The sequence below is a fragment of the Salmo trutta genome, chromosome 9, assembly GCF_901001165.1.
Source record: "Salmo trutta chromosome 9, fSalTru1.1, whole genome shotgun sequence".
Taxonomy (NCBI): domain Eukaryota; kingdom Metazoa; phylum Chordata; class Actinopteri; order Salmoniformes; family Salmonidae; genus Salmo; species Salmo trutta.
This window is the reverse complement of record NC_042965.1, coordinates 18826534-18965397: the sequence shown is the minus strand read 5'-3', so window position 1 is coordinate 18965397 and position 138864 is coordinate 18826534. Positions and strand designations below refer to the sequence as shown.

The 138864-nt window shown below is 42.0% G+C and overlaps 3 protein-coding genes and 1 pseudogene across 4 annotated transcripts; 2 read left to right on the top strand and 2 right to left on the bottom strand.

Moving 5' to 3' along the window:
* The first annotated feature begins 24568 nt into the window (after nucleotides 1–24568).
* LOC115199589 (cGMP-dependent protein kinase 1-like) lies at nucleotides 24569–29098 on the top strand (annotated as a pseudogene).
* A 226-nt stretch (nucleotides 29099–29324) lies between these two features.
* On the top strand, nucleotides 29325–55969 carry acsl2 (acyl-CoA synthetase long chain family member 2). 2 transcript variants are annotated; one of them, XM_029762838.1, is made up of 21 exons: nucleotides 29325–29431; nucleotides 45895–46148; nucleotides 46849–46963; nucleotides 47068–47132; nucleotides 47270–47371; nucleotides 47568–47667; nucleotides 47788–47966; nucleotides 48154–48186; nucleotides 48290–48341; nucleotides 48568–48641; nucleotides 48912–48989; nucleotides 49091–49225; nucleotides 49323–49457; nucleotides 49557–49652; nucleotides 49760–49832; nucleotides 49945–50033; nucleotides 53533–53649; nucleotides 53753–53896; nucleotides 53994–54095; nucleotides 54210–54281; nucleotides 54778–55969. In XM_029762838.1, exons 2-21 carry the CDS (start codon nucleotides 45897–45899, stop codon nucleotides 54916–54918), a joined length of 2154 nt encoding a protein of 717 aa, XP_029618698.1. In that variant the 5' UTR covers nucleotides 29325–29431; nucleotides 45895–45896; the 3' UTR covers nucleotides 54919–55969. The 2 variants fall into 2 exon arrangements, with proteins under 2 accessions (XP_029618698.1, XP_029618699.1); XM_029762839.1 differs by lacking the exon at nucleotides 53994–54095.
* bin3 (bridging integrator 3) lies at nucleotides 55964–93920 on the bottom strand. The gene is made up of 9 exons (XM_029762841.1): nucleotides 93786–93920; nucleotides 85769–85817; nucleotides 83180–83220; nucleotides 78405–78466; nucleotides 74031–74167; nucleotides 70206–70246; nucleotides 64090–64231; nucleotides 60635–60769; nucleotides 55964–57484 (listed from the first exon to the last, which is right to left on the bottom strand). The coding sequence occupies exons 1-9, from the start codon at nucleotides 93791–93793 to the stop codon at nucleotides 57338–57340; spliced, it is 762 nt and encodes a 253-aa protein (XP_029618701.1). The 5' UTR covers nucleotides 93794–93920; the 3' UTR covers nucleotides 55964–57337.
* Nucleotides 93921–95359: 1439 nt separating this feature from the next.
* Nucleotides 95360–105308, bottom strand: egr3 (early growth response 3). The gene is made up of 2 exons (XM_029762837.1): nucleotides 104700–105308; nucleotides 95360–101427 (listed from the first exon to the last, which is right to left on the bottom strand). Exons 1-2 carry the CDS (start codon nucleotides 104851–104853, stop codon nucleotides 100319–100321), a joined length of 1263 nt encoding a protein of 420 aa, XP_029618697.1. The 5' UTR covers nucleotides 104854–105308; the 3' UTR covers nucleotides 95360–100318.
* Nucleotides 105309–138864: the final 33556 nt, after the last annotated feature.

The following is a 138864-nucleotide window of genomic DNA, read 5'->3' as shown; positions in this document are numbered from 1 at the left end:
CTTCATGAATCATCCACCCAAGTCTTTCCTTAGCGACAAACCATTCACTCTTCACTGACAGTATTGCGAGGCGTACCTGCGCTACACCTGTCCATGCTTTTAAATCGAGCGGAAACAGAGAAGTCGTCTCACACAAATTAAAATATCAGTCAGAGACAGATGTGATACAACTGTTTAAAAGTAAAAGCATTTCAGTTTTAAACAGTCATTTCAATTCTCTGGACTTTCTTGCTGATGTTCTTCTGCTTAGACAGGTAAGTGGTTTTACTTTGTGATTGATAATTTTGTGCAATGTGCAATTAAAGTTGCATAACTGAATGCATGCTTTTTACATTAGCATGTGATGTTCAGAACTAGCATACCCACCGCAAACTTCCGATGAATTTACTAAATTACTCACGATTAACGTTCACAAAATACATAACAATTATTTTAAGAATTATAGATACAGAACTCCTTTATGCAATCGCGGTGTCAGATTTTAAAATAGCTTTTCGGCGAAAGCACATTTTGCAATATTCTGAGTAGATAGCTCGGCCATCACAGGCTAGCTAATTTGACACCCACCAAGTTTGGCGCTCACTAAACTCAGAATTACTATTAGAAAAATTGGATTACCTTTGCTGTTCTTCGTCAGAATGCACTCCCAGGACTTCTACTTCAAATCAAATCAAATCAAATGAAATGTATTTATGAAGCCCTTTTTACATCAGCAGATGTCACAAAGTGCTATACAGAAACCCAGCCTAAAACCTCAAACAGCAAGCAATGCAGATGTAGAAGCACAATAAACTCTTACACGTTTATGAATAACCATGCACTAATTCTAAACCCCTGAAGGCGTTCATTCCATGTTTATCCCTTGTTTTCATTTTGAAAATGTGTCTTAAAACATCTTGAAAAGATTACAATTAAATTCCTATTCTCAAGAAAAAGTCTGCATAACATGTTGAAAAGTCATTTTACTACTCAACAATCCACTATTTTGACGCATCACATAAACAATGTCAAAGTGGATTGAGTTCTGGGTTTTGGGCCAAGAGCTCCAATAAAAGTATTCTGGAATGCTAGCGGGTAACAGTTGAAACATAGCTAGTCAGTGTGAGTCAGTGCTATTGTGTCACGTCGTGTGTGTTGGTGGCAGGGAAGTCAGGCGCAGGAGAAACAAACTTGGTGTAACTGGAGTAGTTTAATAAAGTTAAAAACAAACTCCAAAACCAACGTACATAATACAATAAACATGGGTACAATAACCCGTCACGCACCAATCCAGCAACACGAGCACATAACAACAAACAATCTCTGACAAGGACATGAGGGGAAACAGAGGGTTAAATACACAACATGTAATGAATGGGATTGGAACCAGGTGTGTAGGAAGACAAGAAAAAACCAATGGAAAATGAAAAATGGATCAACAACAAATGTTGTTTTGGTTCCAAATAATCCATAGTTATATTCAAATAGCTCAGTTTTGTTTGTGCGTTCAGGTCTCTATCCGAAGGGTGACGTGCGAGCGCATTTCATGACAAAGAATTTCAAAATATTCCATTACCGTACTTCGAAGCTTTATGCTATTTTTCTCGTAAAATAGCGATAATATTCCAACCCGGCGACGTTGTATTCATTCAAAGGCTGAAAGAAAAAAATGGAGTAGTCTCGTGGACGTGCATCTCCAGTGTCACTGTTCCCAGCCTGACCACTCACAAAATCTCCTGCTGTTCTTCGCCCAGAGACAGGAGACACGTCATTCCACTTTCTGGCGCCTTCTGAGAGCCAATGGAAGCCTTAGAAAATGTCACGTTACAGCAGAGATGCTGCATTTTCGATAGAGATGCAACAGAAGGACAAGAAATTGTCAGACAGGGCACTTCCTGTATGGAATCTTCTCAGGTTTTGGCCTGCCATATGAGTTCTGTTATACTCACAGACACCATTCAAACAGTTTTAGAAACTTTAGAGTGTTTTCTATCCAAATCTATTAATTATATGCATATTCTCGTTTCTGGGCAAGAGTAGTAACCAGTTTAAATCGGGTACGTGTTTTATCCGGCCGTGCAAATACTGTCCCCTAGCCCCAACAGGTTAAACCACTGCTAATGTCTCCAGTCATATAAAATGTAGTAGGATTGCATGAAATGTTTATCAAAGGCCAAATTTTTCCTGTGCAAAGGAAAGAAATGTCTCTGATATAGCTTATAGGCCTATGCCACTACGCGCTCATTAATAGCCTAAACTACTCATCACATTAGGATTAGGAGGCTTACATTAGTCTGCTAATGCGATGATAGATGCATGCAATCCTTTGTTATTGTCATGACGTGGCCCTTTCTGGGTATAGATCGTGGCATCCCCCTCTCTCTCTCTCCTACACCCAGGTTCTGTTATCTCAGGTCGTAAATTCCTGGAGGAGACTCTCTCCCGCTGGCCATGCAGAAAGAGACACATAGAGAGAACAAAGGATTTCACATGGCAAACTCCTAAATCCCCAAAATGAGGATTTGATACAAAATGTCCACTTGTGAGAAGGTGGGAATGGTCCGACACTTAATGGACGGGTATGACGAGTGTGATTCATTTGGTGACCTCAGAGAGGACAGGAAACACACATGACTATATCTCTGAATATTTACATTTCTCAATTATGGGGTTTGCATCTAATTCTTGTATAAAATGAATGAGTAAAGATGAAACTGTTTGTGAAATGATGTAAGGTGATATTAAACCTTTAATGAAAAAGAATTGTATTCCCTTTAAAGTTTAACTAAGTCATTGGCCCGCCCCCGTGAGCACAGACATGATCTGGCGTCATGGAACAAACCTTTTCTACTGTTATGAATAAAACCCCTCCTGAAGAAATCCTCTTCAGACCACGCGTATGTAACAGTTTACCTTCCGTCCCTCTCCTCGCCCCTACCTGGGCTCGAACCAGGGACCCTCTGCACACATCGACAACAGCCACCCTCGAAGCATCGTTACCCATCGCTCCACAAAAGCCACGGCACTTGCAGGGCAAGGGGAACAACTACTTCAAGGTCTCAGAAAGCGAGTGACGTCACCGATTGAAACGCTATTAGCGCACACCCTGCTAACTAGCTATCCATTTCACATCAGTTACACTCACCCCCCTTTTCCGCAGCAACCAGTGATCCGGATCAACAGCATCAATGTAACAGTTTAGCTTCTGTCCCTCTCCTCGCCCCGACTTGGGCTCAATCCAGTGACCCTCTGCACACATCAACAACTGCCTCCCACAAAGCATCGTTACTCATCCCTCCACAAAAGCCACGGCCCTTGCAGAGCAAGGGGAACAACTACATCAACGTCTCAGAGCGAGTGATGTCACCGATTGAAACGCTATTAGCATGCATCCCGCTAACTAGCTAACCATTTCACATCAGTTACACGTACCTTGATTGGAGTAGACGTACTGACTACTGTCTGGGTTCAGGTCTTGACGTTCAAAAAGTTTTTTTTGCTTTTTCTGACAGTTCTTTTCTTATCTCCTTGGTGTTTCATGATTGCGGGTAATCTGTTTTTTTTAAATCCAGTTGTCTTTCCTGCCTTGTTAGAGCAGCCAAATACGGCACAGAAATTGACCATGGTAATGAATCAACTAGTTTTAGGCACTGTTATCTTATAACTTGGGGTAGCCACTCAGCTGTTGTTGTTGAAAGAATTGATGCGGTGGTCTTCCAACATGGCCGCTAAAAGCCATCATACAGTGCCTTGCAAAAGTATTCACCCCCTTGGCATTTTTCACCCCGCTACCACTTTGAAGATGCAAAATGATTTTTATTGTGAAACAAACAAGAAATTACACAAAAAACGGAAAACTTGAGCGTGCATAACTATTCACCCCCCCAAAGTCAATACTTTGTAGAGCCACCTTTTGCAGCAATTACAGCTGCAAGTCTCTTGGGATATGTCTCTATAAGCTTGGCACATCTAGCCACTGGGATTTTTGTCCATTCAGGCAAAGCTGCTCCAGCTCCTTCAAGTTGGATGGGTTCTGCTGGTGTACAGCAATCTTTAAGTCATACCACAGCGCCTCAGTTGGATTGAGGTCTGGGCTTTGACTAGGCCACTCCAAGACATTTAAATGTGTCCCCTTTAACCACTAAAGTGTTGCTTTAGCAGTATGCTTAGGGTCATTGTCCTGTTGGAAGGTGAACCTCCATCCCAGTCTCAAATCTCTGGAAGACTGAAACAGGTTTCCCTCAAGAATTTCCCTGTATTTAGCGCCATCCATCATTCCTTCAATTCTGACCAGTTTCCCAGTCCCTGCCAATGAAAAAACATCCCCACAGCATGATGCTGCCATCGCCATGCTTCACTGTGGGGATGGTGTTCTCGGGGTGATGAGAGGTGTTGAGTTTGTGCCAGACATAGCGTTTTCCTTGATGGCCAAAAAGCTCAAGTTTAGGCTCATCTTACCAGAGTACTTTCTTCCTTATGTTTGGGGAGTCTCCCACATGCCTTTTGGCGAACACCAAACGTGTTTGCTTATTTTTTCTTTAAGCAATGGCTTTTTTCTGGCCACTCTTCCGTAAAGCCCAGCTCTGTGGAGTGTACGGCTTAAAGTGGTCCTATAGACAGATACAATCAATCTCCACTGTGGAGCTTTGCAGCTCCTTCAGGGTTATCTTTGGTCTCTTTGTTGCCTCTCTGATTAATGCCCTCCTTGCCTGGTCTGTGAGTTTTGGTGGCAGCCCTCTCTTGGCAGGTTTGTTGTGGTGCCATATTCTTTCCATTTTTTAATAATGGATTTAATGGTGCTCCGTGGGATGTTCAAAGTTTCAGATATTTTTTTATAACCCAACCCTGATCTGTACTTCTCTACAACTTTGTCCCTGACCTGTTTGGAGAGCTCATTGGTCTTCATGGTGCCGCTTGCTTGGTGGTGCCCCTTGCTTAGTGGTGTTGCAGACTCTGGGGCCTTTCAGAACAGGTGAATATATACTGAGATAATGTGACAGATCATGTGACACTTCGATTGCACACCGGTGGACTTTATTTAATTAATTATGTGACTTCTGAAGGTAATTTATTGCACCAGATCTTATTTAGGGGCTTCATACCAAAGGTGGTGAATACATACGCACACACCACTTTTCCATTTTACATTTTTTTAAACAAGTTTTTTTTTTCATTTCACTTCACCAATTTGGACTATTTTGTGTATGTCCATTACATGAAATCCAAATAAAAATCTATTTAAATTACAGGTTGTAATGCAAAAAAAAAATTAAACCGCCAATGGGGGTGAATACTTTTGCAAGGCACTGTACGTCAACTGGTAACCCTCTATAATCAAGTGCTGCTAAGAAGGACCTGGTTAAACTACAGCTGGCCAAGAACAGAGCGGCATGTTTTGCTCTTCATTGTAATCAAAGGGCTAATATCAATAATATGCATGCCAGTTTATCTTGGCTAAGAGTTGAGGAAAGACTGAAAGCATCACTTTTTGTTTTTATAAAAAACATGAATGTGTTGAAAATTCCAAATTGTTTGCATCGTCAACTTACACACAGGACTGACACACACACTTACCAGACATACCACCAGGGGTCTTTTAAAAGTCCCCAGGTCCAGAACAAATTCAAGGAAACGTACAGTATTATACAGAACCATGATTGCATGGAACTCCCTTCCATCTCATATAGCGCAAGTGAACATCAAACCTGGTTTCAAAAAACAAATAAAGCAATACCTCACAGTACAATGGCTCTCCCCCATGTAACCTAATTTTGTGTGAACAGTATGTACTGACATGTATAGTATGTGTAACTGATAAATGCACACACACTACATGTTAACGTTTTTAAATGTATGTAAATTGTAAAGTATTATGTCTGTAATGTTTTTGTTACATGTCGGACCCCAGTAAGACTAGGTGTCGCCATTGGCGTCAGCTAATGGGGATTCTAATACAGTTTTTCTCAATTGCTAAAACACTAAAACACATTGGCTGAACAAAGTTCTCAGTTGCCTGGACTCATTTAGCTAATTATGCAGTCTGTTGTCAATACCTTAAACCATTTCACATGGTAAAACACAATTTCCAGATCTCACTTAGACTTTTCAGCAAAACTCTAAACACATTCTCATTCTCAAAATACATTCTGCACTCTAATGCACATGTCATTCATACTGGTAAACACAAGTGGCAACAATCAAATAGAGAAAACACGTCATTGATTGAACACAACCACTCAAAAGTGATTTAACCTGTTTCAAATGATGCGACAAAACCAATATAAGCCAGTTCAGAGAGCAAACAGGTTGTTGAAGGTGGGAAGGAGAAAGTCTGAGAATGGATAGAAGAAACAATGTGAGAGGACGAGGACGAGTGCATATACGAGGTGGGCGATGAGGAGGAAGAGGAGGAGGAGGGCAAGAAAGAGGAAGAGGAGGACGAAGAGGAAGAGGAAGACAAATAGTGGAAATATCTGGTGGAATTCGAGCAACAGTTATAGACCATGTTCTTGTCCATGGACTGACAATGAGGGAAGCAGGACATAGAGTGCAACCCAATTTGAGCCGATTTTCTGTGTCCACCATAGTAAGGACATTCAGAGAAGAGAGCAGGTACAGTATACTACTACTTTTTGTAATTGCAAATTTACTGTACTACACTATATGCAGCTGTTTCAACAGACATTTGTAAAGCTAATCACTGTATGTATTGTACTGCATGAATATGTTTTGTAACTGCACAGCTACTTTTTGTAGAATTGCAAGGCTGCCACATGCAGGTGGAAGGACAGCTATATTCACTCGGGAGCAAGAGGCCGTTATAGTTGGCATGGTCCTTCAAGATAATGCAATACGACTCAGAGAAATCCAGGAACGAGTGATACAAGACAACACACACTTCCAGGGAATCGACAGTGTGAGCATTTCCACAATTGACCGTGTCCTCCATCGTAACAGGATGCAAATGAAACAAGTATACAGAGTACCTTTTGAGCGCAACTCACCAAGGGTGAAAGAACTGCGAGCTCAGTATGTGCAAGTAAGTGTACATTCAGAAACATTTACTGTAATCCAGATTGTCTACAGTACTAACACATACTATGTGAATGACATTACTCTTCAGTACATACAATGTATGTGAATGAGAAGTGCATACAGTAGGCCTAATTGTACTCTACAGTATAGCACTGTTTCTGTATGACTTACAAAATCCTACATACAGTATATTGTATTTCTACACAGACAATATTTGACTTGGAATCCTTGGACAGACCCCATGAGTTCATCTTTGTCGATGAAGCAGGCTTCAATCTAACAAAGAGGAGAAGGAGAGGCCGAAACATGATTGGACAGCGGGCCATTGTTGAAGTCCCTGGTCAACGAGGTGGTAATGTCACAATCTGTGTTGCTATCAGCAACCATGGTGTTCTACATCACCATGTTACACTCGGGCCATATAACACACGGCACCTTCTAAGATTTATTGCCAATCTAAGAGATTTGAGCAGCAGATTCAAGAGCAGCAGGGTAAAGAGCTAAATGAGAATCCCATTCCCACCTATGTGATAGTGTGGGACAATGTGAGTTTCCACCGAGCTGCTCAGGTAAGGGAATGGTTTAACATCAATGGGCAGTTTATGAACTTGTACCTCCCTCCATACGCGCCTTTCCTGAATCCGATTGAGGAGTTTTTCTCCTCTTGGAGATGGAAAGTGTATGATAGACAACCCTACACCAGAGTAAATCTGCTGCAAGACATGGATTTAGCCTGTGGTGATATAGGTGAGGAATCATGTCAGGGCTGGATACGGCACACAAGAGGCTTCTTCCCCCGTTGCCACAGGAGGGACAATATTGCTTGTGATGTCGACGAAGTGCTCCGGCCTGACCCAGCCCAAAGACAAGAAGAAGCACATTGATCACATGTTTACTCCTTTGATTTTTGTCCCTTTTAGTATTGTATACTGTAGTACAGTGCATTGTAGGCTGTATACTGTACAATGGACAAATTGTATGGCCCTGAACATTGTGCTTTCCATTTATTAACAGTACTGACTGATCAATAGATTTTGACTGGTTGCAGGTTCATATCAACGAAGAACAAGAATTACAGTATCACAGAGACAAAGGACAAGTTTGTGAGATGCAGGGTACAGTACTGTAAAAATAGGGGTACAAGGAGGAGGAAGAACAAAAAACTAAATTGCAAAGAGCAAAGCAGAGTAGTAATTTCTGATCAATTTTGAGCTACTATGATAGAACATGTTTTCGTTCATCAAAAGACAATGACGGAAAAATATGAATATTTTTTTAGATTAAAAATGTACTTCTTCCTGAGAATTGTATGTTTTGAACAATGTGTTTTCTATTTTTCGGTGTATTGTTTACTGACTGCTTGAGAGTGTATATCATTTTGATGACTTTGTTTATGATTTGAGAGCAGTGTTTGATTTTGAACACAGGTAAAACTGTTTTGAGGCGAATGTTTCATTTTGCGAGAGGAGTCAGAGGTTATGTAAATAGTGCTTGAAGATGAGGTTTTGTGTTTAATGTTTTCAGGAAATGGAGCAAGGTTTCAGAAATTGTGTTTTAGCAATTGAGAAAAATTGTAAAATAAAATCAAACCTTAACCCCTAGCCTAGCTAACATTAGCCAGAGTGGCATAGCGGTCTAAGGCACTGCATCTCAGTGCAAGCAGGCATTACTACAGTCCCTGGTTCAAATCCAGGATGAATCACAACCGGCTGTGATTGGGAGTTCCATAGGGCGGCGCACAATTGGCTTAGGATTATCTGGGATAGGCCGTAATGGCAAATACAAATGTGTTCTTAACTGGCTTGCCTAGTTAAATATAGGTTCAATAAGATTTTTTTTTTTTAAAACCAAGCTAACATTAATGGTAGCCACCTAGCTGATGTCAGCACAACAAATTGGAGTTCGTAACATATCCAGGGTCACGTATTGAAGATTCGTGACCTATCGAACGAATTTCAATTCGTAACATATTGTACGAATTGCAATTCATAACATACCATGTGAATTGTAAAATCGTTACATATCATACGATGTCCCGGATTTACCTTTACTAGGTTACCCCTGTGTTACCCCTGAGTCCGGGTTGGAATTGTTCTCTTAAAGGCCTTTATGGCTGATAGTGTTTCCTGCACAGACAATAAGTCAATAATGATTGATTTATACACAGTGTATGACACTTGGCTCAAAGCTTTAGTGCCTTTGTTGTCAAACCCTAGCCACAATGACATTACTTATTGATTGCCTCCCACACGGTTTACTACTTCAGGTCACATGAGCTGATTAAGACCTCCTTTTTAGAGAATTACTTTCTAAAGAACCTGGAAAGTGGGCAAATCCTGGCTATAATGGACTGTATGTACCCCACCACGGTCAACCAAGGCTGCTGCGTCATTCAAGAGGGAGACAGTGGAACTCTTGCCTATATCCTATAAGGTAAAAAGTTAAATCAACAGTTGTTTATAGGTGGGGAGTAAAGTGGGGATTGGGAATACAGCCACTTCAAGGTCCTTCAAGGTCCCAACCACTGTTTTCTTGAATTTTCATGCATAGCCCTACTCTCAAAAACCAAAGTTCCCAATATATAGTAATTGCTTGAGACATTTTGGTGAATTATTCATCAAGCACTTGGTCTCCACAATCGAAGCGCAGTCAGCTCATGGTCTTTAATGTATGCTGCTTATTGGTCTTTTATGTTTACTCAGAAATGACCCAGTGTATGCTACTCAACAGCCGCCCCTCATTTCCTCCTCCCTCTGGCTCATGTTCGAATAGCGATTTGGGGTGGCAGGTAGCCTAGCGGTTAGAGCATTGGACTAGTAACTGAAATGGTTGCAAGATCAAATCCTCAAGCTGACAAGGTAAAAATCTGTCGTTCTGCCCCTGAACAAGGCACTTAGCCTACTGTTCCTAGGCCGTGAAAATAAGAATTTGTTTTTAACTGACTTGCCTAGTTAAATAAATGTTAAAAAAATGTTGGGCTGGAATTCTCCTCTGTTAGTGCTTTATAGCGCAATGAGGGGAAATGTTAGAATGATCTGTTTCTGGAAGGAGACAGTGAGAGATGGTGGTGGTATGCATGACAATAAGCGGCATTCATAATGTTTTGTGATGAAATGTCATGCAGGGACAGGGCAAGAGGTCCAACTCAGCCCTGGTATGCAATGCTCATTGATACTGGCGCTCAGGCATTGCCTTCCCTGTAGCTCAGTTGGTAGAGCATGGTGTTTGCAATGCCAGGGTTGTGGGTTTGATTCCCACGGGGAGCCATGTATGAAATGTATGCATTCACTACTGTAAGTCGCTCTGGATAAGAGCGTCTGCTAAATAATGTAAATGTAAATGTAATTTCCCAGACTACCCTCATATCTGATGTGACAGGCAATGGGCCACGGCTGTCCAATTTGCTTTTCTTGTTACCTGAGGCCTAGACTTTGTCTGTTTCTGCTGTGGTGTTGTAGATTAGAGTGTCTCTACCTGTCACATGGCATATCTCAGACAGCTGCGTTTATCGGATGGTGTGTCAGACACAATCCCTGTCAATCCCCTGCAGCTGGGAGCTGAGTAAGGGGAGCTGAGCTAATGTGTGGTCACCCCTCTTCAGCTGCCACCCTGCTGTCGTGGAGGACGCCACAGACTGCCATCATCATCCTTTATCATCCTCCTCTGAAGGAGCTCAAACAGAAGCTGCACTGTCATACACTCACACACGCACGCACACAGACACACACACAACACACACACACACACACACACACACACACACACACACACACACACACACACACACACACACACACACACACACACACACACACACACACACACACACACACACACACACACACACACACACACACACACAGTCTACGCCTATGCCAACGTCATACAGTTTTTTTTCAATCACTTTCGCAAATGTTTCAGATGTAAGTGGTATAAACTCTAAGCTGATAACAATGCCCCCATCTTGTGTTCAGAACCTTTGATTGTGCATTAATTGGTGTTTCACATTTTTCACCCGAGTCATTCATGCTAAATCAAAGTTATCCGTGAAATACCATGATAACATTTTGTTTAGTCACCAATACATTAGATAATGATAGGCTCACCATTTAATCCAATAGCAAAAAAAAACAAGATACACATTTCAAAACAGTTATTTTTAAAGTGCTAAATAAAAATAATAGTAGATGGTACATTTTCCATACAGTATTTGACTATAACTTGACATGCACCATTTAAAAATAATAATTAGCATGCAATGGCAGGTTGTGAGCATGTTGAGAAATATGTCAGTCTTACAGTTTCATTATCATTATACAGTACATGCGTAGGATAAATCATCAGAAATGGGGGTATTGTAAAGCAGTTGGGCAATGTAAAAATGTAGCACAGTATGCCAATTCTGCCCAATGCAACCCTGTACAAGATCACCTTTTTTATGTGACTTGTCAACTGATACAGTATTGCCTATCTCTCTGCTTCAAATTCATCAGCTTACAGTGTATCAATAAAATTCAGATAATGAGTGGAATATATTGTTAAATACAACTCAGGTGTTTCAGCAGTGCATTGTACACTACTCTATAATTCCAAATGGTAGCACATAGAGTGACTCTTTCCACTTTTTCCTATTGAAGCACACTGGTTGATGGAGAATGATGATGGACAGTGCCTTTAGAAAGTATTCATTTTTCCACATTATGTTGTGTTACAAAGTGGGATAAAAATGTATTTAATTGTCATTTTGTGTCAACGATCCACACAAAATACTCTGTAATGTCAAAGTGGAAGAAAAATTCTAACATTTGTAAAACATTTATTGAAGATAAAACACTAATATATCTTTATTAGATCAGTATTCAACCCCCTAAGTCAATACATGTTAGAATCACCTTTGGCAGCAATTACATCTGTGAGTCTTTCTGGAAGGAAAGTGAGGGAGGTTCCACACCCCTCTCTCATTTGAGTATCTTACCTAGTTATTTTCAGATGAAGAACGGCGAGTTCAGCTAAGCCCATGCTGCCCTTCAGTCCCTTGACTTTTTGGCCCTGATGGAGACATAAATCACCCCAGAGAACAATGCTACTCCAGCTGCTCTCTCTTCATCTGATTAAGTTTTTTCTCATTGTCCGAGAGCATCTGGTCGTCGCGGTGGTGGCACATGGATACTCATTTCTCCTAAGTACAGATTTTCTCTCTTCTCTTTTTTTTTCTCTCTCTCTCTCTCTCTCTCTCTCACCTGTCCATCTCCTCATTTGAATTCCATATTGTCACTGTCACTGTCACTTGTCCACTCAAGCTTAACATTGTTGTCATCTTTCGCCCACCAGGTGCCCTTAGAGCGTTCCTCAATAAGCTTGACACCTTGATAAGCTCATTTCCTGACGATGGCTCACCGCTCTTCGTACTTAGCGACTTCAACCCCCGACATCTGCCTTCGATTCATTTATTTCCAATGCTCTCTTTCTCCTCCTTGCCTCTTTTGACCTCACCCTTTTCCAGTCCCCTTACACTCACAAGGCAGGCATCTTTACTAGAGGATGTTCGCATACTAATCTCTCACTGCAACCCCCTTCCAGGTCTCTGATCACTACTTTGTTTCCTTTTCTGTCTCCCTTTCCTCTAACCCTAGTCACTCAGCCCGTACCCAGATGGTCATGCGCCGTTGTAATCTTCTCCCCCCCCCACTACTCTCTCATCTTCTATCCTATCATCTCTCCCTTCTGCTAAATCCTTCTCCATCCTGTGTCCTAATTCTGCCTCTTCGACCCTACACTCCACATTTTCCACATCCTATGACTTGATTTGTCCCCTTTCCTCCCGGGCCGTCTCGGCCCTCCCCTCCTGCTCCATGTCTGAGTGACATTGCGACCTTACAGAACAGGGCTGCGGGCAGTTGATCGAAAATGGAGGGAAACTAAACTTCTGGAGGACCTATCATCCTTTCACTCCCTTCTCTCTACCTTCTCTTCCTCTGTATCCACTGCTAAAGCCACTTTATATCACTTAAAATGTCAAGTTTCTGCTTCTAACCCTAGGAAACTCTTTTCCCCCTTCTCCTCCCCCCTAACTCTCCACCCCCTCTCCCTCCGTCTCTGTGGATGACTTTGTGAACCACTTTGAAAAGGCGGTTGACGACATCTGGTGCTCATTCACTCAGCCTATTTATTCCACTGTTTCCACTCACACAGAACTATCCTACACCTTGACCTCTTTCTCCCCTCTCTCTCCAGATGAAATCCTTCTACTAGTGAGGTCCGGCTGCTGAACAACTTGCCCACTCAACCCTATCCCCTCCTCCCCTCTCCAGACCATCTCTGGAGACCTTCTCCCATTACTCACTTCCCTCATAAACTCCTCCCTGACCACATCCCAAAAATGTCCCGAGGCCCTCCCCTCAAGAAACCAACACTCAACTCTTCTGATGTCAAAAACCTCCTTAAAAGCGTGCTGTCTCTGACCAACTCGCTCAGATTGATATTCTTGACCCTAACCAATCAGGCTTCAAGATGGGTGTCACTGCGGCTCTCCACACTGCCAAAGCTGACGCTTTCTCCTCTGTTTTCAGACTCCTAGATCTATCTACTGCCTTCAACACTGAGAACCATCAGATACTCCTCTCCACCCTCTCAGGGCTGGGCGTCTCAGGCTCTGCACACTCTTGGATTGCATCTTACCTGGCAGGCCGCTCCTACCAGGTGAAGTGGAGAGGATCTCTGTCTGCACCACGTACTCTCACTACTGGTGTCCCCCAGGGCTCAGTTCTAGGCCCTCTCCTCTTCTCTCTATACACCAAGTCACTCGGCTACATCATATCGTCACATCATATCCTCTCTCCTATCATTGCTATGCAGATGACACTCAACTACTTTTCTCCTTCCTCCTTCTGACACCCAGGTGGCGACACGTATCTCTGCGTGCCTGGCAGAGATCTCAGCTTGGATGTCGGCCCACTACCTCAAGCTCAACCTCGAAAAGATGGAGCTGCTCTTCCTCCCGTGGAAGGCCTGTCCGCTCTATGACCTCTCCATCACAGTCGACAACTGATATTTAACCTTTATTTAACTAGGCAAGTCAGTTAAGAACAAATTTTTACTTACAATGATGGCCTACCCCGCCCAAACCCGGACGACGCTGGGCCAATTGTGCTCACCCCTATGGGACACCCAATCACAGCCTGATGTGATGTAGCCTGGTGTCCCCCTCCCAGAGTGCAAAGAACCTTACCGTGACCCTGGACAATACCCTGTCATTCTCTGCAAACATCAAAGCATGACTTGCTCCTGCAGGTTCATGCTCTGCTATATCCGTAGAGTACGATCCTACCTCACACAGGAAGCGACACAGGTGTTAATCCAGGCACTTGTCATCTCCCGTCTGGACAACTGCAAGTTTCTGTTGGCTGGGCTCCCCATTTGTGCCATCAAACCCATGCAGTGCAACCGTCTGGTGTTCAACCTTCCCAAGGTCTCCCATGTCACCCCGCTCCTCTGCACACTCCACTGGCTTCCAGTCGAAGCTCCCATCCATTACAAGACCATCGTACTTGTCTAAGGAGCAGCAAACGGAAATGCCCCTCCCCACCATCTGGCTGTGCTCAAACCCTCTGTTCTCTGTTCTGCACTCTGTTCTTCCACCTCTGGTCTCTTTGCCCTCCCTCTTCCCTGTTCTGGCACAAATAATCCCACAGCCCCCCCCCTCCCACACACACACACACACACACTTTTCTCTACATTGTAGAATAATAATGAAGACATCGCAACTATGAAATAACACATATGGAATCATGTAGCAACCAAAGAAGTGTTAAACAAATCAAATTATATTTTATATCTGATATTCTTCAAAGTAACCACCATTTGCCTTGATGACAGGTTTGCACACTCTTGGTATTCTCTCAACCATCTGCATTAGGTAGTCACCTGGAATGCATTTCAATTAACAGGTGTGCCTTGTTAAAAGTTAATTTGTGGAATTTCTTTCCTTCTTAATGTATTTGAGACAATCAGTTGTGTTGTGACAAGGTAAGGTGGTAAACAGAAGATAGCCATATTTGGTAAAAGACCAAGTCCATATTATGGCAAGAACAGCTCAAATAAGCATAGAGAAATGACAGTCCATCATTACTTTAAGACATGAAGGTCAGTCAGTCCAGAACTTTTCAAGAACTTTGAAAGTTTCTTCAAGTGCAGTCGCAAAAACCATCAAGCTCTATGATGAAACTGGCTCTCATGAGGACCGCCACAGGAAAGGAAGACCCAGAGTTACCTCTGTTGCAGAGGATAAGTTCATTAAAGTTACCAGCCTCAGAAATTGCAGTCCAAATAAATGCTTCACAGAGAAAGAAACACGAGCAATGGACATTAGACCGGTGGAAATCTGTCTTTTGGTCTGATGAGTCCAAATTTGAGATTTTTGGTTCCAACTGCTGTGGCTTTGTGAGACGCAGAGTGGGTGAACGGATGATTTCTACATGTGTGGTTCCCATAGTGAAGCATGGAGGAGGAGGTGATGGTGTGGGGGTGCTTTGCTGGTGACACTTTCTGTGATTTATTTATAATTGAAGGCCCACTTAACCAGTATGGCTACCACAGCATTCTGCAGTGGTACGTCATCACATCTGGTTTGCACTTAGTGGGACTATTGTTTGTTTTAAACAGGACAATGACCCAAAACATACCTCCAGGCTGGGTAAGGGCTACTTGACCAAGGAGAGTGATGGAGTACTGCATCAGATGACCTGGCCTTCACAATCACCCGACCTCAAACCAATTGAAATGGTTTGGGATGAGTTGGACCGCAGAGTGAAGGAGAAGCAGCCAACAAGTGCTCAGCATATGTGGGAACTCCTTCAAGACTGTTGGAAAAGCATACCTCATGAAGCTGGTTGAGAGAATGCCAAGAGTGTTCAAAGCTGTCATCAAGGTAAAGGGTGGCTACTTTGAAGAGTCTAACATATGAAACATATATTGATTTGTTTAACACTTTTTTGGTTACTACATGATTCCATATGTGTTATTTCATAGTTGTGATGTCTTCATTATTATTCTACAATGTAGAAAATAGTAAAAATGAAGAAAAACCCTTGAATGAGTAGGTGTGTCCAAACTTTTGACTGGTACTGTACTTGTGAAAATTGCACCAGAGTGATTGAAAAAAAAAACTGTAAACACGCACATACAAAATGTAAACATGCACAAAGGTAAAGACACACATGCGTACACACATGCTACATAATGCTGCAACATCCCTGCCTTCTGCCACACTATGATTAGTATTCAGTTGATAATGATATATTCAGTATTTGCTGCATTGTGTATTTATGTTTAAACGTGTGTTTAACCGAAGGGAAGATTGAGGTGACGAAGGATGTCAAGAAGCTAATCACAATTGAACCACGAAAAGTGTTCAGAGTATTGGCACTCCTGTTCAACTGCACACACACCTACACTATAACAGGTACTGGAGTGTTGTGCATTGAGTGCTGTGTAGCGTGGTTGTTCTATTCTATTGTAATAACAGCTGAAGTGAATACAAAATGTCATCCAGAAATCCTTTCACAATTTTGCTGTGTTTGGATGGATTTTTCATAATAATTATTGTTCAGGAGAGCAGAACAATCACAGACCAGCCTATTCACAGCTGAGTAGATCTGGTGCAGAGGGAAGTACTCTAGAATTTCTAATCAAAATATATTTTTCAAACAACATCACAGCTTCAGACGTTCCTCTCTGAGATGTGGGGAATACAAAACACGTCTTGCTTTGGCTCATAAATTGCCTAACTCATCTCCTGTCTCAGGGCTCCCACTATTTATACCCGGTCCTTGGAAATGGAAGTTACTGTATGCTAATATGTAAAATGGTATATCAACACATTTTATTTGGTTATACATTATTTGATCAATTTCACAACAATTTTCCTCATGACCAACCAAATATCCCCCAAATGAGATGTATTATTTCTCATTGGCTTTAACTTGATTTTCTCAATGGGAAATGAAATGTGTGCTGTAGTCTTGCTAGACTGTCTGTGCTCAGCCTTTGCTGCTCACATCTGACTTGCTTTCACAAAGAAATAGGTTGACGAAATGGAAAGAATCAGTGCAAATTGAAAAATGTTTTTTTCCCTCACAGTGTTTCCTATCCACTTTTCTTCTGTGCATTTTCTCTTTCAGTGCAATGATGCTTTCCTGATTAATTGTATAGCACCTTTATCTTTCAGTCAATCCCTCTCCAATTCCCTCTCTCTGTATATCCGTTCTCACAGCAACAGTTCAGCAGTTCTTTCTTCCATATCCACTCCACCCATTCCTTTCCCTGGCTTGGCACTGGCCTTGTTCTCCTGGCTGACTTGAAATGACTTTTTCCCTTTGTAGCCATCAGAGAACATCAATAAAGCTTCCTCTCCTGTGGTCTGACTCACTGTGACTGCAAGAGGTTCTAGTGAAAAAAGGAGTTCATGGTTGCACAGGATGTTCTTCACAGAAAATGGCAAAGAGTATGACATAAAAGGGTCAGACAAATATCTTAGTATGCTCTATTAGGTGTCAGTTGACATTCAGGTTTTAAACTCAAATATACTGTAGCGATCCTCACTATATGAGCCACGTTACAACACCCACCAAGGGGGTTCATCCTATTTGCGTGATACATCGAGTGTTTGCCTTTCAAGCCAGTGACCCTGGTTCACTTCTCTGCCCTGCTGTTCACTACAATACGTACCATATAAAGGTAACAATGGCATGTCATTGATTTCACACAGGAAGTTCGATTAGCAACTTAAATAATGACATGATTGATAAGAATTTAGAGGAGCATTTCTCAAGGTTAATTAGCCCCATTTTGGAATGGAATCTTCATAGTTGACACAGTATGCACCTATTTTACACATCTTTCCTGTATTTGACCTATTCATTACTGTTATTTCCTTGTCACTATTAAATTCATTATTGTGATGTTTGCAATGTAATCTAAGCGTGTAGTGTCTATTGTACAGTAGAAAGGAAGGACTAGAAGGATTGGAGTTGTACGGTCACTACAAGACAGAGGCTCCTGTTTGACGAAGCCCTGCTGAATCAATTAATCTGTTTCATTATAATTTAGAACATCTCTGTCAGAGTTCCGTTCCTGTCTGCCCGAATAACCGACAAAGAAAGAGAGGAAGGCTACATGGAGTAAAATAATCTAGAATCTGTCTTATTCCCTTATCCACAACACCTTCAGAGAAAGGAACACAAACACTCAGACATTCCTTAAGAGTAGAGGGAACATTTCTATTACTGTTTTCTGACTGTGTTTCTAGGAGGGAATTGGTTGGAGAGCATATTTTGCAAACACAGCCTTGACAGGTGCTGCATCTATTTACAGAGATAAAAATGTGAAATAGAAGAAATTTGCTAAGTCCCCTGGATCCTTTCACAGCATTGTAAGGCTGCGTTAAAAAATACACTGCTCAAAAAAATAAAGGGAACACTAAAATAACACATCCTAGACCTGAATGAATGAAATAATCTTATTAAATACTTTTTTCTTTACATAGTTGAATGTGCTGACAACAAAATCACACAAAAATAATCAATGGAAATCCAATTTATCAACCCATGGAGGTCTGGATTTGGAGTCACACTCAAAATTAAAATGGAAAACCACACTACAGGCTGATCCAACTTTGATGTAATGTCCTTAAAACAAGTCAAAATGAGGCTCAGTAGTGTGTGTGGCCTCCACCTGCCTGTATGACCTCCCTACAACGCCTGGGCATGCTCCTGATGAGGTGGCGGATGGTCTCCTGAGGGATCTCCTCCCAGACCTGGACTAAAGCATCCGCCAACTCCTGGACAGTCTGTGGTGCAATGTGGCATTGGTGGATGGAGCGAGACATGATGTCCCAGATGTGCTCAATTGGATTCAAGTCTGGGGAACGGGCGGGCCAGTCCATAGCATCAATGCCTTCCTCTTGCAGGAACTGCTGACACACTCCAGCCACATGAGGTCTAGCATTGTCTTGCATTAGGAGGAACCCAGGGCCAACCGCACCAGCATATGGTCTCACAAGGGGTCTGAGGATCTCATCTCGGTACCTAATGGCAGTCAGGCTACCTCTGGCGAGCACATGGAGGGCTGTGCGGCCCCCAAAGAAATGCCACCCCACACCATGACTGACCCACCGCCAAACCGGTCATGCTGGAGGATGTTGCAGGCAGCAGAACGTTCTCCACGGCGTCTTCAGACTCTGTCACGTCTGTCACATGTGCTCAGTGTGAACCTGCTTTCATCTGTGAAGAGCACAGGGCGCCAGTGGCGAATTTGCCAATCTTGGTGTTCTCTGGCAAATGCCAAACGTCCTGCACGGTGTTGGGCTGTAAGCACAACCCCCACCTGTGGACGTCGGTCCCTCATACCACCCTTATGGAGTCTGTTTCTGACCGTTTGAGCAGACACATGCACATTTTTGGCCTGCTGGAGGTCATTTTGCAGGGCTCTGGCAGTGCTCCTCCTGCTCCTCCTTGCACAAAGGCGGAGGTAGCGGTCCTGCTGCTGGGTTGTTGCCCTCCTACGGTCTCCTCCACATCTCCTGATGTACTGGCCTGTCTCCTGGTAGCGCCTCCATGCTCTGGACACTACGCTGACAGACACAGCAAACCTTATTGCCACAGCTTGCATTGATGTGCCATCCTGGATGAGCTGCACTACCTGAGCCACTTGTGTGGGTTGTAGACTCCGTCTCATGCTACCATTAGAGTGAAAGCACCGCCAGCATTCAAAAGTGACCAAAACATCAGCCAGGAAGCATAGGAACTGAGAAGTGGTCTGTGGTCACCACCTGCAGAACCACTCCTTTATTGGGGGTGTCTTGCTTATTGCCTATAATTTCCACCTGTTGTCTATTCCATTTGCACAACAGCATGTGAAATTTATTGTCAATCAGTGTTGCTTCCTAAGTGGACAGTTTGATTTCACAGAAGTGTGATTGACTTGGAGTTACATTGTGTTGTTTGTGTTCCCTTTATTTTTTTTAGCAGTATATATATATATATATATATATATGTATTTTACCTTTATTTAACTAGGCAAATCAGTTAAAAACAATTTTTTATTTTCAATGATGGCCTAGGAACAGTGGGTTAACTGCCTTGATCTTGCAACCTTTCAGTTACTCGTCCAATCCTCTAACCACTAGGCTACCTGCCACCGTTGAGAGCATGGTGTTTGCAACGCCAGCATGGTGTCTGCAACGCCAGGGTTGTGGGTTCGATTCCCACGGGGGGCCAGTACAAAAAAAAAAAAAAAGGCATGAAATGTATGCATTCACTACTGTAAGTCGCTCTGGATAAGAGCGTCTGCTAAATGACTAAAATGTAAAATGTAAATGTAATGACTTATCATTGACCCAAGCCCAGCTCAGTTAATCCTTACCATTGTGTTGCTGAGTTGTCATGATGCTTCAGCAAATATACATTATCCCAGGGGCGTTGGAAGACACAATGTAAGTAACCTAATTAATGTTCTTCTAACTGCCCTGAATGCCTCCGCTGATCCTACTGCTATTGTATGCAGTAATCATGTGCCTATGAACCAGAGTTATACTGTTAGCATTAAGGCTGTGTGCCTTAGTAGGAAGTCTACTTTGTGCAGCTCACCCTGCTCTAACATAAATAACATGAGCATGTCTACTTCTGCTAAGCTTCCCAGCAAAGCAATGAAAACAATCAAGCATCCCAGAAAAGTGCTAAAAATAGCCCATGTTAACATATGTAGCTTAAATAACGGTTAATTAAAAAGAATATTGGTTCACACACTTCACCACAGTGTTTTCCAGTCTATATAATATATGATTATAGATGTGTTGTTGTTTATTTAATGTATTGCCAAAATAAAGGTTCAATAAAATAAGTAATAAACTTGAGTTCTTACTGGTGGTAAAGACTGACTTCAAAGAGACCACATTCAAGTCCTCCATCCCCCACTTAGTCTGATTGCTGCTCTCTCTGGCTCCACAACAAACCATGGCCCGCCCGGCCATCTAGAGGTGTGAATTTGGTTGGTAAGTGGTCGTAAGTGCTTTACAGCAGAAAGAGACTTGGGACTTGGGACCAGCAGCACAATGATGTGTAGAGGGTGTTCTAAATTCTGTAATTGTAAAAAATAAAAATAAAAATATTTTTTTTACTTTGTGTGGTTTGTGATGTGTTTTCTTATGACATTAGATCAGTGTTGGCTGCTAACTTGGCCCTTTTCTTAAATATTTCACTTCTGTGTTTGGAGACATTGGATCAGCATTCTTGTTGCATCTCTTGTTAGTACATTTTATGGAGGGAAGCTAATGATCCATAATGTATGACATTTCTGGGAGTGTGTAAACTTGTTTTTTTTATTAGCATAGCATTTTGTATGTTTTCTATAGTTATATTCTTGAAAATTGATCAAGTTACCAATTCACCCACTTGGAGGCCACTTGGGTACATTTGGGCAAATCGGTTGTTTTTTTCTTTGTATTTTCTTTTACCAGATCTAATGTGTTATATTCTCCTACATTCATTTCACATTTCCACAAACTTCAAAGTGTTCCCTTTCAAATGCTATCAAGAATATGCATATCCTTGCATCAATGCCTGAGCTACAGGCAGTTAGATTTGGGTATGTCCCTCTAGGCAAAAATTGAAAAAAGGGGCTGATCCTTAAGAGGTTTTAAGGAGCCTTTTGGTCCTAGACTTGGCACTCTGCCTTTTGGTCCTAGACTTGGCACTCTGCTACCGCTTGCCGTGCGGTAGCAGAGAGAACAGTCTATGACGGGCGACTGGAGTCTTTGACAATTTTTTGGACTTTCCTTTGACACCACCTAGTATATACAGTAGGTCCTGGATGGCAGGAAGCTTGGCCCCAGTGATGTACTGGGCCGTACGCACTACCCTCTGTAGCGCCTTACAGTGAGATGCCGAGCAGTTGCCATACCAGGCGGTGATGTAACCGGTCAGGATGATCTCGATAGTGCATCTGTATAACTTTTTGAGGATCTGAGGGCCCAAGCCAAATATGTTCAGCCTCTTGAGGGGAAAAAGGAATTGTCGAGCCCTCTTCACGAATGTCTTGGTGTATTTGGACCATGATAGTTCTTTGGCGATGTGGACACCAAGGAACTTGAAACTCTCGACCCACTCCACCACAGCCCCATCATGTTAATGAGGGTCTGTTCGGCCTGCCTTTTCCTGTAGTACACGATCAGCACCTTTGTCTTGCTCACATTGAGGGAGAGGTTGGTGTCCTGGCACCACACTGCCATTTCTCTGACCTCCTCCATACAGGCTGTCTCATCGTTGTCAGTGATCAGGCCGACCACTGTTGTGTCGTCAGCAAACTGAATGATGGTGTTGGAGTCATGTTTGGCCACGCACTCATGGGTGAACAGGGAGTACAGGAGGGGACTAAGCATGCACCCCTGAGGGGCCCCAGTGTTGAGGATCAGCATGGCAGACATGTTGTTGCCTACCCTTACCACCTGGGGGCGGCCCGTCAGGAAGTCCAGGATCCAGTTGCAGAGGAAGGTGTTTAGTCCCAGGGTCCTTAGCTTAGTGATGAGCTTTGTGGGCACTATGGTGTTGAACGCTGAGCTGTAGTCAATGAACAGCATTCTCACATAGGTGTTCCTTTTGTCCAGGTGGGAAAGGGCAGTATGGAGTGCGATTGAGATTACGTCATATGTGGATCTGTTGGGGCGGTATGAGAATTGGAGTGGGTCTAGGGTTTCTGGCATGATGGTGTTGATATGAGCCATGACCAGCCTTTCAAAGCACTTCATGGCTACCGACGTGAGTCCTATGGGGCGTTTACTCAGACCCTTTACTCAGTACTTTGTTGAAGCACCTTTGGCAGCGATTACAGCCTTAAGTCTTCTTGGGTATGACACTCCCATTCTTTTCTGCAGATCCTCTCAAGCTTTGTCAGGTTGAATGGGGAGGGTCGCTGCACAGCTATTTTCAGGTCTCTGCAGAGATGTTAGATTGGGTTCAAGTCCGGGCTCTGGCTGGGCCACTCAAGGATATTCAGAGACTTGTCCTGATGCCACTCCTGCATTGTCTTGGCTGTGTGCTTAGGGTCATTGTAGTGTTGGAAGGTGAACCTTCGCACCAGTCTGAGCAGGTTTTAATCAACAATCTCTCTGTATCTTTCTTTCGATCCTGACTAGTCTCCCAGTCCCTCACGCTGAAAAACATCCCCAAAGTATGATGCTGCCACCACCATGCTTCACTGTAGGGATGGTGCCAGGTTTCCTCCAGGCGTGACGCTTGGCTTATAGGTAGGCCAAAGAGGTCAATCTTGGTTTCATCAGACCAGAGAATCTTGTTTATCATGGTCTGAGAATCTTTAGGTGTCCTTTGGCAAACTCCAAGCGGGATGTGATGTGCCTTTTACTAAGGAGTGGCTTCCGTCTGTCTCCCCTCTCCACAGAGGAACTATGAAGCTCTGTCAGAGTCACCATCGGGTTCTTGGTCACCTCCCTGACCAATGCCTTTCTCCCCCGATTGCTCAGTTTGGCCAGGCGGCCAGCTCTAGGAAAAGTCTTGGTGGTTCCAAACTTCTTCCATTTAAGAATGATGGAGACCACTGTGTTCTTGGGGACCTTCATTGCTGCAGAAATGTTTTGGTACCCTTCCCCAGATCTGTGCCTTGACACAATCCTGTCTCGGTGCTCTGCGGACAATTCCTTCGATCTCATGGCTTGGTTTTTGCTCTGACATGCACTGTCAACTGTGGGACCTTATATAGACAGGTGTATGTCTTTTCCAAATCATTTCCAATCAATTTAACCACAGGTGTACTCCAAGTTGTAGAACATCTCAAGGATAATCAATGGAAACAGGATGCACCTGAGCTCAATTTCAAGTTGAGTTTCATAGCAAAGGGTCTGTATACTTATGTAAATAAGGTATTTCATTTCATTTTATTTTTTGGGTGCAAAAATGGAAAAAAAAATGTTTTAACTTTGTCATTATGGGGTATTGTGTGTAGATTGATGAGGAAAACAATTAGTTTAATCATTTTTAGAATAAGGCTGTAACATAACATAATGTGGAAAAGGGGAAAGGGTCTGAATACTAGCCGAATGCACTGTATATTGTGTTAGTGCTTGTTATAAGCATGTATGAACCTTTATTATGTCTTATCATAAGGCTTATAATATGTTTTGTTTCTCTATCTTTCTGTTTGTATTTTAATGAGCCATGATCCAAATGAATCATTCCGATGTATTTAACCTTTATTTAGAACCTGTAAAGCAACATGGGTAACTCCTTTTCCATGTGAGCTGGTCAGAGGAAGATGCAGCTCTCCTCTTCAACGTGTCTCTTCGGGATTTCCAGGTCATATGCAATCTAGTAGAGGGGGAAATTGGTCATTCTGAGCTGGTGAGTTGGGAGGAAGTAGTGGGTCAGGCTTGAAAATGTGTCAGTAAATCCCATTGCATTGTTATTGTCTAGTTTCAAACATTTATTTTAATGGATAGGCCCACATGTTGACGTTGTAGTTGATGTTTTTATACTTTTCTCAGGTACAGCTTAAGACCAACATTAACTGCCTTTTCACCATGAGGGTGTTGAGGAAGCATCAGATCCTTAGCACTGGTCAACAGGAGTGCATCCTCAGGGAAAGACACATCCTCATGGCAGCACATAGTCCATTCATCATCAGGTATGTACCCACCCACCAGCCTAACATACTTCAATATGATCGCGGGTTATAGGCATTGTAGCTTAGGCAATGTTCCCGCGTTCGTCGAGATCCCATTTACGGGAAATGCTGCATATATCGGCTCAATCGGAAATTGACTTTAAAAACCGCAATGCCTATAACCTAACATTGGATTGAATCCCTGCCCTTATTTTAGACTGGTGAACTCACTATATGCTTATCAACTGGACAATACCTGTGTCTTCTTTGCCACTGCTAGGCTACACCGTACCTTCGGAGATGCGAAGTGGTTGTACATGCTGGCCGAAGCTTGTCTAGGTGGTGAGCTCTGGAGTCTACTGAATAACAGGTACTGCTAACGGCAGTACTGTCTACATATTATGTTTGTATATTTTAAAGTATGGATTTTATAACTGAATTGATAGGATTTGAATACTTCTCCTAGGGAACAACATCGGAATATCCCATGAAACTTTCTGATCTGTCACGCCCTGACCTGAGAGAGACGGTTTGTTTCTCTATTTTGTTAGGTCAGGGTTTGGGGTGGGCATTCTATGTTTTGTATTTCTTTGTTTTAGGCCGAGTATGGTTCCTAATCAGAGGCAGCTGTCTATCGTTGTCTCTGATTAGGAATCATACTTAGGTAGCCTTTTCCCACCTGTGTTTGTGGGTAGTTGTTTTGTATTCGTTACCTGACGGAACTGTTGGCTTTTCGTTTTTTTTCTTTGGTTCTAGTGTTTCATTGTCTAATAAATATCATGAACACGTACCACGCTGCGCTTTGGTCCACTCCTTCTAACGACAGCCGTAACAGAACTACCCACCACCAAAGGACCAAGCAGCGTGGTCAGGATGAATGGACCTGGGAGAAAATCCTAGACGGGAAGGGACCCTCGAGGCAGGAAGGGACCCTGGAGGCAGATTGGCGAAGTCGGGGTTGAGACCTGAGCCAACTCCCCGTGCTTACCGTGGGGAGCGAGTGACCGAGCAAGCACAGTGTTATGCAGGGATGCGCAGCTACAGCCCGGTGCGCTCGGTGCAAGCTTCCCACAGTTGCCGTGCTAGAGTTGGCAGTCAGCCAGGAAGAATTGTGCCGGCCTAGCGTTTCTGGTCTCCAGTGCGTCTCTTCGGCCCAGGTTATCCTGCGCCAGCTCTACGCACGGTACCCCCCGTTCACCAGCCCAAACCAGTTTGTCCTTAGCCAGCGCTCCGCCCTTGCTGGGCTAAAGTAAACATCCAGCCAGGACGGGGTGTGCCAGCCCTGAGCTCCAGACCTCCAGGGCACCTCCACGGCCCAGTATACCCTGTGCCTAGTCTGCGCACCCAGTCTCCTGTGCGTCTCCCCAGTCCGGTGAGACCGGTTCCAGCTCCACGTAGGAAGCCTCCACTGATGATCTATGGTCCGAAGCCTCCAGTGATGATCCATGGCACGAAGCCTCCAGTGATGATCCATGGCCCGGAGCCTGTAGTGATGATCCATGGCACGAAGCCTCCTGTGATAATCCATGGCCCGGAGCCTGTAGGAATAATCCATGGCAAGAAGCCTGTAGGGATGATCCATGGCCCAGAGCCTGTAGAGATGATCCATGGCACGAAGCCTCCAGTGGATAATCCATGGCCCGGAGCCTCCAGTGATGATCCATGGCACAAAGCCTCCAGTGATGATCCATGGCGCGGAACCTGTAGTGATGATCCATGGCGCGGAACCTGTAGTGATGGTCCCCAGTCCGGAGCCTCCAGCTACGCTCCCCAGTCCGGAACCTCCAGCTACGCTCCCCAGTCCGGAGCCTCCAGCTACGCTCCCCAGTCCAGAGCCTCCAGCGACGCTCCCCAGTCTGTAGCCTCCAGCGACGCTCCCCAGTCCGGAGCCTCCAGCGACGCTCCCCAGTCCGGAGCCTCCAGCGACGCTCCCCAGTATGGAACCTCCTGAGACGGCCTGCAGCCCGGAACCTCCTGAGACGGCCTGCAGCCCAGAGTCTTCAGCGGCGGTCTGCAACCCAGGGTCTTCAGCGGCGGTCTGCAGCCCAGAGTCTTCAGCGGCGGCCTGCAGTCCAGAGTCTTTAGTGGCGGTCAGCAGTTCAGAGCCTCCGGCGATGATCCACGGTCTGGTTCCTCCAGTGACACAGAAGCGGGGGGATCAGCGGGCCGAGTGGGGGCTACGCCCCGAACTAGAGCCGCCGCCAAGAATAGATGCCCACCCGGACGCCCCCCTATAGGTTCAGGTTTGCGGCCGGGAGTCCGCACCTTTGGGGGGGGTACTGTCACGCCCTGACCCGAGAGAGACGGTTTGTTTCTCTATTTTGTTAGGTCAGGGTGTGGGGTGGGCATTCTATGTTTTGTATTTCTTTGTTTTGGGCCGAGTATGGTTCCTAATCAGAGGCAGATGTCTATCGTTGTCTCTGATTAGGAATCATACTTAGGCAGCCTTTTCCCACCTGTGTTTGTGGGTAGTTGTTTTGTATTCGTTACCTGACGGAACTGTTGGCTTTTCGTTTTGTTTCTTTGGTTCTAGTGTTTCATTGCCTAATAAATATCATGAACACGTACCACGCTGCGCTTTGGTCCACTCCTTCTAACGACAGCCGTAACATGATCACTATTGTGCTCTTGCTTCTACATTTCAGAAGCTCGTTTGATGACAGTAGCAGATGTTTTTACACTGCCTGTATTGTTGAGGCCCTCATCTTCTTGCACCACAATGATATCATCTACAGGGACCTGAAGCCTGAAAATGTAGTTCTGGACCAGTGCGGATATGCCAAAGTGGTAACTTAGAGACTACAGCTCAATTTGGTGCATTTTAAATCCACACAAGATGAAGAAAGGGGGCATCCTTATAATAATATAGTAATTGTCAATTTCGTATATGGTTACACAAACAAATACAGTACGTCCAAAGGTTACAGTTATATTATCATACATATAACTGTTTCACTTTGGAAAATCTATGTTATGGATCCATTGAGATGCCGAAAATCCATATTTATCACGTTTCAGGTAAGTCCCAGATGCAGACAACTTTGAATGAATAACAAACAGTTTATTAATCCAACAGGGGCAGGCAAAAGACAGGTCAAGGGCAGGCAGGGGTCAGTAATCCAGAAAGGTGGGGCAAAGGTACAGGATGGCAGGCAGGCTCAGGGTCAGGGTAGGCAGAGGTCAGTAATCCAGATAGGTGGAGCAAAGGTACAGGACGGCAGGCAGGCTCAGGGTCAGGGCAGGCAGAAAAGGTCTAAACCGGGAAAACTAGAAAACAGGAACAATGGAGAGACAGGAACCGAGGGAAAAACGCTGGTAGGCTTGACGAAACAAAACAAACTGGCAACAGACAAACAGAGAACAAAGGTATAAATACACAGGGGATAATGGGGAAGATGGGTGACACCTGGAGGGGGATGGAGACAATCACAAAGACAGGTGAAACAGATATTCATAACTTGATTGTGCTTTGCCTTTCCTGGGTGGGGTATGGTTCTGCTAAGAAAGTGGGCTTGGGAAAGAAAACGTGGATGTTCTGTGGCACGCCTGGCTATGTTGCCCCTGAGATAATCCTAAACAAGGGCCACAGTGGATCTGTAGATCTCTGGTCTCTGGGCGTCTTCCTGTTTGAGCTGCTGAGTGGAAGGTAATATTATTAAATAGTCCATTTCTCTCCAGAGTGTTTTGTCCCATTTTTTGTTCTCTGTCATCTCTAAGTCATTCTACTTAATGTCCCTTCTCAATCTTTACCTTTCCAGTCTCCCATCCTGTGGCCCTGATCCTATGAATACGTTCACAGCTACCATCCATGGGATTGATCTGGTTGAATTCCCTAAAACCATCAGTAAGTGTGCCTCAAATCTGATCAAGAAGCTCTGCAGGTGTGACACAGCTAAGCCATACAACAATGACTGCATCAGACATTGATTGTATCATACTACCTCAGCTATTAGTTGTGTGTCATGATGTCTCTCTGTCCTGGTCTCTCAGGAACAACCCCGCAGAGACTTGGGAATCATAGAAATGGGTCCAAGGACATCAATAAGCACAAGTAAGATGGCTGAAATGGGTTCCTGAGTGGTGCAGTGGTCTAAAACACTACATCTCAGTGCAAGAGACGTCACTGCAGTCTCTGGTTCAAATCCAGGCGGCATCACATCTGGCTGTGATTGGGAGTCCCAAAGGGCGGAGCATAATTGGCCCAGCGTCGTCCGAGTTTGGCTGTGGTAGGTTGCCATTGTAAATATGAGTTTGTTCTCAACTGACTTGCCTAGTTAAATAAAAAAGATGGAAACATCAGACTGTGGCACTGTCATCTATATAGCAGCAGGTTTGTTATCTTGTTCTTTCTTTCAGGTGATTTGAAGGTTTCAACTGGGAAGGACTTCACAAAGGCACAATATCTGATTATTTGTAAATAGGCAAATACATAATCTGAGCTTCATCATGTGAATGCATTCAACATCTGGTTTTTAAATGATAGGATGTTTTAGAGCACTTTAATTAATAGAAAAATGTAATCACCTCCAGCATTTTTTTTGTTGAGATACAGTGTGACGCGCTTTACTCGTTCAATAGCTTTTTCTCTCACGATACTTTTTTCAAGCTGACGTCAGTCAAAGAAGAGGGGTGGTTAGGGTGTAGCATGGGGTAACACTTTGGCATGTGGTGGCGGGTGAGTATTTCGCTTCTCATGCTGAAGTAGGGGAACACAATTTGAAGAACATTGAGTGATCTACATTTTACTCAGGTAAGAGGCGGTAACTCGACACTTGTAAAACGATTTCTTTAAAAGTATGGGGAAAGTTCTGTACTCGCTACAAATAAGCTACAGTATGTAATACTAACGCACTAGTAGTGACTATTATTGGATACAAAGTAGCCTACCCATCGTGGCTTAAGTGCAATACACTGTTATAACCAGTTCATCATTTCCATTCGAAACAAGCTTTGAAACGTTTTGACGATTTGGAATTGTCCTGCTGCATTTTATGTCAATGGAGATAGAGAGACAGAGGTGTCGGTTCTGAAGATGATGCATGTTGATTTATATATTTGGCATGGATGGGACAGAAATACGATTTTCGACCAAACCTCACCGACCTCACCAAAATGGTTTTAGTTTTAACATTGTGGCCTTTTGTTTTGCAAGCTACAGCATTGGGCAAAACTCCAATATCTGTACAGTAACTAAAAAACACAATATTCTAAACTTTGCAATGCATGGTCAAAAAAAGTCAGTTTCAAGGAAGGATATATATGTACTTCAGCACGCCTCTGTACTTTTAATTGTAGTTTATGGTGTGAAAAAAACAGCACAATTATGTGGTCGTTCTTTTCCCCAAAACGAAGGAAATTTCTATACGGCTTGAGACCCATGGCATTTTGCCAGCTGGACCAAACCCATGTATAGCTTGAGTTCTTTGGAATTCCTAATTTTGCAGTTCATGCTGTACAGTCACTATAAATAATGTCTTGCTGCATGTCCCTATGTGTCTGCTTTGAGTTTGTTTTTGCAAGGGCTTTGTGCCTTTGCCGTAATCCTGACGTCTATGTCAGTCTATGGAAACCACGGGCAACGTGTTGAAAGTTGTCCCATGTTGTTGGAATGCACAGCCTGGGCAGGGCTGAGTTGGCACACTGGTAGTGATGGCTCGTTCGCGAACGGACTGCTGTTTTCGAACGGATCTTTTTGGTGAACGTCGGGAACGGAATTGTATCTGTGACAGAGCCGTTCATTTAGCTCCCTGATTTGCAAACTGCTACTGCTGCTTTTTCTGCTCCAGACAGCTATTCTTTTTAGATAAGTTACAAAAAACATTATCTGAAGATGGCAATTCCTCACTGCAGGAACAGGTAGTGAGGAGAGTAGTGCTGAGCGATTAGTGCTTTTTGAGGTCGGTTCGGTTTCGGTTCAATTATTAAAAAATAATAAAGATTTTCGTTTTTGATTATTTTTTTAAACATTAAATGCACTACGCATTATATGGGATGAATGTTGTAGCAACACAGAATAAAACAATGAATAAAAGTCCCATGATGGTAGGGACTGTCCATGACTGCTTCCCTTATTAACCATCAGTTATTCACATTACTATGCAACAGGGTTGGTTATGTTTCCATTTGCCAATGTGCATTCGATGTTTATGTATTCCTATTGCTTGGTTGAATTTACATATCGATTAGGTGTTATGCCATTGGTCATGTTTGCAGTCTGATATTGACATGCAGTACTGTATTCTATTTTCATATTTACAATGTGTACGAGTTCACTATACATGGCCTGATATATACAGTGCAATTGGAATGTATTTGGAGCCCTTCCCTTTTTCCACATTTTGTTACATTACAGCCTTATTCTAAAATGCATAAAAATAAAAAATCCTCATCAATCTACACACAATACCCCATAACGACAAAGCGAAAACAGGTTTTTAGAAATGTTTGCAAAAAATAAATAAAAATACAAATACCTTATTTACATAATTCTTCAGACCCTTTGCTATGAGACTCGAAATTGAGCTCAGGTACATCCTGTTTCCATTGATCATCCTTGAGATGTTTCTACAACTTGATTTTTTAGTCCACCTGTGGTAAATTCAATTGATTGGACAAGATTTGAAAAGGCACCCACCTGTCTCTATAAGGTCCCACAGTTGACAGTGCATGTCAGAGCAAAAACCAAGCCATGAGGTCGAAGGAATTGTCCGTAGAGCTCCAAGACAGGATTGTGTCGAGGCACAGATCTGGGGAAGGGCACCAAAAAACTTCTGCAGCACTGAAAGTCTCCAAGAACACAGTGGCCACCATCATTCTTAAATGGAAGAAGTTTGGAACCACCAAGACTCTTCCTGGAGCTGGCTGCCCAGCCAAACTGAGCAATCGGAGGAGAAGGGCCTTGGTCAGGGAGGTGACCAAGAACCCAATTGTCACTCTGACAGAGTTCCAGGGTTCCTCTGTGGAGAGGGGAGAACCTTCCAGAAGGACAACCATCTATGCAGCACTCCACCAATCGGGCCTTTATGGTAGAGTGGCCAGACAGAAGCCACTCCTCAGTAAAAGGCACATGACAGCCCGCTTGGAGTTTGCCAAAAGGCACCTAAAGGACTCTGAGACCATGAGAAACAAGATTCTCTAATCTGATGAAATCAAGATGAACAGAGAAATGTACAGAGAGTTCCTTGATGAAAACATGTTCCAGAGCGCTCAGGACCTCAGACTGGGGCCAAGGTTCACCTTCCAACGGGAAAATGACCCTAAGCACACAGCCAAGACAACGCAGGAGTGGCTTCAGGATAAGTCATTAAATGTCCTTGAGTGACCCAGCCAGAGCCCGAACTTGAACCCAGTCGAACATCTCTGGAGAGACCTGGAAATAGCTGTGCAGCGATGCTCCCCATCCAATCTGACAGCTTGAGAGGATCTGCAGAGAAGAATGGAAGAAATTCCCCAAATACAGGTGTGCCAAGCTTGTAGCGTCATACCCAAGCAGACTTGAGGCTGTAGTCGCTGCCAATGGTGCTTCAACAAAGTACTGAGTAAAGGATCTGAATGCTTATGTAAATGTGATATTTCAGTTTTCCATTTTAGAATAAGGCTGTAAAGTAACAAAATGTGAACAAAAAGGACTGAATACTTTCTGAATGCACTTTATATATATATATATATATATATATATATATATATATATATATATATATATATGCAGTACAATTGAAGAGTTTGGACACACCTACTCATTCCAGGGTTTTTCTTTATTTTGACTATTTTCTACATTGTAGAATAATAGTGAAAACATCAAAACTATGAAATAACACATATGGAATCATTCAGTAACCAAAAAAGTGTTAAACAAATCAAGTTATATATTTGAGATTCTTCAAAGTAGCCACCCTTTGCCTTGATGACAGCTTTGCACACTCTTGGCATTCTCTCAACCAGCTTCATGAGGTAGTCACCTGGAATGCATTTCAATTAACAGGTATGCATTGTTAAAAGTTAATTTGTGGAATTTCTTTCCTTCTTAATGTATTTGAGACAATCAGTGTTGTGACAAGGTAGGGGGGTATACAGAAGATAGCCCTATTTGGTAAAAGACTAAGTCCATATTATGGCAAGAACAGCTCAAATAAGCAAAGCGAAACGACAGTCTATCAATACTTTAAGACATGAAGGTCAGTCAATGTGGAAAATTGTAAGAACTTTGAAACAAAAACCATCAAGCTCTATGATGAAACTGGCTCTCATGAGGACCACCACAGGAAAGGAAGACCCAGAGTTACCTCTGCTGCAGAGGATACTTTTAATTAGAGTTAACTGCACCTTAGATTGCAGCCCAAATAAATGCTTCACAGAGTTCAAGTAACAGATACATCTCAACATCAACTGTTCAGAGACTGCGTGAATCAGGCCTTCATGGTCGAATTGCTGCAAAGAAACCATTACTAAAGGACATCAATAAGAAGGAGAGACTTGGGCGAAAGAACATGAGCACTGGACATTATACCGGTGGAAATCTATCTTTTAGTCTGATGAGTCCAAATGTTAGATTTTTGCTTCCATCCACCGTGTCTTTGTGAGACGCAGAGTAGGTGAATTGATGATCTCCGCATGTGTGGTTCCCACCATGAAGCATGGAGGAGGAGGTGTGGTGGTGTGGGGGTGCTTTGCTGGTGACACCATCTGTGATTTATTTAGAATTCAAGGAACACTTAACCAGCATGGCTACCACTGCATTCTGCAGCCATACTCCATCCCATCTGGTTTGCGCTTAGTGGGACTATCATTTCTTTTTGAAAAAGGACAATGACCCAACACACCTCCAGGCTGTGTAATTGCTATTTGACCAAGGAGAGTGATGGAGTGCTGCATCAGATGACCTGTCCTCCACAATCAACCGACCTCAACCCAATTGAGATTGTTTGGGATGAGTTGGACCGCAGAGTGAAGCAAAAGTAGCCAACAAGTGCTCAGCATATGTGGGAACTCCTTGAAGACTGTTGGAAAGCATTCCAGGTGAAGCTGGTTGAGAGAATGCCAAGAGCTAACCCTAACCACCCTTTAACCTAACTCCTAAACTTAACCCTAACCCCTAGTTTAGCTAACATTAGTGAGCTAGCTAATGTTAGCCACCTAGCTAGAATTCATAAGATATCATACGTATTGCAAATTCGTACCATATTGTACATTTAGCATATTCGTAACATATTGTACGTTTTGCAAATTTGTCCCATACAATACGAATTGTAATTCGTTACACATCATACAAAATGGGTGATGGACATCCACAAATTAATACAAATCATACGAAAAATAACATATCATACTAAATATAGTGTCTTGGTTTTACGTACAGAATAATCCAAAATGCTCTGAGACCAGGTTGCTAGAGGAGAAATCCTCATTCCGGTCCATGCTAATTTTTTCAATGTGTTAAAATACTTCGCTTTTTTTGGAAGTTGTTTAATTTCATGTAAAAAATGTATTTGAACTCACATTTCACGGTCTGGCATTATAGTAGCAAACGTTTTAGCCTTTACATTAGATATGTTCTATTTTTCATGGTTTTTCATACAATTTTTAATGAAGCACTACTAAACAAAGAGCTGTTTGCGAGGCAAATGAACGGCTCTTTTAGTTGAATGGAGCCAAAATATCTGGCTCACCGATAAGACTCGGAATGCCCATCACACACTGTCTCTGTCTCTGGTACAGTACAGTTAGACAGGGGAGGTACAGCTGTAGGATCTTAATTTGAGTCCGTTTGCTACAACAGGAAAATAATCCTGCAGCAATGCAGGAAATGTGAATTATTATGTTGATTACAATTCATTATTATAACATTTTTGTAGAGGTTGCTACATTTTTCATAAGGGATAATATAGTCAGAAATTTCTCATTTCTAATTACAAACTTCAGAAGCCTTTTTAAACCTGAAAAATAGAAACATTTTTACATTTCCTGCATTGCAGGAAAGTTCTCCAGCAACAGGGTGATCAAATTAAGATCCTACATCTGTAAGGTAACACTGTGGACATCTGAAGTCTAGTTTCCATTCATGCAGAGTGGGCTGTGCTGCTTTAGTACACAAACACACAGGGGCTGTCAGAGTGCTTGTTTGTTTCAGAGAACAGGTTACTTTGGAGGAAGACTATTGGACACTTGTCGGATGAAAACAGGTGATTTGAAATGGTCACTGACTTGTCATGTTATGTTTGTTTTATTTACTGACCAGAAAAAAAACATGGGGTCAACAGGAGTCAAATCTAATTAAAGATTAGAGCTGGGACGATAAACCGAAAATTTGCCTGTCAATCGTGTCAGACAGGCACAGCCCTCGCAGCTGAACCCGTGTGTCTTGTGTGCTTCTGATTGTTTGTTTGCAAGTGTTTCTTGTTAATATCATTCCAAATACTGCAGTAATGTTTTGATATAGTCAACAAGTTACTTGCCTATATAAAATATCCTTATTGGAGAAAGCAAAAAGATATTAATCACTGAAAAGCTCCATTGCTGAAAGCTCCTCCACCACGCACTTGTTTGGTTGACAGCCTCCTCTCCCACCCTGCCTCCCGACACAAGCTTCTCCCAACTGCCTGGACCCCACCTTTCAGTCTGCTCCCGATCACCCAGGCCTGCTCCCCCTGTCTGGTACAGGTACCCCTGCCACTTGCCCCCTTCTCCCCCGAGCTTTGCTCACCACTCCAAAACCCACTTACATGCACACACTGCGGTCTCTGATTTGAATTGTATTCTTAGCCTGTGGACTTGTGTGGACTTTTACTCTGGAACTTGTATGCATTTACATTTTTATTACTTGGCCTTTATTGTTATTTTATTGTAGCTTATTTCTTGTAGCTTAGTCCTATTTGTGATTAGTGTGCAACCTCCTAGTCCTATAGACCGGAGTCTTAGAAAACGTATGTTTATTTCTCACGTTGATCAATAGGCTACAAACAAACATGTTGCTGTTTCTGTTGTCTACCCTTGACTCTTACACTGAGGATGATGCATTTAGGGCCCGATACTAGGTCTGTGGCTGTCACAAAAAAAATTCTGCCGGTGATTGTCAAGCATGTAACTGTCGGTCTCACGGTAATTGACCGTTAGTTAACATAAACACTTAGCATCTCCTGTCTCCTGGAACATTTACATTTTTAAAAGTCTAATAAATCCATGTAATATAGCCTACACTTTCACAATAAATCCATTCCATTCTTTATTTTAGACAGGTCTAAAGAGACATGATATGAAGAAAATGGAGTCTATTTCAGAAGAACAGAATAGCAAACTCTGAGTTGTCCTTATCTTAGGTCCTGATCTGGCTATGCCATATGGCTGTGCGCTACACTAGTTCATTTAGCAGGCAAGATTCGCTTAGAATTCAGTGTAATTATTTTATATTATTTTACAGTATGAAGAATACAATTGAACAAAGCTGAATAAAATAAAAATGATATTTTCTCCAAACGATGAGGGTGATTGTCAAGCAAATAGCACATCCAGCTATTCTGTGTTGAGCGGTGAACAAATAAATAGTTACCCTTATATGCTTCATTTAGAGTTATTACTGTAACTTTAGTTGTTTTACAAGCGTTGGGCTATATGTTTTGATTTTTAATACATTGTAAGGCTGCATGATGCGACTCTAATGATTTGAAAAAAGTTGCTTGAAAGGTATGAGGCCTGCTTTGTTTTTTTGCGCAGGCTATACACACTCCAATAGTCTCTCATTCACAATTTGAGAAGCACTTGATAATACCTCGAATTTCCCCTTTGTGTGGCCATAATGCACCCTTAAAAAATCCATGCCTTTTGCAGCCCTTCTCCTTGAGTGCTGCCTGCTTCGAAGCGCCACGTGATCTGGTCTTTCTCACAGGCTACAAATGAAGACAGACACATGCAGGATGAAACTGCGTGCGTCCTTATCCAATTCCAAGGTGCATATTGAAGATACTGAAATAACTTTCCACATTTAGTTAGTAGGCCTAACGAATAGCAAAAGCACTAGTCTATGTCAATCTACTATCCCGCATAGTACAAAAGTTGACCTATTTTATTCTGTGTGAGAAATAAATATTCCAAACATAGTCTGGGACAGTTGTGGGACGTGATTGTTCCCAAATTAATACGACCACTAGCATAAAAAAAATGTTTTTACGTAATGAGAACGTTTAGATGAGAACGTTTAGATGAGAACGTTTAGCTTAAAATGTTGATAAAATATTAGGCTATTTCTTCACATATAAGCGCAGCAATGTGCACACAGCAGTAGGCTATAAGTGCGAATGTTCCACTAGTGGGAAAACACAATTATTAAAAGTGACCACAAATGCAATTATGCATGTAATGCTTTTATTATAAAGGTGCATTTTTATGGTGAAAATTACCTTCGCCAAACTTGAAACTCACGCGCTGCCTCTGTATTGCAGTTAGGCTCTACAACCCTTGTAAAGCGGATTAATGTGCTTAATTTTAAGAAGTTATTTGGACACTTTAGTTGTCATACAAACCTTATCAAAACATATAGGCCTATGGGCTGGGCTACATGAGGTGTGCAGCTTTGATTAAAAAAAATAAGGTATTGTTTCTTGCCTTAAGCGGGCATCATTCACAAGTGATAATACAGTTGTGTCGGAAGTTTACATACACCTTAGCCAAATACATTAAACTCCTAGTAAAAATCAACTGTTTTAGGTCAGTTAGGATCACCACTTTATTTTAAAAATGTGAAATGTCAGAATAAAAGTAGAGAATTATTTATTTCAGCTTTTATTTCTTTTGCCACAACTTTGGAAGTAGTATGCTTTGGGGTCATTGTCCATTTGGAAGACCTATTTGCGACCAAGCTTTAACTTCCTGACTGATGTCTTGAGATCTTGCTTTGATATATCCACATAATTTCCCTTCCTCATGGTGCCATCTATTTTGTGAAGTGCACCAGTCCCTCCTGCAGCAAAGCACCCCCACAACATGATGCTGCCACCCCGTGCTTCACGGTTGGGATGGTGTTCTTCAACTTGCATGCATCCCCCTTTTTCATCCAAACATAACAATGGTCATTATGGCCAAACCGTTTTATTTTTGTTTCATCAGACCAGAGGACATTTCTCCAAAAAGTATGATCTTTGTCCCCATGTGCAGTTGCAAACCGTAGTCTGGCTTTTTTATGGCGGTTTTGGAGCAGTGGCTTCTTCCTTGCTGGGCGGCCTTTCAGGTTATGTCAATATAGGACTCATTTTACTGTGGATATAGATACTTTTGTACCTGTTTCCTCCAGCATCTTCACAAGGTCCTTTGCTGTTGTGCTGGGATTGATTTGCACTTTTCGCACCAAAGTACGTTCATCTCTAGGAGACAGAATGTGTCTCCTTTCTGAGCGGTATGACGGCTGCGTGGTCCCATGGTGTTTATACTTGCGTACTATTGTTTGTACAGATGAACGTGGTACCTTCAGACATTTGGAAATTGCTCCCAAGGATGAGCCAGACTTGTGGAGGTCTACAAAGTTTTTCAGAGGTCTTGGCTGATTTCTTTTGATTTCCCCATGATGTCAAGCAAAGAGGCACTGCGTTTGAAGGTAGGCCTTGAAATACATCCACAGGTACACCTCCAATTGACTCAAATGATGTCAATTAGCCTATCAGAAGCTTTTAAAGCCATGACATCATTTTCTGGAATTTTCCAAGCTGTTTGAAGGCACAGTCAACTTCTAACCCACTGGAATTGTGATACAGTGAATTATAAGTGAAATAATCTGTCTGTAAACAATTGTTGGAAAAGTGACTTGTGTCATGCACAAAGTAGATGTCCTAACCGACTTGCCAAAACTATAGTTTGTTAACAAGAAATGTGTGGAGTGGTTGAAAAACGAGTTTTAATGACTCCAGCCTAAGTGTATGTAAACGTCCGACTTCAACTGTATATAATTCACAAGTGATAAGCTAATACTGTCACCCATCAGACTATTCTTGATTTAATCTTGTCTTTACATATACTAAATAGAGGTCGCCCGATTAGGATTTTTCAACGCCGATACCGATACCGATTATTGGAGGACCCAAAAAAAGCCGATACCGATTTGTTTTTTGTTTATTTATTTGTAATAATGACAATTACAACAATACTGAATGAACACTTATTTTAACTTAATATAATACATCAATAAAATCAATTTAGCCTCAAATAAATAATGAAACATGTTCAATTTGGTTTAAATAATCCAAACAATGTGTTGGAGAAGAAAGTAAAAGTTCTATAAGTGCCATGTAAAAAAGCTAAGGTTTAAGTTCCTTGCTCAAAACATGAGAACATATGAAAGCTGGTGGTTCCTTTTAACATGAGTCTTCAATATTCCCAGGTAAGTTTTAGGTTGTAGTTATTATAGGAATTATAGGACTATTTCTCTCTATACGATTTGTATTTCATATACCTTTGACTATTGGATGTTCTTATAGGCACTTTAGTGTTGCCAGTGTAACAGTATAGCTTCCGTCCCACTCCTCGCTCCTACCTGGGCTTGAACCAGGAACACATCGACAACAGCCACCCTCGAAGCAGTGTTACCCATGCAGAGCAAGGGGAACAACTACTCCAAGTCTCAGAGCGAGTGACGTTCGAAACGCTAATAGCGCGCACCCGCTAACTAGCTAGCCATTTCACATCAGTTACACCAGCCTAATCTTGGGAGTTCATAGGCTTGAAGGGGTGGGTATAATTTGTGGAACGTTCCAACAGGAATCTGTTACAAAAAACGTAAAGTAAAAGGTTGCCAACCAACAACGCATACAAAGTAGCAATGCATACAAACCTAGCTAACTAGCTGCCGAATAGGCATCAACTCACCACGTAGCTTATTCTTAATGTTTGTCCATAGGCAACCAGAGTGAGGACAGACATTTTTCGGAATAAACGTGATGAGTGAAAAACGCAATGAAATAGACCACTCCCTACCTGGTATCTTATTCTGCCGCTATACAACTTTGTATGCGTTGTTTTATGGCAACCTTGTTATTTACGAAGTTTTTGGAATAGATTCCTGTTGGAACGTCCCACAAATTATATCCACCTGGCTTGAAGTCATAAACAGCTTAAACACAGCGAAGAGCTGCTGGCAAAACGCACGAAAGTGCTGTCTGAATGAATGCTTACGAGCATGCTGGTGCCTACCATCGCTCAGTCAGACTGCTCTATCAAATCATAGACTTAATTATAACATAATAAACACACAGAAATACGAGCCTTAGGTCATTAATATGGTCGAATCCGGAAACTATCATCTCATCTCGTGGAGTGCAATGTAAGGCAGGTGGTTAGAGCGTTGGACTAGTAACCAAGGTTGTAAAAACGAATCCCCGAATCCCCCCTGAACAAGGCAGTTAACCCCCGTTCCTAGGCCGTCATTGAAAATAAGAATGTGTTCTTAATCTGACTTGCCTAGTTAAATAAAGGTGTGTAAAAAAATAAATATATATATATAATATAATATAATATATATATATATATATATAAAGAAATCAGCAAATCGGTTGCCAAAAATACCGATTACCGATTGTTATGAAAACTTGAAATCAACCCTAATTAATCGGCCATTCCGATTAATCGGTCGACCTCTAATACTAAATAATATATGTGTGAAATTCGTTTTGATTTAGAATGGACCATTATCATGCACCCGCTTCGAAAACAGGGGCACGGAAAAAAGACATGTCATCTTTGCACTTAAATAGCGAATGGGGGACACTTTTCCTGTGGTTCATTTGTTGTAAAGATAAGCAATGTGCTTAATATTAGGAAAGTTGATAAGTAAATATAGTAGGCCTAGCCTATATAAAGCTGATGGCATCCTCCTCTTTTTAATAGAGACCATCACTCTGTTTTCTCGCGCAATTTCATAGCCTATAGAAATGTAGCGCAACATTAGCTCATGGGCTCTCATGAAGTGTTTGATTAGATTTTCGATTATATTTGCATTGATGTCAGAGTGATTAGAGGGACAATAGAGTGCTGAGTACCAGGCAGTTAGCAAGTTTGGTAGGCTACTAGTGACCATCAGCAGCATCAGAGCTTGGAGAAGCCTAATTACCGTGACTAAATGGTCATTTGGAGTTTGACTGCCTTCATGACTCAGCCGGTGTGGTGGTAATACGGTCACCGCAACAGCTTTACCCGATACCCCTTAAATGCAGAGAACTTTGAGTGTTTATTCCATGTTGCGTTCTGGGAGAAATCATGCACTTGCCCCACTATCACTGACAAAGACTTTGGCATTGATGGCTACAATGTTTTTGGGTCAGATTGCAAATCTAAGGGTGGTGGTGTTGCTGTATACATGAAATATTTTTTTTTGGCGAACCATTCTGACTTACCAAACCCAAGCAATTTGAACATCTATCTTTAAAAATAAATTTCTGCACATCCTTGATTCTTTTTGTCTCCTGTTGTTATGAACTCCCATCTGCTATTTCTGTCTCTCTGGATTGTATTTTTGAATTACAAGTCAGAATTTTGAACACATTTAATTGAAAATTATTTTACCTGTTGTCCGCCGATTTCGTCCCGATGTCGGAGGTAATCTGATACAAAATATCCACAGGGAAGTGTTATCAACCCGACCTTCAGTATGCTGGTCTGTATATCGTATGTATTTCCAGTTTTTATCTTCAATACGGATGCAATTCGCACGTGACAAACACTTGCACAATGTGGCCGAGCCTAACCGAACAGCAAACACTTCCAGCTGATTGCAAGGAAATGTGCTTCGGTCGACTACATTCGGTTACAGTTTACATATGCGCATCACGTGCAATGCGTCAACAGATTAAAAATACATCAGACAGAACTTACTGGCGCTGAAAAAATAAAGTACCAACATGTACAACCGGTAAAATAAGTGAAAATATAATTTTATTCAACATTCTGCCTTGTAGAGACTATTGCCTATTTTTTACAGCGACTTCTTTCTGACTGATATCCATGGTATTAGGTATTTTATTAAGATCCCCATTAGCTGTTGCAAAAGCAGTGGGGTCCACACAAAACATGAAACATAATACAGAATGACAAAATACAGAACATCATTAGACAAGAACAGCTCAAGGACAGAACTACATACATTTTTAAAAAGGCACACGTAGCCTACATATCAATGCATACACACAAACTATCTAGGTCAAACTATCTAGGTCAAATAGGGGAGAGGCGTTGTGCCACGAGGTGTTGCTTTATCTGTTTTTTGAAACCAGGTTTACTGTTTATTTGAGCAATATGAGATGGAAGTTCCATGCAATAAGGGCTCTATATAATACTGTACGTTTTCTTAAATTTGTTCTGGGTTTGGGGAAAAGACCCCTGGTGGCATGTCTGGTGGGATAAGTGTGTGTGTCAGAGGTGTGGTGTAACCATGATAACAGTCTGATGTTTAGGCAAGGGTGTCCTGAACCTACACTGGTTTACATCCAACTCTGATCAACTCAAGTATCTGTGTAACAATGTAACAAGGTTGAATGTAAAGTGTTCTCTAAAATCCTGTTTGATTGATCATATTTTAACCAACACTCCACATCATTTAATGCTTCTGGTGTTTTTACATTTTTTATAAGTGATTACTGTTGCCTTTGTTTGGGATAGGAAAATTCCTAAACTACCTCCACGTATCATCATGAAAATGAACTGGAAGAAGTTTGATACTCAGGGTTTTTAACATAGCCTGGAATAGAGTTGAATTGAGCCCTGATGAATTAGCCTTTTCTTACTTCCATAAAGCATTCCAGGATATATACAACAAGCATGCCCCTTTCAAACGATACAGAATTAAGGGCAGAGACAACCCTTGGTTCTCAGATGAACTATCTGAAATCATAAGGAAACGGAATGCTATTTGGGCTAAAGTAAGATGGTCGGATTCAGCTGATGATTGGGTGGTTTTTAAAAGCCTTCGGAATTAGGATGTGACTATGACAAAAACTGAAAGCAGACCTCTACCTCAAATCTACTGCTGATAATATGAATGATCCTTCCACATTTTGCCAAGTAGTGAAAGGTTTAGAATGCAAAAAACATGTACCGCTCCCTTAACAACTGCTGGTTGACCTCTATTCTGAACTCTTTTAAATCAAAATGTTCTTGATGCAGGTAGATTATTTGATAGGGTTAAAGGTCAACATGAGTCCCCAGTGTAATTACCTAACACTCCCGAGCACTCCTTCTCGCCCTTCTCTTGTCTGAGGTGCGTAGAGCCCTGAAAGCAATTGATGTCAAAAAATCCCCTGGCCCTGATGATCTACAACAATAAACTGCAGACATCATTGCGCCCCCTTTTGGATTTTATGTCTATATTGCTCAGCTCTGTTAGATATGTTTAACCTTATTTCAGATAGGTCCTTCTTTTAATCAATACACTATGGAAGTCTAATGATGGTGGTAGGAGTGCTGCAAAGGCCTCCTGTGTTCTTTGAGTGTGTGTTGACTAGAAGGAGGGTCTCTGCTCTGCTCTGTCTGCTCCTGGACAGTTCATCATCCCAGTAGCCCTAAATCGTGACGCATAGCTTGCCTCCTTTCTTCCTCTCCATCGCCTTCCCAAAACCTTCATTGTGACTGTGTTTGTCACGCTTCATTTGGGAATCACAGCCAGAAAACACCAGTGCATTTCACTCTCTCCCCTTACTCTCTCATTCACTAATCTCACATTAGTATTGTTTTGTGGTGGCTTTTGATCACTGGAAATCTGGAAAACACTGCTTAATCTCTCTGCTTGATGAGGAAGTCCCTTACCAACCACATTCCCACGTGCACCTCCCTCCTGTGGAATGGAGCCCCAGGTGTGTAGTTAAATAGGCCCCTATGTTATTTTAGTGCAAAGACAATGAGGATACCGATAGTGGATGCAATACTTTCCACAGACAAGTATAGCATCATCAAATATTCTTATTTACAAATTGTGTGGTTTCAGTTTTTGTCTTAGTGTTGCTCATTTTGTATCTATCTCTGCCTGCCAGCAAGAGTGAATATGCACAGACATGCAAACTGCCCTTGGGTGTCTGTTAAGTATTTGTTACTTCCTTTTGAAACTCTAAGCTGGTGCCTTACGGCAGCTTTTAATGCATACCTTACTGAGCAGTATAGGTGATTCATTCCAGATTGTAGTGTTATATCTATACGTTACAACACAGCAAATATACATGTTAGAGGGCTAAAATGGGTGTATTTAATCCCTGTTAGATATATCATTTGCTTAGTAACTGTTTGACATGTCTCCATTATTCCCTTTGTCTCATCTCTGTTTGGGAGTAAGTGCCAGGGAAGCACAATAGTCTCGGTCTGGCTCTGACAATAGCCATTATAAATGGGACTGCAGGACGAAAGGAGAGAATACTAAAGTCTAGATAAAGAGAAAGACGGGAACATAGGGGGGGTTACTCTTCTCAACAAACCATTTTTCTTCATGTGTCATATGAAAGCCCATTTATTGTCTCTTTGTATACGTCAAAAGAGACATGGGGACCTTCCAAACTCCATCTGCAACTTTTCAGCAGGTGTTGGCTTCTATTGTAGTGCAACATTTGGGACAATTGTTGTCATATTTCTTATTTTATCAGCTAACAGCATTCAAATGATTTATTATTGTGGATGCTGGGCACAGTATGAATTATGCGACAATACCGACAGAGCAACCTAAGCATTTTATCTGAGCATTTTATATGTTCTGGCTAGATATTGTGCATTTGGAGAGGTCCTAGAACTTTCTAAGAACTTTATGAAAAAGTAATGAGAAAAAGAATGATGGTCATTTTATTCTCCAGAGGCGTGTACTGGGACACGGTGGCCTTGGTTTAAAGACTGAAGGAGAGGGGGTGACATCACTCTTTATCCCCTTTACTTTTGGAAGAAGGGGGAGGAAGTAGGTGAGAGGTTGAGGGGTATGGAGGAGGGGGTTTATTTGGTGAAGTGAATTCCATGTGCAGATGGGGAGGAAGTGGAACGGTGGGCAAACTCGTATTTTGGAGGGACATAAGAGATTTTAGAAGACAGGAGGGTGTGAAAATGAAATGTTTTAGTAGATGTAAGTTGGTTTCACATTTGTTTGGGTTAATGTATTGTGCCCGGGTTTTTTTCTCTCACACTGGTTTGGTTGTGAGCAATTACAGACTGGCAGGGAAGCATGAGGGTGGACCTACGGGCCACCACACTGTCCCTCCCCCTCACCCCATCTCGCCACCAAACTCTGCTACTGTATGCATCTATTCTCTCGCTCACTCACTCTCTCTCTCTCTTTTCTCCTCTCTCTCGAGCTTCATTTCTGTCTGTGGACACAGCATGACTGAGAGTAACCTCAATAGTGCCTCTTTCTGTTTAGCCAATCATGATTACTTCCGAGTCCCTCTCCCCTATACACCCCGGCCATTCATTCTCTCCTCAGTCCCCCTGTCTGTCTGCTGAGCCTGAGGGCCAGTGTGCTTCCGCTGGGCTTTTTAAAATGATCAAAACGGGATGTTGCAGTATTTAGTTTTAGTGGCCAAGTTTCTTTGTTGTAATTTTGTTGTATTCATTTTGTGCTATATAGGATTTCAGTCACTTTAATTCTTATTTGTACCATAAAGATTGACCCCTCTCATCCCGGAAACTGACATGTTGAATGCTATTGTATAGGGGAGTTTAGCTAGCTTTATATTCTGTTTCTAAAGTACAATAGCACCTATGTGGACATCTTTTCACAAGTTTGTTGAGAATTCCTGGATGTAATTCCTTCCCCTTCATGGATTCCCCCCCCCCCGTTCACCAGCTCCGGAGGTCTACGTCACCGGCTTTCTAGGCGTCACTGAACTGGATTCATTACCACCAACCCCGGACTGTCTTGTCTCATTACGCACTTCTGGTTCCCATTCTTCCTGATTAGTATGTTATATATGTGCCCTCTGTTACCATGTCCGTTGGTCCTGTGAGTACCTGTGCCGTTGTATCGGCTTCCATGCTACGTGTATTTGTGCACTTGTTTTATGGGTCTCGTCCCGTGTATTATTTGGAGGTTTACACATCACTCTTTTGCTTGGGTGAAGAAAATAAAAACCCCTATTACGTATTCCTGCTCCTGTCTCCAATCATTAGACAATATGACACCCTTTCAGTGTTACACTCTCATTACACTTCTCTCATTCATTCAGGCAAATACACTCATTCTTTCTCTCTCATTTCTCTTTCTCTCTTTTTCTCTCACAGCTATGCATTTTCAGGAGTGGTTACAGTCCCTTCACTCCAGTGGGGGGGTTCGGGGACCTGTGAGGGAGGACTTCTGGAGCCTTCTCCCCTCTCTCCCTTCGTCATCCTCTTTCTCCCTCTCCTCCCTCTCTCGGTCCCCCTCCTCTCTGCTGGGTATAGGGGCTCTGGCCTCCCTCACCGCATACTGGCTGGTGACCCGCCGTCGGCCCATGCAGCCCCCCTGTGATCTCAACGCCCAGTCTATCGCTGTACAGGTGAGAGCATTATGTTCTGGAAGCTTTAAGTAGCAGCTGAGTGAGAGATTAGTACGAGTTATATTTATTCAGAACAGTCAAGTGCTTGTTTGTGTGATGGATAGCAGTTGTATGCATCATAGTGTTTTGGATTTCAGTTATAATAACTAATTAACATTGATTACATCCCAAGCCCTGTTTATACCTGGTTCTAACATGTGTCCTTTGTCCACATTCTGATTGTGCCAACATTTTTAAACAGGTGTAGATGATTAAAAGACGCATTGATCGGATTGTGATCAAATCTCCCTGACAACCCCTGGAGGTAGTCCTACACCATTGTGTCTGGATACCTTGCAAGTGTAGACAGATCTGGACAGTGAAATCATTTAAATCATCTTTATCCCGCCCTCTAAAATCATTGACAAGTGACGCCATTGACTTATGGCATCAATATGTGTTAAAATAATTCAATAAATATTATTTAGAAAGCATATTGTCAATTAATTTGCATACAGGGAGGGACCAGGATATGCGGTCACAATGCGGACACAGTGGTTGGACAAGAGACACATTTTACTGCCATGTGTAGGTGCAACAGCTACAATGTGGGCACAATCAGAATATAGATAAGATCAGGACAAAGGACACATGTTAGCCCTCGGTATAAACAAGGCAAAAGAGCTGCATAGGGAGAGTTTTTATGCAGTCTGTGTTGCAGGGAGAGCCCAATTGGAGGCGTTCAGCTTTGCTCAAGGACGATGCCCTGTTGGAGTTCTACTATGATGACACCAGGACAGCCTATGACATGTTCCAGAGAGGACTGAGGGTGGCAGGTGAGCGAGCCGGACACAGTGGACTAACAGGCTAGTTAGAAGCAGACATGGGCTATTTACCAGACATGCCAGAGTGTACCTGATGAGATTGTGTTGATGCACAGGGAACGGCCCATGCCTTGGCTTCAGGAAACCTGGGGAACCTTACCAATGGATCTCCTACACTGAGGTCTGTGGATCTTTGGTCATTATTACTATTTACAATGTGAATACAAGTATACAATAAGTATACAAGCATACAAAAATATGCTCAAGCTCTATTCAAGGATTGTATTATTGTTTCTGTCTGATTGTTCTCTGTTTCAGGTGGCTGAACAGGCACAGGTGCTGGGCTCTGGGCTTTTGGGCAAAGGCTGCCAACCAAACCCTGAGCAGTTTGTTGGAATATTTGCCCAGAACAGACCAGAGGTACAGAAGGCTACACATTCCTTCCCTATTATTTTATGTAGTGAAATGCCATGATGTTTAACCCTAAGGCTTCCCTGTCTGTTAGAGCACTGTCCTTGCAGAGACTCCAGCAATGTAGTGACCAAGCATCAGTTAGGAAGGAGGCTGGGATCTGTCGTTCTAATAGTGTTGCTCTGTCTCCCTCTGGTGGTGGCAGTGGATCATTTCAGAGCTGGCCTGCTACACTTTCTCTATGGCCGTGGTGCCCCTGTATGACACACTTGGAGAGGAGGCCATGGTGCATATCCTCAACCTGGGTAAGGCTGGAATACTCTGCTCCAAAAGATGGAGAATGGGGAAATGTATATATAATCAGTACACTCCCATACCACTGGCCTATAACTATTCATGTTGATTGTCGCTGTTTCACCTCCTAGCGGAGATCTCACTGGTGATCTGTGACACGGAGGAGAAGGCAGAGTCCCTTCTGGGGAATAAGGAGAAAGGTGCAACACCCACTCTCTCCTGTCTGGTGCTCTTTAATGACTGCAGTGATGCCATAGTGGAGAGGGGCAAGAACTGTGGAGTGGAGATCCTAGAACTCACACAGCTCATGGTGAGCAGAGGGTAGCTGCAGATAATGTAAAGATGATGAATTGCTAGAATAGATGCCAGCTTCTTTAGTTGTGACATTGGATCAACATGACAAACACAAGAGAGAAGTCCCTTTCCATGGGGTTAAATTAGAAAACATCTTGATTACCACAGACTATCACAGTGTGACATGACCCTGCATTTTACAGGTACTTGGACGACGGAACCTCAAAGATCCTATGGTGAGTTTTCCTCTGTTGAATGTTGATAAGGTCTCATTGACAGTTTTTGTTGCTTCACTGCTGTTTTTGATCCTGTTGTCATTCATCTGTCTTTTTGTTGCAGCCCCCGAAACCCCAGGACCTGGCAGTCGTGTGCTTCACCAGTGGAACCACAGGTACCATTTGTTTTTATAGATCTCTGTGTGAGTCCTCAAGTAGCCTACCCCCACTACCCTGCATGTTAATCATATACTAAAGCATTTTTACCCACGCTACCAGAGATGTGCCCATGGGGGCCCACTGACAACCTCTCATTATGTTATGAGATGAATTCTTGTGCTGCACAGAGCCGTGCAGTAATGCCCTCCTCCAAACTAAACCGTGTTCTGTTTATTTGGCCAGGAAAGCCGAAGGGAGCCATGATCACCCACGGCAACATCGCCTCCAACTCCTCCTCTGTTATTAAGATCCTCGAGGTCTGTTCTGGCTCCCTCTGTCCGAAATTCAGGAGTTTCATGGCTAGCTCCATTTTCTCTCTATTTATCTCACTCCATCTCTCGTTCCATCTCTCTCAATCTGTTCCTGTGATAAATGGGATGTTTAATAGAAATAGTTGATCCATTATTAAAGATACACTGCACATCTAATTGCTGTTGTAAAATCTAGATTGCATATTCAATTGGTATGCCACCTCTATTATCCACTGTGTAACCGTTTTATGTATCAATTCTCTCTCCATTTCACAGGGGTCATTTTTTATTCGGCAAGAAGACGTGTCAATCTCTTACTTGCCTCTTGCCCACATGTTTGAGAGGATGATTCAGGTAGCGCACCCTCTTTTGATTACAATAATACATGTATGTGTCTGTCTTGGGGACTCGGGGCATGTCAGACAGCTCTTTAAATTCTCCTACGTCCGTCTCAGGTGTCCATGTTCTGTCATGGGGCCAGGGTAGGATTCTACCAAGGGGATATCTCCCTACTCATGGACGATATTAAGACTCTGAAACCCACTTTCTTCCCAGTGGTGCCTCGCCTACTCAACCGCATCTACGACAAGGTCAGTCCAAATCCTATGATACCAAACATACTTTTTTTTTTTATATAGCCTTTTATTTTCTATGCTTTGTTGTGTGTGAATACGTGTCTGTGTGTAGATCTTAGGCTCTGTGACGTCCCCATTGCGCCGGGCAGTGCTGCACTACGCAGTGAGGAGGAAGCAGGCTGAGCTCAGCAGTGGGGTTGTACGTAACAACAGTCTGTGGGACAGGCTGGTGTTCAACAGGATTCAGGTCAGTCACTGAACACTCTGAACGTGGCCCAACGTCTCCTTTCAGAAAACTCTATTTGTTAGATGTAATGGGATTCTATTTGTTTTCCATGTGTTTCAGGCTAATTTAGGAGGTAATCTGAGGTTCATCCTGACTGCCTCGGCCCCCATCTCCCCCACCGTGCTCTCCTTCCTCAGGGCCACCCTCGGCTGCCTGGTGAGAATGCCTGCCTGGAGCTCAGACTAAGTGCGTGTTTTTATTTCTGATGGGAGTGTGGGTATGTGAGGTTTGATGATGTGGAATGTTCCTCCTGCTCTGTGTAGATCTTTGAGGGTTACGGGCAGACTGAATGCACAGCAGGCTGCACCTTCTCCATGCCAGGAGACTGGAGTGCAGGTAAGGGGTTGACTCTGACAACGGGGAAACTATCCACGTATATCTGGAAACGACTAGTCCGTGATACCCATGTCTGCGTGTTGGTTATACTCTGAAACTCTGTGTGTCTCAGGCCATGTTGGCGCTCCCCTGCCCTGTGCAATGGTGAAGTTGGTTGACATCCCTGATATGAACTATTATACCAAGAACGGAGAAGGAGAGGTGAGGTGGTTAAAAAGCATAATGGTATTACGGTGCTATTCTACAACATAGTGAGTCAGAGATAGTTACCAAGAAAAAATGTATCCCCTGGCTGCTGTGTATTGTGAGATTTTCTTGGGGGGTAATTTACAGGCTCTAGAGAAGTTAAAGTTGTATTTATCAACAAATAAGTCATATTATGCATTATAAAGGTGTCTAGTATGATTCAGAGAAGTTTCGGATGATTTCTCAAAATGGTCACAAGACCACAAGGCGTAATTTTACAGATGAATTTGACACCAGAATTCTGTATTCAACAGTTTGAAAAAACAAATAGATTGGTGAAATTTTTTAATATGGTCTTTGTAAATGTAATGTTTAAAGGGTTGAAAGGCCTTCATTTTCAATAGAGTGAATCCATGATGCTCATGGCATATGAAAATATCTTAGCGGTCACATTTGTGACCAATGAGAAAATACAGTGGCTCTAACTTTATATACAGTGTATTTGGTAAATGCAATTTTTCCACATTGTTACGTTACAGCCTTCTAAATGTTTTTTTTTATAAAAAAAATGTATCCCCCTTATCAATCTACACACAACACCCCATAATGACAAAGCAAAAAAGGGTTTTCTACATTGTAGAATAATAGTGAAGACATCAAAACTATGAAATAACACATATGGAATCATGTAGTAACCAAAAAAAGTGTTAAATAAATACAAAATCTATTTTAGATTTTAGATTCTTCAAAGTAGCCACCCTTTCCCTTGATGACAGCTTTGCACACTCTTGGCGTTCTGCCAACCAGCTTCACCTGGTATGCTTTTCCAACAGTCTTCAAGGAGTTCCCACATGTGCTAAGCACTTGTTGGCTGCTTTCCTTCACTCTGCGGTCCAACTCATCCCAAACCATTTCAATTGGGTTGAGGTTTGGTAAATGTGGAGGACAGGTCATCTGATGCAGCACTTCATCACTCTCCTTGGTCAAATAGCCCTTACACAGCCTGGAGGTGTGTTGGGTCATGGTCCTGTTGAAAAACCAAATGATAGTCCCACTAAGCGCAAACCAGATGGGATGGTGTATCACAGCAGAATGCTGTGGTAGCCATGCTGGTTAAGTGGCCCTTCAATAATTAATAAATCAGTGTCACCAGCAAAGCACTATCACACCACCTCCTCCATGCCTCATGGTGGGAACCACACATGCGTAGATCATCCGTTCACCTATTCTGCGTCTCACAAAGACACGTCGGTTGACTCATCGGACCAAAGGACAGATTTCCACAGGTCTAATGTCCATTGCTCGTGTTTCTTGGCCCAAAAAAGTATCTTCTTCTTATTGGGGTCCTTTAGTAGTTGTTTCTTTTCAGCAATTCGACCATGAAAACCTGACTCAAACAGTCTCCTCTGAACAGTTGATGTTGTGATGTCGAACTTTGTGAAGCCTTTATTTTGGCTGCAATCTGAGGTGCAGGTAACTCAAATAAACGTATCCCCTGCAGCAGAGGTAACTTTGGGTCTTCCTTTCCTGTGGTGGTCCTCATGAAGCTGGTTGAGAGAATGCCAAGAGTGTGCAAAGCTGTCATCAAGGCAAAGAGTGGCTACTTTGAAGAATCTAGTGTACATTTTTTTTTAAGTAACAGTTGAATGAGTAGTTGTGTCTAAACTTTTGACTGATAATATGTGTATGTATATGTGTGTATGTATGTACAGTTGAAGTCGGAAGTTTACATGCACTTAGGCTGGAGTCATTAAAACTTGTTTTTCAACCACTCCACAAATTTCTTGTTAACAAACTATAGTTTGGCAAGTCGGTTAGGACATTACTTTGTGCATGACAAGTAATTTTTCCAACAATTGTTTAGACAGATTATTTCACTTATAATTCACTGTATCACAATTCCAGTGGGTCAGAAGTTTACATACACTAAGTTGACTGTGCCTTTAAACAGCTGGGAAAATTGCAGAAAATAATGTCATGGCTTTAGAAGCTTCTGATAGGCTAATTGACATCATTTGAGTCAATTGGAGGTGTACCTGTAGATGTATTTCAAGGCCTACCTTCAAACTCAGTGCCTATTTGCTTGACATCATGGGAAAATCAAAAGAAATCAGCCAAGACCTGAGAATTTTTATTTTTTTTGTCCTCCACAAGTCTGGTTCATCCTTGGGAGCAATTTCCAAATGCCTGAAGGTACCACGTTCATCTGTACAAACAATAGTACGCAAGTCTAAACACCATGGGAACGCAGCCGTCATACCGCTCAGGAAGGAGACGCGTTCATCTGTACAAACAATAGTACGCAAGTCTAAACACCATGGGAACGCAGCCGTCATACCGCTCAGGAAGGAGACGCGTTCTGTCTCCTAGAGATGAACGTACTTTAGTTTGAAAAGTGCAAATCAATCCGAAAACAACAGCAAAGGACCTTGTGAAGATGCTGGAGGAAAGGTACAAAAGTATCTATATCCCCAGTAAAACGAGTCCTATATTGACATAACCTGAAAGTCCGCTCAGCAAGGAAGAAGCCACTGCTCCAAAACCGCCATAAAAAAGCCAGACTACACTTTGCAACTGCACATGGGGACAAGATCATACTTTTTGGAGAAATGTCCTCTGGTCTGATGAAACAAAAATGGAACTGTTTGGCCATAATGACCATCGTTATGTTTGGATGAAAAGGGGGACGGCTTGCAAGCCGAAGAACAACATCCCAACCGTGAAGCACGGGGTGGCAGCATCATGTTGTGGGGGTGCTTTGCTGCAGGAGGGACTGGTGCACTTCACAAAATAGATGGCATAATGAGAATTTCCCTATGTGGATATATTGAAGCAACATCTCAAGACATCAGTCAGGAAGTTAAAGCTTGGTTGCAAATGGGTCTTCCAAATGGACAATGGCTCCAAGCATACTTCCAAAGTTGTGGCAAAATGGCTTAAGGACAACACAGTCATGGTATTGGAGTGGCCATCACAAAGCCCTGACCTCAATCCTATGGAAAATTTGTGGGCAGAACTGAAAAAGTGTGTGCGAGCAAGGAGGTCTACAAACCTGACTCAGTTACACCAGCTCTGTCAGGAGGAATGGGCCAAAATTCACCCAATTTATTGTGGGAAGCTTGTGGAAGGCTACCCGAAACGTTTGACCCAAGTTAAACAATTTAAAGGCAATGCTACCAAATACTAATTGAGTGTATGTAAACTTCTGACCCACTGGGAATGTGACGAAAGAAATAAAAGCTGAAATAAATAATTATCTTTTCTGACCTTTCAAATTCTTAAAATAAAGTGGTGATCCAAACTGACCTAAGACAGGGAATTTTTACGAGGATTAAATGTCAGTTATTGTGAAACTGAGTTTAAATGTATTTGGCTAATGTGTATGTAAACTTCCGACTTCAACTGTGTATAATAAATATGGATTACATATTAGTGTTACTAATGGCATAAGATTTTCATAGTGACATTTGGGAACAAATTGGTTAACACTGTTCTTACCTTTATGCTTTGTTAGATCTGTATCCGTGGCCACAGTGTGTTCCGGGGTTACCTGAAGGATGAGGAGAAAACTGCAGAGGCCCTGGATAGTGATGGCTGGCTGCACAGTGGAGATGTGGGCCAGTGGTTACTGGTGAGCTGGGTTACAATATAGGACAAAATGATCACTAGATACACCAGTCAGTCAAGTCATATACATTTGTATGTGAATGTGTGTTCGTATGTTTTCCTGTTAGAACGGGACACTTCGCATCATAGACAGAAAGAAGCACATCTTCAAGCTGTCCCAGGGAGAGTACATTGCCCCTGAAAGGATTGAGAATGTCTACATGCGTTGTGTTCCTGTGCTACAGGTCTTTGTGCACGGTGACAGCTTAAAGGTATGAGATACCGGTACTCTTATATTCACTCTTATATTCACTACCCTTTTTATGGGACATACCATCATTCTCACACTGTTTTATGTGTTGTTTCCAGTCTCACCTGATTGGTATTGTTGTGCCAGACCCAGAAGTGTTTATTGATTGGGTTAAGGAGAGGGGAATCATTGGATCCTACAAGGAGCTCTGCCAGCATCCAGTATGTGACGTCACCGTAGCTCACACAATAGGCCATCTGCAACTTTACAACGTGTGCCGTTGTTGGATTGTATCAACTCAACAGGTACTGATTTGAAATCTTGTCTCACTACAGGATGTGAAGAAAGCAGTGTTAGAAGACATGACAGCCGTGGGGAAGGAAGCTGGGCTGAAGTCTTTTGAGCAGGTGAGGAATCAAATCAAAGTATTTGTCACATGCGCCGAATACACCATGTATATGGTTAATTACAAGCCCTTAACCAAAAGTACAGTTCAAGAAAGAGTTAAGAAAATATTTACCAAATAAACTAAAGTAAAAAGTAACACTATAAAATAACAAGACTATATACAGGGGGGTACAGGTCAGTCGAGGTAATTTGTACATGGAGGTAGGGGTGAAGTGACTATGCATAGGCAACAAACAGCGAGTAGCAGCAGTGTAAAAAAACTAATTGGGGGGGGCTGTCAATGTAAATAATCCAGTGGCCGTTTGGTTAATTGTTTAGCAGTCTTATGACCTGGGGGTAGAAGCTGAACCCTGAAGCTGAATACATTCATACATTGACTTCGTACTTGTAACAAATGGTGCCATAGTATATGAAGACATAAAACCTGGTGTAACAGGAAAATGAATACAACAAAGACAACAGTGATAGTTTTGCCATCTCTTTCCTCACTGTCAGCTGAAGGACCTGCACCTGCATCCAGAGATGTTCAGTGTTAGCAACGGCCTTCTCACCCCCACTCTGAAGAGCAGACGAGTGGACATCCGCAGGGTCTTCCAGGAACAGATCACAAACATGTACAGCACAACAGCCATCTAGTAGACCTCAATCCAATGTAATACACTCACTCCACTGACATTTACATGAACTGTATGTTTCCTGTCACTAGACAAAGATATGCAGTTTGCTGGATCTCACTGTCTATAGTACTAAAAACTGAGCATGTAGCCAAGACAACAGCCATTCCTACAGTACTTAGCACAAATACTATCAAACACGTTTGGTACGGTTTCAGGGAATTTCAGTTTGACTCCACTTTGAGTTCGACACCATGCTGCTTCTTGTACATCAGTATGTTAAATGTATTTTCATTGTTTACATATCATAGACAGGAACAACAATGAATGGGAACAAACAATTTTTGCTCCAATGTTGTCCACGCAGAAAACCTAGCCATAGCTACAGCTCCACTATAGAGAGCAGTGGGCAAGTAGACACTACCTGGGCCTGCAAGTAGGCACTACCTGGGCCTGCAAGTAGGCACTACCTGGGCCTGCAAGTAGGCACTACCTGGGCCTGCAAGTAGGCACTACCTGGGCCTGCAAGTAGACACTACCTGGGCCTGCAAGTAGGCACTACCTGGGCCTGCAAGTAGGCACTACCTGGGCCTGCAAGTAGACACTACCTGGGCCTGCAAGTAGGCACTACCTGGGCCTGCAAGTAGACACTACCTGGGCCTGCAAGTAGGCACTACCTGGGCCTGCAAGTAGGCACTACCTGGGCCTGTTATTGGCCTCCTGGATCACACTTCCGTCCTTCTGATTAATATAGAGAATGTAAACCTCTGGAAGGCTGCTTTTGAAGTGTACATTACTTACTCCGATTCTAGATATGACTGTTTAGTGTTCTCAGTGAATGAGTTACAGTAGCTCAGACCACCGTCATCTGAGGGATTAAAGTGAAATATTACCCTTTATCATTTATGTAGTTGCCATTATATAGTCAATTTGTAAATGGTAAGTGTATTTTTTGCGGTAAACATTAAGAATGCTGATGAAATAGGCTCACTAGCCACTATTTTAACTAACAATTCCCAACAATGTAGAAATATTCTTGTACGTTTTCCTGAATAAAGAAATGATGATTGTCATTATTCAGTTTTATTTAGTTGAAGAACAATGAAGGAAACCCTTCTTCCAATCCATGTATTGCATGATTGTTCATAGAAAAAGTTGAAAACAATGTCTAAACAGATGGTAACATAGCTCAACAGAAATGATAAATCCCACTCTTAACAGATTACATGTCAAGTTTCTCACTCAATAATAATAATGTTAAATAAACTAGAACCAGGCCTGTCAGAAAAGTTTAAAAAAATCTATGCTAATTTAGTCAAATGCATTTTGTGCATAGCTGTCCACAAAGAAAAGGCAAGAGAGGTTTCCCTGAACATGACAAATTGACACAGAACGTAGATATGGTCAAATGAACAATGAACTGTAAGTGCCACTAGAGGGAGCAACAGCATTGGTTTTGGAAAGCAAGTCCTCTAAACCTATGTGAAGAAGATCAAGAAGGGTAAAAGGACCATCTCAGTCTAAGACAATGTCAGATTATTCTTTAGCCTTTCAAAAGCAGGGGACGATTAGGCAACAGCCAAAGAAAAATGTTGACACTACTTTATACAGGCACCATCACAGATCTGAAGAATAATGATATCGACTTATGATATCCATAGTCAGGAAGCTGGAGTGGCTAGTGTTAAATACTACAGGTAACTTTCAATATCATTTTTACCTCAACAAATAAGTTCCCGGTCCACAATGCACAGGCTAGATCAGTGTGCATAAACCCTGAGGGGAAATATAGTGAATAACACAGAAATGGAGCGATTCAAATTAATGTAGCTTTTTGACCCACCACCCTGAGTCACATTTCATCCTCTAGTCTGCATACAGTACTATCAAATTTGTTTCAATATATGTATTTCCTGGTATAAATAGACTTGATGAAATGCATGTTTTGGTACATACCTTGATTTGGAAATGACTAGAAAACAGATTCAAACTGAGTATGCAGCTTTGAGAAGAAAGCTGTGACCCACAGAGATCTTATAAATCTACAGTACTATTTGTAATTATATGGTGTGAACCACAAATTAGTTCTTAGAAGAACGGTTTCATTACATGATTAAAAAAATATATACATATTGGCTTATGATAATAGCATTTGGCTGATGGCTTGGTAAATGTGGCAGTTAAAATGCTTTGAGTTGCTCAGTGTTTCTTTAGATGTTAGGAAAGGGTCAGGTGAGAGAATTGAGAGAAGAGTGAAGGAGAGAGAGAAGAGATTAGTGCAAGAAAGCTATTAATGATTAGGCTATGACCAAAGCGGTCCATTTTCACAGTGAGAAGGATCCTGAAAAAGATAAATCCATTCACTGAGGTGTGAAAGGAGGCAAGGCCAGAGGTTTAGAGCGAGCCCTTCCCCTTCTTGGTGTTCTCTCTCTCTCTCTCTCTCAGTCATCAGCGACAATGGACAGAGCACGCAGTTCATTCAGCTTGGCCTCGTTCTCCCTCTCCCTCTGCTCATCAGTCAGCCCTGCCTGGTCGATCTGATCCGTCAACTCACTGAAGATATTGTGCATCTCTGTGAAGTACACCACCTGAAAGAGAAGGAAAGAGTAGAATGGTCAGGGAAAGGGTCTTACGCTAACTGTTTACTTACAACATTCAGCGGCTGGTCCTGGTCCTATGGCCCTTCACCCCCACTAATAAAAAGCCATTCAAAAGAAAAAGAGTGAGCCCGGAGAACTAAAACAAACCCCAGAACTTCAGTGGGTAGTGACCCTGCCTTTTCTCTTCCAATCGCAACATGAGATAGAGAGTGTTCGCTGAAAGCTTTCCTGACACATCCCACCCCTGCTTCTTCCCCCAGATCATGAGTCAGAATCCCAGGAGAGATACTTTGATGATTAATAGACTTTAATCACATTACAATACTCCATAAGAGTGGGCCGAGAATGAAAGTACTGGGAAATACAACCCCTTGAAACCCACACACATTTTGATATTTATTCATGCAGCGATGCATATGCTACAGTGCACTTAAGGGGGCATTTCTGATTTATTTGCAAATGTGCACGTTTGTTCAGTTCTATATAGAGGCTGGAATAAAATAATAGCTGCTGTTGGCCGATTATGGGCGTTGATGGACTGTAGGCCATAACAGAAAATAAATAGAGGCCATTTCAGATAGAAAAATGAAGATCTTTCCTGTGTAGACTAGGGAGAAGACTGTTAACCACATGCTACTATAAAGAGCTTTGTCACAGGATGCATGCTGCTAGAGAAATGACAATATGTAGCCATTTTCAACTAATTACATCTGAACTGTGATCAAAGGACATTTAATTCAGTCCAAATGTCTTATCCACATGATGTGTGTGCCAGTGGCAGCAAAAGTTATATTAACAGAAGCTCTTTAGTTGGCTAACCGGAAGAGGAACCCAGTTTGAAAGGCCTCTGTGTGTTTATAGCAAACTCTGCCACCTAGACCACATCAGTGGGCCATGAGTATTACGTTACCAGTGTATGTGGGGGGCAAAGTGGATATTTTTCATTTGAAAAGTGGCTTGGTGAAAAAGCTATGGAATACATGTCAGTGATAATGCACACACGATCACTGTGTCCGGTCCGGCGTGTCATCCAGTCTCTACAATTATCCCAGTAAGTCTACATGGACCACATATGAAAAGAAGCCAAATTCAGACTATTATTTGTATGACCTCTGTGACGTATTTTTGAACAAACGTCCAAATACACACCCTTGTCCTCACACTAGCCGATTGACTAAATATTGATTTAGACAGAGAGCTACGCCGGCTCATCAGACCTCAACTCTGATGATTTCACTAACAATATTTCAATAAAAAGAAAAAGTAATAGAAATTTGGCATGCAATATGATCCCATCTCTATCAATCTAGTCTATCAATGGGCTTAGGTGCAAAATAACTCAATCATTATGACAGTAGCGTGTGTCAAAATAACATAATTTCTTTCAGTTTGTACAAGTAGTACAGAACACCGTAACCAAGAACAACCACCAGGAATCCACACTCAGACAATGGCTCAATTATCCAGCATCTGTACAGGTGGACCGGCACATTCGATCACAGTAGAGCAGAGCATTGCTTCCCATTCACAGCAGTTTCATGGAACTAGTGGTGTTCGAGCCTCAGAACAAAGAGAGGCATTGTGAGGGTGCTTCTGGGAGCCATGCAGCATGTCCGGGGGAGAGGGAGAGGGAGTCCAGACTGCGCTTGCAGGGCCAGCTGAGGGGGTCTGGCCCGGACCCGAGGTCCACTGGGCTGCTGTGCTGTGCTGACTGACTGACCACCCAGTAGCGGCTGTACTGGAGGAGTGGCTGTGTACGCCAGCCCAGCTCTGGAGTCTGTCCCTCTGACCCAACTCCACACAACCCCCCTAATTCACACTGCTATGGTTAGAGATGAGCTATCTGAGCAAGTTTGAGTCATCAGCGCTCTGCCTCTATCAGAGGGCCCTCATTACTGTTTGAAGCTGCTTCAGCAGTGAGTCAGTCTGTTTGCAAATGACTGAGTAGTACAGGCTTGCTCCAGTGTCCATAGAGGACAGAGCACTGAAACAGGGAAACTAACAGTGGGAAGGCCCAAAATCTGTACCCATTAATTTTCATCCACAACCAATCTCTATTAAATCAAAATCTTATAGGGAATGATTATGCTTGTATAATCATCATTCTAGGAAGTGATAATGACACAGTGATGTCCATTGTTACATTACAGCGCTACTATGAAGGAGATAATCCTGATCCGCTAACAAGATTACCAGAGACCTAATGGCAGCTACCAAGTCCAGACAGACTACTTCCAGTGACACCATCTCCTGAGCAGTGAAGATTAGGCTCCACTGCTGTTACACCCAGGACGGCTCCATTCACTTAGTCTACTAGTAACAGTCATCACATACAAGCCTACCCACCTGCTCTGCCATCATAGGAACCCAGAGGAACGTACAGAACTCTGTCACAGAAGACATCACTTTGGATTGATCAAAGGGCACACATATTCTTTGAACCCCCTCTGGGCTTGGCTGGCAGTATCATTGACATGTCTGCTGAGTCTAATAGGCAGCTGTCTGTCTGCCAGTGTTTTTGGGGGCGGGGCGCCAGCCTGGCCTAGTGACGTGGCCACTTCTCAATCTGATTAGGCGTGTGCCAGTCTTTAACCATAAGAGGAAATGACACGGCGGGGGGTGGGGGTAGGGTGCGGAGCGTGGGCGACAGTGGCGGGCTCTGGGCTCAGCTGCTGGGCTGGTTATAGCAAGGCGGGCTGACCGGGCTCCTAGGTTAGAAAGAGGCTGAAGCAAGACGGACAGACAGACAGACAGACCTGGGCTTCCTGGGCTAATTAGGAAGGCGTGGGGCCGTCACTGGGGTTAATCACATTAAGACTGGGAGGAGGGAGACAGGGCGTGTAATCCTCCCTCTCTTCTACACTACCACTCTCTCTTGCTCTGATGTTGGTCAACAGACGGCTAGGGGCAACACTACACCCAAATAAACGATCTATTAAAACGACTCAAATAAAACCCATTGGAAACTATTTGAACTGGGATTGGCAAGTTGTGAACAAGTTTTGTGTGTCAACTGAATGCTTATACATAGGCCTTATAAAGCATAACTGTGCATGTATGCATTATAAAGATGGCTCACCAGAGTTAAACTGGGTCGGTCACGAGTGTGCACCCAATCATACACTATCTATAGCTCACCTGTGCCCGGATGAGTGCCTCAAAGCTGGGCTGAAAGTAGTCGATGCGGCTGTGGTAGAACTTGGGCATCTCATCCAACAGCTGCTTGTTCTTGGATTCAAAGTCCTCCCTGACTGGTCTCAGCTCCTCCTTGGCCTGGACAGTTTAGGGCAAACAGAAGACCGGTTGACACAGTAGCATGCATACATACCTAGGGCTGTGGCGGTCATGTCAGGCGGTGATTGTCAAGCAAATATCTGCCGGTCTCACAGTAATTGACAAACATATTTAGCACACATGGCCTAAATAAGGTCACAGTTATGAAAACTTAGGACACTAAAGAGGCCTTTCTACTGACTCTGAAAAACAACAAAAGAAAGATGCCCAGGGTCCCTGCTCATCTGCATGAACTTGCCTTAGGAATGCTGCAAGGAGGCATGAGGATTGCAGATGTGGCCAGGGCAATAAATTGTAATGTCCGTACTGTGAGACACCTAAGACAGCGCTACAGGGTGACAGGACGGACAGCTTATCGTCCTCGCAGTGGCAGACCACATGTAACAACACCTGCACAGGATCGGTACATCCGAACATCACACCTGTGGGACAGATACAGGATGGTAACAACAACTGCCCGAGTTACACCAGGAACGCACAATCCCTCCATCAGTGCTCAGACTGTCCGCAATAGGCTGAGAGAGGCTGGACTGAGGGCTTGTAGGCCTGTTGTAAGGCAGGTCCTCACCAGACATCACCGGAAACAACGTCGCATATGGGCACAAACCCACTGTCGCTGGACCAGACAGGACTGGCAAAAAAATGCTCTTCACTGACGAGTCGCAGTTTCGTCTCACCTGGGGTGATGGTCGGATTCGCATTTATCGTCGAAAGAATGAGGGTTACACCGAGGCCTGTACACTGGAGCAGGACCGATTTGGAGATGGAGGGTCCGTCATGGTCTGGGGCGGTGTGTCACAGCATCATCGGACTGAGCTTGTTGTCATTGCAGGCAAGCTCAACACTGTGCGTTACAGGGAAGACATCCTCCTCCCTCATGTGGTACCCTTCCTGCAGGCTCATCCTGACATGACCCTCCAGCATGACAATTCCATCAGCCATACTGCTCGTTCTGTGCGTGATTTCCTGCAAAACAGAAATGTCAGTGTCCTGCCATGGCCAGCGAAGAGCCCGGATCTCAATCCCATTGAGCACGTCTGGGACCTGTTGGATCGGAGGGTGAGGGCTAGGGCCATTCCCCCCAGAAATGTTCAGGAACTTGCAGGTGCCTTGGTGGAAGAGTGGGGTAACATCTCACAGCAAGAACTGGCAAATCTGGTGCAGTCCACGAGGAGGAGATGCACTGCAGTACTTAATGCAGCTGGTGGCCACACCAGATACTGACTGTTACTTTTGATTTTGACCCCCCCCTCCCTCCCTTTGTTCAGGGACACATTATTCCATTTCTGTCACGTCTGTGGAACTTTTTCAGTTTATGTCTTAGTTGTTGAGTCTTGTTCATACAAATATTTATATATGTTAAGTTTGCTGAAAATAAAAACGCAGTTGTCAGTAAGAAGACGTTTCTTTTTTTCATTTTAAAAAGTCTAATAAATCCATCCATGTTATATAGCCTACACCATCACAATAAATCCATTATTTGTTTTAGACTGGTCTAAAGAAATATGAAGAAAATGTAGTTTATTTCAGAAGAACAGAATAGCATACTCTTGAGTTGTCCTTATGTTAGGTCCTGATCTGGTTATGCAATATGGCTGTTGGCAACACTAATTCATTTAACAGACAAGATTTGTTTAGAATTCCGTGGCATTATTTTATAGTATGAAGAATACAAATGAACATGGCTGAATAAAATAGAAAGGATATTTTCTCCCAATGATTTGAGGGAGTGCACACATGCGGCTATTCTGTGTTGGGCGGTTAACAAATAAACAGGTCCTCCTATATGATTAATTTAGAGTTATTTATGCATCTTTAGTTGCGATACAAACATTGGGCTATATGTTGCGTTTTTTTTGTAAATTCTAAGGCTATAAGATGAGACTAATGATGATCTCAAAAAAGTTGCATGAGCTCTGCTTTGTTTCTTGCACAGGCTGTACACACTTCATCAGTCTTTCATTCACAATTTGACAAGCACTTGATAATGCCTTGAATTTCCCGGAGGCATCCCCTTTGCGTGGCCATAATGCACCCTAAAAAAAATACATGCCTTTTGCGGCCAGTGACCGTTGTGCCCTTGGGCTGAAAATAATAATTATAATTCCCTTCTCCTGGCTGTGTGCTCCAAAGCACCTCTCACCTCCACGGTTCTGTCAGATAGCTAAATTCCTATTAGCCAGTGCCCATCACATGATTGAGTCTATCTCACAGGCTACAAGTGAAGACAGACACATCGGGGACGCAACTGTGCACGTCCTTATCCGAGGTGCATGTTTAAGGTATTGGAAGAACTGTCCACATTTACCTTTTCGTCAGCCAACAAGATGAGTAGGCGTAACGCCTAAACGGTCACGTGGAATTTAACTGCCGTCATGACTCGTGACCTATGCATACCTTATAATCACTACTGGGGCTCAACCATAACATATCAGCTACGTTCTCAGAAATGTCATCCGTCAACAACAGTGAAAAACAACAGTAAAATGAAAATGTCTTCCCACAGAGAAGAATAGAGGAAAAAAGAAAAAGCCTAATCACGATCACAAGTGAGGAGGAGTGGGTTATGTGGGAAGAGTTGGCTGTGTGCAGACCACGCCACCGCTGATCAGGAACGTGTGTGATGTATTAGTGGGTAGTCTGGTGGGCATTAAGAGATGATATCGCAATGAATAGGCAATGATATGGTGTGCAATGTGTGTGTGCTCGAGAGGGGATATAACATATGTAGAACAGAATCACCTGTGTGAAGTAATATTTATATTAAGTAACTACCCTGTGTGTCTGTCCTTTGTGAGTCTTTAAATGGCATGTTAGTGTTTGGTCAGGATCATTTCTCTAAGAGCTGTGAGATTCAAAGGCCAGGGACATAGGGGGCCTCTTGACTCTTTGTGCCACTAACAATGCTTTTCTCAATGTGTGTGGGTGGCCACCCATGTGAGGGTGTGTGAGCCCAGGCAGCGCTGCATTGATATCTGTGAATGCTGCCCTAGAGGTTTCAGCGACTGTGTGTCTACAATACTAAATGATGTGCCCGTTTATGTGCAGCAGTGCCTTTTCAAAAGGCAATACTTGACAGCCTGGTCGCTTGTGTGGGTGAAAAGAGTGCACATGTACAGTTTGTTCATATCCAGTCAGCATCTGTACCTTGTTCACTTTTTGATTCTATTCAAAACACTGACACCATGCAAGGCAAGAGCTTAAAGCCTGACTTCTGTTGCTCAACAGACAGATTTCAAGTGGACAACACACGTGCCAGCAGCCGCTTTTAGCACAGTTCTGTTGCATATATAGTGTACCTGGTGTAGTTTGACCATGATGGGACCCGTCTTCTCCTTCTCTTCATACTTCTCTACCTTGGATTGTAACCTCTTGTAGTCCTGTAGCGCCTGCTCCCTTCGTTTCACAGCCATGTTGAGGCTGGGGAACACACTGCTGTACCTGAGACACACAGAGAATGACATCTAGGTGCAGAGACTGACAGAGATACTGCTGGACCACATCATGGAGACAAAGTGACACTGCTTTGTACCGGAGATATACGTGGACATAGGCCTAACGAGAAACGATACTGCTCTGTGAACATAGACAGGCAAGAGCCCTGTCAGAGGAACAACTGCCTATTAACAGACAATCTGAATGATTCTTCCTACTTAATGCAATGTGCTCTCAATTCAGACCAATACATCTAAACCAATCATGCCAACTGAACCCTATATGTTGTCTTGAAATAATAAAAATGTGAATAGAAAACTGCACTTTAAGATCGAAAGACTGTAAAAGAAAAAAAATAATAATCTATGCTTTTTCTGAACCATTGAGAACTTTTTGAATTGGGGTTTACAAATATCTTTCAGAGATGCTTGTGTGAGGTCACCTGGATCGATACGCATGTAACACAGAAAAGCGCCCTCAAGTAGGAGACCTCTCAGTGTAGACTGGAGACTGTCCTTGGTTGTTAATATTGAATTACTCTAGTGCAAATGGCATGAAACAATTCATTCGGTTTCAATTATGTTATTCAAAATGAAAATACATTCTTTCAGAGAGAATCCTTGTCTTAGGCACTAAAAATAGGAAACACTCATCTGTAACTTAGCAACAGGAATCCATGCCTCATCCTGGGACTTACTTTGCTCCAACATTGGTTCTGTGCGTTCTGCTTTTATTGGGAAATACGGTGCAGAAAAGCAGCTACGCCACTTCATTTGCAAGAGATTAACATTTTCCAAACTACAAAACAAAAATGGTTGCCAACCCATTTAGTCAGAAAATCTAACCAAGTGTCACATTTGAGAACACTTTAATATATTTTGTGTGATTATATATAGGCACAGTAAGACAGGTGTCATATTCACCATGCATGTTTATTTACACAGGTCTAATGCAAGTTTCATAACCTGATAACCTTTGTTTTTCTATGAATGATCTGAGATGATTTCATACAGGCTGCAGATAGCTAGAGCGTAGTTCCTTGGTCTGCTACTCTCACTAACGTAAAGTGTGTCAGTGATTCACTTTTCCTCAAACAATGAGCCAATCTTCCTTTCCCTCTACTTACTATGCAACAGGTGAAGGGAATTGACAATGGACCTGACAAGAGGTTGTGAAATCCAGTCTTCCTCAACACAGAGTAGAGTAAGCCCTGTGAAGGGTTGGGCCGGTGGGAGGAGGGCAGTGTGACGTGACCTGGACCTCAGACAAGCTGTGGATTGTTTCCCACAGGAAGTTGAGAAGGGAGCGGCCCTGTATCATTTTGGCGACGTCACAGAGCCCAGCCCCACAGCCCACGCTCTCCCTCCATTTATAAAACATCACTTTGGCTCAGTTTACGGCAGGCAGCGCAGAGTGGATGCCTTCCTCTAGTAGTTTACTATCTGTCTCTTGCTCCAGTGTAGTGTTCACATACTTCCGAGTGCCAGGGGATTATGCAACCACCCTCTAGGCACGAGTGCACTCTGAAACAATTCCATTGGTCCATGACATTACACACAACACTGGCTCACTAAAAAAGGCACAAAGGCTGACCGCATTCTCCTCCACCAGAGCACATCACCTCACACCACCTCTGCATGGTGTCATGAGGTGCCATGATGTCTGATGACTACAGAAACGCAATAGAGTAGTAATGACAACATTTAGGTCACTTAGTCACCATCACACATGATCACATTGTAGGTAGGCGGTATCTGGTAGTGGCGACAGTCAGTCCTTCCTCTTAATGATGTGACTGAGAGAACACCTATGTGAGCCGATATAAGGAGTTGATCCCATCCTTCCACACTAATGATCTCCTCACTGTCCCAACGCTTTTATACCAAGAGGTAGAGCTCCAAGAAGGTTCCAATGTGACTGTGTTGTGCTCAGACTGTCTAAAGAGGAGCTCTGTGAGAGCCTGTCTGACTCGACTGTACCTCGGACATGTAGTGGAGTGACAGTGGCTGTGTTTGAAGGTCACTGTACACGCTGCGTAATGATAGTTTGGGCTGCATCGCTGGCTTGGTTGGATATTTCCCTAGATGTCTCTGGACTGACGTCCACATACTGACCGGTCAGCTCCAGACCAGCCTATATTTACTCCAGCCTTGTCTAGCCCAGGCTCTGCTGGACCAAGGGCGCACTACCACCGTCTGTGTGACTGGTCATTTAGGGTGCGGTGGCTGGCTGAAAATAGCAGGTGGACGAAAATAGCAATTGGTCGAGAGAGCTTGTTTATGACAAGCTGATCCATAGCTGGACCGACACAACCCGCCAGTCAGCCAAGCCCCAGTCTGGACCAACCAGCCCAGCTGGAGCAGACCAGAGACCTGGGAGGAACCTTAGTCTGGCAGGCTCACTGACCGCTCCACTTAACACCGTCAATTTGACATTGCTAAAATAACAAAAAGGTATCTCTAAGAATATGTTGACCTCCCATATCTCACTATGAAATGAGGGACTAACAGTGAAAGCCAAGATTACTCATAAATGATGCATATTTTGTGATTGAGTAATGAAAATACAAAGTATACTGAACAAAAATATCATAGCAACATGTAAAGTGTTGGCCCCATGTTTCATGAGCTGAAATAAAATATTTTCCATACGTACAAAAAGCTTATTTCTCTAAAATGTTGTGCACAAATTTGTTTATATCCCTGTTAGTGAGCATTTCTCCTTTGCCAAGATAATACATCCACCTGACAGGTGTGGCATATCAAGAAGCTGATTAAACATCATGATCATTACACAGGCGCACCTTGTGCTGGGGTCAATAAAAGACAATGCCACAGATGTCTCAAGTTTTGAGGGAGCGTTTAATTGGCATGCTGACTCCAGGAATGTCCACCAGAGTTGTTGCCAGAGAATTGAATGTTCATTTCTCCACCATAAGCCGCCTCCAACGTTGTTTTAGGGAATTTGGCAGTACGTCCAACCGGCCTCACAACCGCAGACCACGTATAACCACGCCAGCCCAGGACCTCCACATCCAGCTTATTCACCTGCAGGATCGTCTGAGACCAGTCACCCGGACTGCTGATGAAACTGTAGGTTTGCACAACTGAAGAATTTCTGCACACACTGCCAGAAACCGTCTCAGGGAAACTCATCTGCATGCTCGTCGTCCTCACCAGGGTCTTGGACTGCAGTTTGGCAATGTAACCAATTTCAGTGGGCAAATGCTCACAATGTTGCAAGGATCTGTACACAATTCCTGGAAGCTGAACATGTCCAAGCTCTTCCATGGCCTGCACTCACCAGACATGTCACCCATTGAGCATGTTGGGGATGCTCTGTATTAAAGTGTATGACAGCATATTCCAGTTCTTGCCAATATCCAGCAACTATACAGCCATTGAAGATGAGTGGGACAACATTCCACAGGCCACAATCAACAGCCACATCAACTCTATGCAAAGGAGATGTGTCGCGCTGCATGAGGCAAATAGTGGTCACACCAGATATTGACTGGTTTTCTGATCCACGCCCCTACCTATTTTTGTAAGGTATCTGTGACCAACAGATGCATATCTACATTCCCAGTCATGTGAAATCCATAGATTAGGGCCTAATGAATTGATTTCAATTGACTGATGTGCTTATATGAACTATAACTCAGTAAAATCTTTGAAATTGTTGCATGTTGCGTTTATGTTTTTGCCGTTTGTTGTGTCTTGTGTAGGTTAGGCTAAGTGTAAAAAGGGTAGAGACAGTATGTTGAATATGTGCCAGCAGAACCTCCGTTTTTATAGAGGGTAGGTCTGCTCTGCCGCAACATGCCTTATGCTTTGACTCTGTTGATGGAAAGTGAGAGGACTAACGCAAGCTAGATACCTGATCCACCAGATATAAAAAGGCAAGAGCAACAAAAAAAAAAACAGATAAGGCGGGGGGGGTTGATGGCTTGAGTCTAGACTGAATGTAAAAACATACAAATAAAAAACATTTCTGTGATTAAAACGTAGGCTAGTTTATAGGCTACGTCATTTTGAGTCACCCCTTTAAAACCCATCTAATTGCTACTATTTCACAACGACAGAAATCCAACAGCACCTTGAGTAACTCCCAAAGCAGGCTAAATTAACCAGAGTGTCGGGGAAGTCCATTTCCCAGCCTTGCTAGCTTAAAGGAGCAGTGCTGGTTTGCCCTGCCACTGCTTGGACCAGAGCACATGTCTTTACGACAGAGCCTTCAGTCTTACCCAAAAGAGCAGAAAGGGTTCGGCTAGGAGGCCCAGATAACAGCAACGACTCATGCCCACACACTCCCCTCCCTCCACATAAACAGACTGATGTCATTCACTGATCCCGCTGAATGGATGGGGAGAGAGAGAGACAGAGAGAGGGATGGAGAGAGAAAACAGGGGAGAGAGAGAAAGAGTTAGAGGTATGGAGACGGAGAGAGACAGATAAAGGGAGAGACTGAGGGAGAGGGAGACAGATAAAGAGAGGGAGAGAGATGGAGAGAGAGAAAGGGAGAGGAAGAGAAAGAAAGGGAGAGGGGTGAGAAGAAAGACTGACCTTTTTGAGCTCATTATTTCCTGGATGTGTTAATACAGTGAGTGTTAATGACCCAACTAAGTGTGGCCTAAATGTGAACACACACCGGCCGGCACGTACACACACAGCCCATTGAAGGGACAAATAAAACCCTCCATTAAGAGACTTTCCAGGCTCGAACCATTCTCTACTCCATTTAAGATTCCACACATGTTCTTACAGATCGACACAAAAACATCAAAAGAGTACTGAGACTTCAGAAACAATGGTCAACATTCAGTTACTGGCGGACTAATGGAAGCTTAATGTATGGTGGCTTAATAGATCAGTCCTCTATACTTCGATGATTAATTACATTACGCTGTGCTTCAACGCCATATACAGCAAAAGGGCTGACGGCTTGTATTCCCCATCTTAAAACATTGTTTATGCATGCAGATCTAAACCTACTACTTCCTGACCCATTTCAATCTCATATAAGTGAGAGGCTAACTTCATCTGGCCTCAGAGCCCATCCTGTTAGTACAGTGACTCCCCACAATGCGTTTGTCCAATGCGGTATGTGTGTACTGTCCTGAGACAAGTCCTGCTCTCCAGCCAATCTCCTGCCCTTGGCCCAGGAAGCTGGGCCCTCTGCCATATTCAGGGCCTGCCCACACGTCCGCCTGCCGCCCACCAGGAAGAGGAAATTAGAACCATTCCATCCTGTCACAGCTCCGGCACCAGAACACAAGAGGAAGAGGCCAATAGCACACGCACACATACACTAACTCATAGCATTCTTATGTTCCATCAAAGTTCACTTTGTCAAGGGTCTGATATGAAAAGATCAGGGATTTCAGACCGATTTGTGGTTATAAACAAAAAGTTAAACACATAAATTCACCAGACAGACACTGGCAAGCGCATTAAGTCTCTCTTTTTCAAACACACACACACCCCGCTCCAAAAAGCGGCCTCCGGGGAGGGGTCAGCAGGAGGAAGTAGGACCTTAACAAGCACTACGGAAGATGGGTGGGATCCTTGCTCCCGGCCTGACCACTCCCTCTACCGCCTCTGCACTGTGTGTGTGTGTGTGTGTGTGTGTGTGTGTGTGTGTGTGTGTGTGTGTGTGTGTGTGTGTGTGTGTGTGTGTGTGTGTGTGTGTGTGTGTGTGGACGGACGGGGGCGAGAGTAGGGAAGGGGAACCAAGTAAACTTTCTTCCAGACACACCACCACAGCAGCCCCATACACTCCCCAGTCCAGTCCAGTTTTACTATCGACTATGCTTTATTACAGAGCCTTCTGGAGCTAGTGCTAAGCTCCAACTCCCCTTAAGTGTGTGCTCCTTCCCACTCTACAGACAGAGCAGCTTTTAAGACACAGCAGCTGCTGCTTGTGATGTATTAAAAATATGCAGACAATAGAAGAGGTGCAGATCCAGATAGACACTTACTTTTTCAGAGGATCGATCACCGTCTTTGAGATCTGGTTCACCTATGGACGAACAAACACGGGTCAAACGTTCATTTAAAAAGTGCAAGTACTTCTCTTAAATTGAAAGGGAATGTCTTTATTATTTGAAATTTGTTGTCAAAGTGAATTACTTTAAGTTGAACAAAATACAAAATAGCTCCAAGTTCCACTCATTAACAGCATGATAAAAAAAATCAACAATTGTGTATTTTCAAACAGAGCACTCAAGACAATAGAGGGGAGGGAGGTGAGGCGGGTAGCAAAGAAACTTTTGTGACGTTGACTCTTTTATTGTACACAAGCCCCGAGGAGAAACACCTGAATATTCATAGAGCTGAACAATACAAAAGGATGCAACTGTCAGGGGACGGACATGAAAGCTAAGCCCCACTGATTTCAAATCCTGCGGAGGGTGGGCTGCCTTACAAGATGAAAGTTCTTTGCAAACAAACATTTTAACAATAACAGTTTATATTTTCCTGCATTCTCCTTCTCGGCGCCGACAGGGGGGGGGTGGGGGGGGGGCTTTGTTAAGTGGAAGTAAATTAACATCTCATCTCGAGGCCTCCAGCCCAGGTGCCAAAGTCTCATCGACAGAAGTTGGCACACATTTAATAAAGTTTACAAAGTCATTTACATTGCAGATTCAAAATGACTCGTAGATCTACGTCTCTGACAGAACGCTAAGTTAACCCGGCAAACAACTCCAGTGAAGAGCATCGTTCAAAACATTTCAATGAGGAATAACAGTGGCAAGACAACTCCATGAAGTGACAGCTCCATGAGAACAATGAGCCTAGTACAACTAATCAATCATTCACTAGTTATTGGAAGGATAGTCAATCACAGAACATAAGAAGCAAATACTGTACAACACAAAGCTTTGTGAATGCCCTGACAGTCTCTGAGAATATACACCCACACACACAATCGCAAGGCATCTTTCCAAATACATAACGCGAATGAATGTAGTTTGAGAGAACCAATAACAAATAAGTACATGGGAATTCACATTTTCCTCTGTTTTACATATTCACACCATCCCCCCCTCCCTGGGAGAGTGAAAAGGCTGGAGCTGCGCTGCTGCCGAGGTGAGCGCATGCACTAAGCAGGGGGAACAACACCAGCACATTTGCTTAAGCATGCTGGTGCCCTCTACCCTCTGCCCTTTCCCACAGAGAGGGGGGCAGGACTATTCAGCTGAGGCCCAGCAGTGCCTGAGGCCGGAGCTCTAGCAGCAGTCTCTGTGAGTGAGTCACGGGGCAGAGGCCATCCCGGCACACAGGCCTCCCAAAAATACACGCAGATCGCGGAGGAAATCAATACCCCTCCAAACGGAGCATCCGCTACTGCTCAGCCGCCATTTTCACTAGGGCTTGACTTCAGCAGCAGTGTGCCGGGGGGCTCCGCGCCCTCCTCAGCCCTAGAAATAAACACACAGGCCTGGGCCACTGCTGCCTTCATTATCCCTGCACGTTTTATCCGCTCGCTCAATCGCAGCCCCCGCGGCGAGTCATCTCGTCTCAACACCAAGGCGAGCAAAGAAGGTTTGCTTCTGTGTCTGTTTTGCTTGAGCAGTTGAGTCGTTGGTGGTGCCGTCAGAAGGAAGAACAGCCAGCTTGGAGGGAGAGCTGGTGGAGTGTGATTCTGGTGAGCTGCGCTGGGCTTTAACAACTCTGGACTCCTGAGGTGATATTCCAAATATTGAACCAACTGACCAACCAAGGGCCTAGAAATGCTTTGCCGTCAGCTTTCAACCAGTTTAACGAATGCCAAGCTAAGCGGCACAGAGAGACATACTGTAGCAGAACACGGTCATGTCAAACATCTTGTTGACTGAGACTGGCTGAAAAAGGAGGCCTCTAAACTCAAGTACCATTTTGTGATAACAGAAGGGTTGCATGTCAAAACTCTCTCTGAAGGCCACTTAAAAATCATGAAAAAAAAAAAACAAGCATGCTGGATATGATGGAGAATAATGTATTTTGTATTATTTTCTAGCTGCTTCGCCTCCAGAAGTGAGAAGGTGTATTTGGCTCCATGCTGCCTGGCTGGAGCCCTGTCCAGCAGACCATGGCCATGAAGCCAAGCAAGGAAATTACACCCTATGGAGCCAGCCAACGCCTCCACTCCTACACACTGTAGAGCAAACCTGCACCTTTTGTTATTGACCTGCAAAATGCCAGGGATGTAAAAAAAAAAATACAATACCGCATTGACATCTAGCTGTTCCTGACCGTATGACTCAAAGCAGCTCAAAACCAATTCGAGATGATTTGGAAAGCTCAAGTAGTCCAACAAGATGAATGCTGTGTAGTGCAAAGCTGGCCTCCCAGGTTGTGCCGAGGTGAAGGCTATGAAGGTTATCAGCGTAGTCAAAGGGAAGAGGGCTCAGAGGAAAACAGTAAGAGATGTTAACTACCCTTTAGGGTCTTGACACACTGTTTAACTAAGAGGGAAGTGGAGAAGGAAAGAGAAAAGCACACTGAAAATGGATACTCTTAATTGCCTACATTTCATAACAGTTGGGTAGAAAATATTGGCAATGCTTCTGCTTTTGTAAAGATTCCAGAATTTGAGCTGAAAGGATTTTGATGTTAAAATGTATGAAAATGTTACTCATTTCCAATCTTCAGAAGACATTCCATATTAAATACAGTCAAAATTGAAGGACTGTTCTTCTTGGCAGACCACTAAGAACCGACCCACCATAGGTCACAAGCTGTGAACCACAAGCACAGTCACCACACTTAACTTTGTCCAGTCATTCCAAATGGCTACTGTATATCTTCATTACATCTGAGCAACAGTTTACGTGGTGCATGTCTAGTCTTTGCTTGAAGAATGCCTTGTTGAGCGCTTGAAAGGAATTCACAGAGATCTTCAGAATATGTACAGAGAGGGACATCAAGGTAAAGCCACCAGCAAATAAAAGGATGCTGGGAAAACTAGTCAAATGCACACTAATGGAAAAAGCACTCTTCTGAAGTTATAGCAGAATCAGGTCTTGTACAATTTATTTTCTTCTGCATTCTTGATGATCAGTGCGATTCCCTGTGTGACTGACTTCTCTACCTTAACAGAGATGCCTCTCACAGTGCAATGCCCTGTAGAAACACACATGCAATGCCAACCCTATGATTTCCTTTGCAATTACCTGCAGCGATGATTTTAATCAAATATGTGAAGCACACATGGCAAATAACATAAAGGAGCTAAGAGCAGAAGCAGAATTGCTCACAGAGAGGGACTGGGGAAGATCATGCAGAGAACAGATCCCATTTAAACAGCCTTTGACATTCCCAAGTGAAGCTATTCCATAGTACGAGTTATTTTAAACGCTAGTGAGTCACAAATGCATCCGATCTACAGCTCTCTGATATTCGACAAAGATGAGCAGCTAATAGACCAGTGTGTTGCTGGAGACGGTTTCAAATGACGAGAAGAGATGCTGAGTGAGATTATTTTTTTCTCGTTCACACAGTTACGCAATATTGACAATGATGAAAATACACTTAGGCCAATCAAACCCTTTTGGTTTCTGCCCTTTTGAGTGTTTGAAGAGAGGGGAGCGTATGAGGCATACCTGTCAGAATACTGAATACAATGCCCATAGGTAGAGCTGTGAAAGATAGAAGAAACCCTCCTCCAGCCTACCACTGTATAGGCCTCCCTGTCTAAAAGAGTATATAGTTCATTTTGGTTTCAATAGACAATTTCGATGCACCCCACTTAGAATACAATCTAGGAGAATGACTCGGCTGTGGTGTGAGGCAGAGAAGCACGGACAGGTCCTGACACTGACCTTCTCCTGGTTAAAGGAGTCCATCCTCTTCATGGCTGTGTCCAGCGCCGTCATGGACTCCAGGAAGGCCTGGTCCTGTTCACACAGCGGGTTACTGAGCAGGTCCCCTGAGATCTTCACTGCTGCCTTGGACATCGCTGAAAGATATATAGAGAACAGGCAGAGAATATTAGTATTCACATGGTAAAACTGGTCCTGAAAAAGAGGGAAATGGGAAGGGAGGGAAGGAAAGCGATATAGAAAGAAAAAAAAGCCATAACCGAATAGAGAACGGAGGAATGGAGAAACATACAGGTAACTGCCAAAATAAAGGAAACACCTAAATAAAGTGTCTTAATAGGACGTTGGGTCACCACAAGCCGGAGCAGCTTCAATGCACCTTCACATAGATTTTACAAGTGTCTGAAACTATTGAAGGGATGCAACACCATTCTTCTATGAGAAATTCCATCATTTGGTGTTTTGATGGTGGTGGTAAAAGTTGGCTCAGGTGCTGCTCCAGAATCTCCCATAAGTGTTCCATTGGGTTGAGATCTAGTGACTGTTATGGCCATGTTATTTGGTTAAAATCATTTTCATGCTCATCGAACCATTCAGTGACCTCTCATGCCATGTGGATGGGGGTATTGTAATCCTATAGCCATGGTAGCCAAAATAATGACCTGCCCAGAATTTTTATACATGAGCCTTCCCCTGAGCATGATGGGATGGAACCACACCTGTGTGAAAGCACCTGCTTTCAATATACTTTGTAAATATATAATTTACTCAAGTGTTTCCATTATTTTGGCAGTTACATGTACAAATCGGTATTATCGATTCCCACGGGGGCCAGCACAGAAACATTTTTTTTTTAATGAAATTGTATGAAATGGATAAGAGCGTCTGCTAAATGACTAAAATGTAAAAATGTAAAATGTAATTATTAATGTTTGGCCTGGTTTGACTATTTGGCCCAGACATGCTTGATGGGCATGGCTAGCAGCAGAGGTGAGCACCCGTGCCAGGACTGACACTGTGGGCATTTGACAGACACAAAAGTGAAATAAGCGAAAAGGAAAAGTAGGATAGAGAAGCAGCAGCATCAGTTGGAGAGAGTCGAGGGGGTGGTGGGCTCAGCTGCTGTGATGAATATTCACAAAAGCACTGGGAATGTGTGCAAATGTTTCTATAGTGCCAGCGCCAATTACTGTTCATCTGCACTCCTGCCACTTTATCTTTGACACAGAGCACATATCGGATCACCGCATCACTGTCAAAATAAATTAGCTGCACTGGGGACATACAGAGAAGTTGATAAGACGTAAAGTAAAATAAAAACCCCCACATCAGACTCAACTGAGCCCTCTGAGCTCTGAGGATCGGGTAAAGACACATTACAAACAAATGTAATTAAGCATGTTAAAAAAGCAGCTTTTCTGTGTTGGAATAGTGTGGGCATACCTCAACAACAAATGGTGTGGGCGCATACCGATCATTAGAAATATTCTTGCGAGTAGATTGCTGATTGGCAAACAACATGTTCTATAAGGAATTATAAACTGGGTGGTTCGGCTGACATCTGTGGTATATCAGACCGTATACCACAGGTATGACAAAACGTTTATTTTTACCGCTCTAATTACGTTGGTAACCAGTTTATAATGGCAATAAGGTACCTCGGGGGTTTGTGGTATATGGCCAATATACCACGGCTAAGTGCTGTATCCAGGCACTCTGCGTTGCGTCGCGCATAAGAACAGCCCTTAGCCGTGGTACATTGGCTTTTTACAACACCCCCCGTGCCTTATTGCTTAAATAGCAAGCATTTTTTAAACGGTCTGTTTGAGATACAAGTTTGAGGTGGGTTTTTTAAGTGTTTTTTCTCCAATGTATACTTTGGCCACAAATATGAGTATAGAATGAGTCAACAACATTATTTAGGTATGAGAATATGAACTTTTAAAAGTGGGATTTTCACTGGACAGTTCAATTTTAATTCCATAGTGTGTTCTATTTTTAGTTAGGTAATAAAGATTTGTGTTGCCAACGGTATAAATGGCTTGTGGCCAGTGATATCCTGACTCTATAAAGATGAATCTCTAATGACTTGTGGACTTGCCCCAGAAGAGCCCACAATTTCATCGTCTTACTTTAAATAGACTAGACAAATGATTGCCATTATGAAATGCTGTGTGGAGCACACTGTGCTGTGCAGGCAGGTCCACTCTTTGTTGTTTGGTGGCAGTTGGTGGTGAAAGGACCTGTGCAACAGATGGAATCCATTAATTATAACAAGATGTTGACAGCTCTGATACTTTGAGGCATCATCCCATATTCCAGAGCACAAAGCAGAGGAAATGAAGAAGCTCCTCACTCCCCCATCCTTCCCCTCTCCACCCTCAGAGTAGATCGCTACCAGGGGCAATTTCTGCTACTGCTCCTCCCAAAGATACCCATTTCCAAAAGCTCCAACAAAAAATAAATATCTTTCTTAGCAGCAGAAATGTAAAACAGAATGTAGGCTAAAAGTTATGAGTAGGAAGAGCGTGAGAAACATTGCTTATTTTTAAGGGCTACTGAAATTAGGCTAAAATCATTTTCCAAAATTGCACAAGAGACATTGTCCCTGAAAAACCTGACAAGCAACAACAATTAAGGTGTCAGTGAATGTATGCCGAGCATGTGAAAGAGATGAATTGAATGAGAGAAAGCTAATGATTTAAAGAAGATTTGTGCATGAAAGAAAAGATGATCAGTGGGAATGTTTTTTCCAGAGACTGATCAAAACATACTGCTCAAAAAATAAAAGGAACACTAAAATAACACATCCTAGATCTGAATGAATGAAATAATCTTAATAAATACTTTTTTCTTTACATAGTTGAATGTGCTGACAACAAAATCACACAAAAATAATCAATGGAAATCCAATTTATCAACCCATGGAGGTCTGGATTTGGAGTCACACTCAAAATTAAAGTGGAAAACCACACTACAGGCTGATCCAACTTTGATGTAATGTCCTTAAAACAAGTCAAAATGAGGCTCAGTAGTGTGTGTGGTCTCCACGTGCCTGTATGACCTCCCTACAACACCTGGGCATGCTCCTGATGAGGTGGCGGATGGTCTCCTGAGGGATCTCCTCCCAGACCTGGACTAAAGCATCCGCCAACTCCTGGACAGTCTGTGGTGCAACGTGGCGTTGGTGGATGGAGCGAGACATGATGTCCCAGATGTGCTCAATTGGATTCAGATCTGGGGAACGGGTGGGCCAGTCCATAGCATCAATGCCTTCCTCTTGCAGGAACTGCTGACACACTCCAGCCACATGAGGTCTAGCATTGTCTTGCATTAGGAGGAACCCAGGGCCAACCGCACCAGCATATGGTCTCACAAGGGGTCTGAGGATCTCATCTCGGTACCTAATGGCAGTCAGGCTACCTCTGGCGAGCACATGGAGGGCTGTGCGGCCCCCCAAAGAAATGCCACCCCACACCATGACTGACCCACCGCCAAACCGGTCATGCTGGAGGATGTTGCAGGCAGCAGAACGTTCTCCACGGCGTCTCCAGACTCTGTCACGTCTGTCACATGCTCAGTGTGAACCTGCTTCCTCTGTGAAGAGCACAGGGCGCCAGTGGCGAATTTGCCAATCTTGGTGTTCTCTGGCAAATGCCAAACGTCCTGCACGGTGTTGGGCTGTAAGCACAACCCCCACCTGTGGAGGTCGGGCCCTCATACCACCCTCATGGAGTCTGTTTCTGACCGTTTGAGCAGACACATGCACATTTGTGGCCTGCTGGAGGTCATTTTGCAGGGCTCTGGCAGTGCTCCTCCTGGTCTTCCTTGCACAAAGGCGGAGGTAGCGGTCCTGCTGCTGGGTTGTTGCCCTCCTACGGCCTCCTCCACATCTCCTGATGTACTGGCCTGTCTCCTGGTAGCGCCTCCATGCTCTGGACACTACGCTGACAGACACAGCAAACCTTCTTGCCACAGCTCGCATTGATGTGCCATCCTGGATGAGCTGCACTACCTGAGCCACTTGTGTGGGTTGTAGACTCCGTCTCATGCTACCACTAGAGTGAAAACACCGCCAGCATTCAAAAGTGACCAAAACATCAGCCAGGAAGCATAAGAACTGAGAAGTGGTCTGTGGTCACCACCTGCCAAACCCCTCCTTTATTGGGGGTGTCTTGCTAATTGCCTATAATTTCCACCTGTTGTCTATTCCATTTGCACAACAGCATGTGAAATGTATTGTCAATCAGTGTTGCTTCCTAAGTAGACAGTTTGATTTCACAGAAGTGTGATTGACTTGGAGTTACATTGTGTTGTTTAAGTGTTCCCTTTATTTTTTTGAGCAGTGTATAAAACAATGTGTCAACAACACACCTATATCAGCCTCTGTGCTTTTCTTCATGTCTTTGTGGAGCTTCTTTGTCTGATCTTCCAACCTGTAAAATAAGGGAAATGTAGTTTTTTTCAGTTCACGTTCTTGGATATCACAATAATACAGCATATAACATTTGGTAAGTATCGGTCCAAGTACAGTTAAGCATCCACAGAGCAAACTGACAGTAGGATCATGTGTTTGCATTCAGCAGCTAGGGTAGGCAGAGGGCAGTACAGAAAAAGGGTCCACTGTGTGCAGCCTGATCAAATCACTAATGCCTATACACAGCTCACTGACAGTCTTACTGGGATCTCAGTCGAACGAGAATGCTACAAATAAACACCTGCAAAATAACCTACAGTACATTCGGAAATTATTCAGACCCCTTGACTTTTTCATAATTATGTTACTTATTTTTAAAATGATTGAATTGTTTTTTTTCTCATCAATCTACACAGAATACCCCATAATGAGAAAGCAAAAACAGGGTTTTAGAATCTTTTGCAAATGTATTAAAAATAAAAAAACTGAAATATCACATTTACAAAAAGATTCAGACCCTTTATTCAATACTTTGTTGAAGCGCCTTTGGAAGCGATTATAGCCTTGAGTCTACTTGGGTATGATGCTACAAGCTTAGCACACCTGTTTTTGGGGAGTTTCTCCAATTTTTCTCTGCAGATCCTCTCCAGCTCTGTCAGGTTGGATGGGGAGCGTCGCTGCACAGCTATTTTCAGGTCTCTGCAGAGATGTCGATTGGGTTCAAGTCCGGGCTCTGGTTGGGCCACTCAAGGACAATCAGAGTCTTGTCCCGAAGCCACTGCTGAGTTGTCTTGGCTGTTGCTTAGGGGTCATTGTCCTGTTGGAAGGTGAACCTTCGCACCAGTCTGAGGTCTTGAGCAGGTTTTCATCATGGATCTCTCTGTACTTTGCTCCGGCATCTTTCCCTCGATCCTGACCAGTCTCCCAGTCCCTGCCGCTGAAAAACATCCCCACAGCATGATGCTGCCACCATCTTACTTCACCGTAGGGATGGTATCAGGTTTCCTCCAGACGTGACGCTTGGCATTCAGGCCAAAGAGTTCAATCTTGGTTTCATCAGACCAGAGAATCTTGTTTCTCATGGTCTGAGAGTCCCTTAGGTGACTTTTGGCAAACTCCAAGGGGGCTGTCATGCCCCTTTTACTGAGGAGTGGCTTCCATCTGGCCACTCTCCCATAAAGGCCTGATTGGTGGAGTGCTGCAGAGGTGGTTATCCCATCTCCACAGAGGAACTCTGTCAGAGTGACCATCGGGTTCTTGGTCACCTCCCTGACCAAGGCCCTTCTCCCCGATTGCTCAGTTTGGCCGGGCGGCCAGCTCTAAGAAGAGTCTTGGTGGTTTCAAACTTCTTCCATTTAAGAATTATGGAGGCCACTGAGTTCTTGGGGACCTTCAATACTGTTTTGGTGTCCAAATCTGTGCCTCAACACAATCCTGTCTCTGAGGTCAATTCCTTCGACCTCATGGCTTGGTTTTTGCTCTGACATGAACTGTCAACTATGAGACCTTATATAGACAGGTGTGTGCCTTTCCAAATCATGTCCAACAATTGAATTTATCTTCAATCAAGTTGAAGAAACATCTCAAGGATGATCAATGAAAACAGGATGCAAGTGAGCTCAAATAAAGGTATTTCTAAAAACCTGTTTTCACTTTGTCATTATGGGGTAGTGTGTGTAGATTGATGAGGAAAAAATTGCATTTCATACATTTTAGAATAAGGGATGCATGATATATCGGTCAACTAGATGTCTAGTTTAACGCCGATGTTGAAGCTGACGTGCATACCTATATAGCGCAGTTTGCGCTACACGTGCAACACAGCATTCATAACCTAGCTCACAATGTCTGCTGTGTGGATCGAGCCGTCAACAAGTCGAGCAGTCATTTGAAAGAGTAAGAACATTTCTGCGAGAGAACTCAAAAGGCGAAATCCATTAAAGCCAAGATAATGGAATTCATTGCCCTTGACAATCAACCGTTCTCTGTCGTGGGTGATGTTGGCTTCGCCGACTGGTCGAGCACCGGTACACACTACCAAGTGCGCCATTTGTCAGATGTTGCCCTAGCGGAGTTACACAGTAATAGCGTCACTGCTGTTAGCTTCAAGACATACATACTATGGAACGCCGTTTGGGTCTTTGCATGTTAAAAAAGATACTGTAGCACTGTCAAAGCTGTACAGAAAAAGTCTGCAAACAAACAAACAGTGGCCACGAACGATGTGTTTACAATACCGCGTTGGTAATAACACATCTTTTGTTCGACCGCAACTTCTGGGGTAGCTAGCTTTAGCTTGGTACCTATGCCATACTTTTATTTTAAAGGCTAACCGCAAAGTCCACTATTGCGGCTAATCCTTATTGTGGCTAGCTTCACATAGATGGGTCCGACCATTAATCAAATAAAAACTGGTCTTTTAAATTAGGGTTATTTTAGATGATGACACCTAGCTATATAGTTAGCTAGCTAACTATAGCTACTGAAACAGATTGTTGATTTGCTATGTTTTTGGGGAAGAACATTGTTTGCATCTATGAGCTAGCTAGCTTTTTTTTTATGACCAGCACTGTAGGTGCGCGAGATAACATTACCAGCATCGTAGCATACGTATTGATGAAGCGTTGTGGCATGAAATACCAGTGATAGTTATTACACTATGTAAAAAATGTATGAACACGTTAAATTATTATGTGACGTGCAGTCATATTCAGGTCCTGATTGGTCAACAAGCTTATCTGACACGTCAAAGAGTGTTATCTACTGGTCACTGTTTTCTTTTTTGACACGCAAAGTCCCAAACGGCGTTCCATAGAAATCCTGGTTGAGAATGAAACGACTGAACAATGAAACCGCACAGCAAGTAAGTGAAAGAAATAGGTTTTGATTATGTTTTACTGGTAATGGGGACATATGTAACTGCCAACAAAATAACTTTTTGGTTAGTGTGGTGTGTGTGTAACCTTTATTTAACTAGGCAAGTCAGTTAAGAACAAATTCTTATTTACAATGACAGACTATCCTGGCCAAACCCGGACGACGCTGGGCCAATTGTGATTGTGAGTCCCTATGGGACTCACAATCATGGCCGGATGTGATACAGCCCGGATTCGAACCAGGGACTGTAGTGATACCTCTTGCACTGAGCCTTAGACCGCTGCGTCCATGTGTGTGTGTTAACTAGTTAACTGTACTAGAATGCTTAAAAGGCTGCAAAAAAATGTAATATCGATTATTGGTACCGTTTAGTTTTTTTTTGGCAAGGAAAATATTGGATATCGGTATCGGCCAAAAATGGCACATCGGTGCATCACTAGCTGTAACGTAACAAAATTCAGAAAAAGTCAAGGGATCTGAATACTTTCAGAAGGCACTGTATGTATGAACTGGGACATTCAATAGGATTACAAATTCCATTGATTTTATATAAAACACATTATTATGACATCCCTTTAGCTAATAAAAAAATACTAGGATTGCTTCATGTTTCGGTCAACTAAATTCTGGCATATAAGCATTTATGTCTTTAATCATCCCTCCAAATTCATTCAAATGATGGGTGTTAAAATGGCAATTATGAGAGTACGGAGGCTGTATCGTGTGTCGTTCATTATATCAATTAAGGGAAACGAGGGACTGTTTAGCAACTCCCAGGAGACTGCTGACACATTAGTTTTCAGGGATTCATTAAGGGAGGGGGACTGAAAAAACAACAACGCTTTTCCCATTTCCTTGTCCAATCTGTTTTATCTGACAGGAGGCAGGAGAGTGTGAAGGCTGAGGAGGGCTCTTCTGGATGTCGGCCAGGTGTGCCAGAGGTCTGTTCCTACAAGGTGTTAATGGATGCCTGCTGAAGCAGCTGCTGCTACTCACCGCTGTGTGCCCCAACAGTTTGCCCTCTACTGCCGCCAACAGCCAGCCTCTCTACACTCCCTGCTGCTATGGTATAATGCCATAGGAGTATGGAATTAGCAGCTGATCTCAGGTAAAAATCAATTAAAAATACTTCTCTGGGATTAGAGATGCAAGACTTAACGTGGAAGACACTGGATGATAAAATAATTAGCAAATTGGACCCCGAGAGGTCTTTTAAATGACACTGGTTATATTTCCACTCAAATTAATAGAAATATTGAATTCAACAACAGTCCAAAGAGCTAGATGGCAGAATTCCGTCCACTAAGAGTTCCTGATATGGATCAGAAGGGAGTGCCAAGACGTCTGTATATGCCTGCTCCTCTTACTCATCATGTGTAAGGTATATTGTGGTGCCATGTCTCCTACTCAACGAAACCTTGAAGCGCTCCCACTCAGTCTGCAGGCCCATCGGGGAGTCTCTTTAACCTAAGACACACAGCAGGGGAGGGCCTCTTATGTGCTAGCTCACGGAAGGTCTTGGGCAACAGAATGCTTTGAACACTTCTCTACTTAGTTACACACAAATAATCTATATTGTGTAACCCAACTCAGTTCTGCATGGGTCTGAAAAGAGAGATGTGAAAGATTGTCTTTCCCGTTGAAAACAATTATTTAAATGTTGATGTGGAAGCCTAAAAGCCCTGAGAGAGAACACGCATGTGTGTTCACCTCCACAAATCAATGGAATATTTGCCCTTAAAATAGCAGTCATAATGCCTTGTATTCTGTGTCAGTTCAGTGTTCATCTGCAATAATGATGCACAGTCAATACATCTGGGAAACTGAGCACAAATTAAATCTTTAACAAACTTACTTTTGGAGCTTGTCATATTCTCGTTCAAAGTCTCTTTCAACCTGTAAAAACACATTGAAACTCATTGTTAGATACAACATTATCATCTTTGTGTTCATGTCTGTTCAGTCAATGTTGTTCCATTATAGTCCTAACATGTGCTTACCGAATACTAAATATCCCTGCTATTGGAGAGACAGGTCAATTACACAGCAACAGAATTACGCTTTGACTCAGAATCTCAAATATATTTTGATTTGTTGAACACTTTTTTTGGTTAATACATGATTCAATGTGTGTTATTTCATAGTTTGTAGAATAATAGTGAAGACATCAATGTAGAAAATAGTCAAAATAAAGAAAAACCCTTGAATGAGTAGGTGTGTCAAACTTTTGACTGGTAATGTATATGAAAGTCATTCTCATGTTCCACAAGTTTTGAAATCACAGAGCATACTATGCCTTAATTTCCCCAAAATATAGGCTCTTAGCTATGGTTGCAAAGCTACTGGTAATTTACTAAAGTTACCGGAATCTTCAGTAATTTTGTTAATTAACAGAAAGGCAATCTACTGTAACTTCGGTAATTTATACTTGAATAACTTTTTTTAAATTATTAATATATACAGTAGCATTAATTTTTTATATCTGTGTTCATATTGTCTATGAGTTTTTAGTAGATAGACCATATGGTTCAAGAGAAAATAGCCTAATTAATGAAAAAAAACACCAAATCAACAATGGCATTATTTTCTATTAACTCTGCAACTATTGACTTTTTTCACAACTGCCACCAGATTGACGCCAAAACATTGACAACAAATACATAGACATAGTAAAATAAATAAGTTTCAAAAAAATATATTATTTGATATTTGCTGAAACCCTAATTTAAACACCAATGGTATTCGTTATGTTGATGGTTTATATTTAGGATAATATTTTACAGCTTTGTCATTCAATTTTTTTGAATTATTTCAGACATTTTACATGTGATAAGGCCACACAGAGGGCCAAAGATAATTAGACACCTGTGATAATCTGAAGTACCCAAAAGGGCCACTAGATGTCTTGTGATTGATTACTTAAAATCCTTGAAAGATACCAAAATTATGGTAGTTTACTGGTAAACTTCAAAAGTTTCCAGTAATATACCCTCCCTTTGCAACCCTACCCTTGGCTTTCATTTGACACCCAATATGATATGGAACTTGTGCTCATGGGTCCTTTTCAATGGAAATGCCCAACAATAAACCCATAATCTGAGCACAGACTGGCTCCCCCTGGTCCTTGGACAATTAGAAGTCATTCCAGTTCCTCTAATTTGTTTCATGTTTTTAGTTCTAGAGGTCTGGTTGAAAGCCCACACCCTCCTCTGCCTCAGATCAGACTAGACTGATTGAACAGGCTAGTGCTGATTATGGAGGTAGCAGGGGTTTCTTTTTTGTGGTTCTGTGGGCTTCTGGATAAACAGGCAGCTGCCAGTCTGTCACCGGAGGGAGGGCTGTCCACAGGGCTCCCTGTACTCTAGCCCACTCCCTGGGTCTGGCCTGGGATGTCACAGGAAGCTACCCAGGAGCCCGTTCTTACTGTCTGCTGCTGCTGGGCCACAGTCAGACAAATTACTGTGGAAGTGGTTTTCCCCTAAGGAGGGTGCCCACACACTGGCAGCAACCTCTGCCCCCTCATATGATTTGGACAAATTGACACCCCACAGACTTACTTGCCCAGGTTCATTGATGAAGGTACAGTAACTTGTCTGACAATTTACTGGTGGTTACCTCTAGTACACTATGCTCATTTTGTGAACCTAGACTCATACGCCTTATACAATATCAAGATATTTCAGAAAATCCAAGGGTAACAAGTTAAAAATGTAGTTGGTCAGGATGAGGGACTTCCTTTGGGTTTCCTCCACATTTTTAAACAACATTTCTGAATGTGCTGATTATAGGCTCCTTTGGAGAATCAATGATTGGAAGTAGAAGCTGGGTAACTGCTGTCCATTAAATTCTGTGGGACCTGAAACATTGTGTGAGGTTTATGGAGTCACTCCAAGGCCACATAGACATGAATTAAGCCTAACTCCTTCACTACCCAGTACAGTGTGTGGATAGGGGTGCTCGCCCTCAAAGCTAAATCCATGGTTTAAAAGCTAAAACTGAATTTGTCTTCCAGAAGAAAATGTCGATCCTCTTCCAGAGCCACCACAGCATTTTTCAGAGCCACCACGACACTCATATTTAAAACACATAGCATACATTTCTCACAACAAAATGCAAATGCCTATTTTTAATTGGTTGGGCCAGAGTGCCTAGCCTTAGCCCATTAAAGAAGTACAAATATCAAGCTTGGATTGTTGCAGTCTGAAAGTCTCTCACGCATCAGTAAAACAGTGAATTGTCGCATGATCCCAGTATGCCTCTATACAACAACAAGCTAAATAAAGCCTGGTAGTGAGTGTCTAGCGAAATTATACATGATTTCATAATCTATTGTCTGGTTTCATTGGTGTTGAAGGTGCAACACTAATATGAGGCTCTTATTTTGGCATGTTAGGTCGCTTTTGTAAATTAGGGACAGGGAGAGGAGAGAATACTGAACACTTACTGTTTTGGAAACAATCTGCTTTTTTGGTTGTCCAATCTTGAAGGGCATCCTGGAAGCAGACAACATGATCAATTGGTGGGACAGACACATACATGTACAACCACATTCTGCACATCACAAAGACAATCTAACACATCCAAACACAGACATTTAACTGAAATGAGAGGCATTTTAAAGGGCTGGCAGACCACAGCAGGTACTCTGACTGGTAGGTAATAATGTGTTGTGAACTGGGACCAAGTGAACAAGTGTATCCTATGGCTCAGTCACAGACAGCCAAATGCAATGCTGTTAACCCCTGGCCTTGTGAAGTGCGTTTCAGGAGCCCTGTGCCTTGACTTCCTGTCACCACATCTGGCTTCCATTGCTAGCGTATATCACTAATTAGAAGTTGCAGTTCCCTCTGCTCCTAGTGGCTTTCCTGCAACTTGCAACTCCCCCCCCCATCAAACACAGGCCCACATCAAACACAGGCGCACATTTGATTTGATTTGATATAATGGCCATAGCCTGACAGATTGCTGTGAATTGAGACTGCAGAGGCAGCTCACAATGCATCACTCTGCACTCCTGACAGCCCCCAGTCAGTCTACAGAACTAAGCCTATGGTTTATTAAAAACTTCAACGCCAGTATGATGACAAGATCCAAGGTTAGCCTACTCATCGTTTGATAGAAGATTTCAAGATTCCCAAATTGTATTAATGGTGTAATGGTTATGTGGTTAGATTAAGCATTAGGCTACATCCATATGCAATTTTCCTCTATATTAATTAAATTCATGCCGCTGCTGCCAAAAATTATGTAATAAAAAAAAAAGATAAATATATTTAAGTCCGAGACAAGCTTTTATATGGAGTCGTTGGCTCAAATGACTGGAAGTCTATGGGAACAGCTAGCATGTCATTGCGCTAACACTAGTAGCAATGCACACTAGAGGTTGACACGGGAACAGGATTCCTGCAGATCCCACGGGATTCCGGCAGGAATGGGAGTTAAGTTCTAGAGTCAAGTTCGGGACAGGATCGACAGTCCACAGGAACGAACAGCACATAAATAGTTATTGTTCTTACAAGCATTTCACTACACCCGCAATAACATCTGCTTAATATGTGTATGTGACCAATACAATTTGATAAAAATGAATAAAAATGATGTAGCCCTAATATAGTTTACTTAATAAAAATCTATAAAATATAAAATGGTCATTTCTCCCATCCCCCCTATCATCAGCTCACTCTCACGCATCACTGCACAGTCACTACTTTACCTCAGATGCCAACATGGGTCAGTGAATGACGAAGCTTGCAAGAGAGGAATTGCGTTCATCCGACTCTGGGTAAGTGTAAGGTCTGCCTTCATTGCCAAAATCTCGTAATGTGGTTGTTATCAGCCGTGTGTGTAGGGCAGGCACTGTCTCGTGAGCGTTGAGCAGCTGCCAAATGGAGCAGTTGCTATGGCTACTCACACACAGAGCGCGGGAAAGACAGATGAGCGGCTAACGGAGGAAGTTATTTCTGATTTCTGTGCGTAGAAATGAGCACGGGCGGGAATGATTTTATCAGGATGGGACCCGAAAGTTCTGGGGTTATAACTTTTAAACAAAGTAAGGGAAACATTTTGACAGGATAAGAAGAGAAAGGAATGGATTTTCACTCCCCTGTGTTAACCTCTAATGCATCCCCCTACCCTTGCCACCACTGCTGAAAAAAGTCCTAGGGGAAACGCTGATACGTAAAATAGGCCTACACTGTGACATCTGATGCTAGTTTTGATAGGTAACGGCACCTTTTCTTAATGCCATCAGTTTTTTATCCACCTGAAACCAACTTTCATAACCATGACTCGCTACATAAGTTGTTACTTAAATCACCAGAATGATGGAGAATCCATGAGGAAGAAAACTTTGTCTTTATATAGCCACTGCACATGGCTGTAGGATGTCATTGATGTGACACTAACAACATCCAAGGCACATGATGGACGGTTGCCGTTGACAGGCTCAGTGAGGCAGCAGCTGCGTCAAAAGAAAGGTGTGTAGACTAATGAGATGGAAAGGAGAGGGTGTGAGGTAGGGCAGCGTTGTGCAACCAGGAAACGCCACTGACGTGTGTGTGGCAGTTCCCTTAGATGACGGCTCAATCAGAAATCCCAATACAGCCAAGGGAGGCAACAGTAAAATTGGCTTAATCCAAATTACAACAGAAAGGCTGTTTTCACTGGCAGGAGGGAGTATTAAGTCCCTGTCAAACTAACCCTGGTAAAGCTCTAGGAGAAAAATGATCTTTGATTCCCTTTATGACTCCTAGAGTAAAGCAATGTTAAGAAAAAAAATGAATGTATCCCATTCATAAACCACTGTGTCATATCAGATCAAGTCCAACTTCTAAGGTTGAAATGGCTGATTTCAGGAGGAAAACATACTTTCACCTATGTCATACTTCTGATGTGCCAACACCATCATGGAAAACTACATTTTGTCACCCACTGAAATTCCTGTGGTCCACAGGGTGACTCATTTTACTACATGCAACGCATCACCAGACCACTATGGCAGTAGTAACTATCTGAGCAACAATCTGGAGACTTCGCAAGGACTATTATGATATGTCAACTGTTTGTTAAACATGCAGTAACTTTCCAATAAAGAAGGGAAGATCATTAAGGCAACAAGGCCTGCTAGAGCTCTTGCAAAACACCCTGACTGTAATCTAGGCTATATCTTTAACCCTTCAATACAAAAGATCTTGGCCAAGTACAACATACAATCTAGCCCACTGTAACACAATAGGTCATAGACTGCTGTTGTTAATAAGTATGCTTAGCCTATGTGGACACTACCTTATTTGCTCAAATTCCCAAAGCGATCCAGAGAATGGTAGGCTATATAGAGGGGTAGAGGAAGGAGGATGGTGTATGCTGTGGGAATCGTTTGTTATGTTTCTTCACACACTGTGCCATTTTAGTAGAGGCCTGTACATTTAGAAACTTTGGTTAGCTGTAAGCCCTGATCCCATGACCTACTCAAAGAAGGGCAGGAAAGACACAGCTTGCACAGAGCTACATTAGGTAGGCTAACTAGAGAGCACAACCTTCTCCCCTATGGACAGACTTGCAGCTTATTAGTCTAAGTGAACACTGCACCGTGATTACAGCAAGCCAAGCACAACAACAGCACCACATTGTGCTCAAACTACAATAGGTTAGGCCTTGATTTCAGGTACAACAACTGAGAAATAAGATGGCATGTTTTGGGGGATTATTCTATAGAATAAATATCAGGTAAAAAATGATCATGTTTAGCATCTTTGGACATGTTCCAATACTTGAATTCAAAACAGCAATACAGTGCTTAGCCTATAGGTCAATAAACTTATAGGCATAAGGCATACTTTCACTTCATTAATCAAGGAGTAGGCAAGGGCCAAATTAAAGAAAGTCTTAGGCCTTCATTTTTTATATTTAGCCTAAGTGTCCTTACAAAATTATAGCCCTAACTATTTTCTTATAAAATGAAGCACAATAGTCCCAATTTTCCCCAGAGTTCTACTGTGGTTCACACAACAATATGGCTGATGGTGTAGTAGGGATGTCAAATGTTCAGCCTGCTGCACAGACCCTATGGACCGTCTAGTCTAGGGTGCCTGGTTATATTTTAGGAGCTTAGGAGCATTTTTAACTCTCTCCATGTTAAAGTAGGAAGATATACACTTAGTGGCCAGTTTATTACATACACCACCCGTTCAAGAAAATGATTCGCTCCAACAGACAGTGAATCACACGGCCGTGGCTTGCTATATAAAGCAGGCAGACATCGAGGCATTCAGTTACTGTTCGATTAAATGTTAGAATGGGTAAAACGAGTGACCTAAGCGACTTTGAGCGTGGTATGATCGTTGGTGCCAGGTGCACAATTTCCAGTATCTCAGAAACAGCTGGCCTCCTGGAATGTCTAGGGTTTACCAAGAATGGTGCGAGAAACAAAAAACATCCAGTCAGTAGCAGTCCTGTGGGTAATAACAGCTCGTTGATGAGAGAGGTTGAAGGAGAAAGGCAAGAATCATGCAAGTTAACAGGAGGCCCACAAACCGACAAATAACAGCGCAGTACAACAGTGGTGAACAGAACGGCATCTCGGGAAAGGACAACTCGTCAGTCCTTGTCACGGATGGGTTATTGCAGCAGACGACCACACCGGGTTCCACTCCTTTCAGCTAGAAACAAGAAGAAGCGGCTCCAGTGGACACGCGATCACCAACACCGGACAACTGAGGAGTGGAAAAACATTGCCTGGCTTGACGAATCCCAGTCCCTGTTGCGTCATGCTGATGGCAGAGTCAGGATTTGGTGTAACAGTGTCTACGGTACAGGCTGCTGGTGGTGGTGTAATGGTGTGGGGAATGTTTTCCTGGCACACGTTAAGTCCCTTAATACCAATTGAGCAACGTTTGAACACCACAGCGTATCTGAACATTGTTGCTGACCAGGTGCATCACTTCATGGCTACATTTACTATCATACATAAAAATATTGAATCGACATATTTAATTGTTATATAACGCTAATTTCCCTATGGTGGACAGAACGTGTTACATTACACAGACTAATGTTTTCACACAAGAATTACAAGAAATAAACACCCTTTTTACCTCAGATTGGTGATGTTAGTATTAAAGTTTATCATCACGATCTCACAAAATTGATTGCATAAAACAGATGAATATCTTTGGTTTAGTAACAGTGTTTTTGTCATACGTGCAAGTCTGTAGTGGGACTTAGAATGCAGCTGTCATTTTCAGACCACGGTGGCTTCCCATAAATGTCTCTGGCCTCACATGAATTCATGGATTTGACGGTTAAAAGGTCCTATGCAGCCATTTTTATTTCAATATTATGAAGTAATTTCTTATTAAAGGGCATCCTCATTCTCAGTTTCACAGTATTATTCCAACCTCAGTTGCGGATGGCCTTCGAGGCAGAGTTCCTCTGTCCAGTGTCTGTTCTTTTGCTCATCTTAATATTTTCTTTGTAATTAGCCAGTCTGAGATATGGCTTTTTCTTTGCAACTCTGCCTAGAAGGCCAGCATCCCGGAGTCACCTCTTCACTGTTGACTTTGAGACTGGTGTTTTGCGGGTACTATTTAATGAAGCTGCCAGTTGAGGACTTGTGAGGCATCTGTTTCTCAAACTAGACACTAATGTACTTGTCCTCTTGCTCAGTTGTGCACTGGGGCCTCCCACTCCTCTTTCTATTCTAGTTAGAGCCAGTTTGCGCTGTTCTGAGAAGGGAGTAGTATACAGAGTTGTACAAGATCTTCAGTTTCTTGGCAATTTCTCGCATGGAATGGCCTTCATTTCTCAGAACAAGAATAGACTGACGAGTTTCAGAAGAAAGGGCTTTGTTTCTGCCCATTTTGAGCCTGTAATCGAACACACAAATGCTGATGCTCCAGACACTCAACTAGTCTAAAGAAGGACAGTTTTATTGATTCTTTAATCAGAACAACAGTTTTCAGCTGTGCTAACATAATTGTAAAAGGGTTTTCTAATGGTCAATAAGCCTTTTAAAATTATAAACTTGGATTAGCTAACACAACGTGCCATTGGAACACAGGAGTGATGGTTGCTGATAATGGGCCTCTGTACGCCTATGTAGATATTCCATTTTTAAAAATCTGTCGTTTCCAGCTACAATAGTCATTTACAACATTAACAATGTCTACACTGTATTTCGCATCAATTTGATGTTATTTTAATGGACAAAATGTTTTGCTTTTCTTTCAAAAACATGGACATTTCTAAGTGACCCCAAACTTTTGAACGGTAGTGTATCTACAAAACACAGGAAAATCGCATTTTGGACTGCAAAGAGCCTTTAACCTATCATTCAAATGAAAGCCAACCCGTCGCTATTTAGAAATTGACCTGAGGTAGTAATTCATTTAAATTATCCAGTCAAAAAAGTGTTGTTTGCTTTCCGTATTGGCCATCGTGCAAAAATAATTTCCATACAGAGATATATTGATAAATGCCTACGACAGGTTGTCATCCATCAACAGACATATGTTCATTAAGGTTTATCTGTTTGAAGAGCGCAAACTGTACATGTCGCCGCGGTTATTGTCCCAGTTCCATTGATTTCAATACAATATCAATTTGAGTGATTTGCACACGCTATTGATTACAGTAGAACAAGCTGATAATTTCCAGTCTTGAGTGACCGCTTGGTAAATATTGGTGCGTGTGCAGTTTAAGGTAGTAAAGGTACTAATTTAACAAAATACAAGTAATCTGAACAAGTGTGGCACGTGTGTGTGTAGGGAGTATGTTTCATGTATTGGTTCTCAAAATATCACAACTTATTTCAGCATTATTATGAATTTGGACATATAAAACAGGTGTTTTACATCAAAAAGCCATGACAACAGGAAGCAGCAACAGTATAAATCTCAATGTATGTTTTGGGAATATAAATGGTACCTAACATTTTCCAACAGGATTCTACTTTATCAGGTAAAAACAACTTAATTTTTTTGATGTTGTGATTAGTAAAATCGTGATAATACGTTTGTCCTGGCTAGGTGTAGGCCTACTGCTTAAAGGGGCAAACTTCAGTTGAAACAATAAAGCAGGCACCCCACCACTGTTTTGGTAAAAAGCTGAGGGATAGGGCTGGAGAAACGTAACAACTCAAATTCAAGCTGGGCTACGGATGCAAGGACTGACAACCATGATATCAAAATTATAGTTATAACTGTGTGTTTCTATACAGTGTTTACATTTACATTGTTTACAAACATTGGATTAAAGAAAGCTTATATTTGGATTCTGATGTGGTAGGACAGTTGAACTAAGCTAATGAGGCATTTATAAAGTATATTGTCCAAGAATCAAGGACTAAGCTTTTTCCTTACAGACATCACTCTAGTCTAGAGGTATGCATGCCCGGAGAAACAACAATCTTATTTACCATCACAGCTACTGGCTCTGCATGATACAAATACAGAAATGATGCTGCTACAGCTAGAACAAATGAATACGTTGGAACTACAAATGTGTACGCCATCGGCAAGGGGATACAATTAACTGGGGCTATTGCATGGAGTACAGAAGGCTGGTTGAGGACATTAGGAGTGTGATTGTTCTAATGACCCCTGAGTCAAATCACTCGCGTCATATTGGCTGTGCCTTCTGATGGAAGCGTGGCCTGCCAGCTATTGATCCTCAGCCGGGTGACGCTATCTTGATTATTTCATCACTGGCACATTATAGCCATGCAAATGAGGGGCCGTCACAGAAGCACAAGAAACGACCAAAGATCTCTACCCAATAAGTCCCCTACATATATCAAAGACAGGTCTGAAGGGGTGGGGGCTAGCTAACGTGTACGGAAAATGTACTGTTCTGTATTGCCTGTAAGGGTATCTACACATTTAGGCTACGGTGAAATGTTGCTGCCTAGCTGGTAACGTTTCTTACCTAGCCAGCTAGCGAACGTTAGCTAAGAATGTAACTCCAAAGTTGCAATGTAAACATCGGATTTAAATTCCTTAGCTAGCTAACGTTTCATAGTACTGGCACGAAACGATATCTGCTAACTAGATGGTAGGTTAGCTAAATTAGTTAAGAGTTAGTTAGCCGCTTACTTACTCTAACAAGCTGAAGTAAGCAAGCCAACAGCTAGCTTGCTAAGGTAGCTAGATTGCGAATGTAAATAGATAGCCAACGTTAGGTCGCTAGCTAGGTGCGCTTATTCTAGCGTTTGATAATGAGTTGACGATTTTGCAAGGCAACTGGACCCATACTATTCGCTATATCTATTACGACATTAGCTACATAGCTAATTTGTATAATATATTTGTAAAAAGCTTGATCAGTTCTAGATTACTTTACTGAAAGCTAAGCCACACAGCCTAAATTCTCTAGCTAACAATTGAGCTGCCACTTGTCGAGGCAAACTGTTAGTTTAAAGGTGAATTCGTCTTTCGTTTAGCTAGCTGTCTTGTCAAAATACATACCAGCTCATTTTGTCTGAATTTCTAATCCAGTTTCAACGGGCAGCTTTTCTCTCAGCAAACCTCATCCCCTTTCACACAAAATAATAGATTAGGTAATCAGGAAGTGGCTACGGTAGTTTGTGTTCACGTGGGGGTCAAGGGGATTTTAACTACGGAAAGCAGAAAGGCCTGCACGGCACACTGGGTAACATGGATATAAAATAGAGATCGATCGAGATAAAACTATTTATGTGGGATTGTCTGTTCGGAATGTATTTTTTTTTGTTTTAAATGTTATATTATAGTTTAGAAAATACATTTGACGAAATTATGCTTCTGATAGATTAGCTCAAATCAAGGAAAGATCAGAAATAAAAGAGATCCAGGACCTTGAGGATTTCATCCTGGTCTCTGTTGATTTCAGCCCAGATGTGGAAGCATGGAGATAATATATCTATATATATTCTAGTTCGAGACAGTTTGCGCTGTTCTGAGAACGGAGTAGTACACAGAGTTGTACAAGATCTTCAGTTTCTTGGCAATTTCTCGCATGGAATAGCCATAATTTCTCAGAACAAGAATAGACTGACAAGTTTCAGAAGAAAGGGCTTTGTTTCTGGCCATTTTGAGCCTGTAATCGAACACACAAATGCTGATGCTCCAGACACTCAACTAGTCTAAAGAAGGCCGGTTTAATTGCTTCTTTAATCAGAACAACAGTTTTCAGCTGTGCTAACATAATTGTAAAAGGGTTTTCTAATGGTCAATTAGACTTTTAAAATGATAAACTTGGGTCAGCTAACACAACGTGCCATTGGAACACAGGAGTGATGGTTGCTGATAATGGGCCTCTGTACGCCTATGTAGATATTCCATTTTAAAAAATCTGTCGTTTCCAGCTACAATAGTCATTTACAACATTAACAATGTCTACACTGTATTTCACATCAATTTGATGTTATTTTAATGGACAAAATGTTTTGCTTTTCTTTCAAAAACATGGACATTTCTAAGTGACCCCAAACTTTTGAATGGTAGTGTATATACAAAACACAGAGAAATCGCATTTTGGACTGCAAAGAGCCTTTAAGCTATCATTCAAATGAAAGCCAACCCATCGCTATTTAGAAATTGACCTGAGGTAGTGATTCGTTTAAATTATCCAGTCAAAAAAGTGTTGTTTGCTTTCCGTATTGGCCATCGTGCAAAAATAATTTTCATACAGAGATATATTGATAAATGGCTACGACAGAAATAAAAGAGATCCAGGACCTTGAGGATTTCATCCTGGTCTCTGTTGATTTCAGCCCAGATGTGGAAGCATGGAGATAATATATCTATATGGATGGAAGTATGATGCCATGCCAGTGGGTGTAGGCAGATCCCATTTTATCAAAGTTCTTTAAAACCTGTGTGCCTAACAAAATGGTAATTCCATAGTAGTCTACATCTGTTGATAGGCATATAACATAATGTTTCAGGCCGATTCCTCCACCAAATCAAAGATCATTTGAGTCTGTGTACATTCTGACATGTTTTAAATAAGAATGTTATCTTTAAAAATATATATAATACTGAAAATGCTATGCACACAGTTTCATTTTCTTTATTCAAGTACTTTACATAGAAATAACAAAAACAATTGCGTTACAACAAACTGAAGTGCCAAGTTAACAATGAGGGGAGTACATCTCCCCACCACAAAAGGATAATACATGTCATTACAATATTCAGAATTTATATTAAGACCTTATTATAAGGTAATAGAAAAACATGAAGTAAAAACATCCACAACTTTTTCAACAAGACCTCTTGTTTTCTTTGAAAAGAAGCCAACAAAAAAACAGTTCTCAAATCCTAGTGTGATTTTCCAAAATGTCCATATTTGTATTTCCGCAGTTTGCCCCATTTTACTAACGTTTAATGTTTTTATTGTAATAATTATTTCCATGCATAATAAAATAAAAATAATTGAGCACCACCTTTAGAACCTTAGGGTGGCTCTAAACATGTTTGGAACCTTTTCGTGCACATGCAAACATGAAGATATAATGAAAAGGAAACAGGAGATAACAAATACAATTTTCCCCAAAACATTTGAGTGCCATCTGCCAAAGGTTAACTTACTCTACTTAATATGGACCACATTGACAATTTTTCGAACCATCCTCAAAATAAGCGTTTAGGATAGCAATCTATCATCAATTTCAACAGTTGCAGCATTTTGGGGTCATTAAGATGAGAAGGGCTGCCAGTCATTTATCCTAGTACAAAAGTGGCCATGGAGGTTTTGTTTGGAATGTTTACTTTCAGTCTTTAATATTCTTGCACAAAGGCAGCTTTGCAGTAAATTAAAAGAGTAAACACAGACATCAGCACAGGGCCGTCTTGAGCCGTAAGCTGACAGGTCACATTTACGTTTGTTGCTTCTGTGGAGTTCTCATTGCATATTGTTCCTAATCACCCAACCATGCAACCTAATTTGGCACAAACATGACTGTTAAGGTTGGCCTGGGTCCAAGACTGAGCCCAGAACCATCAGGATAATGAGGAGAAGATATGAAGGGAGCTCTCTTATTTTAATCTCTTACACACTTAACGTATACTCTCAAATCATACCAGAGCAAGACAAAAACAAAAAGGAAATCAGTCTAGAAATAGTTCAGCTCTAATTGACATGGTAATGTCGACTACTGAAAGTACTGTGTTCAGATCATGTGGGACAAACAAAGCAGTATTGAATCAAGATTCATGAGGACAGTTTTTACTTTCAGATCTTTTGACAGTGGTTTGATATTTAACAGTAATGTGAAATAAAAATGTTCAATTGTTATATGTAATATAGACCATGCTTTTACACTGTGCAATTTGCATTAATCAGAAATGTGACAGATGACATCCAGTTTACAATGTTGTAATTACATGTCTTTGGGTGACAGATGGAAATATGTTGGCATATTCTCCTCTCTTCCGAGCACAACTTCCACTCTTCTCACCGAGAGCTAGATAAACACAGTATTCTTTAAAACCAAATCTCATCCAATACCAGAAACGCAACATTTGAACCTTCAGATACGAGCATCAAATCCACAGGGCTGCTATATGATCTCTGAAAACTGTCTTTGTTATTCTACTCTTACTGAAAGGCTTTTCTTGCTGAACCATGCTGGCTGAATTAAAAAGTACAGAATAATTCAGAAGGTATTTTGCTCATTCTCTATGGGTTTACGTACCATGTACCCTTAAAAGAATGAAGATCATTCTAATGCACAAGACGCTTAATAAACAACATCCCAAACAAGCAAATGATGTCTACACCAAATCCTTGGAGACATTCGGTGTTCACTGATATAGATTATGTTTGCCCTTTCCACCTGAGACCCAACCCTGTCTCAGCTGTTGAGAATTATATCCCCTCAATCACCCAGAAAAGTTAAGATGGGTTCACTTGCTTGTGTACACACTTTCGACATTAAAGGCCAGAACTGAATGAAGAAATTCAAGGGTTCCAATCCATACAGTTTTTTAGACTTCACTTAGCTTATGGCAAATCACACTTCAATTGATACAGTTTTGATTCAATAGAGACCAGTGAGTATCATTATAGATAGACTGTAATAATCTACATTCCACTTCTATATCCTTTATTTTTCCACTTTATTCATGAACAGTTATTAATCCTTTTTAAATTCCTTCCATACATCGAACTAGCTCATGCAAAGTCCAGGAAATAATAATAATTGTCACCAGGAATACAAGTGTCCTAAAATGCACTTCAATAAAGCCATTGATTTACATAATAAGTGAGATGATACTGTATGTGTGAACTCGCCAACACTTTCAGACAATGCAAGGGGTCTGCTAATTTACCCATTTACAGTAGATGAACTGGAGAAAGACTCTCTGGGGCCAAATTAATTGGAAAATAAGTGGACACTCGCCAGGAAGCCCAGCAATGAAAACCGGTTTGTACAGGAAAGAGGGAATATGGCCTTGGAAGCACATTGGAGAATTCTGTGTTCTCAGAGAGCAATGCATTTGTAAATTCTCATTGTTGACATTTTCAACCAAGATTTCTGAAAGTTTTTACTATCAGGCACATCTGCTATGACAATAAGTAATCCATATCAAACACACAGAGAACACATTCGACTGTGGTGCAGAAATGATTTCACACAGGGCCTGATGGAACAGGAGGGGCAAATAACTGTCCTTTCAGGGAAAAGACATGCTAGAAAAACATCAAGACCACAGCTGACAAGAGCATTGAGCACAGTGAAGACAACAATCTAATGTAGTGGATCAATTCCCAAACAGTTTGCATTCACATCCCTGCAATGACTTGTATTATCCATTATTAGCTATACCTATACAGTGTTATAATTAGTGAAACTACTTGTTTCATGGTTTTATAGATTTGACGCATTTGAGTGCATTTTTTAATCAGTATGATCTAAGAAATGTTTTGAAATGTATGACCTAAGAAACATTTTCTGAATCTAGAGCCAATCAGGTAGTGTATAGCCTTCAGTCAATGCCAGACTAGGCATTTGTAAAATTGTATATTGCCTTATTGATCAAATAAAAATTATGATTTGTTTTGCATACTGTGTACTAGGTTTATCTTTTTTCATATATTTGACTGAACTTTGGAATCCAATACATTACAGGTTTGTTTGCAATTGAAATACACACGATTTTTGTTCAAAAATGTTTTTTGTTTATTTCGCTTATTAAGAACACATTAGTGTTTCCTCAAACCACTTTCCACTTACAACCCTACAGTAGGTACAAATAATATTAGATCGTTTTGAAAAGGAAGATAAGGCACCCAATTTGGCACTGTCTCAATGCTCCAAAGTCTTTTGCAATGACTTGTTTTCACAGAACATCCTGCAGTATCATAACTTTAGAGTAAGCATTTTAAGACACCTTCTGCACAAGCATTCAGTCAGTTAGAAATGTATGCATTTTTATATAGTGTACATCTAAATACACTTGCACACAAATGCACAATTTAATACTGAAGTTTCCACAATCTGAGTACACAAGTTTAAGTAATATACCTGTATACATCTCTCACTGTAGAAAAAATGAATAATCCCTAATTTCTAAATTCAGAATCTCTCAAAACAGTAGGAGGTGTAAACATGGAAATACCATGTAGATTCTATGGTAGTTCTTACAGGTGTTGCTCATCATAACAATATGCAAAACATTTGCGTCCCTTTCATTTGACAATATCTCTAATTACATGCATGTAGCTGGCAGGTCTCTGTCAGTGAAAGCGCAGATAAAATGCCCTCTAATTCATCTCTGCTTTTATCCAGATTTGTTGTCGGCTTGCAATAGCTTACAGAGGCAGGCATTTCAATGTTTCAGTCTTTTTCTCTACGCTCTCAACATTTCATTTCAAGATTGGTCGAATGTGTCTTAAATGCACTTATAAATATGACCAAGAGGAGTCTTCGGAAGATAGACGAAAGCTACATAAAACACTCTTACTTAAAATATATATATATATTTATTTATCTTGGACATCTTAGTAGGCTATCTTTCATGGATGTGTGTAATTTGTAGTGAACATGTTGAAAATGTGTCATTGGTTCATGATTATTTACCATTAATGTTGCAATCCATTTCACTGAGTGTGCATCAGACTACAATAGTTTACCACCAAATACTGGTCCATTGACCACTGGATCATGTTTGGATGGACAAAGCCAATGATCCCTGGGCTTTTTAATGCTCATGTTTTGAGCTTAGAGCAAAATACTTTTGAACCATTGAACTGTAACTGTGATCCAAATAATTGCAAAAATGCTACTAAAATCAAAACAATTTTCGAGTATTTTGCGGCTACCAATTTGCCTGAAATCAATGTCGGAAACATAGTTTATGTCTGTAATATTTGCTTAATCACAGGCACAATTAAGAAAACAAACATAGTCATTATTATCCCAATATGTTTGGCACATTCTGTTGAGAAACAATAAAAAAAACTAAATAATTAAATACTTTTTCAACAAAAAGACAGGCAATCGAAAGTGCAGTAAATAAGGTATCAACAACAGTACACAAATACAACCAATTGCACTTTTAACAACCAGATGAAATAAATGCATACATCCCAAACATAGCTCACCTTATTCTACGCCTAGTTGTAATTCAGTCTCAACCCAATTGTACAAACATTTTGAATCCCTCCTCAGCCAAGATTCTTGGTGAATTTCTCAGAAAACACAAGACATGATATGACTTCAAAAACTTGAATTGAATTCTCAATGATATGCCATGTCCTCTTGGACAGCCGGTGCCATGATGCCCATCTGCTTGCTGGCATTCACACAGTTGTTGGCCCTCCCGTCTATGTCCTCTCCTTACCCTACTCTTACAACAAAACAAGCCCATCTCCAAATAGAGGAGGGAAATATTACCTGGAATTAAAAATGAGGAGAATGTAAGAGAAAAAGTGAGAGAAAGAGTCATCTATTTGTCTCATTGTGGATAGGACCTTTCCTCAGTCTTATGTTAGAGCATGGTGATGATCCATCCTAAGCACAGGTAGTGACAGTCATGATGTTGCCACCGCTGGGCCCTCCACTGCCACCACAGGAACTGGGGGGTGAGCTGTGGCTGCCAGCTGCCCCACTCCCCTTGTCAGCCGGCTTCTTGTCCTTCTGCTTGAGGTGAACTTTGGCATGTCTCTTGCGCTCGTCACTCCGGGCAAACTTGCGTCCACAGAACTCACAGGAGAAGGGCTTCTCGCCCGTGTGCGTGCGGATGTGGGTGGTCAGGTGGTCACTTCGGCTGAAGGAGCGCATGCATATGCGGCACTGGAAGGGTTTGTGACCCGTGTGGATGCGGAGGTGGCGTGTCAGTTCATCTGAACGGGAGAAGCGTCTGTCACAGTTTTCTGCTGGGCAGGCATGTGGCCGCTCATGCACAGGGGTTTTGCTGGGTCGGTTTGGGTACTTCCGTGGTCGGATGGGTTTGAGTGTTAGCGTCTGTGGTGGCTGGTGGTGTTGAGGAGCAAGCTGCTGCCCGCCAATGAAACCTGGATGAATCTGCTGCTTGTCTTTGAATGCTCGAATGGTCTCAAGTGGTGTGATAGGTGGAGGGTTGACTCGAATTGGGTCCATGGACTGGAAGGGCTTGTGCTCCATCACGCCAACCTCACCCTGATGATGGAAGAGGTTGTAATCTGGGATCATGGAGAAAAGGCTCCCGTCCATGGAGGGCTTGGAGGTGGTGTGATAGTCATTGCCGGGGTAGCCGAGGGCAGTGCTGGTGGCAGGGCTGTGGTGGAAGGAGACCTGGTCCTGGTACAGCTCGCTACAGGTGGAATAGGCGGGCAGTGGTGGACCGTACACTTGCTCCATGTCTGAGGACTGGCCGCCCATGCTGGCCCCAGAGGACGACGTCTGTGTGGTGATATTGCCAGGCGATGGGGAGACGCCCAAGATGCCAGCACTTACTAAACTAATGATATTGTTGTCTGAACACCAGCCGGAGCCCCCGATTCCACCCGACGGAGGAGTGTCGAAGGCAAACTTCCCCAGATAGGTGACGGTCTGCCCACTGCGGTTTGACTGGAAGCTGGAGCCGTACTGGATCTCTGCGGTTCCCTTATCACTTCCCATCCCCAGATCCATGATATTATCTGGATGACAGGGAAACAAATGAAATACATTTTAATGAATAGTTCACCCAGCTGTTATAACATGAAAATGAAATACAACTAAAAGCAGAACCTGTTAGAAAAAACCTACATGAAAGTGTGCAGTATAACTAGTGCAGGAAAGTTTTTATAAAGTCTAGAAGCTACTAAGCTAGACTACGCTAAATATGAACTTGCTTGATTTCAGTCAGAGTCCTCGATAAGTCCGAAATTCAGCTTCTCTGCATATCTCTGCATATAGTCTGCCAAGAAAAAATCATAAAACAAAGCAGCCCAATACAGTTCATAGGAAAAAGTGAGCGGTGCTGTCAGACCTGCAAGTTTATCCACTGACTTGTGCATCTGAGACAGTGTTCTCTCTCTCAGATCCCACAAGCTCTCATAAATCAAGACCTAAACACCCCCTTTGATCCAGTCATTATATGTCTCACAGGAGGACAGCCACACTGAATGGCAAGATCTGATTTCCACACAATAGGGTGCAAGCCAGACACCACTGCTAGCATTTTCACAGATACATGCATGTTCAATGTAGCTGCGTGGGTTTTAGCAGAACGAGATATCTACTCAAAATGAGGAAATTCAACTGTAACGTATACATCCTACTCAGATCATTGGGTCAGCTATGCACATCTGGTCATAGCAATGCACATTTGGCCATCTAGCTGAATGTTATGTCCACACTAACTTTCTTGCTCTTTTGTCAGTGTGTTTTCACTAGTACTGTAGTAGTCTATTTTAGGTATTATATAATATCATATCAGACACCTGCAATGAAAACATCCAAATGAATGCAGTTTTGGCACAGTTTTGTGCAGAAAATTTAACCGAATTCATACATCAACAGAGATAAATCAGCCAATCATTCACGTCACAATAAATTATACACAGGGGCGCTTATATATTCAGTCCCAGTAATTACTGTCTGTTAACCAGAATTTGGCTAAGGGCAAAGCATGATGAAGCAAACAAAACCAAAATTACATACATTTCACACAACTATTCAACACATGAGGTTATATTTGAATCGTTGTGGAGGTGAAGTTGAAGAAAACAAGCCTAAAAAAATAGCCAATGCTTAGGAGTGTGTTTCATCATGTAGGCTATTGGAAACAAGGCAGACACTATCTTGCTGTAATCTTCCTCAATATTTTGATTTGTTTGAGTTAAAATAAAATGTAAGCAGTGTCACAGATGTTGCTCTAAAGCTGGTGTTATAACTGTGGGGTAAATATTGTGAGAGAACACCACTTGCACAAGGGACCTAACACCTGGTTCTAGGTATTTCAAAAGGTTGCTCATCATAGGGAATAGCTAGCACAATGTGTGTGATTTGAATGAAAATATCCAGTCGGATATGATATGACATGAACATGTTAGATTATCATACATTGATGGCTACCTGACAAACACTTGGCTAGCTTAAGGTGTGAGGCATGTCAAAGTGTTTTCATCTCCTTGACGTTTTTCAAAAATCGTATTTATTTCCGATTAGTTATAAGAACAATGCTGTATCTCTGAGTATCGAGAGGTGATAGGCCTACTTATATCAGAGCAAATGTCATTTTGCTACTGTACTAGGGCACCGGGACGGGTAATGATAGAACATATATCAATATTAGAATTAGACGTGGTTGGTGCTGTGTCTTCAGTCATATATTTGTAAAAGTTATCTACAATTTAGCCTACATTTACTTTGCAAAGTAATAGGTCTAACATCTTGACAAATAACAAATATCCATAGATATTTGATAATCAATATCGATAATTTTTTAACAATAGTAAGTATACATTGATGAACTTATAAACAATACTGACTACAGATGGCTATATAATTCTGTAGTGAAATAGTTAGACTACGCATTATATTTAATTCAGTTATTAAAGACTGTATAGGCCTTTATCTTTAGCTTGCAGCTAACCACAACTCTAACAACAATTGGGCCTATTTACTGTCAAATGCATTCATTTTTGAGTGACAGACTTTCAATAGGGTACCATGAAATTGTAATTCCTCGTGTGTTGATATACAGTTCCGAGGTCCAATTGAAATGTGCTATATGGTACTGCTGGCTCTAAATTTGAATACAATATGTTGGTGTGTCTGAAGCATATTTGATCTGAAAACATTTATGTGCTGCTATCAAGGTTCGTTTCAATTATCATATTAAAGTAGGCCAACATGTTCTTCTAAACTTCACTTTAGAATTGACAAACACTTGCATTCAATTTTAACAGAAGACATTATCATTTTATGTCACACGTCTCTGAAAATGAAAGTTGCTGTCCTCTGGAGACTTGTATTCCAGTGAGAACCAAGAAATACTTTGGTATATGTAGCCTAATCATTATGGTCGTATAGAATGCTATAAGGCTTATAGCCTAGCATACTCGTGAGGCTAGGCATGGGAAAGCTTGAAATGCAGCGCCGGTCGAACGCCCACTATATAGGGGATGGCCATGCCCCCTTAGCCCAATCCCAAAACAATATCTAAATTGTCGACAAATATACAAAAAAGGATTAATGAATAGATTAATTTAATGTTGACTAGAAATAATGAATGTATGCAACTGTCGTTTTGGTTACAGTTGGACATTTATTTATAGACAATCAATCAACAAAACGATGGCTTTATCATGCTTCAGTTTAATTTAACAAAAATTATCTAGGCCTTTCATACCAGGTCAATTTATGTTTTTGTTTTGGTGAATAGGCCTAGATGTATGATTTTTTTAAAATCTATGAATCTTACGCCAATTCGTACGTTTGGATACTTACTTTCACTTTAAAGGCAGGCCAATCATTTTGTGTACGTTTTCACCAGAGCAGATAAGTTCATGATACTATTAATTACTGTTTGACCTTACATGTAAATTGCAGGTTGTGAAATCGTGACGGTTAACTCATAGGCTTGGACATCGTTAAACTACGCATCATATTTCTGGCATAAATGCTTGCCTCTCATATGGTTAACACTAACAGCACTTGTTTTACATGTAATCAAAACAGTAGTATTTAACCTTTGTGAAATATGTTATCAAAAACAAGATCAGACTCGATTGAAAAGAGATCGAGTCAGTGCGTAACAGCCCGAAGCGCAAACAGGTGCCTAGAAGATGTTCGCGGCGCGCGAGCTCCAAGACAACTGTTGCGGTGCCTGCATGCTCTCCACAGCTGAGACGCGCTGTACTTAAAACACAGCCTTGCTAGAACAGAACCCAATCACATCACAAACAAAGTCAACTATTCTTACCTGTATTCATTTGCGAGTAGTGGTTTATAGAATCCGTATTGGTGAAAATGTTCATAGACGTCGGAATGTCCTCTTCTGGGTAAAGACTGTCAGGAATCGTGTTTATTAAACTGCTCATGGTCAGAGGAAGCTTGTCCGCTAGTTTCCCTGTCATAGCAGTTATTTAGTCTGACATAAATGGCAACGTGCAGGTGTCCGAATAGATCACGAGCAGTGTTTTCAAATAGAAAACACAGTAGATGATGATCTATAAGGGTTAGGAGAGTGGAGGGGGAAAAAAATCCTAGATGTTGTAGGCTATCCAAGTTCCCTTCAGAGACAGCGTTGGTATCTCTCCGTTGAGATACAGTCGAACTGAATTGTCACAGGCAATTGTTATTAATCTAATCTACAATGATTCCTGTTTTTTTGCTTGTTGGGAGTTTAAAGTCTGTGAATCAATGAAACCGTGGTGGTTGCACAAGTGAAGCGCTGATCTGTATTGCTCGTATAGGGAACTCCAGCGCTTGCTGGTATTAAATAGGGGGACGGAACATTTATGTGACGTAGATGACCATTTATGGATACACAAAGCCAGACCGTACACAACACGTCACCAATGGAAGCACCTCATAGTGGAAACATTAGAGTCTGTTGCAGTAAGACAGTCTCAAGCGACGGATGAGTTCCGTGGAGCGAAGCCTGTGTTGCTGTACTGTGCTACCAGTAGACGAACTCACATTTTATAAAGTTTTCAACCAATTGGCATAGCTTTGTAATGAACCATGTTGTTTGATACGAGCTATTCGTGTTGTCCTTGAGAACACATTACACTTTTATCCTTTGTCATATTGGAACACTGACAACTGAAGCACAAATCATAATCCTTCTGGTCAAAATGCCATTAGAATCATCATATCCATTAATGTGTAAAGCTGCTTTTGCAAAATCCTCGCAATTATTCGTTGTGATATAAAAATGAAAATATACAAATTTGGCTAGACAACGGGTTATTGCACATTTGCATGGGTGACAGTTTTCAGCTTTCAACATATAGGCTAGTGAACATTGTAAAGGTAAGCTATGCTATAGCCAGTTGAATCCATACACAATATGCCCGCCGGAGACAACTGTGCGTACAATTCTGAAGAGGGCATGTCAACTCTTCTCTTGAAAATGTTTTAGCGTGATTTAAGTCATGAATACTATATTCACATCTTAAATGTATGTACATGTACAGTATTATACACATATGTACAGTATTATACACATGTATTGCATCATTACACATTATATTTAAATAATGGCTTTATAGCCTACAAAATCCATACGAGGCAAATAGAGTTTTATGGATGTGCACTCCAATTCAGACTTTTGATTACAGTGGGCTCAATGTCCCCAACTTGTGTGTCTCTTGTTATAATGTTGCACCACACTGGCTTCTTGACGTTGAGCTGTAGCCTATACAGTAGAGTAGTCCTGCTTGAACTCGTTCTCATTTTATGTGCAAAAAATAAATAATCATCCCCACACAGTGCATCATGAAACGACTAACTTGCACAACATAACGCATGGGGTTTAATTGTCCTTCTACACTCTAAAACCCTTGTCATGCACCAACATTGGTTTACAAAGACAGTAATTGTCAGAGTTAATCGCTTGTAAATATTGCAAGCGCTCTGTGAATCCACAGGCTTGCTTTGACTGAAGTGGAAACTCCAAATAAGGCATTGATCCGGCACCGCCCCTCGAAGTCTGTATTTGGTTAGTAAAGTTCCGGTAAAGCCACTGTGAAGTGGAAAAGAGATCTGAACCACAGACGACACAACGTCATGGGTCATAATTCAACAATTTGAGGAACCTGAGAGACAAAATGTTAAGTGTTTCTTACCCAATTAATAGACCCTCCCCTGTTTGTGAGGTGCTTCCTTTGACGACGTGTTGTGTATGGCCTACTGTAAAGAACTGTCAGGATTCTTAGGAAGTGTCCATATGGCAGTGTGGGCTTAGCAGTCTTGTGAACTCACCACTATAAGACACTGACTACTAGGTTATTACTAAGCTACTACAAGCTATTACCGCTATACTATCACTCACTATTCACTAATGATAATAACAATATGGTCACACACACATAACTGGCCATATGTGGCAATATGGGGCTCATATTAAAATAATTCTAAACTTTCAAACAATCATGAGTGGTAGAAATAATCACATTTGTTTGAAAAAATTAAATGTAGTATGACATTTCTGTCCGTGAATATTTAAGAATGAGAGATTAAACAGTCTAGTATTAGCTCACAGACTCCCCTAATAAACGGAAAATAGGATGTGTGGGAGAAAGTCTGAATCATACTCAGTGTTTGGGGGGTTTTTACTAACAGAACGCACAAGGAAGTCCTGTGTCTGATCCCTCTAAGGGGCACGTGCCCTGTGTGTCCGGTCGCTAATTCCACCATGATTACTACTACGTTTAGATAGCTGTGATAACTCACCAATATACATCATTATTTTTGCTGACATGGGTTAATTGGGTGACTGACAATGACTGACATAAGCGAAAAACTGCTGATGCACAACCAAATTTCGAAATTGCACCTTCTATATTCTACTATTCTAAATCGCAACAGTAAGTTGAGACCCTGACTGATTTCCTAAAATAAAAAGCGGTCGCTTATGTCGCTTATGCCTGGAACCAGCCCTGTGTGCATCATTTTTTAGAGTGTCCTCACTGTACTGGAAATACAGTAAGATCAGGGATATTATGGTTATTATCTGGGTTTGGATTTCCTTTTCTTTCAACTTAGAGAAAAAAGTCTGAGTCTGAAAATTCATGTGAAAGGAGATGAATCGAGCAAAAGGTGCTTTATAATCCAGATGTGAATGGGAATATATGATTGAATACCGTATTTACCAAAGGCACTCTCCCAGCTGATAGCTGATAGGCCTTTAGCAGAGGCCCACAAAGATGTATGTGTCTAGTAGTCCAGGTGGGAGTGTCTAGTAATAATGCAGGTGGAAAGCAGTGTCATTGCACCTCCCTCTAGTTAATGACTAACCCTTGACGGTTATTTTATGGATAAAAACCAGTGAGGATATTCCCTTTGAACTAGAACACCAAGAGGTCCTGACTCCTTGCGCCTCAAACGCCTATCCTCTGGGGAACCCTTGTATGGGGTGGAGCGAGGAAACTGGGCCGGCTGGAATATGATAGCTGCCTGATGTCCAGGTAGATGAGGTGTCACAGTAAGGGAAGCAGTACGGATGGTGGAAGTGATTCGTTACATCACCTGGATCAAAGCTCTCTGTCTGGTTTGCATATGGGGATTCCGTGGAAGCACCGGCTTGTCCAAGATGGTTATCTAGCTCATTTGAATACAGTGCCACTATGGATATATAATCAAATTAGTTCACTTTTTTCCATCTTCATGGGGGCCAATTCAAATGTATGTTCCTCGTTGTATCCAATGAACAGTATAGCTTACTTATCCCTTACAAGAAGAAGATGATTTATACAAGTTATGAAACAACAACGAAAGTTGCCAAATACCATATCTTTATTTTACCATATGGGTTCTAATACTGACATGCATACATTGTGTTGCTGGGTATGATAGCTCATATTGCTAAAATAATACGATTTGCATACATTGGTATCATAAATCATAGGGAAAAGGCTACAGCCCTGTAAAAACAAAACATGGTTCCTAAAAAGTTGTATAACAATTTCCACTTTGGGCCTAATCTAATTTCACAGTCCATGGTGAGGATGGATGGCTAGATTTGACACAAGAAACCCTATATGATATCAGAGGATAGAGGTTTGACATCTATTGTAAACTTTCGTCACTTATAGTTATGACCAGTAACCACAGCAAGCAGTCTGAGAGCTGTTTAAAATGCCAAGCCTTGAAATACACACACCTACAGCCCCAGGGTTTCTGTGATGAGTCAAAAATAATATTCTTCCCACATAGCAAGAAAGTATGTGTGAGTGTCACATATTAAATGCGTTTTTTTTGACTACAGGATAATAATATTATTGACTTATCCCAGAGATGGCCAGTGACAGCATGTAGGCTACAGTATGTGTCAGTGTAAATCCCTCTTCTAAATTAACATGAGTTGGAAGATGTCCAGGTTAATAGCACAAACCATCTGTCTGAGGAGAGACAGACAGACAGAAGCCTCCTCTGCTGCTCCTCTCATAGTCCAATGGGGCTGGAGGACTGGGCCAGCCTGCTAAGGTGAGATGTCAATGTGTAGAGTTGAGAAGACTTGACTCTTGACATACGTGAAACAGATGCTACAGCATCTCACATTCTTACCACTCCTCCTTAGCAATAAAGTAATGAGCTGGAGTAGAATCCCAAGTGAGAAATCTTTTGCAGGTCTCACAGTTTACCAAAAGAAGAGAGAAATGGAGACTCATTCGAATCATTATGCATATTAGATCACTTGCTACGGTTAGGCAATTGAATTGATTATGCAAATTCCTTTTAATTAATGTAAGTTTGAATATATTAAGCAGTTATTAAATTATTTTCTCATATTATCAAGGGATGTGAGAGCTTTTTTTCAGAAAATGCAATATATCGCACATCCTGATGCTGAACTACAGCTGTCACTTTTTCTTAATCATAATATGTTAACCCTCCTGATAATTGGAGCTGAATAAACATATTTGTTGGCATACAGTGAAGCTGAGTGTCAGAATCCAGCTTTTAGTTGTAAGCTGATGGTGGAAGAAATGGCTGTTCCATGTAATCAGACTGCATCTTACACTGTACTAGACTCGATGTATAATGATTAGAAGTTAGAACTCTGTATGTAGAATATTTAACCTATGAGCTGTGTGAATTATATTGTATTGCTTAATCACATACACTGAGTACATTAAGAACACCAGATGAAAGCTATGATCCATTATTGATGTAACTTGTTAAATCCACTTTAATCAGTGATGATGAAGGGGAGCGACAGGTTAAAGAAGGATTTTTAAGCCTTGAGACGATTGAGACTTGGATTGTGTTTGTGTGCCATTCAGAGGGTGAATGGGCAAGACAAAATATTTAAGTGCCTTTGAACGGGGAGTGGTAATAGGTGCCAGGCGCACCGGTTTGTGTCAAGAACTGCGACGCTGCTGGGTTTTTCACGCTCAACAGTTTCCCGTGTGTATCAAGAATGGTCCACCACCCAAAGGACATCCAGCCAACTTGACACAACTGTGGGAAGCATTTAAGACAACATGGGCAAGCATCCATGTGGAACGCTTTTGACCAGTGGAGGCTCCCCAGAGGAGGAAGGGGAGGACCATCCTACTCAGTGAATTTCATAAAAATGTAAATAGTAAAACATTTAAAAAGTTATATTTTATAGATAAAATTATACTAAATATAATCACGTCACCAACAATGCCAAGCATGTTTTAATCAGTTACCAACGTAACTGATATAAACACACTATTTTGCAAATAAGGTCTATAGTGGCCTCAACAGCACTCTGTAGGGTAGCACCATGGTGTAGCCAGAGGACAGCTAGCTTCCATCCTCTTCTGGGTACATTGACTTCAATGCAAAACCTACTAGGCTCATGATTCTCACCCCCTTCCATAGACCTACACAGTAATTATGACAACTTCCAGAGGACATCCTCCAGCCTATCAGAGCTCTTGCAGTATGAATTGACATGTTGTCCACCCAATCAAAGGATCAGAGAATTTATCTAGTACTGAAAGCATAAGCTACAGCTAGCTAGCACTGCAGTGTATAACATGTGGTGAGTAGTTGACTCAAAGAGAGAGAAAGACAATAGTTGAACAAATTATTTTCTTCCAAAATGAAGGAGATGCAAGAAAGAAATAGACAAGGAGATTGTCATTTTTTTTCACTTTCAGTTTCACTTACTTAGCTAGCAAATGCAGCTAGCTAGTTTAGCCTACTGAAATACCCTGCTCAAACAGAAGGATGTTATGTTAGCTAGCTGGCTATGACTTTCCAACACAGCACTGGAACTCTTCCAAGTCAAGGGAAGCTTTTGGTATTAGTAATTTATTGCCACCGGGGCTCGCCGGGGTAACTGCTTACTGACTGTACACTAACGTTACTGCATGATTGTAGCGGGTTTCCTAACGCGTTAGTTCAATTAGCTATGCTGACTATGATGTTACTTTATCTAATATGGTGACAACGATGTAGGCTGTGTGTAGCGGTTATGATATGGTTTGGCTTGGAATGGTTTTCCGCTTGGTCACATACAGCTGATGTGTTGTGCATTGAAGTCCACAAGCGAAAGGAAGACAAGGAATACAACGTTGCCGCTGTGAAAGAGAACTCTGTTTACGCGTGATCAGGGGTGTATTCATTCCGCCAATTCTGTTGAAAAACGTTTCTTAAACAGAAGCAAACGGAACAAAACGGGGATAAACGTACAGTACATGAATTTGTCCAATAAAAACTCTCGTTTGCAACTGTTGGACTAATGATTACACCCTATATCAGCTAGATGCAGGCAAGAGTGTGCAAGGCCTTGATTACAAATTTGTCTCTCGACCTGTGTGCACCTACATTGTAAACTTTCATTCATAGGCTAGGTTGTAGCAACCTTATAATGCGTATAGGGGACATTTTAGTATCATGTAGTAGTCTAAACCTTTCGCTGTTACATTGAACTGGGTGAATGGAATATGAATGAGAGTAATCTAATATTCTGTAATAGAAATAAAGCCATGCTCATAAAAAAACGGCACTGACCACCACTGCTTTCGACACCTTGTAGAGTCCATGCCCGACAAATTGAGGCTGTTCTGAGGGCAAAAAGGGGGGGGGGGGTGCAACTCAATATTAAGAAGGTGTTCCTAATGTTTGGTACACTCAGTGAATATATCTATGAACATGAATAACACACAAAAAAGGTTGCAATTGATCAAGGTATACTGAGATCATATAGAATGAATTGTGCTGTGCATTTTGCATTGTTTTGGTTGTGTTGTTTGTGGACTGGACTGCTCTGAATACTAAGTCTGAGAGATAAACAAAGCAAATACAGGACAATTGATCAATGATCTCCCAGAGTTCATTGAGAGGGCACATAGAGGTTTACCAAGGCTGGCTTAACCACCAAAGGAACAAAAACCTCTATTACCTACTTCAGCCTAGCCCACTGATGAGACACCAAAACAGGGTCAATGAAACCACCAACAAAACATTGATCATCAGAACATCAAAGTCCCTCATGTAAATCCACCCTTTTTCAGACATCTGGGGTATTAATACAACCCTATCCCTGGAGGAGAGGTGCTGGTCAGATGCCAATATTCCTTATGGGGGGTACTCTGACCCACCCTCTACAAAGACCTGTGGAAGTCTGAAAAGTGTACCTCAGTAGTCAAAGGGCTGAAAAGTTTATCCACACCGTCCTCTAAAGACATGCCAGGTGGGCCTGTCCAGTTCAAAATGGGTTCACAATTTTAAAGTTAAATTCAAGAACACATCAAAACACCATGGCCTTTATATAGTCTTCCAGCTGATGGTAATTGCTGCATATTATCTCAGCATCTTACACACGAGTGATAAGTGGTGAATGGAAATATGATAAACACATTCACAAACAGAATGTTCCATTCACCACAAAACAACAGAAAAAAACCAGCAGCCCCTCCCCTGTCCTGTCACTCTGTCAATGTCTGCTACATGGCTAAATAGTGCTGAAGAGTATTTTGGTTCAAGTTCCACTGTGGCTTCCGGCTGTGTTGCGGTCTCGGTTTCACCTCCCACTTCCTTTTTTGGCCCTGACGTATTTCCTCCCCTGAATTAGAATCTTTCTTTCCACTGTTTTCACACTCAGCCCTGATATCAGGTTGTCTTCCCTCTCTTTTCAACAGGGTTTGGAAACTAACATGAAACCCCCCATCAAATAGTCCATTTCCTTCAATTTCCAACTTCCTTCAACCCCAAATCGGGTGACAGAAAACTCTGACTGCATCAAAATCTGCTTATATAGTGCAACACACACAAAGGGGAATTTGATATTAGATTTACTGTACTTAGAAATCAATGATGTAACCTATTACATTCCAAGAATTTTAACATTACATTTCTATTTAAAGCAATATTACCTGTTCATTTATACTTATGGTTATTCAGTATGCCATTTTGACATTATAAAAGGGCATTTTGTCAGTGGATTAAGTACGTTCAAATTGCAATTTGAAGGTACTTAATGCAAAAGCAGACAATTCATGATTAATCATTCTAGTAAAACAGTCCACTCTTCATGTGACATGCACCTTATGGATCAAGAAGATGCAAGGTGAGGAACGTCAGGTTGTGTCTAACTCTAGTTCATGTGGTTTTGGGTGAGAAACTGTAGCCATAGGCCTTGGGGCGGCAGGTAGCCTAGTGGTGGTTAGAGTGTGTAGCCTAGAGCGTTGGATCAAATCCCCGAGCTGACAAGGTAAAAATCTGTCTTTCTGCCCCTGAGCAAGGCAGTTAACCCATGGTTTCCCTGGCGCCGGGGATGTCGACTAAGGCAGCCCCCCGCACCTCTCTGATAAATGCGGAAGACACATTTCAGTTGAAGCCATTCAGTTGTACAACTGACTAGGTATCCCCCTTTCCCTTTCTCAGACCAGATCGTTTGATGAAAGCCGGATGGTTCCATTTGCCTGGGTCAAGAGATGATAGGAGAAAAAACACTTTAGTATCAGATATGTTCCACAACAAAAGATCAAATCATAGAAAAAAATCTTCATGGCATTAACTGTAAACGTTGTCAAAGTATAGTAATTACATGTTAATTACTGATGAGATGGCCTACCTATCACATACTTTACTTTCAACCAAATACTGCTTTATTTAGTAAACTGAGTGAGAGAGCGAAAGCTTGACTTGAGTAGTTTCCAAGAATGTGCATCCTTAATGGCCACTTTCTAACAGTGCAGCACTTGTCTCTGGGATGTGAGTCACTGAGAACAACACAGCTGAAAATAAAACATGTTGCTGTAATGCTGGAGGTGGGAACGCAAGGACTTTTTGGCAAGAAGATATGATTGATATGTTTTTCCCCTCCCCTTTAAAACAAACACCAGACGGCAGTCCGGCTGGTATGACAATATCACTTCATGGATTTTGACAACCACCTCATTCCCACCAGCTCCGCCTCCCTTACACAAAGCAGGATTCCAAGACAACGAACTGCTCTCAGTTTCTACTTTAAGGGCAACTCACTGGGCACACACTGGTTAAATCAACGTTGTTTCAACGTAATTTGTCGTCGTATTGGGAAGTAAAATACGCTGGATTTCAAAAAAGTCATCAACCAGCGTTGTAACCGAGGACAGATGTAAACATTGTAATTAGGGGAAAACCTCAACTTAAATACATTGACTTAACCTGACTAAGTTACATCAATCCAATTTTAACATAATCATCAGAACTATGAAAACGTTAAAATTGCGTTGAAAATTCAACATAGAAATGTAAAAAATATTTTTCATCCTATATTCAGTTGGGTGGTTGAAATTATGCTGAATTGTAGATTTGATTAGACATACTTTACACTACATAGCCAAAAGTATGTGGACAGCCCTTCAAATTAGTGGATTCTACTATTTCAGTCACACCTGTTGCTGACAGGTGTATAAAATCGAGCGCACAGTCACGCAATCTCCATAGACAAACATTGGCTTTAGAATGGCCTGTACTGAAGAGCTCAGTGACTTACAATGTGGCACCGTCATAGGATGCCACTTTTCCAACAAGTCAGTTTGTCAAATTTCTGCCCCGCTAGAGCTGCCCCGGGCAACTGTAAGTGCTGTTATTGTGAAGTGGAAACTTCTAGGAGCAACAATGGCTCAGCCGCGAAGTGGTAGGCCACACAAGCTCACAGAGTGAGTGCTGAAGTGCATAGCGAGTTAAAATCATCTGTCCTCGGTTGCAACACTCACTACTGAGTTCCAAACTGCCTCCGGAAGCAACGTCAGCACAATAACTGTTTGTTGGGAGCTTCATGAAATGGGTTTCCATGGTCGAGCAGCCGCACACAAGCCTAAGATCACCATGCGCAATGCCAAGCATCAGCTGAGTTGGTGTAAAACTCGCCGCCATTGGAGTCTGGAGCAGTGGAAACGGGTTCTCTGGAGTGATGAATCACGCTTCACTATCTGGCAGTCCAATCGACGAATCTGGGTTTGGCAGATGCCAGGAGAACGCTACCTGCCCGAATGCATAGTGCCAACTGTAAGGTTTGGTGGAGGCGGAATGACGGTCTGTGGCTGTTTTTCATGGTTCGTGCTATGCCCCTTAGCTCCAGTGATTGAAAATGTTAACGCTAAGGCATACAATGACATTCTAGATGATTCTGTGATTCCAACGTTGTGGCAACAGTTTGGGGAAGGCCCTTTCCTGTTTCAGCATGACATTAACCCCATGTGCAAAGTGAGGTCTATACAGAAATAGTTTGTCGAGATCGGTGTGGAAGAACTTGACTGGCCTGCACAGAGCCTTGACCTCAACACCATCGAACACCTTTCTGATTAATTGGAATGCCAACTGCTCTTGTTGCTGAATTGAAGCAAGTCCCCCCAGAAATGTTCCAACATCTAGAGGAAAGTCTTCCCAGAAAAGTGATGGCTGTTATAGCAGCAAAAGGGGGACCAACTCCATATTAATGCCCATGATTTTGGAATGAGATGTTCGACGAGCAGGTTTCAACATACTTTTGGCCCTGTAGTGTATATGACCTTGTTTCAGTGTTGATAGTAAAATTGTTTGTTTGAATCAACATCAGTGTTTCAACGTCATGCTATCAATGTCATGCTATCAACATCATGCTATCAACGTCATGCTATCAACGTCATGCTATCAACGTCATGCTATCAACGTCATGCTATCAACGTCATGCTATCAACGTCATGCTATCAACCTAAATAAAGAGTATATTTAAATAAAATGTGACAACACAGTCCAAGGATTTCTGCCTGAACAGTGTCTCCTACTGGTATATGAGGGATAATGCACTTCAGCGAGATCAAGTCTACAATCCAGATACCTATCTCTATGTACCCTGTGTTCATTTCAGCTGAGCTATCATGCCAACACATTAAGACATTGATTAACTTCCATACTCATTTGTGTAGACTACCTAAATAACATTGAATAGTTGAAAGTAACTCCTCTAACTTTTCTTACACAAGCTGTATGTGAAAATAAATTCAGAGTGAGGTTGGGTTTATGTAGGCTACATTGACATCTGATTTGCCCAACAAAAGACACCATCATTTCAAAGTGTAGCAAGGTATTCTATCATTCATCCATGTTAGATTGGATCTTTGGTAGTTTAGAAGTACTGTATTTACCATTAGCCCTATAAATAGGATGCCACAATCATGATATTAATAATACACATTTACTTGGGCGGAACTGCATTAAAGCTGTCAAATCCACAAGCGGCCCCCAGTATTATACCTAAAGCGAACATTTCCGTTGCGTTAAGAGAAATCCCACGCAGGCTTGTTTACAAGTTCGAACACTGGAATGTAGGATGTAGGCTAGCCTAATCTACACCTCGATTAGGCTGATAGAAATCCTTTCAGAACTCAGGGACTGCTGTAGTTTCGTGACAAGGACCACACGAGCAGCTGCTCACCGATTTGACATATCTAACGCAGTTGCATCTCCGACACCGCCAAAACACCAACTATGCGGGTGTCGGCTATGGCAGGTTAACGCTTGATCTGACTGAATCTAGGCCTTAGTCTTGGGTGAACTTTTTCTTTACAACCAAAGCTTTGGGGTCTGATGAAGGGATGGGAATGTTGGCTTGTATTGACAGCTACAGTTGAAGTCGGAAGTTTACATACACCTTAGGCAAATACATTTGAACTCAGTTTTTCACAATTCCTGACATTTAGTCCTTGCAAAAATGATCTGTATAGCAGACGCAGTAGCCATCTGACGTAAATAAATGCATGTTGGTGTCATATTACGCCACAGCATATCTCTATCTCTCTCGATCTCTCTGGAGATAGGCCTAAGCTACAGGCTACATATACAGTTGAAGTCGAAGTTTACATTCACCTTAGCCAAATACATTTAAACTCAGTTTTTCACAATTCCTGACATTTAATCCTAGTAAAAATTCCCTGTTTTAGGTCAGTTAGGATCACCACTTTATTTTAAGAATGTGAAATGTTAGAGTAATAGCAGAGAGAATTATTTATTTCAGCTTTTATTTCTTTCATCACATTCTCAGTGGGAAGTTTACATACACTCAATTAGTAATTGGTAGTATTGCCTTTAAATGGTTTAACTTGGGTCAAACGTTTTGGGTAGCCTTCCACAAGCTTCCCACAATAAGTTGGGTGAATTTCGGCCCATTCCTCCTGACAGAGCTGGTGTAACTGAGTTAGGTTTGTAGGCCTCCTTGCTCGCACACACTTTTTCAGTTCTGCCCACACATTTTCTATAGGATTGAGGTCAGGGCTTTGTGATGACCACTCCAATACTTTGACTTTGTTGTCCTTAAAACATTTTGCCACAACTTCGAAAGTATGCTTGGGGTCATTGTCGATTTGGAAGACCCATTTGCGACCAAGCTTTAACTTCCTGACTGTCTTGAGATGTTGCTTAAATATACCCACATAATTTTCCTTCCAAATGATGCCATCTATTTTGTGAAGTGCACCAGTCTCTCCTGCAGCAAAGCACCCCCACAACATGATGCTGCCACCCCCGTGCTTCACGGTTGGGATGGTGTTCTTCGGCTTGCAAGCCACCCCCATTCTCCTCCAAACATAACGATGGTCATTATGGCCAAACAGTTCTATTTTTGTTTCATCAGACCAGAGGACATTTCTCCAAAAAGTATGATCTTTGTCCTCATGTGCAGTTGCAAACCGTAGTCTGTCTTTTTTTATGGCAGTTTTGGAGCAGTGGCTTCTTCCTTGCTGAGCGGCCTTTCAGGTTATGTTGATATAGGACTCTTTTTACTGTGGTATAGATACTTTTGTACCCGTTTCCTCCAGCATCTTCACAAGGTCCTTTGCTTTTGTTCTGGGATTGATTTGCACTTTTTGCACCAAAGTACGTTCATCTCTAGGAGACAGAACGTTTCTACTTCCTGAGCATTGTGACGGCTGCATGGTCCCATGGTGTTTATACTTGCATACCATTGTTTGTACAGATTAACGTGGTACCTTCAGGCGTTTGGAAATTGCTCCCAAGGATGAACCAGACTTGTGGAGGTCTACAATTCTTTTCTGAGGTCTTGGCTGATTTATTTTGATTTTCCCATGATGTCAAGCAAAGAGGCACTGAGTTTTAAGGTAGGCCTTGAAATACATCCACAGGTACACCTCCAAATGACTTAAATGATGTCAATTAGTCTATCAGAAGCTTCTAAAGCCATGACATAATTTTCTTGAATTTTCCAAGCTGTTTAAAGGCACAGTCAACTTAGTATATGTAAACTTCTCACCCACTGGAATTGTGATACATTGAATTATTAGTGAAAAAATCTGTCTGTTAACAATTGTTGGAAAAATGACTTGTGTCATGCACAAAGTAGATGTCCTAACCGACTTGCCAAAACTATAGTTTGTTAACAAGAAATTTGTGGAGTGGTTGAAAAACGAGTTTTAATGACTCCAACCTAAGTGTATGTAAATGTCCGACTTCAACTCTATTTTAATAAATGCTCTGGGTACTAAATTTATAATAATAACTGAATAAGACAGTTTTCATGGACAGTATATTGTAATTGAAGCCTTTACATTCACTGGTAAAGTACACACTCTATAATTGTATCATTTCTATTTCTATCATCTGTGTAGGCCTGACATATTTGATACAAAGGAAAATAATCTTGAAGAAATAAGGCCTAAGTAAATAGATAGAGATAGCGAGCTCTGCATTTTCAATTGGAGGGAAACCCTGGCAGCTTCAAAGTTGCAAAGCTCACCACATCCTGGAAAGAGCCGCTGTGTGTGTATGGGTGTGAGAGTGTGTGTGCGTGCATGTGCAGTGGTGTGCGTGTGTGTGTATGCATGCTTGCATCGTTGTGTGTATTGTATGTGTGTATTTGTGTGTGTACTCACGTTTCTTTGTGTGTTTGAAAGACAGAGCTTGAGAACAGCCACAACCTCTTCATTCTATGAAAGGTAGTTAAGCTCATCGTTAAGCTGAATCATTTCCTCCCATACTCTGGTATTTCACTGTACAGTATAGCGACTTAAGCAGCTGCTATAACAGAAATAGGGAAATATTTTTTGTTGTTGAAATTAGAGCCATGTATTCAAATTCTCCCAATCGGTTGAGAGAAAGCTTTTAGAGTTTTATCCATTGAGGGGTCTTACTGTACCTGGATGGATCAACACAACCGGGCTGAGACACAAACATCAGTCCTGCTGACCTCTCACACTGGAGCTGTAGTTTCTATCTGTCGACTGGTTTCTGCGTCAGGCCACCACACACCTCCAGTATAGAGTGGAACTGTTATTATCAATGATCAAGTCTACAAGTAAAAGTACACAATGGTGTGAATAAATCTGATCCACCTACTGTATTGTGATGTGGTTCCTTCTGTCTCCGGGCATTGAGGGAGGGAAGCCTGACGCTGTGTCTGAGGCCCTGTCGGATGATGGCAGGTTCTGAGCTCAGCTGGTGGAGACGGTGAATAATAACTGGAGGCAGATTAGTCCCTGAGTCTTTCCAGGTCCGCTCTGTGCATGGGAACAGGGCCTCTGTAATTGAGTGAGGGCAATAGGAGTTAAGTGACCTGCAGTTATGATGTGACATGGCCCCAGCGGCCCCTACGGCCTGAGCACCACTGGAGATAATGTGCCGCCTCTGCAGATCCTGACCCTGGCCTAGCTGACCTGTACCCAGTCCCACAGACCCACACCCCACGGAACCACACACTTAAAGTGAATATGCAATAGAAATAAACTGTTGGTTTTATAAACTATGATGGAAGTGATGGGTGAATAAAGTAACTTTAACAGCAAAGTGTAGTAGTATAGTATAGCATCTCTTTGTGCACAAAGCACACTCGCTTCTGCTAAGTCAAACAGAGGATGTTCCCATGTGGTGAGGCAGTGTTTTCTTGTTTTAAGAGCATATTGAAGTGAGACTTGAGAAACACTGTATGTCAGTATGAACATCACATTTTGTGAATCAATATGAAGTAGTGCTTGTGAAGCCTACCTTTTTATAAGGCCAGACCTGTCTACAGCTGTGCCTCATTCTTTCATTGGGCACAGATATGAAACACAAATGACAATAGCTTGTGTTGTCATGTAGGCAGGGTTGGCTTCCTGCTAACCACCCAAATTTACACATGACCTTTAAATAGTTTTGTGTCTGTTTCTGCTCATTTCAGGGCAGCGACATCTTTCCACCTCCCCAATCTGCTTGCTCATGGAAAGGACAGATAGGACCTGTGGGTGATGCTACTCTGTTTTCCCCCTCCCCCTCCAATCTCTTTCTGGCCATCTTGTTTGTGAGATGCAGGAAGTGCAGGGCTGTGTTGGGTGGTAGAAGGTTTCAGAGAGCTAGCCACATTGTAGTTGTTTCAACTAATTATTATTAAGTACAGTCTTTTTTAGTTCACTCAAATCTTCAGTCAGTGTTACCTGAACTTAAAATTTTTAGTTGGCCCAAACTTAGCTCCAAATTGAGAAAACTTAGGCAACAATTCAATGCTCATCTTGTCTCATATGTTCATTGAACTAGAAATTGTTATTTTGGCATCTTCACAAAAAATGGCTGTGGAACTAGTTACACACACAAACAGTGCTTTGACATACAATGTTTTCAAATGAGATTTTTCACATACATAATTACATTGTGCATGTGTATTTATACAGTAATTATTATTCAACATGTCCTCACCTGGGATTTGAACTCACAACCTTTTGGACAGAAGAACTCTGCCTGGAAGGCCAGCATCCTGGAGTCGCCTCTTCACTGTTGACTTTGAGACTGGTGTTTTGCGGGTACTATTTAATGAAGCTGCCAGTTGAGGACTTGTGAGGTATCTGTTTCTCAAACTAGACACTCTAATGTACTTGTCCTCTTGCTCAGTTGTGCACCGGGGCCTCCCACTCCTCTTTCTATTCTGGTTAGAGCCAGATTGCGCTGTTCTGTGAAGGGAGCAGTACACAGCATTGTACGAGATCTTCAGTTTCTTTGCAATTTCTCGCATGGAATAGCCTTCATTTCTCAGAACAAGAATAGACTGACGAGTTTCAGAAGAAAGTTATTTGTTTCCAGACACTTTGAGCCTGTAATCGAACCCACAAATGCTGATGCTCCAGATACTCAACTAGTCTAAAGAAGGACAGTTTTATTGATTCTTTAATCAAAACGACAGCTTTCAGCTGTGCTAACATAATTGAAAAAGGGTTTTCTAATGATCAATTAGCCTTTTAAAATGATAAACTTGGATTATCTAACACAATGTGCCATTGGAACACAGGAGTGATGGTTGCTGATAATGGGCCACTGTACGCCTATGTAGATATACCCTTAGAAATCAGCCGTTTCAAGCTACAATAGTCATTTACAACATTAACAATGTCTACACTGTATTTCTGATCAATTTGCTGTTATTTTAATGGAAACATTTTTTTGCTTTTCTTTCATAAGCAAGGACATTCTAAGTGACCACGAAACTTTTGAATGGTAGTGTATATATATAGTACAAGTCAAAAGTTTGGACACCTACTCATTCAAGGGTTTTTATTTATTTTTACTATTTTCTACATTGTAGAATAATAGTGAAGACATCAAAACTATTAAATAATACATATGGAATTACGTAGTAACCAAATAAGTGTTAAAAAAATCAAAATTTATTTTAGATTTTAGATTCTTCAAAGTAGCCACCCTTGGCCTTGATGACAGCTTTGCACACTCTTTGCATTCTCTCAACCAGCATCATGAGGAATGCTTTTCCAACAGTCTTGAAGGTGTTCCCATATATACAGAGCACTTGTTGGTTGCTTTTCCTTCACTCTGAGTTCCAACTCATCCTAAACCATCTCAATTGGGTTGAGGTCAGGTGATTGTGGAGGCCAGGTCATCTGATGCAGCACTTCATCACTCTCCTTGGTCAAATAGCCCTTACACAGCCTGGAGGTGTGTTGGGTCATTGTCCTTTTGAAAAACAAATAATAGTCCCACTAAGCGCAAACCAAATGGGATGGTGTATCGCTGCAGAATGCTGTGCTAGCGATGCTGGTTAAGTGTGCCTTGAATTCTAAATAAATCACAGACAGTGTCACCAGCAAAGCACCCCCACAGCGTCACATCTCCTCCTCCATGCTTCAAGGTGGGAACCACACATGCATAGATCATCCGTTCACCAAGACGCGGCGGTTGGAACCAAAAATCTCAAATTATGACTCATCAGACCAAAGGACAGATTTCCACTGGTCTAAATGTCCATTGCTTGTGTTTTTGGCCAAAGCAAGTCTCTTGTTCTTATTGGTGTCCTTTAGTAGGGGTTTCTTTGCAGCAATTCAACCATGAAGGCCTGGTTCACGCCGTCTCCTCTGAACAGTTGATGTTGAGATGTGTCTGTAACTTGAACTCTGTGAAGCACTTATTTGGTCTGCAATTTCTGAGGTTTATCCTGAACTCATCCTCTGCAGCAGAGGTAACTCTGGGTCTTCCTTTCCTGTGGTGGTCCTTATGAGAGCCAGTTTCATCATAGCACTTGATGGTTTCTCTTTGCTTATTTGAGCTGTTCTTGCCATAATATGGACTTGGTCTTTTACCAAATAGGGCTATCTTCTGTTTACCACCCCTACCTTGTCGCAACCCAACTGGCTCAAACGCATTTAGAAGGAAAGAAATTCCTTTTAACAAGGCACACCTGTTAATTGAAATGCATTCCAGGTGACTACCTCATGAAGCTATTTGAGAGAATGCCAATAAGGTGCAAAGCTGTCATCAAGGCAAAGGGTGGCTACTTTGAAGAATCTGAAATATAAAATATACATTGATTTGTTTAACACTTTTTTAGTTTCTACATGATTTCATATGTGTTATTTCATAGTTTTGATGTCTTCATTATTATTCAACAATGTAGAAATGTAGAAAAAAAATGTTTTAAATGGAATGAGTAGGTGTGTCAAAACATTTGAAGTCGGAAGTTTACATACACTTAGGTTGTAGTCATTAAAACTTGTTTTTCAACCACTCCGCAAATTTCTTGTTAACAAACTATAGTTATGGCAAGTCGGTTAGGGCATCTACTTTGTGCATGACACAAGTCATTTTTCCAACAATTGTTAACAGACAGATTATTTCACTAATAATTCACTGTATCACAATTCCAGTGGGTCAGAAGTTTACATACACTAAGTTGACTGTGCCTTTAAAAAGCTTGGAAAATTCCAGAAAATGATGTCATGGCTTTAGAAGCTTCTGATAGGCTAATTGACATCATTTGAGTCAATTGAAGGTGTACCTATGGATGTATTTCAAGGCCTACCTTCAAACTCAGTGCCTCTTTGCTTGACATCATGGGAAAATCAAAAGAAATCAGCCAAGACCTAAGAAAAGAATTGTAGACCTCCACAAGTCTGGTTCATCCTTGGAGCAATTTCCAAACGCCTGAAGGTACCACGTTCATCTGTACAAACAATAGTATGCAAGTATAAACACCATGGGACCACGCAGCCATTTTACTGCTCAGGAAGGAGACGTGTTCTGTCTCTTAGAGATGAACGTACTTTGGTGCAAAAAGTGCAAATCAATCCGAGAACAACAGCAAAGGACCTTGTGAAGATGCTGGAGGAAACGGCTATAAAAGTATCTATATCCACAGTAAAATGAGTCCTATATTGACATAACCTGAAAGGCCGCTCAGCAAGGAAGAAGCCACTGCTCCAAACCCTCCATAAAAAAAGACAGACTACGGTTTGCAACTGCACATGGGGACAAAGATCGTACTTTTTGGAGAAATGTCCTCTGGTCTGATGAAACAAAAATAGAACTGTTTGGCCGTAATGACCATCGTTATATTTGGAGGAGAAAGGGGAGGCTTGCAAGCCGAAGAATACCATCCCAACCGTGAAGCACGGGGGTGGCAGCATTATATTGTGGGGATGCTTTGCTGCAGGAGGGACTGGTGCACTTCACAAAATAGATGGCCCATTTGGAAGGAAAATGATGTGGATATATTGAAGCAACATCTCAAGACATCAGTCAGGAAATTAAAGCTTGGTCACAAATGGGTCTTCCAAATGGACAATGACCCCAAGCATACTTCCAAAGTTGTGGAAAAATGGCTTAAGGACAACAAAGTCAAGGTATTGGAGTGGCCATCACAAAGTCCTGACCTCAATCCTATAGAAAATGTGTGGGCAGAACTGAAAAAGTGTGTGCGAGCAAGGAGGCCTACAAACCTGACTCAGTTACACCAGCTCTGTCAGGAGGAATGGGCCAAAATTCACCCAACTTATTGTGGGAAGCTTGTGGAAGGCTACCCGAAACGTTTGACCCAAGTTAAACAAATGAAAGGCAATGCTACCAAATACTAATTGAGTGTATGTAAACTTCTGACCCATTGGGAATGTAATGAAAGAAATAAAAGCTGAAATAAATCATTCTCTCTACTACTATTCTGACATTTCACATTCTTAAAATAAAGTGGTGATCCTAACTGACCTAAGACAGGGCATTTTTACTAGGAATAAATGTCAGGAATTGTGAAAAACTAAGTTTAAATGTATTTGGCTAAGGTGTATGTATACTTCGACTTCAACTGTATATGTAGCCTGTAGCTTAGGCCTATCTCCAGAGAGATCGAGAGAGATAGAGATATGCTGTGGCATGCATGACACCGACATGCATTTCTTTATGCCAGATGGCTACTGCGTCTGCTATACAGATAATTTGTTAATTTTCGATCCGAATATTTTGTATAATGAACAAAAATTGGAACACAACATGAAACAATTTCAATGATTTTACTGAGTTACAGTTCATATAAGGACATCAGTCAATTGAAATAAATTAATTCGGCCCTAATCTATGGATTTCACATGACCAAATGATTGGTCACAGATACTTTAAAAAAAAGGTAGGGGTGTGGATCAGAAAACCAGTCAGTATCTGGTGTGACCACCATTTGCCTCATGCAGCGCAACACAGCTTCTTCGCATAGAGTTAATCAGGCTGTTGATTGTGGCCTGTCCCACTCCTCTTCAATGGCTGTGCGAAGTTGCTTGATATTGGCGGGAACTGGAGCACGCTGTCGTACACGTCAATCCAGAGCATCCCAAACATGCTCAGTGGGTGACATGTCTGGTGAGTATGCAGGCCATGGACAAACTGGGACATTTTTAACTTCCAGGAATTGTGTACATGGGGCCATGCATTATCATGCTGAAACATTAGGGGATGGCTGCGAATGAATGGCACGACAATAGAGCTCAGTATCTCATTAAGGTATCTCTATGCATTCATACTGCCATTGAAAAAATGCAATTGTGTTCGTTGTCCGTAGCTTATGCCTGCCCATACCATAAACCCACCTCCACCATGGGGCACTCTGTTCACAACGTTGACATCAGCAAACCACCCGCCCACATGACACCATACATGTGGTCTGCAGTTGGACGTACTGCCAAATGATCTAAAACGACGATGGTAGACAAATTAACATTCCTGTAGTCAGTTCTGGTGGACATTCCTGCAGTCAGCATGCCAAATCCACACTCCCTAAAAACTTGAGACATCTGTGGCATTGTGTTCTGTGACCAAACTGCACATTTGAGAGTGGCCTTTTATTGTTCCCAGCACAAGGTACACCTGTGTAATGATCATGCTGTTTAATCAGCTTCTTGATATGCTACACCTGTCAGGTGGATGGATTATCTTGGAAAATGAGAAATGCTCACCAACAGGGATGTAAACAAACTTGTGCACAACGATATTTTATTTCAGCTCAAGAAACATGGGGCCAACACTTTACATGTTGAGTTCATATTTTTGTTCAGTGTATAAAGATAAGCATTATATTGTTAGATTACAAGAGTAACTCTGGTAGGCCTGAAACAGACTTCCTCACATCAAGTTCAACTGTCGGAGTCAGTTGGTGCGCCGGGGTGCAGTACCTTCATATTATAGGCCTGCAGTAGCTAAAGATTAATAATAGCCACACCATACCAAACCTTCCCAAACATTTCTAAACTTTATTAGGGTAATATCAAAAGTAAGTCAAGCCATTGTTGCCAGGGAAAATATGAGCTGAAGAGTGAACGTAAACTAGGGAAAAAACGCACAACTCTCCCCTGTGCCCAAGAAAAAAACATGGAACTCCCCCCCCAAAGCAAAAAAAAAGTTTGACAACCCTCCCCCATTTTCGACCAACTCTCCCCCCAAGTAAATGTTGATGTGTCACTTACTTGAGTGTACTTTTAACAGAGATGAGATTTACTTTAGATTGCAAAGCGTAGCAATACAAGTGAAATCAGTCATTGACACAGACATGTTGGCATAGCAGGAAGATCGATATGCTGAGAACCAAGAGATTGTGAGTTCAAATCCAAGGTGAGAAAATGTTGAATAACAATTGCTGTATAAAAGAATCATGTGTGTCAAATTTCTGAGTTTAATGCATTTTATGTCAAAAGCACGGTGTGTTCCACAGCTCTTTTTTTGTGAAGATGCCCAAAAAATTACTTCTAGTTGAATGAACATCCTTTTAAGTTTTCTCAACTAAAACTGTTAAGTTCAGGTAACACTTTGATCGAAAAGTTGAGTAAACTAAAAAAGGCTGTGGAACCAGTTACTTAATAATAATAATTAGTTGAAACAAGTACAAAAATACAAATTACAGTCCAGAGGGAGACTGAGAGAGGTAGCAGTGTGGGTGGCGCCCTTGTTGACCTCTTAAAGTAAGTGTTGAACACATAGTTGAACCCTACGCACCCTGCATCAGAGAACAGGCAGCGCAGCATTTAACAGAGGAAGCTTCAAAGGGGATTTCTTGTGTGGTTAATGCGATTACTCATCAAAACATTGCCGATCCACATGCGCCTCTGACCGGCCTCGTTTCAAAACTATTCACCCACTTAGCCATCTGCATGGTCTCTAAATGCTATGTTTTGTTAAGGACCTTGCTGTGGATACCGCAATGCTCAAGCTCAAGCAGCTGAAAACGGGCGAAGATTCGTGACTCCAGCAGCTCAGGCCTGGTGCAACTTCAGCTCCCTGGCTCTCCTGACTGCAGGGCTCTGATTAATGACAGAGGCTGTGGGTGGGTGGGAGACACAGATCTGCCCATTACTACACTACAACGTTGCAAATGGCTTCAATTACTGTGGAGTGTGCTGCGCTGGCAGTAAGAGGAGTACTAGGAGTGAGAAGGAGAACCATCATGCACCATCCATCAGCTCTGTGAAGACCAGAGAACACCTTGTTCACACAATGTGATGCTCCGCCACAACTCCTTCACCACACAACGCTGATGGAGGAGAGAAGACAGTGTAAACAGAAAATATTAAAAAAGGCAATAATCAAATTTGAAAGTAATTTGAAGTCAAAATACCAATAAAATATGAAAAAGTGTTGGTAAAATTACAATTGTACAATGTACAAAACAAAATCAGGAAGATAAAGCACTTTTCCTGTTGAAAGTCTCTGTGGAAGTGAAAAGAGCTGTGGACAATGATTCCCCCCACAAAGGTCCACTCCAGTTCCCTCTACAGCATTGTTATAGTATCACCCCAAACTGACAGACTGGACTCAGCGGCATTGAACAGTAACATGTTGAGGCTTTGCCAATTGGCTGCAAAGTGACACCAGGCCCTGTCTGCCCACGCCTGCCCTCGCCCCTGGCTTGTGAAACCCCTGGCATGAGGGAACATTCAGACAGGAACAGCCAAAGAGATGGGGATTCCCCAGCATCACGCCCCCTGTGTCTAGTGCAAGGAGCAGATTCCCCCTCAGCTACTTGTGTAACAACCAGCTGTCTCAATCCATCGACTGACACACATTTCCTAACCTACACACAGGCGGCACAGCACACTCCCGTGGTTCCTCACGACCAGACCTGCTTCACCTTTTACCACTCAGGCCCCTTGTTACTTTAAGTGGCAGTCATAGATTAAAACAAAATGACAACTGATTTGCAATGAAATTGAGTCAAGGATTGAGACACTGGAAATGGAAAATGATCATTAGGAGTCTGCCACCCACGGCTGAATGCTTTCCCTCCGCAAATCACATCAATTAATGTCATGGGCTATGAGAAATGCTCTCTGTGTCATACCACATGGAGTGAGGACAGACGATCATCGGAGAACATACTTCTCGGGGGTGGAGGGGATAGATGGGATTCCCCCTGCTTCTCATGTCTGTCTGTGTGGAGTACCATCCTCATGATCCATGTTTATACTGTAGGCCTATAATACTCACCACAGGTCAGGTAGGCCTTCCTAGAGAAAAGACAGGCAGATAGTGATACCATGTCTAGTATTCAGCAAACTCTAGCCAACTGTTAGAAGATGAGACTTTTATACTCAACCTGTGTATTATGTGCTCATATTTCTGCCATGTTTTCCCTGTGCTGAGCATTCAGATGACATATTTGATCATATCACAGTGGAGCATTAATTCGCTAATTTCATTTCCTTTGGAAGGAGAGCAGAGTTGCAGAGAGGAAATGTCTATGAGGGAATCAGAATCATATGGGGATTAATGATGGGTGGATCCAGTCTCACCGCTGAATTGGATCACTGAATGTTGTATGTTCATGGGAAATGGTAGCTACTACAACTGGCTAGTAATGAAAACCTTATCCTGGTCACATTGAGCCAACTCACAGACATCAATCAGAGCTTTCCATCTTCCATTGAAAGAAATACAAAAACAATAGAGAGCTTCAGCTTCATTACTCTTTAGTTCACAATAAGGAATTACTTGACTTATGCAGTTCTCACTGTATGAGCACTTATCCATGACCCTTTGTTAGCCATTAGTATTGACTATATTGTTACAATAATGAAGTCAATCCCACTCAAAATGCAGTTATTTTCTTGAAATATTCTAAATAGTAGAGTATTATTCAAACCATTCATCACAATTTATCTCTTTAAACCATTTTTGACACAGTGAGTACCTTGATAATATGAAAGATTTTTAACTCAACCTCCCCAAATGGAAGTTAAATAAAGAAAAGGCTCAAAAGTGCATCTCCTTTTAGAATTCTTCCTGCGGTTCTACTGTACATCAAACAAGCTTCACTCTAATATGCTGTGATTGTTTGCTGACAAAGCTGTCAAGACTTCAAACAGAGCAGAGACTGAATGCTCCGCTCATTCAGGCCGCCATCCTTGAAGTCTCAAACCACCCTGATCTCTCCTCAAATCACTCAGCGCGCCCCTGAGCAGAGCAGACAGCCGGACACACCCCCTGTGAGATGTATCCAAGCGCAATCATTTTTTGGTAAAAAAAGAATGAAAACTTACACAAATAACGAAGCTCTTCTGGCAGCAGCAACTCAAGGCCTTCTTTGAAAGATACTTGAATAAATAATTAGTATTAACTGCAGTGTTTACCCCCAACAAGCCTACTGAGAGACAGCAATGGTCCTAAGGAGACAGGCTACACTTGCAAAAATACTGTAGCTATTCATATTATTGAGTAGGCTAAACTATAGATTCATTACTATCAAAATGACCAGTATTACCAACATTTCAGCAAAGCCTCTCTCAATAAGAGAGATGAGAGAGGCAATAGCTAGAGAGCTGGTCAGGAGGAGGACTGAGCAGAAGACAGAAGCCAATGCATGCAGGTGTGCGTGGGATCCCACAGCACTCAGCCTGACCCCCGCAGCAGCACTGCTACAACACAATGACTCACTAACCTCATTATCATTTTCCTTATTAAGTTCAAGCACTTTGAGAAAATAGTCTTCGGAAACTGGCTCAAAATGCTTTGATTGAGCGCTCACTTTTATTTGTGAAGCTAGTTATTATACCCTTGACAGCAGACAGCCCAGAGGAGGAAACAGCAGAGAATCATGATAAAACATTTAATGGCTAGGGAAAATGTTATTGTTGTTTTGATCAAAATGTTTAAGGTGGAATTTGGAGCTCAGAGGTGTACATTCTCACTTGAACTAACATATTTAGAGATGTGAAGTTATAAAGTAAAAGTGAATGGAGAACGCAGAGACAGGGTCTGCAATGGCAGGGTTATGCCTATTGCGCTGATAGTCTGTCCAGTAGTGTTGTTATTATACAGAACTACACTACTAAAGTGGGCAGCTGAAGTATTGAAGGATAAAACAAGTGTGACTGGAGTGTTTACCTAGGGAGGACTTCTCCTCTTTGGTGAGTGGGAGGGTTATGTCTGACGGCTACTCCAACAGCAGCGATGTAGACCATAGTTTTCTGGGGGGTTGGGAGGGAAGGAAAATAAAGAATAACTTTTGATAAAAAATAAATAGACAGGGACAGATAAAATATGACGTAGAAGACAATATGACATAGAAGACACCATGCCATTTGATCACCCATTTAATATGCTTCTTAATAATTGTTAGTATGCATAAAAACGATTTGCTCGAAGTGACTCAACAAATTATTTGCCTTTTCTTTCGCTTTCATTCTTTTCCATGGGCTATAATATCATGTCTTTGAAGGTAGCTGTTAGGTAGCCTAGTGGTTAGAGTGTTGGGCCAGTAATTAAAAGGTTGCTTGATTGAATCCCAGAGGTGACAAGGTAAAAATCTGTCATTCTTCCCCCTGAGCAAGGCAGTTAACCCACTGTTCCCCGGGTGCTGAAGACGTGGATGTTGATTAAGGCAGCCCCCCGCATCTCTCTGATTCAGAGGGGTTGGGTTAAATGCAGAAGACACATTTCAGTTGAAGGCATTCAGTTGTACAACTGACTAGGTATCCCCCTTTCTTTGCATTGCAGGGAATGACTGGGTGAACATCTATGTGACCAGTGAGGGGAAGATGGGGGTTGAGAGGGGGGGACGATAAGACAAGTGACAGCCTTGAGCAGGTTGACCAACCACATCAGCTAGCTACGTGCCCCATCATTAAGTGATCTTATTGGACACTGAGGCCATGGTGCGCAGAGACTACTGATTATGAGAACATCACATGGCTGAACCCCCACTGTACTGCCTATGCATTATACATCATAATACTGTAAGTGGGGTTTGATTTGAAATACAAGCAATGCATTACAACAAGCATATGGTAACCAATAGTGGCTAGCCATCCTGTATGATGGCTCTACAATAAGTAGACATTAGAACTACTTGAAGTCCATCAAAATGAAATATCAAAAATCTTACCAGACAATTTTCTGGCTTTAAAACCCCTCTCTTCAGTCCGTTTCCATGTGAGTTCAGGAAAAGATACGGTCAGTTTCTTGGGGGTGGTAATACTACACATTAGACTATGTGATACAAAGGGTTTGGTGAATGTAAGGTTCTATTATAACAGCAGGGCCAAGGGAGTGATTGTGAGAAGCCCATAATTTGTCACCAGAGGGCTGAAAATCCCAGTTTGTACGAAACTGGATTTAAGACTCAATTGTTCACCAGGCTCCCATCTTTACTAGATCTGGGCTTAAATGTGTCAATGCACACTACATCTGGGATTTGCAATATTTAATATCTGGATACTAAGACAATTCCCAGGCAAATTAAGTCTGTGATTGGATTTCAGGAAAGCAAATTCCCATATTATTAATTGTATATTAGCTTCTTGTTGCCTAGAAACCGGAGTGCACTCAGACTGAAATTAACTGAGCATTTATTGACATAAGCATGTATGTTCTATATTTTTCTGGCTAACCTCCCATATCCTCAAGAACCACGTGTTCAGACAATTCACCGCAAATTGCACTAAACGAATGCTTGCTTAATAAACCTGGTTTCTTACTGTTGTAATGCTGCATGCTTGTGTGGGAGGGATAGGTGTAAATATGTTGTTTCTGAAAGTGCCTAAAACCCACTTGAGGTGAGGATGGAAGTCCCCATCATACTCTTCAAGTTTTGCTTCAACTCTCTCTCCTGTTCTGTCTTGTCTACTGTTCAATACACACAGGCTCCCCCCACAGGGTATTACGGGTATAACACTAAAAGACAGCACACTGTTCTTTCTCACCCAATGTCAGTGGACATATAATTCATGCATGTATATTGAGAAATAACAATCCTTTTTGGTGTACAATGTGGATCCCTCCCCATTTTGATTTTCATTATGCCAGCCAACAGAAAAGAGAAAAAATTTCATGAATTAATCTATTCAATAATCTTGGTGAAAGAAAAAATCATACTGCGAAACAAAAGGCTTAAAGTTACTATAAATCTTAAGTGTATGTTTTATCCAAATACATGTATTTTCTCAGATACCAAAGAATAATACTATATCTACACCAGGAAAGCCTGAGGAGACATGTTTTACTCATTACCTGATCTGATTTGAATTCCAATATCCATATATTTATTTAGACATCTATCCTTTTCATCATGGGGGTAGGTCTATTTAGCATTTGACGCAGTAACGTAGCTGCCAGAAGACAGCACGTAGTCACCCTGCTTCCCCACACACTGATTGCATGCTTCATTGACCAGAGGACCCAGGACAATCAGGGGAGGGCTCCACCACCCAGCTCTGAAAGGGCCAGGGCACCCCTCTGATTGCAGATCAGCAGCCTATGAAATATGCAGGTTTGCATTTTTCATCATGAATCTTGTTCTGGAGGCAGCTCTGTAGAGTGGTCACTAGCTGGAACAGCCACAAAGCCATACAATTTGATTTTAAACCTAACCATAACCTTAACGTTAACCTTTACCACACTGCTAACCCTAATGCCTAACCTTAAACTAAAATAAAGACCAAAAAGCACATTTTTGTTCTCAATAATTTTTTACAATGTAGCCAATTTTGACTTTGCAGTTGGCCTATCTAAGGGGAAATCGCTCAGTTCTGCCTCCAGGACAAGACTCATGACAATCAATGTCAACCTACGAGAAATACTGGATGGGAGGACCCATGGCTCTGACCTGAGCTCCGTGGCACTGGCATTCTTAATGGTGGCAGTGTATACATATGATTATGGCACAGAGACAGTGGAAAGAGGGAGAGTTAGATTAGATGCTAATGGTTTAGCTTGGTTGATCAGAAATAAGTGCAGTAGATTTATGTGGATGCAGATCATCAGCTGCTTAATGTGCAGTACGATATATCACGTTCTAATTTCCTATTTAGGAAAGTGAAATCAAATCAAATGTTATTTGTCACATGCTTCGTAAACAACCGGTGTAATGCTTACTTCAATTAACAGTACCGCTGTACAGTACTTCGCTGTGCAGTATGTGCCTACTTCGATCATTTCATCAAAGCATATGCTCAGTTGCCTGCAGAATTTGCTGTCTAAGCGTCAGCAACTAGAATCAAGATAAAATGTTGTCTTTATTTTTTGTGCAATGTGATCACATCAACAGTAAATCAATGCATATCAACTTATTGTGCATTTTTAGAGCTGAGGCAATTGTCTGAATATGCACAGTAAAATACATAAATTGATTGAAATTAAATATACTTTTTAGAGAAAACAATAAGAAAACAATTGTGTATTGAGATTTTGTTCTGACACATACAGCAGGCTATGCTAATATGACCATGACAGAGTTACAAACTAAAATGATCTATTCAAGACTTCCGTTGACTCGTTATTGAAAGCCAAACCAATTAGCCTAAGCCATATTTAAAAATGACACATGTAAACTAATCAAATAGTTATAGCATATTTTGACATGAAATCATGATCAGTGTTGTACTGTTTTTTTTTTCTGGAAAGGAATCACTATACAGGGCCAGTGCCCACAGGCTGATAAGAAACAGTTTCTTTTGATTCGTTTCAAACATGAGTACTTGTAGCTTCATCCACTGATCAGCGAGAAAAGCTTTATTTAGAATAGCCAAAGACTGAGTTCCAAAGCCTGCTGGATCCAAACGCATTGCCATAGCAACAGGTAGTCAACATTTGAGAGCACAACTCACAGTTTCCCACTTGTTCTTCATGCGATGTTCTTACTCACCCTCGATAGAACAACTCACTGCCCTTTAACTACACAAGGAGCATGAAATTAACATAAAACAGTTTGAACTATGATACACAAACAAGGTGCCATAATACAAAGTCAAATACCATCATCTTTTTCATGGTAAAATACAGTATGTGACTGTGGTCAAAGTACGCACCACGCATACAGGCATGCATAGGCTATTTAACCAACTGATACTGATATTCACCAGCGGTATAATACTCAGATATTCAGTGGTTTAATTTACTCTCCATAACTTTTTTGATGTCAGAGCATAGAGGGTTGGGAGTGGCACAGCAGAGTGGTGAGGTCAACCTAGACCTCTTGGGGACTAACACCTATATGCATGACATTCTCACATGCTGGGCCAGCCTCCCTATGGGGACCAAGTGCGTGGGCGTGGCAGAACATGTGAAAAGGCTTGGTCACTGATTGACTGACAACTTGCTATGTTAATTATTTTCATGTCAAGAAGAGGAGGGGATAGCACCACTGAGAGATGAAAAGGAATACTTGATTTATCTTATTATAGAAATAACAATGTATGGCATTTATGGAGTACTTTTCACCACAGTCTCAAAGTGCCTTATTCTCACCTCAAATCACCTCACCCACCACCCATGTTTTATCAATTTCTTCAGTGTCATTAGCATCATAGAGGCATGTATGTGGTGAACTATACAGAAAAAGGTTCTCATATAGTACATAAATGACAGTGTTGTAAAGGGGATTGAAATGTCACATACAGCGTTTATGGAGCTTATCTTCTATCAAGGACATCAACTGACGAGTATTCAAGCTCCAGGTCATTTATTAGTTCAAAACACTTTAAAAGCTCTGGGGTTGGCGATAAAACGATTAGTGTATATATACAATATGCCATAAAAAGGCTCAAACATACAAAACAGTAATCAATGTAAACAAAAAAAAGAATATTACAAATATCAAAACTGAGAGTTGATGTCACAAGTGTCTGGCAACCCATGGTTAAAGAGCTACACATCTGCCATTGATGAAGAAGCAGATGCAGTCTTACAAAGAGGCATAACACCCTTCATAAGGAACAATGTATTGCACTGTGTATAGTATGAAGTGACAGGATAAGTGATGGGACTAAAACAGCCTTATAACAAAGAGAAAAGCATTCTGCATCTCATACAGTTAATACAGTGTCACGGTTGTCGTCTTCCTCTGACGATAGTGCGAAATCGTCATCGGAAAATGTGGACCAATACGCAGCAGGTTCGTGAATGCTCATCTTGATTTTTATTCACTACAAAAATTAACATACAAAAATAACAAAATACGAAAACGAACAACTAACAGTCTGGCAAAGCCTAGGGCTGAACACAGAACAATCACCCACAAAACACAAACACAAACTCACCCTCATTTATGAGACTCTCAATCAAAGGCAGATAGAAAACACCTGCCTTCAACTGAGAGTCCCAACACCAATTCACCAGACATAGAAACAGACATACTAGACTCCACATAGAAATACCTAAACATAAACCAACACCCGGAATTACTAAAACAAACACCCTTAAACCAAACACACCACCCTGAACCACATAAAACAAATACCCTCTGTCACGCCCTGACCAAACTACAAAACAATTAACCTTATATACTGGCCAGGACGTGACATACAGAGCACCTGTAAAAACAAAAAGAAGTACAAGATAGAGATATATCAAGTTGGATCAGTGCAAACTATCCACACCCTGATGAAAATATATGCATATTAGCCAGAAAACATACTTGAACAAAGTATTATTCAGAACTCTTGGTTTTTAATCTGGGGAGTCTAAGTCCTTCCTTCTAGAGACACAAAAACTGCTTGATACTTTCAAAAACTCCTAAAACAGAAGCAGATTGCATACAGCTCATGGGTCATGACATTGTTTTGCCAATGTATGATAGTCATATGACCTCTTTTGCATCTTGTATACCCAATTTTCTCGCCCAGTAGGCCTATAAATTACATGGATGTGCATATGATTATACTGATCTGAAGTGATTTGCCCTTTGACACCTTTGATGAAGATGAGCAATAATGACTGTATAAAATAAATAATTAAAATACTGAGCTACATTGTATGCTAAAAAAATTGGGAAATTATTTTATTTTATACTAATACAATTGCTCAGAGAAAGAGATTTTGTTTAACTTGTTAAAAAAAGAAAAAGAAAAAGGTAGGGGTCAAAATTATTGCCACCGCCAAAGATTCTTATAAATAAAGTAGTCAAAGGTTTAGTATTTGGTCCCAACATTAATGTGGATGCTACCATGATTATGGATAATCATGAATAATGATGAGTGGAAAAGTTACAGAGGGTCAAAGATCATGCTAACCTCTCACTATTATGACCTAAGATGTCGCCATACTGGATGGCCGACGTTTTGCGAGCTCCAACCCAACGTTGCTCTTTTGTGATTATTTTGGCGTTTATATAACAGCACTTGGACTACTGTTCAGTCGTGTGGTCAGGTGCCACAGAGGGACATAGAAAAATTATAAGTGGCTCAGAACAGGGCAACACGGCTGGCCCTTAAATGTACACAAGGAGCATTAAACATTAATGATATGCATGTCAATCTCTCATGACTCAAAGTGGAGGAGTGGAGGAGCTGTTTAAACTACTAGCACACAGCTTGGACACCCATGCATAGCCCACAAGACATGCCACCAGAGGTTTCTTCACAGTCCCAAAGTCCAGAACAGTCTATGGGAGACACACAGTACTACATAGAACCATGACTTAATGGAACTCTATTCCACATCAGGTAACTGATGCAAGAAACACACACACAGGTAGAGAAACACGTATACTTACACAAACGCAAGCTCACACACTCTACACACACGTACATTGCAATATTGTTGTTTGCTGGTATTATACATTTTGTATTGTAGATACTGCGTGTAGTAGTATAATAATGTTATATGATGTATTGTTTTGTCTTTTGTTTTATGTGTAATGTAGGTGCCTTAATGTGTTTGGACTCCAGGAAGAGTGGTTGCTGCCTTGGCAGTGGTAGTCTCAACCCATTGTTCACGCGTCTTGGAATAGCTGATGGTCAAATGCCAACCCTTCTACCTTCCGAGGGAGTTTTCAGCTGTTATCATTACTGTTGTATACATTCCACCTGGCACTTAACGAACTGCACGAGGCTAGAAACAAGCTGGAAAATGTATATCCGGAGGCTGCCTTCCTTTTGTCGGCAATTGTCATTATGAGATTATGACATGTGATTGCCAACTTCAATCCTTCACCACTAGGGATGAAGAGTCTTATGCCACTGTTACTCTGTCCACAAGCAAGCATGCAAGGCCCACTCTCCCCTCATCCGCCATTTGGCAAATCCGATCATGACTCCATACTCCTGCATTCTGTTTACAAGCAGAAGCTCAAAACAGGAAGTACCCGTGACTCACTCTGTTGAGAAAGGGTAATCAGAATCATTATGCTACAGGACTGCTTTGCTAGCGCTGATTGGAATCTGTTCTGAAACTCAGCCGATAACATCGACGAGCTAACCACCTCCGTCACCGGCTTCATAAGGAAATGCATCGGCGACGTTGTCCCCACAGTGAAGGTTCACTGCTTTCCCAATCGAAAGCCCTGGATTAACACTTGGAGGTTGGAGCTAAGCTAAAGGACAGGGCTACCGCACACAGGGCCATCGCAGACAGCCCTGAGGATACGGCTGAGAACAGAACTAAAAAGTCCCGCTATGACCTCCACAGTCGTCAAACGAGCCAAAGGACAATATAGGAATAAGGTTTAATCATGTTACACAGGCTCCGACGCCCGTCACATGTGGCAGAGGCTACAGTCCATTACGGATAACAAAGAAAGACCCATATGGTATTGGAACTGATCCTGTATATAGCTTCTTACTTTCTCGTGTTCATCTTATCTCTTATTTTTATTTATTGTGTGTTTTTGTTCTATCTTATGCAATTTTTTTGTATTACATTGAAATTGATTACAGTATTGTTGAAAGAAAGGCATTACACTGGACTTGAAACTCTTGAAACTCTATTACTAATAACACGGGAGGGTAGCATGTCTTGGGGGTATGATCTTTGACCCTCTGTAACATTCTCACTCATCATTATTCACAACTCATTTAGGAGTATCCGCAATCATGGTAGTATCCACATTAATGTAGAACTGTTTAGAAACATATTATATTCTTAATTACAATTAAAGTGACTCCAAAATGACACAATCCATTATTTACCATTCATTTCAATTGGGCACAAATTAATCTGAAACACAACTAAAACTAACTGCAAATCCATCCAAGCTTGATGTAGTCATTGCGTGCTGGGAATATGGGACCAAATACTAAACTTTTGGGTACTTTATTTCTAAAAGAATCTTTAGGGGTGTCAATAATTTTGACCCCTACCTTTTTGAGAAAAAAATCTCTTTCTTTGAGTATTCATATAAAATAATATTAGAAAAAAAATTGAGCATACAATATAGCTCAGTATTTCAATTATTTATTTTATACAGTCATTACTGCTCATCTTTATCAAGGATGTCAATCATTTCGACACCACTGTAGACATGGCTCGTTAAAAAGGTGTAAAGTCAGTTTATACCTCAGGTAGATGTTCTCTGAGTATGACCTGGCTCTGTGCTCATAATGTGAAGAAAAGGTATGGAGAGGAATCCTCTGACAGGACACATCAGGTAGGAGGCTGGGTGGGTGGACGATGGAGGGGGTGGTCAGGAATACCCACTTGCCAAACCTCCTCTCTCCTTGTCTGTGTGGGTGAGTGCTTCCCTTTGTCAGCAAGAGTTACTCATGCTCTGCCTGCCCCCCTCCCTGCAAAATCCACCACCTCTTCCTCCCCCTCGCTCGCGCGCCCTGCAAACCCACACCTACGACAATGAGCACCCACGTCCTTCTAATGCACTTATGAGGGCAACATTCTTCCTTTTACTTGCAGTCAGGCTAACAGACGGGGAGAGAGAGCATGACAGATGGTGTTCACAGCTCTATTTCTGAGGCTGGACTTGTACCGCCACCACCACCACCATCCCTCCGCCTTCCCCCTATCCCACTCAA

What these genes read in the sequence shown, in the direction of transcription:
- acsl2 (XM_029762838.1), top strand. Translation starts at nt 45,897, where the DNA reads ATGCATTTTCAGGAGTGGTTACAGTCCCTTCACTCCAGTGGGGGGGTT. An exon ending in TAGAACTCACACAGCTCATG is followed by an intron (nt 47,967 to 48,153) that starts GTGAGCAGAGGG and finishes TGCATTTTACAG; the next exon opens with GTACTTGGACGACGGAACCT. An exon ending in ATGTGGGCCAGTGGTTACTG is followed by an intron (nt 53,650 to 53,752) that starts GTGAGCTGGGTT and finishes TTTTCCTGTTAG; the next exon opens with AACGGGACACTTCGCATCAT.
- bin3 (XM_029762841.1), bottom strand. An exon ending in AGCAGATTGTTTCCAAAACA is followed by an intron (nt 83,221 to 85,768) that starts GTAAGTGTTCAG and finishes GTGTTTTTACAG; the next exon opens with GTTGAAAGAGACTTTGAACG. An exon ending in TCATGGTCAAACTACACCAG is followed by an intron (nt 60,770 to 64,089) that starts GTACACTATATA and finishes TAAACTGTCCAG; the next exon opens with GCCAAGGAGGAGCTGAGACC.
- egr3 (XM_029762837.1), bottom strand. Translation starts at nt 104,853, where the DNA reads ATGACAGGGAAACTAGCGGACAAGCTTCCTCTGACCATGAGCAGTTTA. An exon ending in CTACTCGCAAATGAATACAG is followed by an intron (nt 101,428 to 104,699) that starts GTAAGAATAGTT and finishes CCTGTCATCCAG; the next exon opens with ATAATATCATGGATCTGGGG.